The following is a 142,649-nucleotide window of genomic DNA, read 5'->3' on the forward strand; positions in this document are numbered from 1 at the left end:
AACCCTAGTTGTCGTGACGCTAACCCTAGTTGTCCTGACGCTAACCCTAGTTGTCCTGATGCTATCCCTAGTTGTCCTGACGCTAACCCTAGTTGTCTTGACGCTAACCCTAGTTGTCCTGACGCTAACCCTAGTTGTCGTGACGCTAACCCTAGTTGTCCTGACGCTAACTCTAGTTGTCGTGACGCTAACCCTAGTTGTCCTGACGCTAACCCTAGTTATCGTGACGCTAACCCTAGTTGTCCTGACGCTAACCCTAGTTGTCGTGACGCTAACCCTAGTTGTCCTGACGCTAACCCTAGTTGTCCTGACGCTAACCCTAGTTGTCCTGATGCTAACCCTAGTTGTCCTGACGCTAACCCTAGTTGTCGTGACGCTAACCCTAGTTGTCGTGACGCTAACCCTAGTTGTCCTGACGCTAACCCTAGTTGTCCTGACTCTAACCCTAGTTGTTGTGACGCTAACCCTAGTTGTCCGGACGCTAACCCTAGTTGTCCTGACGCTAACCCTAGTTGTCCTGACGCTAACCCTAGTTGTCCCGACGCTAACCCTAGTTGTCCCGACGCTAACCCTAGTTGTCCTGACGCTAACCCTAGTTGTCCTGACGCTAACCCTAGTTGTCGTGACGCTAACCCTAGTTGTCCTGACGCTAACCCTAGTTGTCCTGACGCTAACCCTAGTTGTCGTGACGCTAACCCTAGTTGTCCTGACGCTAACCCTAGTTGTCCTGACGCTAACCCTAGTTGTCGTGACGCTAACCCAAGTTGTCCTGACGCTAACCCTAGTTGTCGTGACGCTAACCCTATTTGTCCTGACGCTAACCCTAGTTGTCCTGACGCTAACCCTAGTTGTCCTGACGCTAACCCTAGTTGTCCTGATGCTAACCCTAGTTGTCCTGACGCTAACCCTAGTTGTCGTGACGCTAACCCTAGTTGTCGTGACGCTAACCCTAGTTGTCCTGACGCTAACCCTAGTTGTCCTGACTCTAACCCTAGTTGTTGTGACGCTAACCCTAGTTGTCCGGACGCTAACCCTAGTTGTCCTGACGCTAACCCTAGTTGTCCTGACGCTAACCCTAGTTGTCCCGACGCTAACCCTAGTTGTCCCGACGCTAACCCTAGTTGTCCTGACGCTAACCCTAGTTGTCCTGACGCTAACCCTAGTTGTCCTGACGCTAACCCTAGTTGTCCTGACGGTAACCCTAGTTGTCCTGACGCTAACCCTAGTTGTCGTGACGCTAACCCTAGTTGTCCTGACGCTAACCCTAGTTGTCCTGACGCTAACCCTAGTTGTCCCGACGCTAACCCTAGTTGTCCCGACGCTAACCCTAGTTGTCCTGACGCTAACCCTAGTTGTCCTGACGCTAACCCTAGTTTTCCTGTCGCTAACCCTAGTTGTCCTGACGCTAACACTAGTTGTCCTGACGTTAACCCTAGTTGTCCTGACGCTAACCCTAGTTGTCCTGACGCTAACCCTAGTTGTCCTGACGCTAACCCTAGTTGTCGTGACGCTAACCCTAGTTGTCCTGACGCTAACCCTAGTTGTCCTGACGCTAACCCTAGTTGTCCTGATGCTATCCCTAGTTGTCCTGACGCTAACCCTAGTTCTCCTGACGCTAACCCTAGTTGTCCTGACGCTAACCCTAGTTGTCGTGACGCTAACCCTAGTTGTCCTGACGCTAACCCTAGTTGTCCTGATGCTAACCCTAGTTGTCGTGACGCTAACCCTAGTTGTCGTGACGCTAACCCTAGTTGTCCTGACGCTAACCCTAGTTGTCCTGATGCTATCCCTAGTTGTCCTGACGCTAACCCTAGTTGTCTTGACGCTAACCCTAGTTGTCCTGACGCTAACCCTAGTTGTCGTGACGCTAACCCTAGTTGTCCCGACGCTAACCCTAGTTGTCCTGATGCTAACCCTAGTTGTCGTGACGCTAACCCTAGTTGTCGTGACGCTAACCCTAGTTGTCCTGACTCTAACCCTAGTTGTCGTGACGCTAACCCTAGTTGTCGTGACGCTAACCCTAGTTGTCCTGACGCTAACCCTAGTTGTCCTGATGCTAACCCTAGTTGTCCTGACGCTAACCCTAGTTGTCGTGACGCTAACCCTAGTTGTCCTGACGCTAACCCTAGTTGTCCTGACGCTAACCCTAGTTGTCGTGACGCTAACCCAAGTTGTCCTGACGCTAACCCTAGTTGTCGTGACGCTAACCCTATTTGTCCTGACGCTAACCCTAGTTGTCCTGACGCTAACCCTAGTTGTCCTGACGCTAACCCTAGTTGTCCTGATGCTAACCCTAGTTGTCCTGACGCTAACCCTAGTTGTCGTGACGCTAACCCTAGTTGTCGTGACGCTAACCCTAGTTGTCCTGACGCTAACCCTAGTTGTCCTGACTCTAACCCTAGTTGTTGTGACGCTAACCCTAGTTGTCCGGACGCTAACCCTAGTTGTCCTGACGCTAACCCTAGTTGTCCTGACGCTAACCCTAGTTGTCCCGACGCTAACCCTAGTTGTCCCGACGCTAACCCTAGTTGTCCTGACGCTAACCCTAGTTGTCCTGACGCTAACCCTAGTTGTCCTGACGCTAACCCTAGTTGTCCTGACGGTAACCCTAGTTGTCCTGACGCTAACCCTAGTTGTCGTGACGCTAACCCTAGTTGTCCTGACGCTAACCCTAGTTGTCCTGACGCTAACCCTAGTTGTCCCGACGCTAACCCTAGTTGTCCCGACGCTAACCCTAGTTGTCCTGACGCTAACCCTAGTTGTCCTGACGCTAACCCTAGTTTTCCTGTCGCTAACCCTAGTTGTCCTGACGCTAACACTAGTTGTCCTGACGTTAACCCTAGTTGTCCTGACGCTAACCCTAGTTGTCCTGACGCTAACCCTAGTTGTCCTGACGCTAACCCTAGTTGTCGTGACGCTAACCCTAGTTGTCCTGACGCTAACCCTAGTTGTCCTGACGCTAACCCTAGTTGTCCTGATGCTATCCCTAGTTGTCCTGACGCTAACCCTAGTTCTCCTGACGCTAACCCTAGTTGTCCTGACGCTAACCCTAGTTGTCGTGACGCTAACCCTAGTTGTCCTGACGCTAACCCTAGTTGTCCTGATGCTAACCCTAGTTGTCGTGACGCTAACCCTAGTTGTCGTGACGCTAACCCTAGTTGTCCTGACGCTAACCCTAGTTGTCCTGATGCTATCCCTAGTTGTCCTGACGCTAACCCTAGTTGTCTTGACGCTAACCCTAGTTGTCCTGACGCTAACCCTAGTTGTCGTGACGCTAACCCTAGTTGTCCTGACGCTAACTCTAGTTGTCGTGACGCTAACCCTAGTTGTCCTGACGCTAACCCTAGTTATCGTGACGCTAACCCTAGTTGTCCTGACGCTAACCCTAGTTGTCGTGACGCTAACCCTAGTTGTCCTGACGCTAACCCTAGTTGTCCTGACGCTAACCCTAGTTGTCGTGACGCTAACCCTAGTTGTCCTGACGCTAACCCTAGTTGTCCTGACGCTAACCCTAGTTGTCGTGACGCTAACCCAAGTTGTCCTGACGCTAACCCTAGTTGTCGTGACGCTAACCCTATTTGTCCTGACGCTAACCCTAGTTGTCCTGACGCTAACCCTAGTTGTCCTGACGCTAACCCTAGTTGTCCTGATGCTAACCCTAGTTGTCCTGACGCTAACCCTAGTTGTCGTGACGCTAACCCTAGTTGTCGTGACGCTAACCCTAGTTGTCCTGACGCTAACCCTAGTTGTCCTGACTCTAACCCTAGTTGTTGTGACGCTAACCCTAGTTGTCCGGACGCTAACCCTAGTTGTCCTGACGCTAACCCTAGTTGTCCTGACGCTAACCCTAGTTGTCCCGACGCTAACCCTAGTTGTCCCGACGCTAACCCTAGTTGTCCTGACGCTAACCCTAGTTGTCCTGACGCTAACCCTAGTTGTCGTGACGCTAACCCTAGTTGTCCTGACGCTAACCCTAGTTGTCCTGACGCTAACCCTAGTTGTCGTGACGCTAACCCTAGTTGTCCTGACGCTAACCCTAGTTGTCCTGACGCTAACCCTAGTTGTCGTGACGCTAACCCAAGTTGTCCTGACGCTAACCCTAGTTGTCGTGACGCTAACCCTATTTGTCCTGACGCTAACCCTAGTTGTCCTGACGCTAACCCTAGTTGTCCTGACGCTAACCCTAGTTGTCCTGATGCTAACCCTAGTTGTCCTGACGCTAACCCTAGTTGTCGTGACGCTAACCCTAGTTGTCGTGACGCTAACCCTAGTTGTCCTGACGCTAACCCTAGTTGTCCTGACTCTAACCCTAGTTGTTGTGACGCTAACCCTAGTTGTCCGGACGCTAACCCTAGTTGTCCTGACGCTAACCCTAGTTGTCCTGACGCTAACCCTAGTTGTCCCGACGCTAACCCTAGTTGTCCCGACGCTAACCCTAGTTGTCCTGACGCTAACCCTAGTTGTCCTGACGCTAACCCTAGTTGTCCTGACGCTAACCCTAGTTGTCCTGACGGTAACCCTAGTTGTCCTGACGCTAACCCTAGTTGTCGTGACGCTAACCCTAGTTGTCCTGACGCTAACCCTAGTTGTCCTGACGCTAACCCTAGTTGTCCCGACGCTAACCCTAGTTGTCCCGACGCTAACCCTAGTTGTCCTGACGCTAACCCTAGTTGTCCTGACGCTAACCCTAGTTTTCCTGTCGCTAACCCTAGTTGTCCTGACGCTAACACTAGTTGTCCTGACGTTAACCCTAGTTGTCCTGACGCTAACCCTAGTTGTCCTGACGCTAACCCTAGTTGTCCTGACGCTAACCCTAGTTGTCGTGACGCTAACCCTAGTTGTCCTGACGCTAACCCTAGTTGTCCTGACGCTAACCCTAGTTGTCCTGATGCTATCCCTAGTTGTCCTGACGCTAACCCTAGTTCTCCTGACGCTAACCCTAGTTGTCCTGACGCTAACCCTAGTTGTCGTGACGCTAACCCTAGTTGTCCTGACGCTAACCCTAGTTGTCCTGATGCTAACCCTAGTTGTCGTGACGCTAACCCTAGTTGTCGTGACGCTAACCCTAGTTGTCCTGACGCTAACCCTAGTTGTCCTGATGCTATCCCTAGTTGTCCTGACGCTAACCCTAGTTGTCTTGACGCTAACCCTAGTTGTCCTGACGCTAACCCTAGTTGTCGTGACGCTAACCCTAGTTGTCCCGACGCTAACCCTAGTTGTCCTGATGCTAACCCTAGTTGTCGTGACGCTAACCCTAGTTGTCGTGACGCTAACCCTAGTTGTCCTGACTCTAACCCTAGTTGTCGTGACGCTAACCCTAGTTGTCGTGACGCTAACCCTAGTTGTCGTGACGCTAACCCTAGTTTTCCTGACGCTAACCCTAGTTTTCCTGACGCTAACCCTAGTTGTCCTGACGCTAACCCTAGTTGTCGTGACGCTAACCCTAGTTGTCCTGACGCTAACCCTAGTTGTCGTGACGCTAACCCTAGTTGTCCTGACGCTAACCCTAGTTGTCCTGACGCTAACCCTAGTTGTCCTGACGCTAAACCTAGTTGTCCTGACGCTAACCCTAGTTGTCCTGACGGTAACCCTAGTTGTCCTGACGCTAACCCTAGTTGTCCTGACGCTAACCCTAGTTGTCCTGACGCTAACCCTAGATGTCCTGACGCTAACCCTAGTTGTCGTGACGCTAACCCTAGTTGTCCTGACGCTAACCCTAGTTGTCCTGACGCTAACCCTAGTTGTTGTGACGCTAACCCTAGTTGTCCGGACGCTAACCCTAGTTGTCCTGACGCTAACCCTAGTTGTCCTGACGCTAACCCTAGTTGTCCTGACTCTAACCCTAGTTGTTGTGACGCTAACCCTAGTTGTACGGACGCTAACCCTAGTTGTCCTGACGCTAACCCTAGTTGTCCCGACGCTAAACCTAGTTGTCCTGACGCTAACCCTAGTTGTCCTGACGCTAACCCTAGTTGTCCTGACGGTAACCCTAGTTGTCCTGACGCTATCCCTAGTTGTCGTGACGCTAACCCTAGTTGTCCTGACGCTAACCCTAGTTGTCCTGACGCTAACCCTAGTTGTCCTGACGCTAACCCTAGTTGTCCCGACGCTAACCCTAGTTGTCCCGACGCTAACCCTAGTTGTCCTGACGCTAACCCTAGTTGTCCTGACGCTAACCCTAGTTTTCCTGACGCTAACCCTAGTTGTCCTGACGCTAACACTAGTTGTCCTGATGTTAACCCTAGTTGTCCTGACGCTAACCCTAGTTGTCCTGACGCTAACCCTAGTTGTCCTGACGCTTACCCTAGTTGTCGTGACGCTAACCCTAGTTGTCCTGACGCTAACCCTAGTTGTCCTGACGCTAACCCTAGTTGTCCTGACGCTAACCCTAGATGTCCTGACGCTAACCCTAGTTGTCGTGACGCTAACCCTAGTTGTCCTGACGCTAACCCTAGTTGTCCTGACGCTAACCCTAGTTGTTGTGACGCTAACCCTAGTTGTCCGGACGCTAACCCTAGTTGTCCTGACGCTAACCCTAGTTGTCCTGACGCTAACCCTAGTTGTCCTGACTCTAACCCTAGTTGTTGTGACGCTAACCCTAGTTGTCCGGACGCTAACCCTAGTTGTCCTGACGCTAACCCTAGTTGTACCGACGCTAACCCTAGTTGTCCTGACGCTAACCCTAGTTGTCCTGACGCTAACCCTAGTTGTCCTGACGCTAACCCTAGTTGTCCTGACGGTAACCCTATTTGTCCTGACGCTAACCCTAGTTGTCGTGATGCTAACCCTAGTTGTCCTGACGCTAACCCTAGTTGTCCTGACGCTAACCATAGTTGTCCTGACGCTAACCCTAGTTGTCCCGACGCTAACCCTAGTTGTCCCGACGCTAACCCTAGTTGTCCTGACGCTAACCCTAGTTGTCCTGACGCTAACCCTGGTTTTCCTGACGCTAACCCTAGTTGTCCTGACGCTAACACTAGTTGTCCTGACGTTAACCCTAGTTGTCCTGACGCTAACCCTAGTTGTCCTGACGCTAACCCTAGTTGTCGTGACGCTAACCCTAGTTGTCCTGACGCTAACCCTAGTTGTCCTGACGCTAACCCTAGTTGTCCTGAAGCTATCCCTAGTTGTCCTGACGCTAACCCTAGTTGTCCTGACGCTAACCCTAGTTGTCCTAACGCTAACCCTAGTTGTCGTGACGCTAACCCTAGTTGTCCTGACGCTAACCCTAGTTGTCCTGACGCTAACCCTAGTTGTGGTGACGCTAACCCTAGGTGTCCTGACGCTAACCCTAGTTGTCGTGACGCTAACCCTAGTTGTCCTGACGCTAACCCTAGTTGTCCTGACGCTAACCCTAGTTGTCCTGACGCTAACCCTAGTTGTCGTGACGCTAACCCTAGTTGTCGTGACGCTAACCCTAGTTGTCCTGACGCTAACCCTAGTTGTCGTGACGCTAACCCTAGTTGTCGTGACGCTAACCCTAGTTGTCCTGACGCTAACCCTAGTTTTCCTGACGCTAACCCTAGTTGTCCTGACGCTAACCCTAGTTGTCCTGACGCTAACCCTAGTTGTCGTGACGCTAACCCTAGTTGTCCTGACGCTAACCCTAGTTGTCGTGACGCTAACCCTAGTTGTCCTGACGCTAACCCTAGTTGTCCTGACGCTAACCCTAGTTGTCCTGACGCTAAACCTAGTTGTCCTGACGCTAACCCTAGTTGTCCTGACGCTAACCCTAGTTGTCCTGACGCTAACCCTAGTTGTCCCGACGCTAACCCTAGTTGTCCTGACGCTAACCCTAGTTGTCCTGACGCTAACCCTAGTTGTCCTGACGCTAACCCTAGATGTCCTGACGCTAACCCTAGTTGTCGTGACGCTAACCCTAGTTGTCGTGACGCTAACCCTAGTTGTCCTGACGCTAACCCTAGTTGTTGTGACGCTAACCCTAGTTGTCCGGACGCTAACCCTAGTTGTCCTGACGCTAACCCTAGTTGTCCTGACGCTAACCCTAGTTGTCCTGATGCTATCCCTAGTTGTCCTGACGCTAACCCTAGTTGTCCTGACGCTAACCCTAGTTGTCCTGACGCTAACCCTAGTTGTCGTGACGCTAACCCTAGTTGTCCTGACGCTAACCCTAGTTGTCCTGACGCTAACCCTAGTTGTGGTGACGCTAACCCTAGGTGTCCTGACGCTAACCCTAGTTGTCCTGACGCTAACCCTAGTTGTCCTGACGCTAACCCTAGTTGTCCTGACGCTAACCCTAGTTGTCGTGACGCTAACCCTAGTTGTCGTGACGCTAACCCTAGTTGTCCTGACGCTAACCCTAGTTTTCCTGATGCTAACCCTAGTTGTCCTGACGCTAACCCTAGTTGTCCTGACGCTAACCCTAGTTGTCGTGACGCTAACCCTAGTTGTCCTGACGCTAACCCTAGTTGTCGTGACGCTAACCCTAGTTGTCCTGACGCTAACCCTAGTTGTCCTGACGCTAACCCTAGTTGTCCTGACGCTAAACCTAGTTGTCCTGACGCTAACCCTAGTTGTCCTGACGCTAACCCTAGTTGTCCTGACGCTAACCCTAGTTGTCCTGAACCTAACCCTAGTTGTCCTGACGCTAACCCTAGTTGTCCTGACGCTAACCCTAGTTGTCCTGACGCTAACCCTAGTTGTCCTGACGCTAACACTAGATGTCCTGACGCTAACCCTAGTTGTCGTGACGCTAACCCTAGTTGTCCTGACGCTAACCCTAGTTGTCCTGACGCTAACCCTAGTTGTTGTGACGCTAACCCTAGTTGTCCGGACGCTAACCCTAGTTGTCCTGACGCTAACCCTAGTTGTCCTGACGCTAACCCTAGTTGTCCTGACGCTAACCCTAGTTGTCCCGACGCTAACCCTAGTTGTCCCGACGCTAAAACTAGTTGTCCTGACGCTAACCCTAGTTGTCCTGACGCTAACCCTAGTTGTCCTGACGCTAACCCTAGTTGTCCTGATGCTAACCCTAGTTGTCCTGACGGTAACCCTAGTTGTCCTGACGCTAACCCTAGTTGTCCTGATGCTAACCCTAGTTGTCCTGACGCTAACCCTAGTTGTCCTGACGCTAACCCTAGTTGTCGCGACGCTAACCCTAGTTGTCATGACGCTAACCCTAGTTGTCCCGACGCTAACCCTAGTTGTCCTGACGCTAACCCTAGTTGTCCCGACGCTAACCCTAGTTGTCCTGACGCTAAGCCTAGTTGTCCTGACGCTAACCCTAGTTGTCCTGACGCTAACCCTAGTTGTCGTGACGCTAACCCTTGTTGTCCTGACGCTAACCCTAGTTGTCCTGACGCTAACCCTAGTTGTCCTGACGCTAACCCTAGTTGTCCTGACGCTATCCCTAGTTTTCCTGACGCTAACCCTAGTTGTCCTGACGCTAACCCTAGTTGTCCTGACGCTAAACCTAGTTGTCCTGACGCTAACCCTAGTTGTCCTGACGCTAACCCTAGTTGTCCTGACGCTAACCCTAGTTGTCGTGACGCTAACCCTAGTTGTCGTGACGCTAACCCTAGTTGTCCTGACGCTAACCCTAGTTGTCGTGACGCTAATCCTAGTTGTCCTGACGCTAACCCTAGTTGTCGTGACGCTAACCCTAGTTGTCCTGACGCTAACCCTAGTTGTCCTGAAGCTAACCCTAGTTGTCGTGACGCTAACCCTAGTTGTCCTGACGCTAACCCTAGTTGTCCTGACGCTAACCCTAGTTGTTGTGACGCTAACCCTAGTTGTCCGGACGCTAACCCTAGTTGTCCTGACGCTAACCCTAGTTGTCCCGACGCTAACCCTAGTTGTCCCGACGCTAACCCTAGTTGTCCTGACGCTAACCCTAGTTGTCCTGACGCTAACCCTAGTTGTACTGAAGCTAACCCTAGTTGTCCTGACGCTAGCCCTAGTTGTCCTGACGCTAACCCTAGTTGTCCTGACGCTAACCTTAGTTGTCCTGATGCTAACCCTAGTTGTCCTGACGGTAACCCTAGTTGTCCTGACGCTAACCCTAGTTGTCCTGACGCTAACCGTAGTTGTCCTGACGCTAACCCTAGTTGTCCTGATGCTAACCCTAGTTGTCCTGACGGTAACCCTAGTTGTCCTGACGCTAACCCTAGTTGTCCTGATGCTAACCCTAGTTGTCCTGACGCTAACCCTAGTTGTCCTGACGCTAACCCTAGTTGTCGCGACGCTAACCCTAGTTGTCATGACGCTAAACCTAGTTGTCCCGACGCTAACCCTAGTTGTCCTGACGCTAACCCTAGTTGTCCCGACGCTAACCCTAGTTGTCCTGACGCTAACCCTAGTTTTCCTGACGCTAACCCTAGTTGTCGTGACGCTAACCCTAGTTGTCGTGACGCTAACCCTAGTTGTCCTGACGCTAACCCTAGTTGTCGTGACGCTAACCCTAGTTGTCGTGACGCTAACCCTAGTTGTCCTGACGCTAACCCTAGTTTTCCTGACGCTAACCCTAGTTGTCCTGACGCTAACCCTAGTTGTCCTGACGCTAACCCTAGTTGTCGTGACGCTAACCCTAGTTGTCCTGACGCTAACCCTAGTTGTCGTGACGCTAACCCTAGTTGTCCTGACGCTAACCCTAGTTGTCCTGACGCTAACCCTAGTTGTCCTGACGCTAAACCTAGTTGTCCTGACGCTAACCCTAGTTGTCCTGACGCTAACCCTAGTTGTCCTGACGCTAACCCTAGTTGTCCCGACGCTAACCCTAGTTGTCCTGACGCTAACCCTAGTTGTCCTGACGCTAACCCTAGTTGTCCTGACGCTAACCCTAGATGTCCTGACGCTAACCCTAGTTGTCGTGACGCTAACCCTAGTTGTCGTGACGCTAACCCTAGTTGTCCTGACGCTAACCCTAGTTGTTGTGACGCTAACCCTAGTTGTCCGGACGCTAACCCTAGTTGTCCTGACGCTAACCCTAGTTGTCCTGACGCTAACCCTAGTTGTCCTGATGCTATCCCTAGTTGTCCTGACGCTAACCCTAGTTGTCCTGACGCTAACCCTAGTTGTCCTGACGCTAACCCTAGTTGTCGTGACGCTAACCCTAGTTGTCCTGACGCTAACCCTAGTTGTCCTGACGCTAACCCTAGTTGTGGTGACGCTAACCCTAGGTGTCCTGACGCTAACCCTAGTTGTCCTGACGCTAACCCTAGTTGTCCTGACGCTAACCCTAGTTGTCCTGACGCTAACCCTAGTTGTCATGACGCTAACCCTAGTTGTCGTGACGCTAACCCTAGTTGTCCTGACGCTAACCCTAGTTTTCCTGATGCTAACCCTAGTTGTCCTGACGCTAACCCTAGTTGTCCTGACGCTAACCCTAGTTGTCGTGACGCTAACCCTAGTTGTCCTGACGCTAACCCTAGTTGTCGTGACGCTAACCCTAGTTGTCCTGACGCTAACCCTAGTTGTCCTGACGCTAACCCTAGTTGTCCTGACGCTAAACCTAGTTGTCCTGACGCTAACCCTAGTTGTCCTGACGCTAACCCTAGTTGTCCTGACGCTAACCCTAGTTGTCCTGAACCTAACCCTAGTTGTCCTGACGCTAACCCTAGTTGTCCTGACGCTAACCCTAGTTGTCCTGACGCTAACCCTAGTTGTCCTGACGCTAACACTAGATGTCCTGACGCTAACCCTAGTTGTCGTGACGCTAACCCTAGTTGTCCTGACGCTAACCCTAGTTGTCCTGACGCTAACCCTAGTTGTTGTGACGCTAACCCTAGTTGTCCGGACGCTAACCCTAGTTGTCCTGACGCTAACCCTAGTTGTCCTGACGCTAACCCTAGTTGTCCTGACGCTAACCCTAGTTGTCCCGACGCTAACCCTAGTTGTCCCGACGCTAAAACTAGTTGTCCTGACGCTAACCCTAGTTGTCCTGACGCTAACCCTAGTTGTCCTGATGCTAACCCTAGTTGTCCTGACGGTAACCCTAGTTGTCCTGACGCTAACCCTAGTTGTCCTGATGCTAACCCTAGTTGTCCTGACGCTAACCCTAGTTGTCCTGACGCTAACCCTAGTTGTCGCGACGCTAACCCTAGTTGTCATGACGCTAACCCTAGTTGTCCCGACGCTAACCCTAGTTGTCCTGACGCTAACCCTAGTTGTCCCAACGCTAACCCTAGTTGTCCTGACGCTAAGCCTAGTTGTCCTGACGCTAACCCTAGTTGTCCTGACGCTAACCCTAGTTGTCGTGACGCTAACCCTTGTTGTCCTGACGCTAACCCTAGTTGTCCTGACGCTAACCCTAGTTGTCCTGACGCTAACCCTAGTTGTCCTGACGCTATCCCTAGTTTTCCTGACGCTAACCCTAGTTGTCCTGACGCTAACCCTAGTTGTCCTGACGCTAAACCTAGTTGTCCTGACGCTAACCCTAGTTGTCCTGACGCTAACCCTAGTTGTCCTGACGCTAACCCTAGTTGTCGTGACGCTAACCCTAGTTGTCGTGACGCTAACCCTAGTTGTCCTGACGCTAACCCTAGTTGTCCTGAAGCTAACCCTAGTTGTCGTGACGCTAACCCTAGTTGTCCTGACGCTAACCCTAGTTGTCCTGACGCTAACCCTAGTTGTCCTGAACCTAACCCTAGTTGTCCTGACGCTAACCCTAGTTGTCCTGACGCTAACCCTAGTTGTCCTGACGCTAACCCTAGTTGTCCTGACGCTAACACTAGATGTCCTGACGCTATCCCTAGTTGTCGTGACGCTAACCCTAGTTGTCCTGACGCAAACCCTAGTTGTCCTGACGCTAACCCTAGTTGTTGTGACGCTAACCCTAGTTGTCCGGACGCTAACCCTAGTTGTCCTGACGCTAACCCTAGTTGTCCTGACGCTAACCCTAGTTGTCCCGACGCTAACCCTAGTTGTCCCGACGCTAAAACTAGTTGTCCTGACGCTAACCCTAGTTGTCCTGACGCTAACCCTAGTTGTCCTGACGCTAACCCTAGTTGTCCTGATGCTAACCCTAGTTGTCCTGACGGTAACCCTAGTTGTCCTGACGCTAACCCTAGTTGTCCTGATGCTAACCCTAGTTGTCCTGACGCTAACCCTAGTTGTCCTGACGCTAACCCTAGTTGTCGCGACGCTAACCCTAGTTGTCATGACGCTAACCCTAGTTGTCCCGACGCTAACCCTAGTTGTCCTGACGCTAACCCTAGTTGTCCCGACGCTAACCCTAGTTGTCCTGACGCTAAGCCTAGTTGTCCTGACGCTAACCCTAGTTGTCCTGACGCTAACCCTAGTTGTCGTGACGCTAACCCTTGTTGTCCTGACGCTAACCCTAGTTGTCCTGACGCTAACCCTAGTTGTCCTGACGCTAACCCTAGTTGTCCTGACGCTATCCCTAGTTTTCCTGACGCTAACCCTAGTTGTCCTGACGCTAACCCTAGTTGTCCTGACGCTAAACCTAGTTGTCCTGACGCTAACCCTAGTTGTCCTGACGCTAACCCTAGTTGTCCTGACGCTAACCCTAGTTGTCGTGACGCTAACCCTAGTTGTCGTGACGCTAACCCTAGTTGTCCTGACGCTAACCCTAGTTGTCGTGACGCTAATCCTAGTTGTCCTGACGCTAACCCTAGTTGTCGTGACGCTAACCCTAGTTGTCCTGACGCTAACCCTAGTTGTCCTGAAGCTAACCCTAGTTGTCGTGACGCTAACCCTAGTTGTCCTGACGCTAACCCTAGTTGTCCTGACGCTAACCCTAGTTGTTGTGACGCTAACCCTAGTTGTCCGGACGCTAACCCTAGTTGTCCTGACGCTAACCCTAGTTGTCCCGACGCTAACCCTAGTTGTCCCGACGCTAACCCTAGTTGTCCTGACGCTAACCCTAGTTGTCCTGACGCTAACCCTAGTTGTACTGAAGCTAACCCTAGTTGTCCTGACGCTAACCCTAGTTGTCCTGACGCTAACCCTAGTTGTCCTGACGCTAACCTTAGTTGTCCTGATGCTAACCCTAGTTGTCCTGACGGTAACCCTAGTTGTCCTGACGCTAACCCTAGTTGTCCTGACGCTAACCGTAGTTGTCCTGACGCTAACCCTAGTTGTCCTGATGCTAACCCTAGTTGTCCTGACGGTAACCCTAGTTGTCCTGACGCTAACCCTAGTTGTCCTGATGCTAACCCTAGTTGTCCTGACGCTAACCCTAGTTGTCCTGACGCTAACCCTAGTTGTCGCGACGCTAACCCTAGTTGTCATGACGCTAAACCTAGTTGTCCCGACGCTAACCCTAGTTGTCCTGACGCTAACCCTAGTTGTCCCGACGCTAACCCTAGTTGTCCTGACGCTAACCCTAGTTGTACTGAAGCTAACCCTAGTTGTCCTGACGCTAACCCTAGTTGTCCTGACGCTAACCCTAGTTGTCCTGACGCTAACCTTAGTTGTCCTGATGCTAACCCTAGTTGTCCTGACGGTAACCCTAGTTGTCCTGACGCTAACCCTAGTTGTCCTGACGCTAACCGTAGTTGTCCTGACGCTAACCCTAGTTGTCCTGATGCTAACCCTAGTTGTCCTGACGGTAACCCTAGTTGTCCTGACGCTAACCCTAGTTGTCCTGATGCTAACCCTAGTTGTCCTGACGCTAACCCTAGTTGTCCTGACGCTAACCCTAGTTGTCGCGACGCTAACCCTAGTTGTCATGACGCTAAACCTAGTTGTCCCGACGCTAACCCTAGTTGTCCTGACGCTAACCCTAGTTGTCCCGACGCTAACCCTAGTTGTCCTGACGCTAACCCTAGTTTTCCTGACGCTAACCCTAGTTGTCGTGACGCTAACCCTAGTTGTCGTGACGCTAACCCTAGTTGTCCTGACGCTAACCCTAGTTGTCGTGACGCTAACCCTAGTTGTCGTGACGCTAACCCTAGTTGTCCTGACGCTAACCCTAGTTTTCCTGACGCTAACCCTAGTTGTCCTGACGCTAACCCTAGTTGTCCTGACGCTAAACCTAGTTGTCCTGACGCTAACCCTAGTTGTCCTGACGCTAACCCTAGTTGTCCTGACGCTAACCCTAGTTGTCCTGACGCTAACCCTAGTTGTCCTGACGCTAACCCTAGTTGTCCTGACGCTAACCCTAGATGTCCTGACGCTAACCCTAGTTGTCGTGACGCTAACCCTAGTTGTCGTGACGCTAACCCTAGTTGTCCTGACGCTAACCCTAGTTGTTGTGACGCTAACCCTAGTTGTCCGGACGCTAACCCTAGTTGTCCTGACGCTAACCCTAGTTGTCCTGACGCTAACCCTAGTTGTCCTGATGCTATCCCTAGTTGTCCTGACGCTAACCCTAGTTGTCCTGACGCTAACCCTAGTTGTCCTGACGCTAACCCTAGTTGTCGTGACGCTAACCCTAGTTGTCCTGACGCTAACCCTAGTTGTCCTGACGCTAACCCTAGTTGTGGTGACGCTAACCCTAGGTGTCCTGACGCTAACCCTAGTTGTCCTGACGCTAACCCTAGTTGTCCTGACGCTAACCCTAGTTGTCCTGATGCTAACCCTAGTTGTCCTGACGGTAACCCTAGTTGTCCTGACGCTAACCCTAGTTGTCCTGATGCTAACCCTAGTTGTCCTGACGCTAACCCTAGTTGTCCTGACGCTAACCCTAGTTGTCGCGACGCTAACCCTAGTTGTCATGACGCTAACCCTAGTTGTCCCGACGCTAACCCTAGTTGTCCTGACGCTAACCCTAGTTGTCCCGACGCTAACCCTAGTTGTCCTGACGCTAAGCCTAGTTGTCCTGACGCTAACCCTAGTTGTCCTGACGCTAACCCTAGTTGTCGTGACGCTAACCCTTGTTGTCCTGACGCTAACCCTAGTTGTCCTGACGCTAACCCTAGTTGTCCTGACGCTAACCCTAGTTGTCCTGACGCTATCCCTAGTTTTCCTGACGCTAACCCTAGTTGTCCTGACGCTAACCCTAGTTGTCCTGACGCTAAACCTAGTTGTCCTGACGCTAACCCTAGTTGTCCTGACGCTAACCCTAGTTGTCCTGACGCTAACCCTAGTTGTCGTGACGCTAACCCTAGTTGTCGTGACGCTAACCCTAGTTGTCGTGACGCTAACCCTAGTTGTCCTGACGCTAACCCTAGTTTTCCTGATGCTAACCCTAGTTGTCCTGACGCTAACCCTAGTTGTCCTGACGCTAACCCTAGTTGTCGTGACGCTAACCCTAGTTGTCCTGACGCTAACCCTAGTTGTCGTGACGCTAACCCTAGTTGTCCTGACGCTAACCCTAGTTGTCCTGACGCTAACCCTAGTTGTCCTGACGCTAAACCTAGTTGTCCTGACGCTAACCCTAGTTGTCCTGACGCTAACCCTAGTTGTCCTGACGCTAACCCTAGTTGTCCTGACGCTAACCCTAGTTGTCCTGACGCTAACCCTAGTTGTCCTGACGCTAACCCTAGTTGTCCTGACGCTAACCCTAGTTGTCCTGACGCTAACCCTAGTTGTCCTGACGCTAACACTAGATGTCCTGACGCTAACCCTAGTTGTCGTGACGCTAACCCTAGTTGTCCTGACGCTAACCCTAGTTGTCCTGACGCTAACCCTAGTTGTTGTGACGCTAACCCTAGTTGTCCGGACGCTAACCCTAGTTGTCCTGACGCTAACCCTAGTTGTCCTGACGCTAACCCTAGTTGTCCTGACGCTAACCCTAGTTGTCCCGACGCTAACCCTAGTTGTCCCGACGCTAAAACTAGTTGTCCTGACGCTAACCCTAGTTGTCCTGACGCTAACCCTAGTTGTCCTGACGCTAACCCTAGTTGTCCTGATGCTAACCCTAGTTGTCCTGACGGTAACCCTAGTTGTCCTGACGCTAACCCTAGTTGTCCTGATGCTAACCCTAGTTGTCCTGACGCTAACCCTAGTTGTCCTGACGCTAACCCTAGTTGTCGCGACGCTAACCCTAGTTGTCATGACGCTAACCCTAGTTGTCCCGACGCTAACCCTAGTTGTCCTGACGCTAACCCTAGTTGTCCCGACGCTAACCCTAGTTGTCCTGACGCTAAGCCTAGTTGTCCTGACGCTAACCCTAGTTGTCCTGACGCTAACCCTAGTTGTCGTGACGCTAACCCTTGTTGTCCTGACGCTAACCCTAGTTGTCCTGACGCTAACCCTAGTTGTCCTGACGCTAACCCTAGTTGTCCTGACGCTATCCCTAGTTTTCCTGACGCTAACCCTAGTTGTCCTGACGCTAACCCTAGTTGTCCTGACGCTAAACCTAGTTGTCCTGACGCTAACCCTAGTTGTCCTGACGCTAACCCTAGTTGTCCTGACGCTAACCCTAGTTGTCGTGACGCTAACCCTAGTTGTCGTGACGCTAACCCTAGTTGTCCTGACGCTAACCCCAGTTGTCGTGACGCTAATCCTAGTTGTCCTGACGCTAACCCTAGTTGTCGTGACGCTAACCCTAGTTGTCCTGACGCTAACCCTAGTTGTCCTGAAGCTAACCCTAGTTGTCGTGACGCTAACCCTAGTTGTCCTGACGCTAACCCTAGTTGTCCTGACGCTAACCCTAGTTGTTGTGACGCTAACCCTAGTTGTCCGGACGCTAACCCTAGTTGTCCTGACGCTAACCCTAGTTGTCCCGACGCTAACCCTAGTTGTCCCGACGCTAACCCTAGTTGTCCTGACGCTAACCCTAGTTGTCCTGACGCTAACCCTAGTTGTACTGAAGCTAACCCTAGTTGTCCTGACGCTAACCCTAGTTGTCCTGACGCTAACCCTAGTTGTCCTGACGCTAACCTTAGTTGTCCTGATGCTAACCCTAGTTGTCCTGACGGTAACCCTAGTTGTCCTGACGCTAACCCTAGTTGTCCTGACGCTAACCGTAGTTGTCCTGACGCTAACCCTAGTTGTCCTGATGCTAACCCTAGTTGTCCTGACGGTAACCCTAGTTGTCCTGACGCTAACCCTAGTTGTCCTGATGCTAACCCTAGTTGTCCTGACGCTAACCCTAGTTGTCCTGACGCTAACCCTAGTTGTCGCGACGCTAACCCTAGTTGTCATGACGCTAAACCTAGTTGTCCCGACGCTAACCCTAGTTGTCCTGACGCTAACCCTAGTTGTCCCGACGCTAACCCTAGTTGTCCTGACGCTAACCCTAGTTTTCCTGACGCTAACCCTAGTTGTCCTGACGCTAACCCTAGTTGTCCTGACGCTAACCCTAGTTGTCGTGACGCTAACCCTTGTTGTCCTGACGCTAACCCTAGTTGTCCTGACGCTAACCCTAGTTGTCCTGACGCTATCCCTAGTTTTCCTGACGCTAACCCTAGTTGTCCTGACGCTAACCCTAGTTGTCCTGACGCTAAACCTAGTTGTCCTGACGCTAACCCTAGTTGTCCTGACGCTAACCCTAGTTGTCCTGACGCTAACCCTAGTTGTCGTGACGCTAACCCTAGTTGTTCTGACGCTAACCCTCGTTGTCCTGAACCTAACCCTAGTTGTCCTGACGCTAACCCTAGTTGTCCTGACGCTAACCCTAGTTGTCCTGACGCTAACACTAGATGTCCTGACGCTAACCCTAGTTGTCGTGACGCTAACCCTAGTTGTCCTGACGCTAACCCTAGTTGTTGTGACGCTAACCCTAGTTGTCCGGACGCTAACCCTAGTTGTCCTGACGCTAACCCTAGTTGTCCTGACGCTAACCCTAGTTGTCCTGACGCTAACCCTAGTTGTCCCGACGCTAACCCTAGTTGTCCCGATGCTAAAACTAGTTGTCCTGACGCTAACCCTAATTGTCTGACGCTAACCCTAGTTGTCCTGACGCTAACCCTAGTTGTCCTGATGCTAACCCTAGTTGTCCTGACGGTAACCCTAGTTGTCCTGACGCTAACCCTAGTTGTCCTGATGCTAACCCTAGTTGTCCTGACGCTAACCCTAGTTGTCCTGACGCTAACCCTAGTTGTCGCGACGCTAACCCTAGTTGTCATGACGCTAACCCTAGTTGTCCCGACGCTAACCCTAGTTGTCCTGACGCTAACCCTAGTTGTCCCGACGCTAACCCTAGTTGTCCTGACGCTAAGCCTAGTTGTCCTGACGCTAACCCTAGTTGTACTGACGCTAACCCTAGTTGTCGTGACGCTAACCCTTGTTGTCCTGACGCTAACCCTAGTTGTCCTGACGCTAACCCTAGTTGTCCTGACGCTATCCCTAGTTTTCCTGACGCTAACCCTAGTTGTCCTGACGCTAACCCTAGTTGTCCTGACGCTAAACCTAGTTGTCCTGACGCTAACCCTAGTTGTCCTGACGCTAACCCTAGTTGTCCTGACGCTAACCCTAGTTGTCGTGACGCTAACCCTAGTTGTCGTGACGCTAACCCTAGTTGTCCTGACGCTAACCCTAGTTGTCGTGACGCTAATCCTAGTTGTCCTGACGCTAACCCTAGTTGTCGTGACGCTAACCCTAGTTGTCCTGACGCTAACCCTAGTTGTCCTGAAGCTAACCCTAGTTGTCGTGACGCTAACCCTAGTTGTCCTGACGCTAACCCTAGTTGTCCTGTCGCTAACCCTAGTTGTTGTGACGCTAACCCTAGTTGTCCGGACGCTAACCCTAGTTGTCCTGACGCTAACCCTAGTTGTCCCGACGCTAACCCTAGTTGTCCCGACGCTAACCCTAGTTGTCCTGACGCTAACCCTAGTTGTCCTGACGCTAACCCTAGTTGTACTGAAGCTAACCCTAGTTGTCCTGACGCTAACCCTAGTTGTCCTGACGCTAACCCTAGTTGTCCTGACGCTAACCTTAGTTGTCCTGATGCTAACCCTAGTTGTCCTGACGGTAACCCTAGTTGTCCTGACGCTAACCCTAGTTGTCCTGACGCTAACCGTAGTTGTCCTGACGCTAACCCTAGTTGTCCTGATGCTAACCCTAGTTGTCCTGACGGTAACCCTAGTTGTCCTGACGCTAACCCTAGTTGTCCTGATGCTAACCCTAGTTGTCCTGACGCTAACCCTAGTTGTCCTGACGCTAACCCTAGTTGTCGCGACGCTAACCCTAGTTGTCATGACGCTAACCCTAGTTGTCCCGACGCTAACCCTAGTTGTCCTGACGCTAACCCTAGTTGTCCCGACGCTAACCCTAGTTGTCCTGACGCTAACCCTAGTTGTCCTGACGCTAACCCTAGTTGTCCTGACGCTAACCCTAGTTGTCCTGACGCTAACCCTAGTTGTCGTGACGCTAACCCTTGTTGTCCTGACGCTAACCCTAGTTGTCCTGACGCTAACCCTAGTTGTCCTGACGCTAACCCTAGTTGTCCTGACGCTATCCCTAGTTTTCCTGACGCTAACCCTAGTTATCCTGACGCTAACCCTAGTTGTCCTGACGCTAAACCTAGTTGTCCTGACGCTAACCCTAGTTGTCCTGACGCTAACCCTAGTTGTCCTGACGCTAACCCTAGTTGTCGTGACGCTAACCCTAGTTGTCGTGACGCTAACCCTAGTTGTCCTGACGCTAACCCTAGTTGTCGTGACGCTAATCCTAGTTGTCCTGACGCTAACCCTAGTTGTCGTGACGCTAACCCTAGTTGTCCTGACGCTAACCCTAGTTGTCCTGAAGCTATCCCTAGTTGTCGTGACGCTAACCCTAGTTGTCCTGACGCTAACCCTAGTTGTCCTGACGCTAACCCTAGTTGTTGTGACGCTAACCCTAGTTGTCCGGACGCTAACTCTAGTTGTCCTGACGCTAACCCTAGTTGTCCCGACGCTAACCCTAGTTGTCCCGACGCTAACCCTAGTTGTCCTGACGCTAACCCTAGTTGTCCTGACGCTAACCCTAGTTGTCCTGACGCTAACCCTAGTAGTACTGAAGCTAACCCTAGTTGTCCTGACGCTAACCCTAGTTGTCCTGACGCTAACCCTAGTTGTCCTGACGCTAACCTTAGTTGTCCTGATGCTAACCCTAGTTGTCCTGACGGTAACCCTAGTTGTCCTGACGCTAACCCTAGTTGTCCTGATGCTAACCCTAGTTGTCCTGACGCTAACCCTAGTTGTCCTGACGCTAACCCTAGTTGTCGCGACGCTAACCCTAGTTGTCATGACGCTAACCCTAGTTGTCCCGACGCTAACCCTAGTTGTCCTGACGCTAACCCTAGTTGTCCCGACGCTAACCCTAGTTGTCCTGACGCTAACCCTAGTTGTCCTGACGCTAACCCTAGTTGTCCTGACGCTAACCCTAGTTGTCCTGACGCTAACCCTAGTTGTCGTGACGCTAACCCTTGTTGTCCTGACGCTAACCCTAGTTGTCCTGACGCTAACCCTAGTTGTCCTGACGCTAACCCTAGTTGTCCTGACGCTATCCCTAGTTGTCCTGACGCTAACCCTAGTTGTCCTGACGCTAACCCTAGTTGTCCTGACGCTAAACCTAGTTGTCCTGACGCTAACCCTAGATGTCCTGACGCTAACCCTAGTTGTCGTGACGCTAACCCTAGTTGTCGTGACGCTAACCCTAGTTGTCCTGACGCTAACCCTAGTTGTCGTGACGCTAATCCTAGTTGTCGTGACGCTAACCCTAGTTGTCCTGACGCTAACCCTAGTTGTCCTGACGCTAACCCTAGTTGTCGTGACGCTAACCCTAGTTGTCCTGACGCTAACCCTAGTTGTCCTGACGCTAACCCTAGTTGTCCTGACGCTAACCCTAGTTGTCGTGACGCTAACCCTATTTGTCCTGACGCTAACCCTAGTTGTCGTGACGCTAACCCTAGTTGTCCTGACGCTAACCCTAGTTGTCCTGACGCTAACCCTAGTTGTCGTGACGCTAACCCTAGTTGTCCTGACGCTAACCCTAGTTGTGACGCTAACCCTAGTTGTCCTGACGCTAACCCTAGTTGTCCTGATGCTAACCCTAGTTGTCCTGACGCTAACCCTAGTTGTCGTGACGCTAACCCTAGTTGTCCTGACGCTAACCCTAGTTGTCTTGACGCTAACCCTAGTTGTCCTGACGCTAACCCTAGTTGTCCTGACGCTAACCCTAGTTGCCCTGACTCTAACCCTAGTTGTCCTGACACTAACCCTAGTTGTCCTGATGCTAACCCTAGTTGTCCTGACGCTAACCCTAGTTGTCCTGACGCTAACCCTAGTTGTCCTGGCGCTAACCCTAGTTGTCCTGGCGCTAACCCTAGTTGTCCTGACGCTAACCCTAGTTGTCCTGGTGCTAACCCTAGTTGTCCTGGCGCTAACCCTAGTTGTCTTGACGCTAACCCTAGTTGTCCTGACGCTAACCCTAGTTGTCCTGACGCTAACCCTAGTTGTCCTGACGCTATCCCTAGTTGTCCTGACGCTAACCCTAGTTGTCATGACGCTAACCCTAGTTGTCCTGACGCTAACCCTAGTTGTCCTAACGCTAACCCTAGTTGTCGTGACGCTAACCCTAGTCGTCCTGACGCTAACCCTAGTTGTCGTGACGCTAACCCTAGTTGTCCTGACGCTAACCCTCGTTGTCATGACGCTAACCCTAGTTGTCCTGACGCTAACCCTAGTTGTCCTGACGCTAACCCTAGTTGTCGTGACGCTAACCCTAGTTGTCGTGACGCTAACCCTAGTTGTCGTGACGCTAACCCTAGTTGTCCTGACGCTAACCCTAGTTGTCCTGACGCTAACCCTAGTTGTCCTGACGCTATCCCTAGTTGTCCTGACGCTAACCCTAGTTGTCCTGACGCTAACCCTAGTTGTCCTGACGCTAAACCTAGTTGTCCTGACGCTAACCCTAGTTGTCCTGACGCTAACCCTAGTTGTCGTGACGCTAACCCTAGTTGTCGTGACGCTAACCCTAGTTGTCCTGACGCTAACCCTAGTTGTCGTGACGCTAATCCTAGTTGTCCTGACGCTAACCCTAGTTGTCGTGACGCTAACCCTAGTTGTCCTGACGCTAACCCTAGTTGTCCTGACGCTAACCCTAGTTGTCGTGACGCTAACCCTAGTTGTCCTGACGCTAACCCTAGTTGTCCTGACGCTAACCCTAGTTGTCGTGACGCTAACCCTAGTTGTCCTGACGCTAACCCTAGTTGTCGTGACGCTAACCCTATTTTTCCTGACGCTAACCCTAGTTGTCGTGACGCTAACCCTAGTTGTCCTGACGCTAACCCTAGTTGTCCTGACGCTAACCCTAGTTGTCGTGACGCTAACCCTAGTTGTCCTGACGCTAACCCTAGTTGTGACGCTAACCCTAGTTGTCCTGACGCTAACCCTAGTTGTCCTGATGCTAACCCTAGTTGTCCTGACGCTAACCCTAGTTGTCGTGACGCTAACCCTAGTTGTCCTGACGCTAACCCTAGTTGTCTTGACGCTAACCCTAGTTGTCCTGACGCTAACCCTAGTTGTCCTGACGCTAACCCTAGTTGCCCTGACTCTAACCCTAGTTGTCCTGACACTAACCCTAGTTGTCCTGATGCTAACCCTAGTTGTCCTGACGCTAACCCTAGTTGTCCTGACGCTAACCCTAGTTGTCCTGACGCTAACCCTAGTTGTCCTGACGCTAACCCTAGTTGTCCTGACGCTAACCCTAGTTGTCCTGGCGCTAACCCTAGTTGTCCTGGCGCTAACCCTAGTTGTCCTGACGCTAACCCTAGTTGTCCTGGTGCTAACCCTAGTTGTCCTGGCGCTAACCCTAGTTGTCTTGACGCTAACCCTAGTTGTCCTGACGCTAACCCTAGTTGTCCTGACGCTAACCCTAGTTGTCCTGATGCTATCCCTAGTTGTCCTGACGCTAACCCTAGTTGTCATGACGCTAACCCTAGTTGTCCTGATGCTAACCCTAGTTGTCCTAACGCTAACCCTAGTTGTCGTGACGCTAACCCTAGTCGTCCTGACGCTAACCCTAGTTGTCGTGACGCTAACCCTAGTTGTCCTGACGCTAACCCTCGTTGTCATGACGCTAACCCTAGTTGTCCTGACGCTAACCCTAGTTGTCCTGACGCTAACCCTAGTTGTCGTGACGCTAACCCTAGTTGTCGTGACGCTAACCCTAGTTGTCGTGACGCTAACCCTAGTTGTCCTGACGCTAACCCTAGTTGTCCTGACGCTAACCCTAGTTGTCGTGACGCTAACCCTAGTTGTCCTGACGCTAACCCTAGTTGTGACGCTAACCCTAGTTGTCCTGACGCTAACCCTAGTTGTCCTGATGCTAACCCTAGTTGTCCTGACGCTAACCCTAGTTGTCGTGACGCTAACCCTAGTTGTCCTGACGCTAACCCTAGCTGTCCTGGCGCTAGCCCTAGTTGTCCTGGCGCTAACCCTAGTTGTCCTGGCGCTAACCCTAGTTGTCCTGGCGCTAACCCTAGTTGTCCTGGCGCTAACCTTAGTTGTCCTGGCGCTAACCCTAGTTGTCCTGACGCTAACCCTAGTTGTCCTGGCGGTAAACCTAGTTGTCCTGGCGGTAACCCAAGTTGTCCTGGCGCTAACCCTAGTTGTCCTGGCGCTAACCCTAGTTGTCCTGGCGCTAACCCTAGTTGTCCTGACGCTAACCCTAGTTGTCCTGACGCTAACCCTAGTTGTCGTGACGCTAACCCTAGTTGTCCTGACGCTAACCCTAGTTGTCCTGACGCTAACCCTAGTTTCCTGACGCTAACCCTAGTTGTCCTGATGCTATCCCTAGTTGTCCTGACGCTAACCCTAGTTGTCCTGACGCTAACCCTAGTTGTCGTGACGCTAACCCTAGTTGTCCTGACGCTAACCCTAGTTGTCCTGACGCTAACCCTAGTTGTGGTGACGCTAACCCTAGGTGTCCTGACGTTAACCCTAGTTGTCGTGACGCTAACCCTAGTTGTCCTGACGCTAACCCTAGTTGTCCTGACGCTAACCCTAGTTGTCCTGACGCTAACCCTAGTTGTCGTGACGCTAACCCTAGTTGTCGTGACGCTAACCCTAGTTGTCCTGACGCTAACCCTAGTTGTCGTGACGCTAACCCTAGTTGTCGTGACGCTAACCCTAGTTGTCCTGACGCTAACCCTAGTTTTCCTGACGCTAACCCTAGTTGTCCTGACGCTAACCCTAGTTGTCCTGACGCTAACCCTAGTTGTCGTGACGCTAAACCTAGTTGTCCTGACGCTAACCCTAGTTGTCGTGACGCTAACCCTAGTTGTCCTGACGCTAACCCTAGTTGTCCTGACGCTAAACCTAGTTGTCCTGACGCTAACCCTAGTTGTCCTGACGCTAACCCTAGTTGTCCTGACGCTAACCCTAGTTGTCCTGACGCTAACCCTAGTTGTCCTGACGCTAACCCTAGTTGCCCTGACTCTAACCCTAGTTGTCCTGACACTAACCCTAGTTGTCCTGATGCTAACCCTAGTTGTCCTGACGCTAACCCTAGTTGTCCTGACGCTAACCCTAGTTGTCCTGGCGCTAACCCTAGTTGTCCTGGCGCTAACCCTAGTTGTCCTGACGCTAACCCTAGTTGTCCTGGTGCTAACCCTAGTTGTCCTGGCGCTAACCCTAGTCGTCTTGACGCTAACCCTAGTTGTCCTGACGCTAACCCTAGTTGTCCTGACGCTAACCCTAGTTGTCCTGACGCTAACCCTAGTTGTCCTGGCGCTAACCCTAGTTGTCCTGGCGCTAACCCTAGTTGTCCTGACGCTAACCCTAGTTGTCCTGGTGCTAACCCTAGTTGTCCTGGCGCTAACCCTAGTTGTCCTGACGCTAACCCTAGTTGTCCTGACGCTAACCCTAGTTGTCCTGACGCTATCCCTAGTTGTCCTGACGCTAACCCTAGTTGTCATGACGCTAACCCTAGTTGTCCTGATGCTAACTCTAGTTGTCCTAACGCTAACCCTAGTTGTCGTGACGCTAACCCTAGTCGTCCTGACGCTAACCCTAGTTGTCGTGACGCTAACCCTAGTTGTCCTGACGCTAACCCTCGTTGTCATGACGCTAACCCTAGTTGTCCTGACGCTAACCCTAGTTGTCCTGACGCTAACCCTAGTTGTCGTGACGCTAACCCTAGTTGTCGTGACGCTAACCCTAGTTGTCGTGACGCTAACCCTAGTTGTCCTGACGCTAACCCTAGTTGTCCTGACGCTAACCCTAGTTGTCGTGACGCTAACCCTAGTTGTCCTGACGCTAACCCTAGTTGTGACGCTAACCCTAGTTGTCCTGACGCTAACCCTAGTTGTCCTGATGCTAACCCTAGTTGTCCTGACGCTAACCCTAGTTGTCGTGACGCTAACCCTAGTTGTCCTGACGCTAACCCTAGCTGTCCTGGCGCTAGCCCTAGTTGTCCTGGCGCTAACCCTAGTTGTCCTGGCGCTAACCCTAGTTGTCCTGGCGCTAACCCTAGTTGTCCTGGCGCTAACCTTAGTTGTCCTGGCGCTAACCCTAGTTGTCCTGACGCTAACCCTAGTTGTCCTGGCGGTAAACCTAGTTGTCCTGGCGGTAACCCTAGTTGTCCTGGCGCTAACCCTAGTTGTCCTGGCGCTAACCCTAGTTGTCCTGGCGCTAACCTTAGTTGTCCTGACGCTAACCCTAGTTGTCCTGACGCTAACCCTAGTTGTCGTGACGCTAACCCTAGTTGTCCTGACGCTAACCCTAGTTGTCCTGACGCTAACCCTAGTTTCCTGACGCTAACCCTAGTTGTCCTGATGCTATCCCTAGTTGTCCTGACGGTAACCCTAGTTGTCCTGACGCTAACCCTAGTTGTCGTGACGCTAACCCTAGTTGTCCTGACGCTAACCCTAGTTGTCCTGACGCTAACCCTAGTTGTGGTGACGCTAACCCTAGGTGTCCTGACGTTAACCCTAGTTGTCGTGACGCTAACCCTAGTTGTCCTGACGCTAACCCTAGTTGTCCTGACGCTAACCCTAGTTGTCCTGACGCTAACCCTAGTTGTCGTGACGCTAACCCTAGTTGTCGTGACGCTAACCCTAGTTGTCCTGACGCTAACCCTAGTTGTCGTGACGCTAACCCTAGTTGTCGTGACGCTAACCCTAGTTGTCCTGACGCTAACCCTAGTTTTCCTGACGCTAACCCTAGTTGTCCTGACGCTAACCCTAGTTGTCCTGACGCTAACCCTAGTTGTCGTGACGCTAAACCTAGTTGTCCTGACGCTAACCCTAGTTGTCGTGACGCTAACCCTAGTTGTCCTGACGCTAACCCTAGTTGTCCTGACGCTAAACCTAGTTGTCCTGACGCTAACCCTAGTTGTCCTGACGCTAACCCTAGTTGTCCTGACGCTAACCCTAGTTGTCCTGACGCTAACCCTAGTTGTCCTGACGCTAACCCTAGTTGTCCTGACGCTAACCCTAGTTGCCCTGACTCTAACCCTAGTTGTCCTGACACTAACCCTAGTTGTCCTGATGCTAACCCTAGTTGTCCTGACGCTAACCCTAGTTGTCCTGACGCTAACCCTAGTTGTCCTGGCGCTAACCCTAGTTGTCCTGGCGCTAACCCTAGTTGTCCTGACGCTAACCCTAGTTGTCCTGGTGCTAACCCTAGTTGTCCTGGCGCTAACCCTAGTCGTCTTGACGCTAACCCTAGTTGTCCTGACGCTAACCCTAGTTGTCCTGACGCTAACCCTAGTTGTCCTGACGCTATCCCTAGTTGTCCTGACGCTAACCCTAGTTGTCATGACGCTAACCCTAGTTGTCCTGACGCTAACCCTAGTTGTCCTAACGCTAACCCTAGTTGTCGTGACACTAACCCTAGTCGTCCTGACGCTAACCCTAGTTGTCGTGACGCTAACCCTAGTTGTCCTGACGCTAACCCTCGTTGTCATGACGCTAACCCTAGTTGTCCTGACGCTAACCCTAGTTGTCCTGACGCTAACCCTAGTTGTCGTGACGCTAACCCTAGTTGTCGTGACGCTAACCCTAGTTGTCGTGAAGCTAACCCTAGTTGTCCTGACGCTAACCCTAGTCGTCCTGACGCTAACCCTAGTTGTCGTGACGCTAACCCTAGTTGTCCTGACGCTAACCCTCGTTGTCATGACGCTAACCCTAGTTGTCCTGACGCTAACCCTAGTTGTCCTGACGCTAACCCTAGTTGTCGTGACGCTAACCCTAGTTGTCGTGACGCTAACCCTAGTTGTCGTGACGCTAACCCTAGTTGTCCTGACGCTAACCCTAGTTGTCCTGACGCTAACCCTAGTTGTCGTGACGCTAACCCTAGTTGTCCTGACGCTAACCCTAGTTGTGACGCTAACCCTAGTTGTCCTGACGCTAACCCTAGTTGTCCTGATGCTAACCCTAGTTGTCCTGACGCTAACCCTAGTTGTCGTGACGCTAACCCTAGTTGTCCTGACGCTAACCCTAGCTGTCCTGGCGCTAGCCCTAGTTGTCCTGGCGCTAACCCTAGTTGTCCTGGCGCTAACCCTAGTTGTCCTGGCGCTAACCCTAGTTGTCCTGGCGCTAACCTTAGTTGTCCTGGCGCTAACCCTAGTTGTCCTGACGCTAACCCTAGTTGTCCTGACGCTAACCCTAGTTGTCGTGACGCTAACCCTAGTTGTCCTGACGCTAACCCTAGTTGTCCTGACGCTTACCCTAGTTTCCTGACGCTAACCCTAGTTGTCCTGATGCTATCCCTAGTTGTCCTGACGCTAACCCTAGTTGTCCTGACGCTAACCCTAGTTGTCGTGATGCTAACCCTAGTTGTCCTGACGCTAACCCTAGTTGTCCTGACGCTAACCCTAGTTGTGGTGACGCTAACCCTAGGTGTCCTGACGTTAACCCTAGTTGTCGTGACGCTAACCCTAGTTGTCCTGACGCTAACCCTAGTTGTCCTGACGCTAACCCTAGTTGTCCTGACGCTAACCCTAGTTGTCGTGACGCTAACCCTAGTTGTCGTGACGCTAACCCTAGTTGTCCTGACGCTAACCCTAGTTGTCGTGACGCTAACCCTAGTTGTCGTGACGCTAACCCTAGTTGTCCTGACGCTAACCCTAGTTTTCCTGACGCTAACCCTAGTTGTCGTGACGCTAACCCTAGTTGTCGTGACGCTAAACCTAGTTGTCCTGACGCTAACCCTAGTTGTCGTGACGCTAACCCTAGTTGTCCTGACGCTAACCCTAGTTGTCCTGACGCTAAACCTAGTTGTCCTGACGCTAACCCTAGTTGTCCTGACGCTAACCCTAGTTGTCCTGACGCTAACCCTAGTTGTCCTGACGCTAACCCTAGTTGTCCTGACGCTAACCCTAGTTGTCCTGGCGCTAACCCTAGTTGTCCTGGCGCTAAACCTAGTTGTCCTGACGCTAACCCTAGTTGTCCTGGTGCTAACCCTAGTTGTCCTGGCGCTAACCCTAGTCGTCTTGACGCTAACCCTAGTTGTCCTGACGCTAACCCTAGTTGTCGTGACGCTAACCCTAGTTGTCGTGACGCTAACCCTAGTTGTCGTGAAGCTAACCCTAGTTGTCCTGACGCTAACCCTAGTTGTCCTGACGCTAACCCTAGTTGTCGTGACGCTAACCCTAGTTGTCCTGACGCTAACCCTAGTTGTGACGCTAACCCTAGTTGTCCTGACGCTAACCCTAGTTGTCGTGACGCTAACCCTAGTTGTCCTGACGCTAACCCTAGCTGTCCTGGCGCTAGCCCTAGTTGTCCTGGCGCTAACCCTAGTTGTCCTGGCGCTAACCCTAGTTGTCCTGGCGCTAACCCTAGTTGTCCTGGCGCTAACCTTAGTTGTCCTGGCGCTAACCCTAGTTGTCCTGAAGCTAACCCTAGTTGTCCTGGCGGTAACCCTAGTTGTCCTGGCGGTAACCCTAGTTGTCCTGGCGCTAACCCTAGTTGTCCTGGCGCTAACCTTAGTTGTCCTGGCGCTAACCCTAGTTGTCCTGACGCTAACCCTAGTTGTCCTGACGCTAACCCTAGTTGTCGTGACGCTAAACCTAGTTGTCCTGACGCTAACCCTAGTTGTCCTGACGCTAACCCTAGTTGTCCTGATGCTATCCCTAGTTGTCCTGACGCTAACCCTAGTTGTCCTGACGCTAACCCTAGTTGTCGTGACGCTAACCCTAGTTGTCCTGACGCTAACCCTAGTTGTCCTGACGCTAACCCTAGTTGTGGTGACGCTAACCCTAGGTGTCCTGACGTTAACCCTAGTTGTCGTGACGCTAACCCTAGTTGTCCTGACGCTAACCCTAGTTGTCCTGACGCTAACCCTAGTTGTCCTGACACTAACCCTAGTTGTCGTGACGCTAACCCTAGTTGTCGTGACGCTAACCCTAGTTGTCCTGACGCTAACCCTAGTTGTCGTGACGCTAACCCTAGTTGTCGTGACGCTAACCCTAGTTGTCCTGACGCTAACCCTAGTTTTCCTGACGCTAACCCTAGTTGTCCTGACGCTAACCCTAGTTGTCCTGACGCTAACCCTAGTTGTCGTGACGCTAAACCTAGTTGTCCTGACGCTAACCCTAGTTGTCGTGACGCTAACCCTAGTTGTCCTGACGCTAACCCTAGTTGTCCTGACGCTAAACCTAGTTGTCCTGACGCTAACCCTAGTTGTCCTGACGCTAACCCTAGTTGTCCTGACGCTAACCCTAGTTGTCCTGACGCTAACCCTAGTTGTCCTGACGCTAACCCTAGTTGTCCTGACGCTAACCCTAGATGTCCTGACGCTAACCCTAGTTGTCGTGACGCTAACCCTAGTTGTCCTGACGCTAACCCTAGTTGTTGTGACGCTAACCCTAGTTGTCCGGACGCTAACCCTAGTTGTCCTGACGCTAACCCTAGTTGTCCTGACGCTAACCCTAGTTGTCCCGACGCTAACCCTAGTTGTCCCGACGCTAACCCTAGTTGTCCTGACGCTAACCCTAGTTGTCCTGACGCTAACCCTAGTTGTCCTGACGCTAACCCTAGTTGTACTGAAGCTAACCCTAGTTGTCCTGACGCTAACCCTAGTTGTCCTGACGCTAACCCTAGTTGTCCTGACGCTAACCCTAGTTGTCCTGATGCTAACCCTAGTTGTCCTGACGGTAACCCTAGTTGTCCTGACGCTAACCCTAGTTGTCCTGACGCTAACCCTAGTTGTCCTGACGCTAACCCTAGTTGTCGCGACGCTAACCCTAGTTGTCATGACGCTACCCTAGTTGTCCTGACGCTAACCCTAGTTGTCCTGATGCTAACCCTAGTTGTCCCGACGCTAACCCTAGTTGTCCCGACGCTAACCCTAGTTGTCCTGACGCTAACCCTAGTTGTCCTGACACTAACCCTAGTTGTCCTGACGCTAACCGTAGTTGTCGTGACGCTAACCCTAGTTGTCCTGACGCTAACCCTAGTTGTCCTGACGCTAACCCTAGTTGTCCTGACGCTATCCCTAGTTGTCCTGACGCTAACCCTAGTTGTCGTGACGCTAACCCTAGTTGTCCTGACGCTAACCCTAGTTTTCCTGACGCTAACCCTAGTTGTCCTGACGCTAACCCTAGTTGTCCTGACGCTAACCCTAGTTGTCGTGACGCTAACCCTAGTTGTCCTGACGCTAACCCTAGTTGTCGTGACGCTAACCCTAGTTGTCCTGACGCTAACCCTAGTTGTCCTGACGCTAACCCTAGTTGTCCTGACGCTAAACCTAGTTGTCCTGACGCTAACCCTAGTTGTCCTGACGCTAACCCTAGTTGTCCTGAAGCTAACCCTAGTTGTCCTGACGCTAACCCTAGTTGTCCTGACGCTAACCCTAGTTGTCCTGACGCTAACCCTAGTTGTCCTGACGCTAACCCTAGATGTCCTGACGCTAACCCTAGTTGTCGTGACGCTAACCCTAGTTGTCCTGACGCTAACCCTAGTTGTCCTGACGCTAACCCTAGTTGTTGTGACGCTAACCCTAGTTGTCCGGACGCTAACCCTAGTTGTCCTGACGCTAACCCTAGTTGTCCTGACGCTAACCCTAGTTGTCCTGACGCTAACCCTAGTTGTCCCGACGCTAACCCTAGTTGTCCCGACGCTAACCCTAGTTGTCCTGACGCTAACCCTAGTTGTCCTGACGCTAACCCTAGTTGTCCTGACGCTAACCCTAGTTGTACTGAAGCTAACCCTAGTTGTCCTGACGCTAACCCTAGTTGTCCTGACGCTAACCCTAGTTTTCCTGACGCTAACCCTAGTTGTCCTGATGCTAACCCTAGTTGTCCTGACGGTAACCCTAGTTGTCCTGACGCTAACCCTAGTTGTCCTGATGCTAACCCTAGTTGTCCTGACGCTAACCCTAGTTGTCCTGACGCTAACCCTAGTTGTCGCGACGCTAACCCTAGTTGTCATGACGCTAACCCTAGTTGTCCCGACGCTAACCCTAGTTGTCCTGACGCTAACCCTACTTGTCCCGACGCTAACCCTAGTTGTCGTGACTCTAACCCTAGTTGTTGTGACGCTAACCCTAGTTGTCCGGACGCTAACCCTAGTTGTCCTGACGCTAACCCTAGTTGTACCGACGCTAACCCTAGTTGTCCCGACGCTAACCCTAGTTGTCCTGACGCTAACCCTAGTTGTCCTGACGCTAACCCTAGTTGTCCTGACGCTAACCCTAGTTGTCCTGACGGTAACCCTAGTTGTCCTGACGCTAACCCTAGTTGTCGTGAAGCTAACCCTAGTTGTCCTGACGCTAACCCTAGTTGTCCTGACGCTAACCCTAGTTGTCCTGACGCTAACCCTAGTTGTCCCGACGCTAACCCTAGTTGTCCCGACGCTAACCCTAGTTGTCCTGACGCTAACCCTAGTTGTCCTGACGCTAACCCTAGTTTTCCTGACGCTAACCCTAGTTGTCCTGACGCTAACACTAGTTGTCCTGACGTTAACCCTAGTTGTCCTGACGCTAACCCTAGTTGTCCTGACGCTAACAATAGTTGTCGTGACGCTAACCCTAGTTGTCCTGACGCTAACCCTAGTTGTCCTGACGCTAACCCTAGTTGTCCTGATGCTATCCCTAGTTGTCCTGACGCTAACCCTAGTTGTCCTGACGCTAACCCTAGTTGTCCTGACGCTAACCCTAGTTGTCGTGACGCTAACCCTAGTTGTCCTGACGCTAACCCTAGTTGTCCTGACGCTAACCCTAGTTGTGGTGACGCTAACCCTAGGTGTCCTGACGCTAACCCTAGTTGTCGTGACGCTAACCCTAGTTGTCCTGACGCTAACCCTAGTTGTCCTGACGCTAACCCTAGTTGTCCTGACGCTAACCCTAGTTGTCGTGACGCTAACCCTAGTTGTCGTGACGCTAACCCTAGTTGTCCTGACGCTAACCCTAGTTGTCGTGACGCTAACCCTAGTTGTCGTGACGCTAACCCTAGTTGTCCTGACGCTAACCCTAGTTTTCCTGACGCTAACCCTAGTTGTCCTGACGCTAACCCTAGTTGTCCTGACGCTAACCCTAGTTGTCGTGACGCTAACCCTAGTTGTCCTGACGCTCACCCTAGTTGTCGTGACGCTAACCCTAGTTGTCCTGACGCTAACCCTAGTTGTCCTGACGCTAACCCTAGTTGTCCTGATGCTAAACCTAGTTGTCCTGACGCTAACCCTAGTTGTCCTGACGCTAACCCTAGTTGTCCTGACGCTAACCCTAGTTGTCCTGAAGCTAACCCTAGTTGTCCTGACGCTAACCCTAGTTGTCCTGACGCTAACCCTAGTTGTCCTGACGCTAACCCTAGTTGTCCTGACGCTAACCCTAGATGTCCTGACGCTAACCCTAGTTGTCGTGACGCTAACCCTAGTTGTCCTGACGCTAACCCTAGTTGTCCTGACGCTAACCCTAGTTGTTGTGACGCTAACCCTAGTTGTCCGGACGCTAACCCTAGTTGTCCTGACGCTAACCCTAGTTGTCCTGAGGCTAACCCTAGTTGTCCTGACGCTAACCCTAGTTGTCCCGACGCTAACCCTAGTTGTCCCGACGCTAACCCTAGCTGTCCTGACGCTAACCCTAGTTGTCCTGACGCTAACCCTAGTTGTACTGAAGCTAACCCTAGTTGTCCTGACGCTAACCCTAGTTGTTCTGACGCTAACCCTAGTTGTCCTGACGCTAACCCTAGTTGTCCTGATGCTAACCCTAGTTGTCCTGACGGTAACCCTAGTTGTCCTGACGCTAACCCTAGTTGTCCTGATGCTAACCCTAGTTGTCCTGACGCTAACCCTAGTTGTCCCGACGCTAACCCTAGTTGTCGCGACGCTAACCCTAGTTGTCATGACGCTAACCCTAGTTGTCCCGACGCTAACCCTAGTTGTCCTGACGCTAACCCTAGTTGTCCCGACGCTAACCCTAGTTGTCCTGACGCTAACCCTAGTTGTCCTGACGCTAACCCTAGTTGTCCTGACGCTAACCCTAGTTGTCCTGACGCTAACCCTAGTTGTCGTGACGCTAACCCTTGTTGTCCTGACGCTAACCCTAGTTGTCCTGACGCTAACCCTAGTTGTCCTGACGCTAACCCTAGTTGTCCTGACGCTATCCCTAGTTTTCCTGACGCTAACCCTAGTTGTCCTGACGCTAACCCTAGTTGTCCTGACGCTAAACCTAGTTGTCCTGACGCTAACCCTAGTTGTCCTGACGCTAACCCTAGTTGTCGTGACGCTAACCCTAGTTGTCGTGACGCTAACCCTAGTTGTCCTGACGCTAACCCTAGTTGTCGTGACGCTAATCCTAGTTGTCCTGACGCTAACCCTAGTTGTCGTGACGCTAACCCTAGTTGTCCTGACGCTAACCCTAGTTGTCCTGAAGCTAACCCTAGTTGTCGTGACGCTAACCCTAGTTGTCCTGACGCTAACCCTAGTTGTCCTGACGCTAACCCTAGTTGTTGTGACGGTAACCCTAGTTGTCCGGACGCTAACCCTAGTTGTCCTGACGCTAACCCTAGTTGTCCCGACGCTAACCCTAGTTGTCCTGACGCTAACCCTAGTTGTCCTGACGCTAACCCTAGTTGTCCTGACGCTAACCCTAGTTGTACTGAAGCTAACCCTAGTTGTCCTGACGCTAACCCTAGTTGTCCTGACGCTAACCCTAGTTGTCCTGACGCTAACCTTAGTTGTCCTGATGCTAACCCTAGTTGTCCTGACGGTAACCCTAGTTGTCCTGACGCTAACCCTAGTTGTCCTGATGCTAACCCTAGTTGTCCTGACGCTAACCCTAGTTGTCCTGACGCTAACCCTAGTTGTCGCGACGCTAACCCTAGTTGTCATGACGCTAACCCTAGTTGTCCCGACGTTAACCCTAGTTGTCCTGACGCTCACCCTAGTTGTCCCGACGCTAACCCTAGTTGTCCCGACGCTAACCCTAGTTGTCCTGACGCTAACCCTAGTTGTCCTGACGCTAACCCTAGTTGTCCTGACGCTAACCCTAGTTGTCGTGACGCTAACCCTTGTTGTCCTGACGCTAACCCTAGTTGTCCTGACGCTAACCCTAGTTGTCCTGACGCTAACCCTAGTTGTCCTGACGCTATCCCTAGTTGTCCTGACGCTAACCCTAGTTGTCCTGACGCTAACCCTAGTTGTCCTGACGCTAAACCTAGTTGTCCTGACGCTAACCCTAGATGTCCTGACGCCAACCCTAGTTGTCGTGACGCTAACCCTAGTTGTCGTGACGCTAACCCTAGTTGTCCTGACGCTAACCCTAGTTGTCGTGACGCTAATCCTAGTTGTCCTGACGCTAACCCTAGTTGTCGTGACGCTAACCCTAGTTGTCCTGACGCTAACCCTAGTTGTCCTGACGCTAACCCTAGTTGTCGTGACGCTAACCCTAGTTGTCCTGACGCTAACCCTAGTTGTCCTGACGCTAACCCTAGTTGTCGTGACGCTAACCCTAGTTGTCCTGACGCTAACCCTAGTTGTCGTGACGCTAACCCTATTTGTCCTGACGCTAACCCTAGTTGTCGTGACGCTAACCCTAGTTGTCCTGACGCTAACCCTAGTTGTCCTGACGCTAACCCTAGTTGTCGTGACGCTAACCCTAGTTGTCCTGACGCTAACCCTAGTTGTGACGCTAACCCTAGTTGTCCTGACGCTAACCCTAGTTGTCCTGATGCTAACCCTAGTTGTCCTGACGCTAACCCTAGTTGTCGTGACGCTAACCCTAGTTGTCCTGACGCTAACCCTAGTTGTCTTGACGCTAACCCTAGTTGTCCTGACGCTAACCCTAGTTGTCCTGACGCTAACCCTAGATGTCCTGACGCTAACCCTAGTTGTCGTGACGCTAACCCTAGTTGTCCTGACGCTAACCCTAGTTGTCCTGACACTAACCCTAGTTGTTGTGACGCTAACCCTAGTTGTCCGGACGCTAACCCTAGTTGTCCTGACGCTAACCCTAGTTGTCCTGACGCTAACCCTAGTTGTCCTGACGCTAACCCTAGTTGTCCCGACGCTAACCCTAGTTGTCCCGACGCTAACCCTAGTTGTCCTGACGCTAACCCTAGTTGTCCTGACGCTAACCCTAGTTGTCCTGACGCTAACCCTAGTTGTACTGAAGCTAACCCTAGTTGTCCTGACGCTAACCCTAGTTGTTCTGACGCTAACCCTAGTTGTCCTGACGCTAACCCTAGTTGTCCTGATGCTAACCCTAGTTGTCCTGACGCTAACCCTAGTTGTCCTGACGCTAACCCTAGTTGTCGTGACGCTAACCCTACTTGTCGTGACGCTAACCCTATTTGTCCTGACGCTAACCCTAGTTGTCGTGACGCTAACCCTAGTTGTCCTGACGCTAACCCTAGTTGTCCTGACGCTAACCCTAGTTGTCCTGACGCTAACCCTAGTTGTGACGCTAACCCTAGTTGTCCTGACGCTAACCCTAGTTGTCCTGATGCTAACCCTAGTTGTCCTGACGCTAACCCTAGTTGTCGTGACGCTAACCCTAGTTGTCCTGACGCTAACCCTAGATGTCTTGACACTAACCCTAGTTGTCCTGACGCTAACCCTAGTTGTCCTGACGCTAACCCTAGTTGCCCTGACTCTAACCCTAGTTGTCCTGACGCTAACCCTAGTTGTCCTGATGCTAACCCTAGTTGTCCTGACGCTAACCCTAGTTGTCCTGGCGCTAACCCTAGTTGTCCTGGCGCTAACCCTAGTTGTCCTGACGCTAACCCTAGTTGTCCTGGTGCTAACCCTAGTTGTCCTGGCGCTAACCCTAGTTGTCCTGGCGCTAACCCTAGCTGTCCTGGCGCTAACCCTAGTTGTCCTGGCGCTAACCCTAGTTGTCCTGGCGCTAACCCTAGTTGTCCTGGCGCTAACCTTAGTTGTCCTGGCGCTAACCCTAGTTGTCCTGTTGCTAACCCTAGTTGTCCTGGCGGTAACCCTAGTTGTCCTGGCGGTAACCCTAGTTGTCCTGGCGCTAACCCTTTTTGTCCTGGCGCTAACCCTAGTTGTAATGACGCTAACCCTAGTTGTAATGGCGCTAACCCTAGTTGTCCTGGCGCTAACCCTAGTTGTCCTGGCGCTAACCCTAGTTGTCCTGGCGCTAACCCTAGTTGTCCTGGCGCTAACCCTAGTTGTAATGGCGCTAACCCTAGTTGTCCTGGCGCTAACCCTAGTTGTCCTGGCGCTAACCCTAGTTGTCCTGACGCTAACCCTAGTTATCGTGACGCTAATCCTAGTTGTCCTGACGCTAACCCTAGTTGTCGTGACGCTAACCCTAGTTGTTCTGACGCTAACCCTAGTTGCCCTGACGCTAACCCTAGTTGTCGTGACGCTAACCCTAGTTGTCCTGACGCTAACCCTAGTTGTCCTGACGCTAACCCTAGTTGTCGTGACGCTAACCCTAGTTGTCCTGACGCTAACCCTAGTTGTCGTGACGCTAACCCTAGTTGTCCTGACGCTAACCCTAGTTGTCGTGACGCTAACCCTAGTTGTCCTGATGCTAACCCTAGTTGTCCTGACGCTAACCCTAGTTGTCCTGACGCTAACCCTAGTTGTCCTGACGCTAACCCTAGTTGTCGTGACGCTAACCCTAGTTGTCCTGACGCTAACCCTAGTTGTGACGCTAACCCTAGTTGTCCTGACGCTAACCATAGTTGTCCTGACGCTAACCCTAGTTGTCGTGACGCTAACCCTAGTTGTCCTGACGCTAACCCTAGTTGTCCTGACGCTAACCCTAGTTGTCCTGACGCTAAACCTAGTTGTCCTGACGCTAACCCTAGTTGCCCTGATGCTAACCCTAGTTGTCCTGACGCTAAACCTAGTTGTCCTGACGCTAACCCTAGTTGTCCTGACGCTAACCCTAGTTGCCCTGACTCTAACCCTAGTTGTCCTGACGCTAAACCTAGTTGTCCTGACGCTAACCCTAGTTGTACTGACGCTAACCCTAGTTGTACTGACGCTAACCCTAGTTGTCCTGACGCTAACCCTAGTTGTCCTGACGCTAACCCTAGTTGCCCTGACTCTAACCCTAGTTGTCCTGACGCTAAACCTAGTTGTCCTGACGCTAAACCTAGTTGTCCTGACGCTAACCCTAGTTGTACTGACGCTAACCCTAGTTGTCCTGACGCTAACCCTAGTTGTCCTGACGCTAACCCTAGTTGTCCTGAAGCTAACCCTAGTTGTCCTGACGCTAACCCTAGTTGTCCTGACGCTAACCCTAGTTGTCCTGACGCTAACCCTAGTTGTCCTGACGCTAACCCTAGATGTCCTGACGCTAATCCTAGTTGTCGTGACGCTAACCCTAGTTGTCCTGACGCTAACCCTAGTTGTTGTGACGCTAACCCTAGTTGTCCGGACGCTAACCCTAGTTGTCCTGACGCTAACCCTAGTTGTCCTGACGCTAACCCTAGTTGTCCTGACGCTAACCCTAGTTGTCCCGACGCTAACCCTAGTTATCCCGACGCTAACCCTAGTTGTCCTGACGCTAACCCTAGTTGTCCTGACGCTAACCCTAGTTGTACTGAAGCTAACCCTAGTTGTCCTGACGCTAACCCTAGTTGTCCTGACGCTAACCCTAGTTGTCCTGACGCTAACCCTAGTTGTCCTGATGCTAACCCTAGTTGTCCTGACGGTAAACCTAGTTGTCCTGACGCTAACCCTAGTTGTCCTGATGCTAACCCTAGTTGTCCTGACGCTAACCCTAGTTGTCCTGACGCTAACCCTAGTTGTCGCGACGCTAACCCTAGTTGTCATGACGCTACCCTAGTTGTCCTGACGCTAATCCTAGTTGTCCTGATGCTAACCCTAGTTGTCCCGACGCTAACCCTAGTTGTCCCGACGCTAACCCTAGTTGTCCTGACGCTAACCCTAGTTGTCCTGACGCTAACCCTAGTTGTCCTGACGCTAACCGTAGTTGTCGTGACGCTAACCCTTGTTGTCCTGACGCTAACCCTAGTTGTCCTGACGCTAACCCTAGTTGTCCTGACGCTATCCCTAGTTGTCCTGACGCTAACCCTAGTTGTCCTGACGCTAACCCTAGTTGTCCTGACGCTAAACCTAGTTGTCTTGATGCTAACCCTAGTTGTCCTGACGCTAACCCTAGTTGTCGTGACGCTAACCCTATTTGTCCTGACGCTAACCCTAGTTGTCGTGACGCTAACCCTAGTTGTCCTGACGCTAACCCTAGTTGTCCTGACGCTAACCCTAGTTGTCGTGACGCTAACCCTAGTTGTCCTGACGCTAACCCTAGTTGTGACGCTAACCCTAGTTGTCCTGACGCTAACCCTAGTTGTCCTGATGCTAACCCTAGTTGTCCTGACGCTAACCCTAGTTGTCGTGACGCTAACCCTAGTTGTCCTGACGCTAACCCTAGTTGTCTTGACGCTAACCCTAGTTGTCCTGACGCTAACCCTAGTTGTCCTGACGCTAACCCTAGTTGTCCTGACGCTAACCCTAGTTGCCCTGACTCTAACCCTAGTTGTCCTGACACTAACCCTAGTTGTCCTGATGCTAACCCTAGTTGTCCTGACGCTAACCCTAGTTGTCCTGACGCTAACCCTAGTTGTCCTGACGCTAACCCTAGTTGTCCTGACGCTAACCCTAGTTGTCGTGACGCTAACCCTAGTTGTCCTGACGCTAACCCTAGTTGTCCTGATGCTAACCCTTGTTGTCCTGACGCTAACCCTAGTTGTCCTGACGCTAACCCTAGTTGTCCTGACGCTAACCCTAGTTGTCCTGACGCTATCCCTAGTTGTCCTGACGCTAACCCTAGTTGTCCTGACGCTAACCCTAGTTGTCCTGACGCTAAACCTAGTTGTCCTGACGCTAACCCTAGTTGTCCTGACGCTAACCCTAGTTGTCGTGACGCTAACCCTAGTTGTCGTGACGCTAACCCTAGTTGTCCTGACGCTAACCCTAGTTGTCGTGACGCTAATCCTAGTTGTCCTGACGCTAACCCTAGTTGTCGTGACGCTAACCCTAGTTGTCCTGACGCTAACCCTAGTTGTCCTGACGCTAACCCTAGTTGTCGTGACGCTAACCCTAGTTGTCCTGACGCTAACCCTAGTTGTCCTGACGCTAACCCTAGTTGTCGTGACGCTAACCCTAGTTGTCCTGACGCTAACCCTAGTTGTCGTGACGCTAACCCTATTTGTCCTGACGCTAACCCTAGTTGTCGTGACGCTAACCCTAGTTGTCCTGACGCTAACCCTAGTTGTCCTGACGCTAACCCTAGTTGTCGTGACGCTAACCCTAGTTGTCCTGACGCTAACCCTAGTTGTGACGCTAACCCTAGTTGTCCTGACGCTAACCCTAGTTGTCCTGATGCTAACCCTAGTTGTCCTGACGCTAACCCTAGTTGTCGTGACGCTAACCCTAGTTGTCCTGACGCTAACCCTAGTTGTCTTGACGCTAACCCTAGTTGTCCTGACGCTAACCCTAGTTGTCCTGACGCTAACCCTAGATGTCCTGACGCTAACCCTAGTTGTCGTGACGCTAACCCTAGTTGTCCTGACGCTAACCCTAGTTGTCCTGACGCTAACCCTAGTTGTTGTGACGCTAACTCTAGTTGTCCGGACGCTAACCCTAGTTGTCCTGACGCTAACCCTAGTTGTCCTGACGCTAACCCTAGTTGTCCTGACGCTAACCCTAGTTGTCCCGACGCTAACCCTAGTTGTCCCGACGCTAACCCTAGTTGTCCTGACGCTAACCCTAGTTGTCCTGACGCTAACCCTAGTTGTCCTGACGCTAACCCTAGTTGTACTGAAGCTAACCCTAGTTGTCCTGACGCTAACCCTAGTTGTTCTGACGCTAACCCTAGTTGTCCTGACGCTAACCCTAGTTGTCCTGATGCTAACCCTAGTTGTCCTGACGGTAACCCTAGTTGTCCTGATGCTAACCCTAGTTGTCCTGACGCTAACCCTAGTTGTCCTGACGCTAACCCTAGTTGTCGCGACGCTAACCCTAGTTGTCATGACGCTAACCCTAGTTGTCCCGACGCTAACCCTAGTTGTCCTGACGCTAACCCTAGTTGTCCCGACGCTAACCCTAGTTGTCCTGACGCTAACCCTAGTTGTCCTGACGCTAACCCTAGGTGTCCTGACGCTAACCCTAGTTGTCCTGACGCTAACCCTAGTTGTCGTGACGCTAACCCTTGTTGTCCTGACGCTAACCCTAGTTGTCCTGACGCTAACCCTAGTTGTCCTGACGCTATCCCTAGTTTTCCTGACGCTAACCCTAGTTGTCCTGACGCTAACCCTAGTTGTCCTGACGCTAAACCTAGTTGTCCTGACGCTAACCCTAGTTGTCCTGACGCTAACCCTAGTTGTCGTGACGCTAACCCTAGTTGTCGTGACGCTAACCCTAGTTGTCCTGACGCTAATCCTAGTTGTCGTGACGCTAATCCTAGTTGTCCTGACGCTAACCCTAGTTGTCGTGACGCTAACCCTAGTTGTCCTGACGCTAACCCTAGTTGTCCTGAAGCTAACCCTAGTTGTCGTGACGCTAACCCTAGTTGTCCTGACGCTAACCCTAGTTGTCCTGACGCTAACCCTAGTTGTTGTGACGGTAACCCTAGTTGTCCGGACGCTAACCCTAGTTGTCCTGACGCTAACCCTAGTTGTCCCGACGCTAACCCTAGTTGTCCTGACGCTAACCCTAGTTGTCCTGACGCTAACCCTAGTTGTCCTGACGCTAACCCTAGTTGTACTGAAGCTAACCCTAGTTGTCCTGACGCTAACCCTAGTTGTCCTGACGCTAACCCTAGTTGTCCTGACGCTAACCTTAGTTGTCCTGATGCTAACCCTAGTTGTCCTGACGGTAACCCTAGTTGTCCTGACGCTAACCCTAGTTGTCCTGATGCTAACCCTAGTTGTCCTGACGCTAACCCTAGTTGTCCTGACGCTAACCCTAGTTGTCGCGACGCTAACCCTAGTTGTCATGACGCTAACCCTAGTTGTCCCGACGTTAACCCTAGTTGTCCTGACGCTCACCCTAGTTGTCCCGACGCTAACCCTAGTTGTCCCGACGCTAACCCTAGTTGTCCTGACGCTAACCCTAGTTGTCCTGACGCTAACCCTAGTTGTCCTGACGCTAACCCTAGTTGTCGTGACGCTAACCCTTGTTGTCCTGACGCTAACCCTAGTTGTCCTGACGCTAACCCTAGTTGTCCTGACGCTAACCCTAGTTGTCCTGACGCTAACCCTAGTTGTCCTGACGCTAACCCTAGTTGTCCTGACGCTAAACCTAGTTGTCCTGACGCTAACCCTAGTTGTCCTGACGCTAACCCTAGTTGTCGTGACGCTAACCCTAGTTGTCGTGACGCTAACCCTAGTTGTCCTGACGCTAACCCTAGTTGTCGTGACGCTAATCCTAGTTGTCCTGACGCTAACCCTAGTTGTCTTGATGCTAACCCTAGTTGTCCTGACGCTAACCCTAGTTGTCCTGACGCTAACCCTAGTTGTCGTGACGCTAACCCTAGTTGTCCTGACGCTAACCCTAGTTGTCCTGACGCTAACCCTAGTTGTCGTGACGCTAACCCTAGTTGTCCTGACGCTAACCCTAGTTGTCGTGACGCTAACCCTATTTGTCCTGACGCTAACCCTAGTTGTCGTGACGCTAACCCTAGTTGTCCTGACGCTAACCCTAGTTGTCCTGACGCTAACCCTAGTTGTCGTGACGCTAACCCTAGTTGTCCTGACGCTAACCCTAGTTGTGACGCTAACCCTAGTTGTCCTGACGCTAACCCTAGTTGTCCTGATGCTAACCCTAGTTGTCCTGACGCTAACCCTAGTTGTCGTGACGCTAACCCTAGTTGTCCTGACGCTAACCCTAGTTGTCTTGACGCTAACCCTAGTTGTCCTGACGCTAACTCTAGTTGTCCTGACGCTAACCCTAGTTGCCCTGACTCTAACCCTAGTTGTCCTGACGCTAACCCTAGTTGTCCTGATGCTAACCCTAGTTGTCCTGACGCTAACCCTAGTTGTCCTGACGCTAACCCTAGTTGTCCTGACGCTAAACCTAGTTGTCCTGACGCTAACCCTAGTTGTCCTGACGCTAACCCTAGTTGTCGTGACGCTAACCCTAGTTGTCGTGACGCTAACCCTAGTTGTCCTGACGCTAATCCTAGTTGTCGTGACGCTAATCCTAGTTGTCCTGACGCTAACCCTAGTTGTCGTGACGCTAACCCTAGTTGTCCTGACGCTAACCCTAGTTGTCCTGAAGCTAACCCTAGTTGTCGTGACGCTAACCCTAGTTGTCCTGACGCTAACCCTAGTTGTCCTGACGCTAACCCTAGTTGTTGTGACGGTAACCCTAGTTGTCCGGACGCTAACCCTAGTTGTCCTGACGCTAACCCTAGTTGTCCCGACGCTAACCCTAGTTGTCCTGACGCTAACCCTAGTTGTCCCGACGCTAACCCTAGTTGTCCTGACGCTAACCCTAGTTGTCCTGATGCTAACCCTAGTTGTCCTGACGCTAACCCTAGTTGTCCTGACGCTAACCCTAGTTGTCGCGACGCTAACCCTAGTTGTCATGACGCTAACCCTAGTTGTCCCGACGTTAACCCTAGTTGTCCTGACGCTCACCCTAGTTGTCCCGACGCTAACCCTAGTTGTCCCGACGCTAACCCTAGTTGTCCTGACGCTAACCCTAGTTGTCCTGACGCTAACCCTAGTTGTCCTGACGCTAACCCTAGTTGTCGTGACGCTAACCCTTGTTGTCCTGACGCTAACCCTAGTTGTCCTGACGCTAACCCTAGTTGTCCTGACGCTAACCCTAGTTGTCCTGACGCTATCCCTAGTTGTCCTGACGCTAACCCTAGTTGTCCTGACGCTAACCCTAGTTGTCCTGACGCTAAACCTAGTTGTCCTGACGCTAACCCTAGTTGTCCTGATGCTAACCCTAGTTGTCCTGACGGTAAACCTAGTTGTCCTGACGCTAACCCTAGTTGTCCTGATGCTAACCCTAGTTGTCCTGACGCTAACCCTAGTTGTCCTGACGCTAACCCTAGTTGTCGCGACGCTAACCCTAGTTGTCATGACGCTACCCTAGTTGTCCTGACGCTAATCCTAGTTGTCCTGATGCTAACCCTAGTTGTCCCGACGCTAACCCTAGTTGTCCCGACGCTAACCCTAGTTGTCCTGACGCTAACCCTAGTTGTCCTGACGCTAACCCTAGTTGTCCTGACGCTAACCGTAGTTGTCGTGACGCTAACCCTTGTTGTCCTGACGCTAACCCTAGTTGTCCTGACGCTAACCCTAGTTGTCCTGACGCTATCCCTAGTTGTCCTGACGCTAACCCTAGTTGTCCTGACGCTAACCCTAGTTGTCCTGACGCTAAACCTAGTTGTCTTGATGCTAACCCTAGTTGTCCTGACGCTAACCCTAGTTGTCGTGACGCTAACCCTATTTGTCCTGACGCTAACCCTAGTTGTCGTGACGCTAACCCTAGTTGTCCTGACGCTAACCCTAGTTGTCCTGACGCTAACCCTAGTTGTCGTGACGCTAACCCTAGTTGTCCTGACGCTAACCCTAGTTGTGACGCTAACCCTAGTTGTCCTGACGCTAACCCTAGTTGTCCTGATGCTAACCCTAGTTGTCCTGACGCTAACCCTAGTTGTCGTGACGCTAACCCTAGTTGTCCTGACGCTAACCCTAGTTGTCTTGACGCTAACCCTAGTTGTCCTGACGCTAACCCTAGTTGTCCTGACGCTAACCCTAGTTGTCCTGACGCTAACCCTAGTTGCCCTGACTCTAACCCTAGTTGTCCTGACACTAACCCTAGTTGTCCTGATGCTAACCCTAGTTGTCCTGACGCTAACCCTAGTTGTCCTGACGCTAACCCTAGTTGTCCTGACGCTAACCCTAGTTGTCCTGACGCTAACCCTAGTTGTCGTGACGCTAACCCTAGTTGTCCTGACGCTAACCCTAGTTGTCCTGATGCTAACCCTTGTTGTCCTGACGCTAACCCTAGTTGTCCTGACGCTAACCCTAGTTGTCCTGACGCTAACCCTAGTTGTCCTGACGCTATCCCTAGTTGTCCTGACGCTAACCCTAGTTGTCCTGACGCTAACCCTAGTTGTCCTGACGCTAAACCTAGTTGTCCTGACGCTAACCCTAGTTGTCCTGACGCTAACCCTAGTTGTCGTGACGCTAACCCTAGTTGTCGTGACGCTAACCCTAGTTGTCCTGACGCTAACCCTAGTTGTCGTGACGCTAATCCTAGTTGTCCTGACGCTAACCCTAGTTGTCGTGACGCTAACCCTAGTTGTCCTGACGCTAACCCTAGTTGTCCTGACGCTAACCCTAGTTGTCGTGACGCTAACCCTAGTTGTCCTGACGCTAACCCTAGTTGTCCTGACGCTAACCCTAGTTGTCGTGACGCTAACCCTAGTTGTCCTGACGCTAACCCTAGTTGTCGTGACGCTAACCCTATTTGTCCTGACGCTAACCCTAGTTGTCGTGACGCTAACCCTAGTTGTCCTGACGCTAACCCTAGTTGTCCTGACGCTAACCCTAGTTGTCGTGACGCTAACCCTAGTTGTCCTGACGCTAACCCTAGTTGTGACGCTAACCCTAGTTGTCCTGACGCTAACCCTAGTTGTCCTGATGCTAACCCTAGTTGTCCTGACGCTAACCCTAGTTGTCGTGACGCTAACCCTAGTTGTCCTGACGCTAACCCTAGTTGTCTTGACGCTAACCCTAGTTGTCCTGACGCTAACCCTAGTTGTCCTGACGCTAACCCTAGATGTCCTGACGCTAACCCTAGTTGTCGTGACGCTAACCCTAGTTGTCCTGACGCTAACCCTAGTTGTCCTGACGCTAACCCTAGTTGTTGTGACGCTAACTCTAGTTGTCCGGACGCTAACCCTAGTTGTCCTGACGCTAACCCTAGTTGTCCTGACGCTAACCCTAGTTGTCCTGACGCTAACCCTAGTTGTCCCGACGCTAACCCTAGTTGTCCCGACGCTAACCCTAGTTGTCCTGACGCTAACCCTAGTTGTCCTGACGCTAACCCTAGTTGTCCTGACGCTAACCCTAGTTGTACTGAAGCTAACCCTAGTTGTCCTGACGCTAACCCTAGTTGTTCTGACGCTAACCCTAGTTGTCCTGACGCTAACCCTAGTTGTCCTGATGCTAACCCTAGTTGTCCTGACGGTAACCCTAGTTGTCCTGATGCTAACCCTAGTTGTCCTGACGCTAACCCTAGTTGTCCTGACGCTAACCCTAGTTGTCGCGACGCTAACCCTAGTTGTCATGACGCTAACCCTAGTTGTCCCGACGCTAACCCTAGTTGTCCTGACGCTAACCCTAGTTGTCCCGACGCTAACCCTAGTTGTCCTGACGCTAACCCTAGTTGTCCTGACGCTAACCCTAGGTGTCCTGACGCTAACCCTAGTTGTCCTGACGCTAACCCTAGTTGTCGTGACGCTAACCCTTGTTGTCCTGACGCTAACCCTAGTTGTCCTGACGCTAACCCTAGTTGTCCTGACGCTATCCCTAGTTTTCCTGACGCTAACCCTAGTTGTCCTGACGCTAACCCTAGTTGTCCTGACGCTAAACCTAGTTGTCCTGACGCTAACCCTAGTTGTCCTGACGCTAACCCTAGTTGTCGTGACGCTAACCCTAGTTGTCGTGACGCTAACCCTAGTTGTCCTGACGCTAATCCTAGTTGTCGTGACGCTAATCCTAGTTGTCCTGACGCTAACCCTAGTTGTCGTGACGCTAACCCTAGTTGTCCTGACGCTAACCCTAGTTGTCCTGAAGCTAACCCTAGTTGTCGTGACGCTAACCCTAGTTGTCCTGACGCTAACCCTAGTTGTCCTGACGCTAACCCTAGTTGTTGTGACGGTAACCCTAGTTGTCCGGACGCTAACCCTAGTTGTCCTGACGCTAACCCTAGTTGTCCCGACGCTAACCCTAGTTGTCCTGACGCTAACCCTAGTTGTCCTGACGCTAACCCTAGTTGTCCTGACGCTAACCCTAGTTGTACTGAAGCTAACCCTAGTTGTCCTGACGCTAACCCTAGTTGTCCTGACGCTAACCCTAGTTGTCCTGACGCTAACCTTAGTTGTCCTGATGCTAACCCTAGTTGTCCTGACGGTAACCCTAGTTGTCCTGACGCTAACCCTAGTTGTCCTGATGCTAACCCTAGTTGTCCTGACGCTAACCCTAGTTGTCCTGACGCTAACCCTAGTTGTCGCGACGCTAACCCTAGTTGTCATGACGCTAACCCTAGTTGTCCCGACGTTAACCCTAGTTGTCCTGACGCTCACCCTAGTTGTCCCGACGCTAACCCTAGTTGTCCCGACGCTAACCCTAGTTGTCCTGACGCTAACCCTAGTTGTCCTGACGCTAACCCTAGTTGTCCTGACGCTAACCCTAGTTGTCGTGACGCTAACCCTTGTTGTCCTGACGCTAACCCTAGTTGTCCTGACGCTAACCCTAGTTGTCCTGACGCTAACCCTAGTTGTCCTGACGCTAACCCTAGTTGTCCTGACGCTAACCCTAGTTGTCCTGACGCTAAACCTAGTTGTCCTGACGCTAACCCTAGTTGTCCTGACGCTAACCCTAGTTGTCGTGACGCTAACCCTAGTTGTCGTGACGCTAACCCTAGTTGTCCTGACGCTAACCCTAGTTGTCGTGACGCTAATCCTAGTTGTCCTGACGCTAACCCTAGTTGTCTTGATGCTAACCCTAGTTGTCCTGACGCTAACCCTAGTTGTCCTGACGCTAACCCTAGTTGTCGTGACGCTAACCCTAGTTGTCCTGACGCTAACCCTAGTTGTCCTGACGCTAACCCTAGTTGTCGTGACGCTAACCCTAGTTGTCCTGACGCTAACCCTAGTTGTCGTGACGCTAACCCTATTTGTCCTGACGCTAACCCTAGTTGTCGTGACGCTAACCCTAGTTGTCCTGACGCTAACCCTAGTTGTCCTGACGCTAACCCTAGTTGTCGTGACGCTAACCCTAGTTGTCCTGACGCTAACCCTAGTTGTGACGCTAACCCTAGTTGTCCTGACGCTAACCCTAGTTGTCCTGATGCTAACCCTAGTTGTCCTGACGCTAACCCTAGTTGTCGTGACGCTAACCCTAGTTGTCCTGACGCTAACCCTAGTTGTCTTGACGCTAACCCTAGTTGTCCTGACGCTAACTCTAGTTGTCCTGACGCTAACCCTAGTTGCCCTGACTCTAACCCTAGTTGTCCTGACGCTAACCCTAGTTGTCCTGATGCTAACCCTAGTTGTCCTGACGCTAACCCTAGTTGTCCTGACGCTAACCCTAGTTGTCCTGACGCTAAACCTAGTTGTCCTGACGCTAACCCTAGTTGTCCTGACGCTAACCCTAGTTGTCGTGACGCTAACCCTAGTTGTCGTGACGCTAACCCTAGTTGTCCTGACGCTAATCCTAGTTGTCGTGACGCTAATCCTAGTTGTCCTGACGCTAACCCTAGTTGTCGTGACGCTAACCCTAGTTGTCCTGACGCTAACCCTAGTTGTCCTGAAGCTAACCCTAGTTGTCGTGACGCTAACCCTAGTTGTCCTGACGCTAACCCTAGTTGTCCTGACGCTAACCCTAGTTGTTGTGACGGTAACCCTAGTTGTCCGGACGCTAACCCTAGTTGTCCTGACGCTAACCCTAGTTGTCCCGACGCTAACCCTAGTTGTCCTGACGCTAACCCTAGTTGTCCCGACGCTAACCCTAGTTGTCCTGACGCTAACCCTAGTTGTCCTGATGCTAACCCTAGTTGTCCTGACGCTAACCCTAGTTGTCCTGACGCTAACCCTAGTTGTCGCGACGCTAACCCTAGTTGTCATGACGCTAACCCTAGTTGTCCCGACGTTAACCCTAGTTGTCCTGACGCTCACCCTAGTTGTCCCGACGCTAACCCTAGTTGTCCCGACGCTAACCCTAGTTGTCCTGACGCTAACCCTAGTTGTCCTGACGCTAACCCTAGTTGTCCTGACGCTAACCCTAGTTGTCGTGACGCTAACCCTTGTTGTCCTGACGCTAACCCTAGTTGTCCTGACGCTAACCCTAGTTGTCCTGACGCTAACCCTAGTTGTCCTGACGCTATCCCTAGTTGTCCTGACGCTAACCCTAGTTGTCCTGACGCTAACCCTAGTTGTCCTGACGCTAAACCTAGTTGTCCTGACGCTAACCCTAGTTGTCCTGACGCTAACCCTAGTTGTCCTGACGCTAACCCTAGTTGTCGTGACGCTAACCCTAGTTGTCGTGACGCTAACCCTAGTTGTCCTGACGCTAACCCTAGTTGTCGTGACGCTAATCCTAGTTGTCCTGACGCTAACCCTAGTTGTCTTGACGCTAACCCTAGTTGTCCTGACGCTAACCCTAGTTGTCCTGACGCTAACCCTAGTTGTCGTGACGCTAACCCTAGTTGTCCTGACGCTAACCCTAGTTGTCCTGACGCTAACCCTAGTTGTCGTGACGCTAACCCTAGTTGTCCTGACGCTAACCCTAGTTGTCGTGACGCTAACCCTATTTGTCCTGACGCTAACCCTAGTTGTCGTGACGCTAACCCTAGTTGTCCTGACGCTAACCCTAGTTGTCCTGACGCTAACCCTAGTTGTCGTGACGCTAACCCTAGTTGTCCTGACGCTAACCCTAGTTGTGACGCTAACCCTAGTTGTCCTGACGCTAACCCTAGTTGTCCTGATGCTAACCCTAGTTGTCCTGACGCTAACCCTAGTTGTCGTGACGCTAACCCTAGTTGTCCTGACGCTAACCCTAGTTGTCTTGACGCTAACCCTAGTTGTCCTGACGCTAACTCTAGTTGTCCTGACGCTAACCCTAGTTGCCCTGACTCTAACCCTAGTTGTCCTGACGCTAACCCTAGTTGTCCTGATGCTAACCCTAGTTGTCCTGACGCTAACCCTAGTTGTCCTGACGCTAACCCTAGTTGTCCTGACGCTAAACCTAGTTGTCCTGACGCTAACCCTAGTTGTCCTGACGCTAACCCTAGTTGTCGTGACGCTAACCCTAGTTGTCGTGACGCTAACCCTAGTTGTCCTGACGCTAATCCTAGTTGTCGTGACGCTAATCCTAGTTGTCCTGACGCTAACCCTAGTTGTCGTGACGCTAACCCTAGTTGTCCTGACGCTAACCCTAGTTGTCCTGAAGCTAACCCTAGTTGTCGTGACGCTAACCCTAGTTGTCCTGACGCTAACCCTAGTTGTCCTGACGCTAACCCTAGTTGTTGTGACGGTAACCCTAGTTGTCCGGACGCTAACCCTAGTTGTCCTGACGCTAACCCTAGTTGTCCCGACGCTAACCCTAGTTGTCCTGACGCTAACCCTAGTTGTCCTGACGCTAACCCTAGTTGTACTGAAGCTAACCCTAGTTGTCCTGACGCTAACCCTAGTTGTCCTGACGCTAACCCTAGTTGTCCTGACGCTAACCTTAGTTGTCCTGATGCTAACCCTAGTTGTCCTGACGGTAACCCTAGTTGTCCTGACGCTAACCCTAGTTGTCCTGATGCTAACCCTAGTTGTCCTGACGCTAACCCTAGTTGTCCTGACGCTAACCCTAGTTGTCGCGACGCTAACCCTAGTTGTCATGACGCTAACCCTAGTTGTCCCGACGTTAACCCTAGTTGTCCTGACGCTCACCCTAGTTGTCCCGACGCTAACCCTAGTTGTCCCGACGCTAACCCTAGTTGTCCTGACGCTAACCCTAGTTGTCCTGACGCTAACCCTAGTTGTCCTGACGCTAACCCTAGTTGTCGTGACGCTAACCCTTGTTGTCCTGACGCTAACCCTAGTTGTCCTGACGCTAACCCTAGTTGTCCTGACGCTAACCCTAGTTGTCCTGACGCTATCCCTAGTTGTCCTGACGCTAACCCTAGTTGTCCTGACGCTAACCCTAGTTGTCCTGACGCTAAACCTAGTTGTCCTGACGCTAACCCTAGTTGTCCTGACGCTAACCCTAGTTGTCGTGACGCTAACCCTAGTTGTCGTGACGCTAACCCTAGTTGTCCTGACGCTAACCCTAGTTGTCGTGACGCTAATCCTAGTTGTCCTGACGCTAACCCTAGTTGTCTTGACGCTAACCCTAGTTGTCCTGACGCTAACCCTAGTTGTCCTGACGCTAACCCTAGTTGTCGTGACGCTAACCTTAGTTGTCCTGACGCTAACCCTAGTTGTCCTGACGCTAACCCTAGTTGTCGTGACGCTAACCCTAGTTGTCCTGACGCTAACCCTAGTTGTCGTGACGCTAACCCTATTTGTCCTGACGCTAACCCTAGTTGTCGTGACGCTAACCCTAGTTGTCCTGACGCTAACCCTAGTTGTCCTGACGCTAACCCTAGTTGTCGTGACGCTAACCCTAGTTGTCCTGACGCTAACCCTAGTTGTGACGCTAACCCTAGTTGTCCTGACGCTAACCCTAGTTGTCCTGATGCTAACCCTAGTTGTCCTGACGCTAACCCTAGTTGTCGTGACGCTAACCCTAGTTGTCCTGACGCTAACCCTTGTTGTCTTGACGCTAACCCTAGTTGTCCTGACGCTAACCCTAGTTGTCCTGACGCTAACCCTAGTTGCCCTGACTCTAACCCTAGTTGTCCTGACGCTAACCCTAGTTGTCCTGATGCTAACCCTAGTTGTCCTGACGCTAACCCTAGTTGTCCTGACGCTAACCCTAGTTGTCCTGGCGCTAACCCTAGTTGTCCTGGCGCTAACCCTAGTTGTCCTGATGCTAACCCTAGTTGTCCTGGTGCTAACCCTAGTTGTCCTGGCGCTAACCCTAGTTGTCCTGACGCTAACCCTAGTTGTCCTGACGCTAACCCTAGTTGTCCTGACGCTATCCCTAGTTGTCCTGACGCTAACCCTAGTTGTCATGACGCTAACCCTAGTTGTCCTGACGCTAACCCTAGTTGTCCTAACGCTAACCCTAGTTGTCGTGACGCTAACCCTAGTTGTCCTGACGCTAACCCTAGTTGTCGTGACGCTAACCCTAGTTGTCCTGACGCTAACCCTCGTTGTCATGACGCTAACCCTAGTTGTCCTGACGCTAACCCTAGTTGTCCTGACGCTAACCCTAGTTGTCGTGACGCTAACCCTAGTTGTCGTGACGCTAACCCTAGTTGTCGTGACGCTAACCCTAGTTGTCCTGACGCTAACCCTAGTTGTCCTGACGCTAACCCTAGTTGTCGTGACGCTAACCCTAGTTGTCCTGACGCTAACCCTAGTTGTGACGCTAACCCTAGTTGTCCTGACGCTAACCCTAGTTGTCCTGATGCTAACCCTAGTTGTCCTGACGCTAACCCTAGTTGTCGTGACGCTAACCCTAGTTGTCCTGACGCTAACCCTAGCTGTCCTGGCGCTAGCCCTAGTTGTCCTGGCGCTAACCCTAGTTGTCCTGGCGCTAACCCTAGTTGTCCTGGTGCTAACCCTAGTTGTCCTGGCGCTAACCTTAGTTGTCCTGGCGCTAACCCTAGTTGTCCTGACGCTAACCCTAGTTGTCCTGGCGGTAACCCTAGTTGTCCTGGCGCTAACCCTAGTTGTCCTGGCGCTAACCCTAGTTGTCCTGACGCTAACCCTAGTTGTCCTGACGCTAACCCTAGTTGTCCTGACGCTAACCCTAGTTGTCCTGATGCTATCCCTAGTTGTCCTGACGCTAACCCTAGTTGTCCTGACGCTAACCCTAGTTGTCGTGACGCTAACCCTAGTTGTCCTGACGCTAACCCTAGTTGTCCTGACGCTAACCCTAGTTGTGGTGATGCTAACCCTAGGTGTCCTGACGCTAACCCTAGTTGTCGTGACGCTAACCCTAGTTGTCCTGACGCTAACCCTAGTTGTCCTGACGCTAACCCTAGTTGTCCTGACGCCAACCCTAGTTGTCGTGACGCTAACCCTAGTTGTCGTGACGCTAACCCTAGTTGTCCTGACGCTAACCCTAGTTGTCGTGACGCTAACCCTAGTTGTCGTGACGCTAACCCTAGTTGTCCTGACGCTAACCCTAGTTTTCCTGACGCTAACCCTAGTTGTCCTGACGCTAACCCTAGTTGTCCTGACGATAACCCTAGTTGTCGTGACGCTAACCCTAGTTGTCCTGACGCTAACCCTAGTTGTCGTGACGCTAACCCTAGTTGTCCTGACGCTAACCCTAGTTGTCCTGACGCTAAACCTAGTTGTCCTGACGCTAACCCTAGTTGTCCTGACGCTAACCCTAGTTGTCCTGACGCTAACCCTAGTTGTCCTGAAGCTAACCCTAGTTGTCCTGACGCTAACCCTAGTTGTCCTGACGCTAACCCTAGTTGTCCTGACGCTAACCCTAGATGTCCTGACGCTAATCCTAGTTGTCGTGACGCTAACCCTAGTTGTCCTGACGCTAACCCTAGTTGTTGTGACGCTAACCCTAGTTGTCCGGACGCTAACCCTAGTTGTCCTGACGCTAACCATAGTTGTCCTGACGCTAACCCTAGTTGTCCTGACGCTAACCCTAGTTGTCCCGACGCTAACCCTAGTTATCCCGACGCTAACCCTAGTTGTCCTGACGCTAACCCTAGTTGTCCTGACGCTAACCCTAGTTGTACTGAAGCTAACCCTAGTTGTCCTGACGCTAACCCTAGTTGTCCTGACGCTAACCCTAGTTGTCCTGACGCTAACCCTAGTTGTCCTGATGCTAACCCTAGTTGTCCTGACGGTAAACCTAGTTGTCCTGACGCTAACCCTAGTTGTCCTGATGCTAACCCTAGTTGTCCTGACGCTAACCCTAGTTGTCCTGACGCTAACCCTAGTTGTCGCGACGCTAACCCTAGTTGTCATGACGCTACCCTAGTTGTCCTGACGCTAACCCTAGTTGTCCTGATGCTAACCCTAGTTGTCCCGACGCTAACCCTAGTTGTCCCGACGCTAACCCTAGTTGTCCTGACGCTAACCCTAGTTGTCCTGACGCTAACCCTAGTTGTCCTGACGCTAACCGTAGTTGTCGTGACGCTAACCCTTGTTGTCCTGACGCTAACCCTAGTTGTCCTGACGCTAACCCTAGTTGTCCTGACGCTATCCCTAGTTGTCCTGACGCTAACCCTAGTTGTCCTGACGCTAACCCTAGTTGTCCTGACGCTAAACCTAGTTGTCTTGATGCTAACCCTAGTTGTCCTGACGCTAACCCTAGTTGTCGTGACGCTAACCCTATTTGTCCTGACGCTAACCCTAGTTGTCGTGACGCTAACCCTAGTTGTCCTGACGCTAACCCTAGTTGTCCTGACGCTAACCCTAGTTGTCGTGACGCTAACCCTAGTTGTCCTGACGCTAACCCTAGTTGTGACGCTAACCCTAGTTGTCCTGACGCTAACCCTAGTTGTCCTGATGCTAACCCTAGTTGTCCTGACGCTAACCCTAGTTGTCGTGACGCTAACCCTAGTTGTCCTGACGCTAACCCTAGTTGTCTTGACGCTAACCCTAGTTGTCCTGACGCTAACCCTAGTTGTCCTGACGCTAACCCTAGTTGTCCTGACGCTAACCCTAGTTGCCCTGACTCTAACCCTAGTTGTCCTGACACTAACCCTAGTTGTCCTGATGCTAACCCTAGTTGTCCTGACGCTAACCCTAGTTGTCCTGACGCTAACCCTAGTTGTCCTGACGCTAACCCTAGTTGTCCTGACGCTAACCCTAGTTGTCGTGACGCTAACCCTAGTTGTCCTGACGCTAACCCTAGTTGTCGTGACGCTAACCCTAGTTGTCCTGACGCTAACCCTAGTTGTCGTGACGCTAACCCTAGTTGTCCTGACGCTAACCCTAGTTGTCCTGACGCTAACCCTAGTTGTCGTGACGCTAACCCTATTTGTCCTGACGCTAACCCTAGTTGTCGTGACGCTAACCCTAGTTGTCCTGACGCTAACCCTAGTTGTCCTGACGCTAACCCTAGTTGTCCTGACGCTAACCCTAGTTGTGACGCTAACCCTAGTTGTCCTGACGCTAACCCTAGTTGTCCTGATGCTAACCCTAGTTGTCCTGACGCTAACCCTAGTTGTCGTGACGCTAACCCTAGTTGTCCTGACGCTAACCCTAGATGTCTTGACGCTAACCCTAGTTGTCCTGACGCTAACCCTAGTTGTCCTGACGCTAACCCTAGTTGCCCTGACTCTAACCCTAGTTGTCCTGACGCTAACCCTAGTTGTCCTGATGCTAACCCTAGTTGTCCTGACGCTAACCCTAGTTGTCCTGGCGCTAACCCTAGTTGTCCTGGCGCTAACCCTAGTTGTCCTGACGCTAACCCTAGTTGTCCTGGTGCTAACCCTAGTTGTCCTGGCGCTAACCCTAGTTGTCCTGGCGCTAACCCTAGCTGTCCTGGCGCTAACCCTAGTTGTCCTGGCGCTAACCCTAGTTGTCCTGGCGCTAACCCTAGTTGTCCTGGCGCTAACCTTAGTTGTCCTGGCGCTAACCCTAGTTGTCCTGTTGCTAACCCTAGTTGTCCTGGCGGTAACCCTAGTTGTCCTGGCGGTAACCCTAGTTGTCCTGGCGCTAACCCTTTTTGTCCTGGCGCTAACCCTAGTTGTAATGACGCTAACCCTAGTTGTAATGGCGCTAACCCTAGTTGTCCTGGCGCTAACCCTAGTTGTCCTGGCGCTAACCCTAGTTGTCCTGGCGCTAACCCTAGTTGTCCTGGCGCTAACCCTAGTTGTAATGGCGCTAACCCTAGTTGTCCTGGCGCTAACCCTAGTTGTCCTGGCGCTAACCCTAGTTGTCCTGACGCTAACCCTAGTTGTCGTGACGCTAATCCTAGTTGTCCTGACGCTAACCCTAGTTGTCGTGACGCTAACCCTAGTTGTTCTGACGCTAACCCTAGTTGCCCTGACGCTAACCCTAGTTGTCGTGACGCTAACCCTAGTTGTCCTGACGCTAACCCTAGTTGTCCTGACGCTAACCCTAGTTGTCGTGACGCTAACCCTAGTTGTCGTGACGCTAACCCTAGTTGTCCTGACGCTAACCCTAGTTGTCGTGACGCTAACCTTAGTTGTCCTGACGCTAACCCTAGTTGTCGTGACGCTAACCCTAGTTGTCCTGATGCTAACCCTAGTTGTCCTGACGCTAACCCTAGTTGTCCTGACGCTAACCCTAGTTGTCCTGACGCTAACCCTAGTTGTCGTGACGCTAACCCTAGTTGTCGTGACGCTAACCCTATTTGTCCTGACGCTAACCCTAGTTGTCGTGACGCTAACCCTAGTTGTCCTGACGCTAACCCTAGTTGTCCTGACGCTAACCCTAGTTGTCCTGACGCTAACCCTAGTTGTGACGCTAACCCTAGTTGTCCTGACGCTAACCCTAGTTGTCCTGATGCTAACCCTAGTTGTCCTGACGCTAACCCTAGTTGTCGTGACGCTAACCCTAGTTGTCCTGACGCTAACCCTAGATGTCTTGACGCTAACCCTAGTTGTCCTGACGCTAACCCTAGTTGTCCTGACGCTAACCCTAGTTGCCCTGACTCTAACCCTAGTTGTCCTGACGCTAACCCTAGTTGTCCTGATGCTAACCCTAGTTGTCCTGACGCTAACCCTAGTTGTCCTGGCGCTAACCCTAGTTGTCCTGGCGCTAACCCTAGTTGTCCTGACGCTAACCCTAGTTGTCCTGGTGCTAACCCTAGTTGTCCTGGCGCTAACCCTAGTTGTCCTGGCGCTAACCCTAGCTGTCCTGGCGCTAACCCTAGTTGTCCTGGCGCTAACCCTAGTTGTCCTGGCGCTAACCCTAGTTGTCCTGGCGCTAACCTTAGTTGTCCTGGCGCTAACCCTAGTTGTCCTGTTGCTAACCCTAGTTGTCCTGGCGGTAACCCTAGTTGTCCTGGCGGTAACCCTAGTTGTCCTGGCGCTAACCCTTTTTGTCCTGGCGCTAACCCTAGTTGTAATGACGCTAACCCTAGTTGTAATGGCGCTAACCCTAGTTGTCCTGGCGCTAACCCTAGTTGTCCTGGCGCTAACCCTAGTTGTCCTGGCGCTAACCCTAGTTGTCCTGGCGCTAACCCTAGTTGTAATGGCGCTAACCCTAGTTGTCCTGGCGCTAACCCTAGTTGTCCTGGCGCTAACCCTAGTTGTCCTGACGCTAACCCTAGTTGTCGTGACGCTAATCCTAGTTGTCCTGACGCTAACCCTAGTTGTCGTGACGCTAACCCTAGTTGTTCTGACGCTAACCCTAGTTGCCCTGACGCTAACCCTAGTTGTCGTGACGCTAACCCTAGTTGTCCTGACGCTAACCCTAGTTGTCCTGACGCTAACCCTAGTTGTCGTGACGCTAACCCTAGTTGTCCTGACGCTAACCCTAGTTGTCGTGACGCTAACCTTAGTTGTCCTGACGCTAACCCTAGTTGTCGTGACGCTAACCCTAGTTGTCCTGATGCTAACCCTAGTTGTCCTGATGCTAACCCTAGTTGTCCTGACGCTAACCCTAGTTGTCCTGACGCTAACCCTAGTTGTCGTGACGCTAACCCTAGTTGTCCTGACGCTAACCCTAGTTGTGACGCTAACCCTAGTTGTCCTGACGCTAACCATAGTTGTCCTGACGCTAACCCTAGTTGTCGTGACGCTAACCCTAGTTGTCCTGACGCTAACCCTAGTTGTCCTGACGCTAACCCTAGTTGTCCTGACGCTAAACCTAGTTGTCCTGACGCTAACCCTAGTTGCCCTGATGCTAACCCTAGTTGTCCTGACGCTAAACCTAGTTGTCCTGACGCTAACCCTAGTTGTCCTGACGCTAAACCTAGTTGTCCTGACGCTAACCCTAGTTGCCCTGATGCTAACCCTAGTTGTCCTGACGCTAAACCTAGTTGTCCTGACGCTAACCCTAGTTGTCCTGACGCTAACCCTAGTTGCCCTGACTCTAACCCTAGTTGTCCTGACGCTAAACCTAGTTGTCCTGACGCTAACCCTAGTTGTACTGACGCTAACCCTAGTTGTTATGACGCTAACCCTAGTTGTCCTGACGCTAACCCTAGTTGTCCTGACGCTAACCCTAGTTGTCGTGACGCTAACCCTAGTTGTCCTGACGCTAACCCTAGTTGTGACGCTAACCCTAGTTGTCCTGACGCTAACCCTAGTTGTCCTGATGCTAACCCTAGTTGTCCTGACGCTAACCCTAGTTGTCGTGACGCTAACCCTAGTTGTCCTGACGCTAACCCTTGTTGTCTTGACGCTAACCCTAGTTGTCCTGACGCTAACCCTAGTTGTCCTGACGCTAACCCTAGTTGCCCTGACTCTAACCCTAGTTGTCCTGACGCTAACCCTAGTTGTCCTGATGCTAACCCTAGTTGTCCTGACGCTAACCCTAGTTGTCCTGACGCTAACCCTAGTTGTCCTGGCGCTAACCCTAGTTGTCCTGGCGCTAACCCTAGTTGTCCTGATGCTAACCCTAGTTGTCCTGGTGCTAACCCTAGTTGTCCTGGCGCTAACCCTAGTTGTCCTGACGCTAACCCTAGTTGTCCTGACGCTAACCCTAGTTGTCCTGACGCTATCCCTAGTTGTCCTGACGCTAACCCTAGTTGTCATGACGCTAACCCTAGTTGTCCTGACGCTAACCCTAGTTGTCCTAACGCTAACCCTAGTTGTCGTGACGCTAACCCTAGTTGTCCTGACGCTAACCCTAGTTGTCGTGACGCTAACCCTAGTTGTCCTGACGCTAACCCTCGTTGTCATGACGCTAACCCTAGTTGTCCTGACGCTAACCCTAGTTGTCCTGACGCTAACCCTAGTTGTCGTGACGCTAACCCTAGTTGTCGTGACGCTAACCCTAGTTGTCGTGACGCTAACCCTAGTTGTCCTGACGCTAACCCTAGTTGTCCTGACGCTAACCCTAGTTGTCGTGACGCTAACCCTAGTTGTCCTGACGCTAACCCTAGTTGTGACGCTAACCCTAGTTGTCCTGACGCTAACCCTAGTTGTCCTGATGCTAACCCTAGTTGTCCTGACGCTAACCCTAGTTGTCGTGACGCTAACCCTAGTTGTCCTGACGCTAACCCTAGCTGTCCTGGCGCTAGCCCTAGTTGTCCTGGCGCTAACCCTAGTTGTCCTGGCGCTAACCCTAGTTGTCCTGGTGCTAACCCTAGTTGTCCTGGCGCTAACCTTAGTTGTCCTGGCGCTAACCCTAGTTGTCCTGACGCTAACCCTAGTTGTCCTGGCGGTAACCCTAGTTGTCCTGGCACTAACCCTAGTTGTCCTGGCGCTAACCCTAGTTGTCCTGACGCTAACCCTAGTTGTCCTGACGCTAACCCTAGTTGTCCTGACGCTAACCCTAGTTGTCCTGATGCTATCCCTAGTTGTCCTGACGCTAACCCTAGTTGTCCTGACGCTAACCCTAGTTGTCGTGACGCTAACCCTAGTTGTCCTGACGCTAACCCTAGTTGTCCTGACGCTAACCCTAGTTGTGGTGATGCTAACCCTAGGTGTCCTGACGCTAACCCTAGTTGTCGTGACGCTAACCCTAGTTGTCCTGACGCTAACCCTAGTTGTCCTGACGCTAACCCTAGTTGTCCTGACGCCAACCCTAGTTGTCGTGACGCTAACCCTAGTTGTCGTGACGCTAACCCTAGTTGTCCTGACGCTAACCCTAGTTGTCGTGACGCTAACCCTAGTTGTCGTGACGCTAACCCTAGTTGTCCTGACGCTAACCCTAGTTTTCCTGACGCTAACCCTAGTTGTCCTGACGCTAACCCTAGTTGTCCTGACGATAACCCTAGTTGTCGTGACGCTAACCCTAGTTGTCCTGACGCTAACCCTAGTTGTCGTGACGCTAACCCTAGTTGTCCTGACGCTAACCCTAGTTGTCCTGACGCTAAACCTAGTTGTCCTGACGCTAACCCTAGTTGTCCTGACGCTAACCCTAGTTGTCCTGACGCTAACCCTAGTTGTCCTGAAGCTAACCCTAGTTGTCCTGACGCTAACCCTAGTTGTCCTGACGCTAACCCTAGTTGTCCTGACGCTAACCCTAGTTGTCCTGACGCTAACCCTAGATGTCCTGACGCTAATCCTAGTTGTCGTGACGCTAACCCTAGTTGTCCTGACGCTAACCCTAGTTGTTGTGACGCTAACCCTAGTTGTCCGGACGCTAACCCTAGTTGTCCTGACGCTAACCATAGTTGTCCTGACGCTAACCCTAGTTGTCCTGACGCTAACCCTAGTTGTCCCGACGCTAACCCTAGTTATCCCGACGCTAACCCTAGTTGTCCTGACGCTAACCCTAGTTGTCCTGACGCTAACCCTAGTTGTACTGAAGCTAACCCTAGTTGTCCTGACGCTAACCCTAGTTGTCCTGACGCTAACCCTAGTTGTCCTGACGCTAACCCTAGTTGTCCTGATGCTAACCCTAGTTGTCCTGACGGTAAACCTAGTTGTCCTGACGCTAACCCTAGTTGTCCTGATGCTAACCCTAGTTGTCCTGACGCTAACCCTAGTTGTCCTGACGCTAACCCTAGTTGTCGCGACGCTAACCCTAGTTGTCATGACGCTACCCTAGTTGTCCTGACGCTAACCCTAGTTGTCCTGATGCTAACCCTAGTTGTCCCGACGCTAACCCTAGTTGTCCCGACGCTAACCCTAGTTGTCCTGACGCTAACCCTAGTTGTCCTGACGCTAACCCTAGTTGTCCTGACGCTAACCGTAGTTGTCGTGACGCTAACCCTTGTTGTCCTGACGCTAACCCTAGTTGTCCTGACGCTAACCCTAGTTGTCCTGACGCTATCCCTAGTTGTCCTGACGCTAACCCTAGTTGTCCTGACGCTAACCCTAGTTGTCCTGACGCTAAACCTAGTTGTCTTGATGCTAACCCTAGTTGTCCTGACGCTAACCCTAGTTGTCGTGACGCTAACCCTATTTGTCCTGACGCTAACCCTAGTTGTCGTGACGCTAACCCTAGTTGTCCTGACGCTAACCCTAGTTGTCCTGACGCTAACCCTAGTTGTCGTGACGCTAACCCTAGTTGTCCTGACGCTAACCCTAGTTGTGACGCTAACCCTAGTTGTCCTGACGCTAACCCTAGTTGTCCTGATGCTAACCCTAGTTGTCCTGACGCTAACCCTAGTTGTCGTGACGCTAACCCTAGTTGTCCTGACGCTAACCCTAGTTGTCTTGACGCTAACCCTAGTTGTCCTGACGCTAACCCTAGTTGTCCTGACGCTAACCCTAGTTGTCCTGACGCTAACCCTAGTTGCCCTGACTCTAACCCTAGTTGTCCTGACACTAACCCTAGTTGTCCTGATGCTAACCCTAGTTGTCCTGACGCTAACCCTAGTTGTCCTGACGCTAACCCTAGTTGTCCTGACGCTAACCCTAGTTGTCCTGACGCTAACCCTAGTTGTCGTGACGCTAACCCTAGTTGTCCTGACGCTAACCCTAGTTGTCGTGACGCTAACCCTAGTTGTCCTGACGCTAACCCTAGTTGTCGTGACGCTAACCCTAGTTGTCCTGACGCTAACCCTAGTTGTCCTGACGCTAACCCTAGTTGTCGTGACGCTAACCCTAGTTGTCGTGACGCTAACCCTATTTGTCCTGACGCTAACCCTAGTTGTCGTGACGCTAACCCTAGTTGTCCTGACGCTAACCCTAGTTGTCCTGACGCTAACCCTAGTTGTCCTGACGCTAACCCTAGTTGTGACGCTAACCCTAGTTGTCCTGACGCTAACCCTAGTTGTCCTGATGCTAACCCTAGTTGTCCTGACGCTAACCCTAGTTGTCGTGACGCTAACCCTAGTTGTCCTGACGCTAACCCTAGATGTCTTGACGCTAACCCTAGTTGTCCTGACGCTAACCCTAGTTGTCCTGACGCTAACCCTAGTTGCCCTGACTCTAACCCTAGTTGTCCTGACGCTAACCCTAGTTGTCCTGATGCTAACCCTAGTTGTCCTGACGCTAACCCTAGTTGTCCTGGCGCTAACCCTAGTTGTCCTGGCGCTAACCCTAGTTGTCCTGACGCTAACCCTAGTTGTCCTGGTGCTAACCCTAGTTGTCCTGGCGCTAACCCTAGTTGTCCTGGCGCTAACCCTAGCTGTCCTGGCGCTAACCCTAGTTGTCCTGGCGCTAACCCTAGTTGTCCTGGCGCTAACCCTAGTTGTCCTGGCGCTAACCTTAGTTGTCCTGGCGCTAACCCTAGTTGTCCTGTTGCTAACCCTAGTTGTCCTGGCGGTAACCCTAGTTGTCCTGGCGGTAACCCTAGTTGTCCTGGCGCTAACCCTTTTTGTCCTGGCGCTAACCCTAGTTGTAATGACGCTAACCCTAGTTGTAATGGCGCTAACCCTAGTTGTCCTGGCGCTAACCCTAGTTGTCCTGGCGCTAACCCTAGTTGTCCTGGCGCTAACCCTAGTTGTCCTGGCGCTAACCCTAGTTGTAATGGCGCTAACCCTAGTTGTCCTGGCGCTAACCCTAGTTGTCCTGGCGCTAACCCTAGTTGTCCTGACGCTAACCCTAGTTGTCGTGACGCTAATCCTAGTTGTCCTGACGCTAACCCTAGTTGTCGTGACGCTAACCCTAGTTGTTCTGACGCTAACCCTAGTTGCCCTGACGCTAACCCTAGTTGTCGTGACGCTAACCCTAGTTGTCCTGACGCTAACCCTAGTTGTCCTGACGCTAACCCTAGTTGTCGTGACGCTAACCCTAGTTGTCCTGACGCTAACCCTAGTTGTCGTGACGCTAACCTTAGTTGTCCTGACGCTAACCCTAGTTGTCGTGACGCTAACCCTAGTTGTCCTGATGCTAACCCTAGTTGTCCTGACGCTAACCCTAGTTGTCCTGATGCTAACCCTAGTTGTCCTGACGCTAACCCTAGTTGTCGTGACGCTAACCCTAGTTGTCCTGACGCTAACCCTAGTTGTGACGCTAACCCTAGTTGTCCTGACGCTAACCATAGTTGTCCTGACGCTAACCCTAGTTGTCGTGACGCTAACCCTAGTTGTCCTGACGCTAACCCTAGTTGTCCTGACGCTAACCCTAGTTGTCCTGACGCTAAACCTAGTTGTCCTGACGCTAACCCTAGTTGCCCTGATACTAACCCTAGTTGTCCTGACGCTAAACCTAGTTGTCCTGACGCTAACCCTAGTTGTCCTGACGCTAACCCTAGTTGCCCTGACTCTAACCCTAGTTGTCCTGACGCTAAACCTAGTTGTCCTGACGCTAACCCTAGTTGTACTGACGCTAACCCTAGTTGTTATGACGCTAACCCTAGTTGTCCTGACGCTAACCCTAGTTGTCGTGACACTAACCCTAGTTGTCCTGACGCTAACCCTAGTTGTCCTGACGCTAACCCTAGTTGTCCTGACGCTAACCCTAGTTGTCGTGACGCTAACCCTAGTTGTCCTGACGCTAACCCTAGTTGTGACGCTAACCCTAGTTGTCCTGACGCTAACCCTAGTTGTCGTGACGCTAACCCTAGTTGTCGTGACGCTAACCCTAGTTGTCCTGACGCTAACCCTAGTTGTCCTGACGCTAAGCCTAGTTGTCCTGACGCTAAACCTAGTTGTCCTGACGCTAACCCTAGTTGTCCTGACGCTAACCCTAGTTGTCCTGACTGTAACCCTAGTTGTCCTGACGCTAAACCTAGTTGTCCTGACGCTAACCCTAGTTGTCCTGACGCTAACCCTAGTTGTTCTGACGCTAACCCTAGTTGTCCTGACGCTAACCCTAGTTGTCCTGACGCTAACCCTAGTTGTCCTGGCGCTAACCCTAGTTGTCCTGACGCTAACCCTAGTTGTCCTGACGCTAACCCTAGTTGTCGTGACGCTAACCCTAGTTGTCCTGACGCTAACCCTAGTTGTCCTGACGCTAACCCTAGTTGTCATGACGCTAACCCTAGTTGTCGTGACGCTAACCCTAGTGGTGACGCTAACCCTAGTTGTCCTGACGCTAACCCTAGTTGTCCTGACGCTAACCCTAGTTGTCCTGACGCTAACCCTAGTTGTCGTAACGCTAACCGTAGTTGTCCTGACGCTAACCCTAGTTGTCCTGAAGCTAACCCTAGTTGTCCTGACGCTAACCCTAGTTGTCCTGGCGCTAACCCTAGTTGTCCTGGCGCTAACCCTAGTTGTCCTGGCGCTAACCCTAGTTGTCCTGGCGCTAACCCTAGTTGTCCTGACGTTAACCCTAGTTGTCCTGGCGCTAACCCTAGTTGTCTTGGCGCTAACCCTAGTTGTCCTGGCGCTAACCCTAGTTGTCCTGGCGCTAACCCTAGTTGTCCTGGCGGTAACCCTAGTTGTCCTGGCGCTAACCCTAGTTGTCCTGGCGCTAACCCTAGTTGTCCTGGCGCTAACTTTAGTTGTCCTGACGCTAACCCTAGTTGTCCTGACGCTAGCCCTAGTTGTCCTGACGCTAACCCTAGTTGTCCTGACGCTAACCCTAGTTGTCCTGACGCTAACCCTAGTTGTCCTGACGCTAACCCTAGTTGTCGTGACGCTAACCCTAGTTGTCCTGACGCTAACCCTAGTTGTCGTGACGCTAACCCTAGTTGTCCTGACGCTAACCCTAGTTGTCGTGACGCTAACCCTAGTTGTCCTGACGCTAACCCTAGTTGTCCTGACGCTAACCCTAGTTGTCATGACGCTAACCCTAGTTGTCGTGACGCTAACCCTAGTGGTGACGCTAACCCTAGTTGTCCTGACGCTAACCCTAGTTGTCCTGACGCTAACCCTAGTTGTCCTGACGCTAACCCTAGTTGTCGTAACGCTAACCGTAGTTGTCCTGACGCTAACCCTAGTTGTCCTGAAGCTAACCCTAGTTGTCCTGACGCTAACCCTAGTTGTCCTGGCGCTAACCCTAGTTGTCCTGGCGCTAACCCTAGTTGTCCTGGCGCTAACCCTAGTTGTCCTGGCGCTAACCCTAGTTGTCCTGACGTTAACCCTAGTTGTCCTGGCGCTAACCCTAGTTGTCTTGGCGCTAACCCTAGTTGTCCTGGCGCTAACCCTAGTTGTCCTGGCGGTAACCCTAGTTGTCCTGGCGCTAACCCTAGTTGTCCTGGCGCTAACCCTAGTTGTCCTGGCGCTAACTTTAGTTGTCCTGACGCTAACCCTAGTTGTCCTGACGCTAGCCCTAGTTGTCCTGACGCTAACCCTAGTTGTCCTGACGCTAACCCTAGTTGTCCTGACGCTAACCCTAGTTGTCCTGACGCTAACCCTAGTTGTCGTGACGCTAACCCTAGTTGTCCTGACGCTAACCCTAGTTGTCGTGACGCTAACCCTAGTTGTCCTGACGCTAACCCTAGTTGTCCTGACGCTAACCCTAGTTGTCCTGACGCTAACCCTACTTGTCGTGACGCTAACCCTAGTTGTCCTGACGCTAACCCTAGTTGTCGAGACGCTAACCCTAGTTGTCCTGACGCTAACCTTAGTTGTCGTGACGCTAACCCTAGTTGTCCTGACGCTAACCCTAGTTGTCCTGACGCTAACCCTTGTTGTCCTGACGCTAACCCTAGTTGTCGTGACGCTAACCCTAGTTGTCCTGACGCTAACCCTAGTTGTCGTGACGCTAACCCTAGTTGTTGTGACGCTAACCCTAGTTGTCCTGACGCTAACCCTAGTTGTCCTGACGCTAACCCTAGTTGTTCTGACGCTAACCCTAGTTGTCCTGACGCTAACCCTAGTTGTCCTGACGCTAACCCTAGTTGTCGTGACGCTAACCCTAGTTGTCCTGACGCTAACCCTAGTTGTCGTGACGCTAACCCTAGTTGTCTTGACGCTAACCCTAGTTGTCGTGACGCTAACCCTAGTTGTCCTGACGCTAACCCTAGTTGTCCTGACGCTAACCCTAGTTGTCCTGACGCTAACCCTAGTTGTCCTGACGCTAACCCTAGTTGTGACGCTAACCCTAGTTGTCCTGACGCTAACCCTAGTTGTCCTGACGCTAACCCTAGTTGTCGTGACGCTAACCCTAGTTGTCCTGACGCTATCCCTAGTTGTCCTGACGCTAAACCTAGTTGTCCTGACGCTAACCCTAGTTGTCCTGACGCTAACCCTAGTTGTCCTGACTCTAACCCTAGTTGTCCTGACGCTAACCCTAGTTGTTCTGACGCTAAGCCTAGTTGTCCTGACGCTAACCCTAGTTGTCCTGGCGCTAACCCTAGTTGTCCTGACGCTAACCCTAGTTGTCCTGACGCTAACCCTAGTTGTCGTGACGCTAACCCTAGTTGTCCTGACGCTAACCCTAGTTGTCCTGACGCTAACCCTAGTTGTCGTGACGCTAACCCTAGTTGTCGTGACGCTAACCCTAGTGGTGACGCTAACCCTAGTTGTCCTGACGCTAACCCTAGTTGTCCTGACGCTAACCCTAGTTGCCTGACGCTAACCCTAGTTGTCCTGACGCTAACCCTAGTTGTCGTGACGCTAACCCTAGTTGTCCTGACGCTAACCCAAGTTGTGACGCTAACCCTAGTTGTCCTGACGCTAACCCTAGTTGTCCTGACGCTAACCCTAGTTGTCGTGACGCTAACCCTAGTTGTCCTGACGCTAACCCTAGTTGTCGTGACGCTAACCCTAGTTGTCCTGACGTTAACCCTAGTTGTCCTGGCGCTAAACCTAGTTGTCTTGGCGCTAACCCTAGTTGTCCTGGCGGTAACCCTAGTTGTCCTGGCGCTAACCCTAGTTGTCCTGGCGCTAACCCTAGTTGTCCTGGCGCTAACTTTAGTTGTCCTGACGCTAACCCTAGTTGTCCTGACGCTAGCCCTAGTTGTCCTGACGCTAACCCTAGTTGTCCTGACGCTAACCCTAGTTGTCCTGACGCTAACCCTAGTTGTCCTGACGCTAACCCTAGTTGTCGTGACGCTAACCCTAGTTGTCCTGACGCTAACCCTAGTTGTCGTGACGCTAACCCTAGTTGTCCTGACGCTAACCCTAGTTGTCCTGACGCTAACCCTAGTTGTCCTGACGCTAACCCTACTTGTCGTGACGCTAACCCTAGTTGTCCTGACGCTAACCCTAGTTGTCGTGACGCTAACCCTAGTTGTCCTGACGCTAACCTTAGTTGTCGTGACGCTAACCCTAGTTGCCCTGACGCTAACCCTAGTTGTCCTGACGCTAACCCTTGTTGTCCTGACGCTAACCCTAGTTGTCGTGACGCTAACCCTAGTTGTCCTGACGCTAACCCTAGTTGTCGTGACGCTAACCCTAGTTGTTGTGATGCTAACCCTAGTTGTCCTGACGCTAACCCTAGTTGTTCTGACGCTAACCCTAGTTGTCCTGACGCTAACCCTAGTTGTCCTGACGCTAACCCTAGTTGTCGTGACGCTAACCCTAGTTGTCCTGACGCTAACCCTAGTTGTCGTGACGCTAACCCTAGTTGTCTTGACGCTAACCCTAGTTGTCGTGACGCTAACCCTAGTTGTCCTGACGCTAACCCTAGTTGTCCTGACGCTAACCCTAGTTGTCCTGACGCTAACCCTAGTTGTCCTGACGCTAACCCTAGTTGTGACGCTAACCCTAGTTGTCCTGACGCTAACCCTAGTTGTCCTGACGCTAACCCTAGTTGTCGTGACGCTAACCCTAGTTGTCCTGACGCTATCCCTAGTTGTCCTGACGCTAACCCTAGTTGTCCTGACGCTAAACCTAGTTGTCCTGACGCTAACCCTAGTTGTCCTGACGCTAACCCTAGTTGTCCTGACTCTAACCCTAGTTGTCCTGACGCTAACCCTAGTTGTTCTGACGCTAACCCTAGTTGTCCTGACGCTAACCCTAGTTGTCCTGGCGCTAACCCTAGTTGTCCTGACGCTAACCCTAGTTGTCCTGACGCTAACCCTAGTTGTCGTGACGCTAACCCTAGTTGTCCTGACGCTAACCCTAGTTGTCCTGACGCTAACCCTAGTTGTCGTGACGCTAACCCTAGTTGTCGTGACGCTAACCCTAGTGGTGACGCTAACCCTAGTTGTCCTGACGCTAACCCTAGTTGTCCTGACGCTAACCCTAGTTGCCTGACGCTAACCCTAGTTGTCCTGACGCTAACCCTAGTTGTCGTGACGCTAACCCTAGTTGTCCTGACGCTAACCCAAGTTGTGACGCTAACCCTAGTTGTCCTGACGCTAACCCTAGTTGTCCTGACGCTAACCCTAGTTGTCGTGACGCTAACCCTAGTTGTCCTGACGCTAACCCTAGTTGTCGTGACGCTAATCCTAGTTGTCCTGACGCTAACCCTAGTTGTCCTGACGGTAACCCTAGTTGTCCTGACGCTAACCCTAGTTGTCGTGACGCTAACCCTAGTTGTCCTGACGCTAACCCTAGTTGTGACACTAACCCTAGTTGTCCTGACGCTAACCCTAGTTGTCGTGACGCTAACCCTAGTTGTCCTGACGCTAACCCTAGTTGTCCTGACTCTAACCCTAGTTGTCCTGACGCTAACCCTAGTTGTCCTGACGCTAACCCTAGTTGTCCTGACGGTAACCCTAGTTGTCCTGACGCTAACCCTAGTTGTCGTGACGCTAACCCTAGTTGTCCTGACGCTAACCCTAGTTGTCCTGACGCTAACCCTAGTTGTCCTGACGCTAACCCTAGTTGTCCTGACGCTTACCCTAGTTGTCCCGACGCTAACCCTAGTTGTCCTGACGCTAACCCTAGTTGTCGTGACACTAACCCTAGTTGTCCTGACGCTAACCCTAGTTGTCCTGACGCTAACCCTAGTTGTCCTGACGCTAACCCTAGTTGTCCTGACGCTAACCCTAGTTGTCCCGACGCTAACCCTAGTTGTCCCGACGCTAACCCTAGTTGTCCTGACGCTATCCCTAGTTGTCCTGACGCTAAACCTAGTTGTCCTGACGCTAACCCTAGTTGTCCTGACGCTAACCCTAGTTGTCCTGACGTTAACCCTAGTTGTCCTGACGCTAACCCTAGTTGTCCTTACGCTAACCCTAGTTGTCGTGACACTAACCCTAGTTGTCCTGACGCTAACCCTAGTTGTCGTGACGCTAACCCTAGTTGTCCTGACGCTAACCCTAGTTGTGACGCTAACCCTAGTTGTCCTGACGCTAACCCTAGTTGTCGTGACGCTAACCCTAGTTGTCCTGACGCTAACCCTAGTTGTCCTGACGATAAACCTAGTTGTCCTGACGCTAACCCTAGTTGTCCTGATGCTATCCCTAGTTGTCCTGACGCTAACCAAAGTTGTCCTGACTCTAACCCTAGTTGTCCTGACGCTAAACCTAGTTGTCCTGACGCTAACCCTAGTTGTCCTGATGCTAACCCTAGTTGTTCTGACGCTAACCCTAGTTGTCCTGACGCTAACCCTAGTTGTCCTGACGCTAACCCTAGTTGTCCTGGCGCTAACCCTAGTTGTCCTGACGCTAACCCTAGTTGTCCTGACGCTAACCCTAGTTGTCCTGACGCTAACCCTAGTTGTCGTGACGCTAACCCTAGTTGTCGTGACGCTAACCCTAGTGGTGACGCTAACCCTAGTTGTCCTGACGCTAACCCTAGTTGTCCTGACGCTAACCCTAGTTGTCCTGATGCTAACCCTAGTTGTCGTGACGCTAACCGTAGTTGTCCTGACGCTAACCCTAGTTGTCCTGACGCTAACCCTAGTTGTCCTGACGCTAACCCTAGTTGTCCTGAAGCTAACCCTAGTTGTCCTGACGCTAACCCTAGTTGTCCTGGCGCTAACCCTAGTTGTCCTGGCGCTAACCCTAGTTGTCCTGACGTTAACCCTAGTTGTCCTGGCGCTAACCCTAGTTGTCCTGGCGCTAACCCTAGTTGACCTGGTGCTAACCCTAGTTGTCCTGGCGGTAACCCTAGTTGTCCTGGCGCTAACCCTAGTTGTCCTGGCGCTAACCCTAGTTGTCCTGGTGCTAACCCTAGTTGTCCTGACGCTAACCCTAGTTGTCCTGACGCTAGCCCTAGTTGTCCTGACGCTAACCCTAGTTGTCCTGACGCTAACCCTAGTTGTCGTGACGCTAACCCTAGTTGTCCTGACGCTAACCCTAGTTGTCGTGACGCTAACCCTAGTTGTCCTGACGCTAACCCTAGTTGTCGTGACGCTAACCCTAGTTGTCGTGACGCTAACCCTAGTTGTCGTGACGCTAACCCTAGTTGTCCTGACGCTAACCCTAGTTGTCCTGGTGCTAACCCTAGTTGTCCTGACGCTAACCCTAGTTGTCCTGACGCTAGCCCTAGTTGTCCTGACGCTAACCCTAGTTGTCCTGACGCTAACCCTAGTTGTCGTGACGCTAACCCTAGTTGTCGTGACGCTAACCCTAGTTGTCGTGACGCTAACCCTAGTTGTCCTGACGCTAACCCTAGTTGTCGTGACGCTAACCCTAGTTGTCCTGACGCTAACCCTAGTTGTCCTGACGCTAACCCTAGTTGTCCTGACGCTAACCCTAGTTGTCGTGACGCTAACCCTAGTTGTCGTGACGCTAACCCTAGTTGTCCTGACGCTAACCCTAGTTGTCCTGACGCTAACCCTAGTTGTCGTGACGCTAACCCTAGTTGTCGTGACGCTAACCCTAGTTGTCCTGACGCTAACCCTAGTTGTCGTGACGCTAACCCTAGTTGTCGTGACGCTAACCCTAGTTGTCCTGACGCTAACCCTAGTTGTCCTGACGCTAACCCTAGTTGTCGTGACGCTAACCCTAGTTGTCCTGACGCTAACCCTAGTTGTCCTGACGCTAACCCTAGTTGTCCTGACGCTAACCCTAGTTGTCGTGACGCTAACCCTAGTTGTCGTGACGCTAACCCTAGTTGTCCTGACGCTAACCCTAGTTGTCGTGACGCTAACCCTAGTTGTCCTGACGCTAACCCTAGTTGTCGTGACGCTAACCCTAGTTGTCCTAACGCTAACCGTAGTTGTCCTGAAGATAACAATAGTTGTCCTGACGCTAACCCTAGTTGTCCTGAAGCTAACCCTAGTTGTCCTGACGCTAACCCTAGTTGTCCTGACGCTAACCCTAGTTGTCCTGACGCTAACCCTAGTTGTCGTGACGCTAACCCTAGTTGTCGTGACGCTAACTCTAGTTGTCCTGACGCTAACCCTAGTTGTCCTGACGCTAACCCTAGTTGTTGTGACGCTAACCCTAGTTGTCCTGACGCTAACCCTAGTTGTCCTGGCGCTAACCCTAGTTGTCCTGGCGCTAACCCTAGTTGTCGTGACGCTAACCCTAGTTGTCCTGACGCTAACCCTAGTTGTCCTGACGCTAACCCTAGTTGTCGTGACGCTAACCCTAGTTGTCGTGACGCTAACCCTAGTGGTGACGCTAACCCTAGTTGTCCTGACGCTAACCCTAGTTGTCCTGACGCTAACCCTAGTTGTCCTGACGCTAACCCTAGTTGTGTCGCTAACCCTAGTTGTCCTGACGCTAACCCTAGTTGTCGTGACGCTAACCCTAGTTGTCCTGACGCTAACCCTAGTTGTCCTGACTCTAACCCTAGTTGTCCTGACGCTAACCCTAGTTGTCCTGACGCTAACCCTAGTTGTCCTGACGGTAACCCTAGTTGTCCTGACGCTAACCCTAGTTGTCGTGACGCTAACCCTAGTTGTCCTGACGCTAACCCTAGTTGTCCTGACGCTAACCCTAGTTGTCCTGACGCTTACCCTAGTTGTCCCGACGCTAACCCTAGTTGTCCTGACGCTAACCCTAGTTGTCGTGACACTAACCCTAGTTGTCCTGACGCTAACCCTAGTTGTCCTGACGCTAAACCTAGTTGTCCTGACGGTAACCCTAGTTGTCCTGACGCTAACCATAGTTGTCCTGACGCTAACCAAAGTTGTCCTGACTCTAACCCTAGTTGTCCTGACGCTAAACCTAGTTGTCCTGACGCTAACCCTAGTTGTCCTGATGCTAACCCTAGTTGTTCTGACGCTAACCCTAGTTGTCCTGACGCTAACCCTAGTTGTCCTGACGCTAACCCTAGTTGTCCTGGCGCTAACCCTAGTTGTCCTGACGCTAACCCTAGTTGTCCTGACGCTAACCCTAGTTGTCGTGACGCTAACCCTAGTTGTCGTGACGCTAACCCTAGTGGTGACGCTAACCCTAGTTGTCCTGACGCTAACCCTAGTTGTCCTGATGCTAACCCTAGTTGTCGTGACGCTAACCGTAGTTGTCGTGACGCTAACCGTAGTTGTCCTGACGCTAACCCTAGTTGTCGTGACGCTAACCCTAGTTGTCCTGACGCTAACCCTAGTTGTCCTGACGCTAAACCTAGTTGTCCTGACGGTAACCCTAGTTGTCCTGACGCTAACCATAGTTGTCCTGACGCTAACCAAAGTTGTCCTGACTCTAACCCTAGTTGTCCTGACGCTAAACCTAGTTGTCCTGACGCTAACCCTAGTTGTCCTGATGCTAACCCTAGTTGTTCTGACGCTAACCCTAGTTGTCCTGACGCTAACCCTAGTTGTCCTGACGCTAACCCTAGTTGTCCTGGCGATAACCCTAGTTGTCCTGACGCTAACCCTAGTTGTCCTGACGCTAACCCTAGTTGTCGTGACGCTAACCCTAGTTGTCGTGATGCTAACCCTAGTGGTGACGCTAACCCTAGTTGTCCTGACGCTAACCCTAGTTGTCCTGATGCTAACCCTAGTTGTCGTGACGCTAACCGTAGTTGTCGTGACGCTAACCGTAGTTGTCCTGACGCTAACCCTAGTTGTCCTGACGCTAACCCTAGTTGTCCTGACGCTAACCCTAGTTGTCCTGAAGCTAACCCTAGTTGTCCTGACGCTAACCCTAGTTGTCCTGGCGCTAACCCTAGTTGTCGTGACGCTAACCCTAGTTGACGTGACGCTAACCCTAGTTGTCCTGACGCTAACCCTAGTTGTCCTGATGCTAACCCTAGTTGTTGTGACGCTAACCCTAGGTGTCCTGACGCTAACCCTAGTTGTCGTGACGCTAACCCTAGTTGTCCTGACGCTAACCCTAGTTGTCCTGACGCTAACCCTAGTTGTCGTGACGCTAACCCTAGTTGTCGTGATGCTAACCCTAGTTGTCGTGACGCTAACCCTAGTTGTCCTGACGCTAACCCTAGTTGTCCTGACGCTAACCCTAGTTGTCCTGACGCTAACCCTAGTTGTCCTGACGCTAAACCTAGTTGTCCTGACGCTAACCCTAGTTGTCCTGACGCTAACCCTAGTTGTCCTGAAGCTAACCCTAGTTGTCCTGACGCTAACCCTAGTTGTCCTGAAGCTAACCCTAGTTGTCCTGACGCTAACCCTAGTTGTCCTGACGCTAACCCTAGTTGTCGTGACGCTAACCCTAGTTGTCCTGACGCTAACCCTAGTTGTCCTGACGCTAACCCTAGTTGTTGTGATGCTAACCCTAGTTGTCCTGACGCTAACCCTAGTTGTCCTGACGCTAACCCTAGTTGTCCTGGCGCTAACCCTAGTTGTCCTGGCGCTAACCCTAGTTGTCCTGGCGCTAACCCTAGTTGTCCTGGCGCTAACCCTAGTTGTCCTGACGCTAACCCTAGTTGTCATGACGCTAACCCTAGTTGTCCTGACGCTAACCCTAGTTGTCCTGACGCTAACCCTAGTTGTCCTGACGCTAACCCTAGTTGTCCCGACGCTAACCCTAGTTGTCCCGACGCTAGCCCTAGTTGTCCTGACGCTAACCCTAGTTGTCCTGACGCTAAACCTAGTTGTCCTGACGCTAACCCTAGTTGTCCTGACGCTAACCCTAGTTGTCCTGACGTTAACCCTAGTTGTCCTGACGCTAACCCTAGTTGTCCTGACGCTAACCCTAGTTGTACTGACGCTAACCCTAGTTGTCGTGACGCTAACCCTAGTTGTCCTGACGCTAACCCTAGTTGTCCTGACGCTAACCCTAGTTGTCCTGACGCTAACCCTAGTTGTCCCGACGCTAACCCTCGTTGTCCCGACGCTAACCCTAGTTGTCCCGACGCTAACCCTAGTTGTCCTGACGCTAACCCTAGTTGTCCTGACGCTAAACCTAGTTGTCCTGACGCTAACCCTAGTTGTCCTGACGCTAACCCTAGTTGTCCTGACGTTAACCCTAGTTGTCCTGACGCTAACCCTAGTTGTCCTGACGCTAACCCTAGTTGTCGTGACGCTAACCCTAGTTGTCGTGACGCTAACCCTAGTTGTCCTGATGCTAACCCTAGTTGTCCTGACGCTATCCCTAGTTGTCCTGACGCTAACCCTAGTTGTCCTGAAGCTAACCCTAGTTGTCCTGACGCTAACCCTAGTTGTCCTGACGCTAACCCTAGTTGTCCTGACGCTAACCCTAGTTGTCGTGACGCTAACCCTAGTTGTCGTGACGCTAACTCTAGTTGTCCTGACGCTAACCCTAGTTGTCCTGACGCTAACCCTAGTTGTTGTGACGCTAACCCTAGTTGTCCTGACGCTAACCCTAGTTGTCCTGGCGCTAACCCTAGTTGTCCTGGCGCTAACCCTAGTTGTCCTGACGCTAACCCTAGTTGTGACGCTAACCCTAGTTGTCCTGACGCTAACCCTAGTTGTCCTGACTCTAAACCTAGTTGTCGTGACGCTAACCCTAGTTGTCCTGACGCTAACCCTAGTTGTCCTGACGCTAACCCTTGTTGTCCTGACGCTAAACCTAGTTGTCCTGACGCTAACCCTAGTTGTCCTGACGCTAACCCTAGTTGTCGTGACGCTAAACCTAGTTGTCCTGACGCTAACCCTAGTTGTCCTGACGCTCACCCTAGTTGTCCTGACGCTAACCCTAGTTGTCCTGACTCTAACCCTAGTTGTCCTGACGCTAAACCTAGTTGTCCTGACGCTAACCCTAGTTGTTCTGACGCTAACCCTAGTTGTCCTGACGCTAACCCTAGTTGTCGTGACGCTAACCCTAGTTGTCCTGACGCTAACCCTAGTTGTCGTGATGCTAACCCTAGTTGTCCTGACGCTAACCCTAGTTGTCGTGATGCTGACCCTAGTTGTCCTGACGCTAACCCTAGTTGTCCTGACGCTAACCCTAGTTGTCCTGACGCTAACCCTAGTTGTCGTGACGCTAACCCTAGTTGTCCTGACGCTAACCCTAGTTGTGACGCTAACCCTAGTTGTCCTGACGCTAACCCTAGTTGTCGTGACGCTAACACTAGTTGTCCTGACGCTAACCCTAGTTGTCCTGACTCTAACCCTAGTTGTCCTGACGCTAAACCTAGTTGTCCTGACGCTAACCCTAGTTGTCCTGACGCTAACCCTAGTTGTTCTGACGCTAACCCTAGTTGTCCTGACGCTAACCCTAGTTGTCCTGACGCTAACCCTAGTTGTCCTGGCGCTAACCCTAGTTGTCCTGACGCTAACCCTAGTTGTCCTGACGCTAACCCTAGTTGTCCTGACGCTAACCCTAGTTGTCGTGACGCTAACCCTAGTTGTCCTGACGCTAACCCTAGTTGTCCTGACGCTAACCCTAGTTGTCCTGACGCTAACCCTAGTTGTCGTGACGCTAACCCTAGTTGTCCTCACGCTAACCCTAGTTGTCGTGACGCTAACCCTAGTTGTCCTGACGCTAACCCTAGTTGTCGTGACGCTAACCCTAGTTGTCCTGACGCTAACCCTAGTTGTCCTGACGCTAACCCTAGTTGTCGTGACGCTAACCCTAGTTGTCCTGACGCTAACCCTAGTTGTGACGCTAACCCTAGTTGTCCTGACGCTAACCCTAGTTGTCCTGACGCTAACCCTAGTTGTCCTGACGCTAACCCTAGTTGTCCTGACGCTAACCCTAGTTATCCTGACGCTAACCCTAGTTGTCCTGGCGCTAAACCTAGTCGTCCTGACGCTAACCCTAGTTGTCCTGACGCTAACCCTAGTTGTCCTGACTCTAACCCTAGTTGTCCTGACGCTAAACCTAGATGTTCTGACGCTAACCCTAGTTGTCGTGACGCTAACCCTAGTGGTAACGCTAACCCTAGTTGTCCTGATGCTAACCCTAGTTGTCGTGGCGCTAACCCTAGTTGTCCTGACGCTAACCCTAGTTGTCCTGACGCTAACCCTAGTTGTCCTGACGCTAAACCTAGTTGTCCTGACGCTAACCCTAGTTGTCCTGACGCTAACCCTAGTTGTCCTGACGTTAACCCTAGTTGTCCTGACGCTAACCCTAGTTGTCCTGACGCTAACCCTAGTTGTCGTGACGCTAACCCTAGTTGTCGTGACGCTAACCCTAGTTGTCCTGATGCTAACCCTAGTTGTCCTGACGCTATCCCTAGTTGTCCTGACGCTAACCCTAGTTGTCCTGAAGCTAACCCTAGTTGTCCTGACGCTAACCCTAGTTGTCCTGACGCTAACCCTAGTTGTCCTGACGCTAACCCTAGTTGTCGTGACGCTAACCCTAGTTGTCGTGACGCTAACTCTAGTTGTCCTGACGCTAACCCTAGTTGTCCTGACGCTAACCCTAGTTGTTGTGACGCTAACCCTAGTTGTCCTGACGCTAACCCTAGTTGTCCTGGCGCTAACCCTAGTTGTCCTGGCGCTAACCCTAGTTGTCCTGACGCTAACCCTAGTTGTGACGCTAACCCTAGTTGTCCTGACGCTAACCCTAGTTGTCCTGACTCTAAACCTAGTTGTCGTGACGCTAACCCTAGTTGTCCTGACGCTAACCCTAGTTGTCCTGACGCTAACCCTTGTTGTCCTGACGCTAAACCTAGTTGTCCTGACGCTAACCCTAGTTGTCCTGACGCTAACCCTAGTTGTCGTGACGCTAAACCTAGTTGTCCTGACGCTAACCCTAGTTGTCCTGACGCTCACCCTAGTTGTCCTGACGCTAACCCTAGTTGTCCTGACTCTAACCCTAGTTGTCCTGACGCTAAACCTAGTTGTCCTGACGCTAACCCTAGTTGTTCTGACGCTAACCCTAGTTGTCCTGACGCTAACCCTAGTTGTCGTGACGCTAACCCTAGTTGTCCTGACGCTAACCCTAGTTGTCGTGATGCTAACCCTAGTTGTCCTGACGCTAACCCTAGTTGTCGTGATGCTGACCCTAGTTGTCCTGACGCTAACCCTAGTTGTCCTGACGCTAACCCTAGTTGTCCTGACGCTAACCCTAGTTGTCGTGACGCTAACCCTAGTTGTCCTGACGCTAACCCTAGTTGTGACGCTAACCCTAGTTGTCCTGACGCTAACCCTAGTTGTCGTGACGCTAACACTAGTTGTCCTGACGCTAACCCTAGTTGTCCTGACGCTAACCCTAGTTGTCCTGACTCTAACCCTAGTTGTCCTGACGCTAAACCTAGTTGTCCTGACGCTAACCCTAGTTGTCCTGACGCTAACCCTAGTTGTTCTGACGCTAACCCTAGTTGTCCTGACGCTAACCCTAGTTGTCCTGACGCTAACCCTAGTTGTCCTGGCGCTAACCCTAGTTGTCCTGACGCTAACCCTAGTTGTCCTGACGCTAACCCTAGTTGTCGTGACGCTAACCCTAGTTGTCCTGACGCTAACCCTAGTTGTCCTGACGCTAACCCTAGTTGTCCTGACGCTAACCCTAGTTGTCGTGACGCTAACCCTAGTTGTCCTCACGCTAACCCTAGTTGTCGTGACGCTAACCCTAGTTGTCCTGACGCTAACCCTAGTTGTCGTGACGCTAACCCTAGTTGTCCTGACGCTAACCCTAGTTGTCCTGACGCTAACCCTAGTTGTCGTGACGCTAACCCTAGTTGTCCTGACGCTAACCCTAGTTGTGACGCTAACCCTAGTTGTCCTGACGCTAACCCTAGTTGTCCTGACGCTAACCCTAGTTGTCCTGACGCTAACCCTAGTTGTCCTGACGCTAACCCTAGTTATCCTGACGCTAACCCTAGTTGTCCTGACGCTAAACCTAGTCGTCCTGACGCTAACCCTAGTTGTCCTGACGCTAACCCTAGTTGTCCTGACTCTAACCCTAGTTGTCCTGACGCTAAACCTAGATGTTCTGACGCTAACCCTAGTTGTCGTGACGCTAACCCTAGTGGTAACGCTAACCCTAGTTGTCCTGATGCTAACCCTAGTTGTCGTGGCGCTAACCCTAGTTGTCCTGACGCTAACCCTAGTTGTCCTGACGCTAACCCTAGTTGTCCTGACGCTAAACCTAGTTGTCCTGACGCTAACCCTAGTTGTCCTGACGCTAACCCTAGTTGTCGTGACGCTAAACCTAGTTGTCCTGATGCTAACCCTAGTTGTCCTGACGCTAACCCTAGTTGTCCTGACGCTAACCCTAGTTGTACTGACTCTAACCCTAGTTGTCCTGACGCTAAACCTAGTTGTCCTGACGCTAACCCTAGTTGTTCTGACGCTAACCCTAGTTGTCCTGACGCTAACCCTAGTTGTCGTGACGCTAACCCTAGTTGTCCTGACGCTAACCCTAGTTGTCGTGACGCTAACCCTAGTTGTCCTGACGCTAACCCTAGTTGTCGTGACGCTGACCCTAGTTGTCCTGACGCTAACCCTAGTTGTCCTGACGCTAACCCTAGTTGTCCTGAAGCTAACCCTAGATGTCCTGACGCTAACCCTAGTTGTCCTGACGCTAACCCTAGTTGTCGTGACGCTAACCCTAGTTGTCGTGACGCTAACCCTAGTGGTGACGTTAACCCTAGTTGTCCTGACGCTAACCCTAGTTGTCCTGACGCTAACCCTAGTTGTCCTGACGCTAACCCTAGTTGTGACGCTAACCCTAGTTGTCGTGACGCTAACCCTAGTTGTCCTGACGCTAACCCTAGTTGTCCTGACGCTAACCCTAGTTGTCCTGACGCTAACCCTAGTTGTCCTGACGCTAAACCTAGTTGTCGTGACGCTAACCCTAGTTGTCCTGACGCTAACCCTAGTTGTCCTGACGCTAACCCTAGTTGTCGTAACGCTAACCCTAGTTGTCCTGACGCTAACCCTAGTTGTGACGCTAACCCTAGTTTTCCTGACGCTAACCCTAGTTGTCCTGACGCTAACCCTAGTTGTCCTGACTCTAACCCTAGTTGTCCTGACGCTAACCCTAGTTGTCCTGACGCTAAATCTAGTTGTCCTGACGCTAACCCTAGTTGTCCTGACGCTAACCCTAGTTGTCCTGACTCTAACCCTAGTTGTCCTGACGCTAAACCTAGTTGTCCTGACGCTAACCTAAGTTGTCCTGACGCTAACCCTAGTTGTTCTGACGCTAACCCTAGTTGTCCTGACGCTAACCCTAGTTGTCCTGACGCTAACCCTAGTTGTCCTGGCGCTAACCCTAGTTGTCCTGACGCTAACCCTAGTTGTCCTGACGCTAACCCTAGTTGTCCTGACGCTAACCCTAGTTGTCCTGACGCTAACCCTAGTGGTAACGCTAACCCTAGTTGTCCTGACGCTAACCCTAGTTGTCCTGACGCTAACCCTAGTTGTCGTAACGCTAACCGTAGTTGTCCTGACGCTAACCCTAGTTGTCCTGACGCTAACCCTAGTTGTACTGAAGCTAACCCTAGTTGTCCTGACGCTAACCCTAGTTGTCCTGACGCTAACCCTAGTTGTCCTGGCGCTAACCCTAGTTGTCCTGGCGCTAACCCTAGTTGTCCTGATGTTAACCCTAGTTGTCCTGGCGCTAACCCTAGTTGTCCTGGCGCTAACCCTAGTTGTCCTGGCGCTAACCCTAGTTGTCCTGGCGCTAACCCTAGTTGTCCTGACGCTAACCCTAGTTGTCCTGACGCTAGCCCTAGTTGTCCTGACGCTAACCCTAGTTGTCCTGACGCTTACCCTAGTTGTCCTGACGCTAACCCTAGTTGTCCTGACGCTAACCCTAGTTGTCGTGATGCTAACCCTAGTTGTCCTGACGCTAACCCTAGTTGTCGTGACGCTAACCCTAGTTGTCCTGACGCTAACCCTAGTTGTCCTGACGCTAACCCTAGTTGTCCTGAAGCTAACCCTAGTTGTCCTGACGCTAACCCTAGTTGTCCTGACGCTAACCCTAGTTGTCCTGACGCTAACCCTAGTTGTCCTGACGCTAACCCTAGTTGTCGTGACGCTAACCCTAGTTGTCCTGACGCTAACCCTAGTTGTCCTGACGCTAACCCTAGTTGTCCCGACGCTAACCCTAGTTGTCCCGACGCTAACCCTAGTTGTCCTGACGCTAACCCTAGTTGTCGTGACACTAACCCTAGTTGTCGTGACGCTAACCCTAGTTGTCCTGACGCTAACCCTAGTTGTCCTGACGCTAACCCTAGTTGTCCTGACGCTAACCCTAGTTGTCCTGACGCTAACCCTAGTTGTCCTGACGCTAACCCTAGTTGTCCCGACGCTAACCCTAGTTGTCCTGACGCTAACTCTAGTTGTCCTGATGCTAAACCTAGTTGTCCTGACGCTAACCCTAGTTGTCCTGACGCTAACCCTAGTTGTCCTGACGTTAACCCTAGTTGTCCTGACGCTAACCCTAGTTGTCCTGATGCTAACCTTAGTTGTCCTGACGCTAACCCTAGTTGTCCTGACGCTAACCCTAGTTGTCCTGACGCTAACCCTAGTTGTCGTGACGCTAACCCTAGTTGTCCTGACGCTAACCCTAGTTGTCCTGACGCTATCCCTAGTTGTCCTGACGCTAACCCTAGTTGTCCTGACGCTAAACCTAGTTGTCGTGACGCTAACCCTAGTTGTCGTGACGCTAACCCTAGTTGTCGTGACGCTAACCCTAGTTGTCCTGACGCTAACCCTAGTTGTCCTGATGCTAACCCTAGTTGTTGTGACGCTAACCCTAGGTGTCCTGACGCTAACCCTAGTTGTCGTGACGCTAACCCTAGTTGTCCTGACGCTAACCCTAGTTGTCCTGACGCTAACCCTAGTTGTCGTGACGCTAACCCTAGTTGTCGTGATGCTAACCCTAGTTGTCGTGACGCTAACCCTAGTTGTCCTGACGCTAACCCTAGTTGTCCTGACGCTAACCCTAGTTGTCCTGACGCTAGCCCTAGTTGTCCTGACGCTAACCCTAGTTGTCCTGACGCTTACCCTAGTTGTCCTGACGCTAACCCTAGTTGTCCTGACGCTAACCCTAGTTGTCGTGATGCTAACCCTAGTTGTCCTGACGCTAACCCTAGTTGTCGTGACGCTAACCCTAGTTGTCCTGACGCTAACCCTAGTTGTCCTGACGCTAACCCTAGTTGTCCTGAAGCTAACCCTAGTTGTCCTGACGCTAACCCTAGTTGTCCTGACGCTAACCCTAGTTGTCCTGACGCTAACCCTAGTTGTCCTGACGCTAACCCTAGTTGTCGTGACGCTAACCCTAGTTGTCCTGACGCTAACCCTAGTTGTCCTGACGCTAACCCTAGTTGTCCCGACGCTAACCCTAGTTGTCCCGACGCTAACCCTAGTTGTCCTGACGCTAACCCTAGTTGTCGTGACACTAACCCTAGTTGTCGTGACGCTAACCCTAGTTGTCCTGACGCTAACCCTAGTTGTCCTGACGCTAACCCTAGTTGTCCTGACGCTAACCCTAGTTGTCCTGACGCTAACCCTAGTTGTCCTGACGCTAACCCTAGTTGTCCCGACGCTAACCCTAGTTGTCCTGACGCTAACTCTAGTTGTCCTGATGCTAAACCTAGTTGTCCTGACGCTAACCCTAGTTGTCCTGACGCTAACCCTAGTTGTCCTGACGTTAACCCTAGTTGTCCTGACGCTAACCCTAGTTGTCCTGATGCTAACCTTAGTTGTCCTGACGCTAACCCTAGTTGTCCTGACGCTAACCCTAGTTGTCCTGACGCTAACCCTAGTTGTCGTGACGCTAACCCTAGTTGTCCTGACGCTAACCCTAGTTGTCCTGACGCTATCCCTAGTTGTCCTGACGCTAACCCTAGTTGTCCTGACGCTAAACCTAGTTGTCGTGACGCTAACCCTAGTTGTCGTGACGCTAACCCTAGTTGTCGTGACGCTAACCCTAGTTGTCCTGACGCTAACCCTAGTTGTCCTGATGCTAACCCTAGTTGTTGTGACGCTAACCCTAGGTGTCCTGACGCTAACCCTAGTTGTCGTGACGCTAACCCTAGTTGTCCTGACGCTAACCCTAGTTGTCCTGACGCTAACCCTAGTTGTCGTGACGCTAACCCTAGTTGTCGTGATGCTAACCCTAGTTGTCGTGACGCTAACCCTAGTTGTCCTGACGCTAACCCTAGTTGTCCTGACGCTAACCCTAGTTGTCCTGACGCTAACCCTAGTTGTCCTGACGCTAAACCTAGTTGTCCTGACGCTAACCCTAGTTGTCCTGACGCTAACCCTAGTTGTCCTGAAGCTAACCCTAGTTGTCCTGACGCTAACCCTAGTTGTCCTGAAGCTAACCCTAGTTGTCCTGACGCTAACCCTAGTTGTCCTGACGCTAACCCTAGTTGTCGTGACGCTAACCCTAGTTGTCCTGACGCTAACCCTAGTTGTCCTGACGCTAACCCTAGTTGTTGTGACGCTAACCCTAGTTGTCCTGACGCTAACCCTAGTTGTCCTGACGCTAACCCTAGTTGTCCTGGCGCTAACCCTAGTTGTCCTGGCGCTAACCCTAGTTGTCCTGGCGCTAACCCTAGTTGTCCTGACGCTAACCCTAGTTGTCATGACGCTAACCCTAGTTGTCCTGACGCTAACCCTAGTTGTCCTGACGCTAACCCTAGTTGTCCTGACGCTAACCCTAGTTGTCCCGACGCTAACCCTAGTTGTCCCGACGCTAGCCCTAGTTGTCCTGACGCTAACCCTAGTTGTCCTGACGCTAAACCTAGTTGTCCTGACGCTAACCCTAGTTGTCCTGACGCTAACCCTAGTTGTCCTGACGTTAACCCTAGTTGTCCTGACGCTAACCCTAGTTGTCCTGACGCTAACCCTAGTTGTACTGACGCTAACCCTAGTTGTCGTGACGCTAACCCTAGTTGTCCTGACGCTAACCCTAGTTGTCCTGACGCTAACCCTAGTTGTCCTGACGCTAACCCTAGTTGTCCCGACGCTAACCCTCGTTGTCCCGACGCTAACCCTAGTTGTCCCGACGCTAACCCTAGTTGTCCTGACGCTAACCCTAGTTGTCCTGACGCTAAACCTAGTTGTCCTGACGCTAACCCTAGTTGTCCTGACGCTAACCCTAGTTGTCCTGACGTTAACCCTAGTTGTCCTGACGCTAACCCTAGTTGTCCTGACGCTAACCCTAGTTGTCGTGACGCTAACCCTAGTTGTCGTGACGCTAACCCTAGTTGTCCTGATGCTAACCCTAGTTGTCCTGACGCTAACCCTAGTTGTCCTGACTCTAACCCTAGTTGTCCTGACGCTAAACCTAGTTGTCCTGACGCTAACCCTAGTTGTTCTGACGCTAACCCTAGTTGTCCTGACGCTAACCCTAGTTGTCGTGACGCTAACCCTAGTTGTCCTGACGCTAACCCTAGTTGTCGTGATGCTAACCCTAGTTGTCCTGACGCTAACCCTAGTTGTCGTGATGCTGACCCTAGTTGTCCTGACGCTAACCCTAGTTGTCCTGACGCTAACCCTAGTTGTCCTGACGCTAACCCTAGTTGTCGTGACGCTAACCCTAGTTGTCCTGACGCTAACCCTAGTTGTGACGCTAACCCTAGTTGTCCTGACGCTAACCCTAGTTGTCGTGACGCTAACACTAGTTGTCCTGACGCTAACCCTAGTTGTCCTGACGCTAACCCTAGTTGTCCTGACTCTAACCCTAGTTGTCCTGACGCTAAACCTAGTTGTCCTGACGCTAACCCTAGTTGTCCTGACGCTAACCCTAGTTGTTCTGACGCTAACCCTAGTTGTCCTGACGCTAACCCTAGTTGTCCTGACGCTAACCCTAGTTGTCCTGGCGCTAACCCTAGTTGTCCTGACGCTAACCCTAGTTGTCCTGACGCTAACCCTAGTTGTCGTGACGCTAACCCTAGTTGTCCTGACGCTAACCCTAGTTGTCCTGACGCTAACCCTAGTTGTCCTGACGCTAACCCTAGTTGTCGTGACGCTAACCCTAGTTGTCCTCACGCTAACCCTAGTTGTCGTGACGCTAACCCTAGTTGTCCTGACGCTAACCCTAGTTGTCGTGACGCTAACCCTAGTTGTCCTGACGCTAACCCTAGTTGTCCTGACGCTAACCCTAGTTGTCGTGACGCTAACCCTAGTTGTCCTGACGCTAACCCTAGTTGTGACGCTAACCCTAGTTGTCCTGACGCTAACCCTAGTTGTCCTGACGCTAACCCTAGTTGTCGTGACGCTAACCCTAGTTGTCCTGACGCTAACCCTAGTTATCCTGACGCTAACCCTAGTTGTCCTGACGCTAACCCTAGTTGTCCTGACTCTAACCCTAGTTGTCCTGACGCTAAACCTAGATGTTCTGACGCTAACCCTAGTTGTCGTGACGCTAACCCTAGTGGTAACGCTAACCCTAGTTGTCCTGATGCTAACCCTAGTTGTCGTGGCGCTAACCCTAGTTGTCCTGACGCTAACCCTAGTTGTCCTGACGCTAACCCTAGTTGTCCTGACGCTAAACCTAGTTGTCCTGACGCTAACCCTAGTTGTCCTGACGCTAACCCTAGTTGTCGTGACGCTAAACCTAGTTGTCCTGATGCTAACCCTAGTTGTCCTGACGCTAACCCTAGTTGTCCTGACGCTAACCCTAGTTGTACTGACTCTAACCCTAGTTGTCCTGACGCTAAACCTAGTTGTCCTGACGCTAACCCTAGTTGTTCTGACGCTAACCCTAGTTGTCCTGACGCTAACCCTAGTTGTCGTGACGCTAACCCTAGTTGTCCTGACGCTAACCCTAGTTGTCGTGACGCTAACCCTAGTTGTCCTGACGCTAACCCTAGTTGTCGTGACGCTGACCCTAGTTGTCCTGACGCTAACCCTAGTTGTCCTGACGCTAACCCTAGTTGTCCTGAAGCTAACCCTAGATGTCCTGACGCTAACCCTAGTTGTCCTGACGCTAACCCTAGTTGTCGTGACGCTAACCCTAGTTGTCGTGACGCTAACCCTAGTGGTGACGCTAACCCTAGTTGTCCTGACGCTAACCCTAGTTGTCCTGACGCTAACCCTAGTTGTCATGACGCTAACCCTAGTTGTGACGCTAACCCTAGTTGTCGTGACGCTAACCCTAGTTGTCCTGACGCTAACCCTAGTTGTCCTGACGCTAACCCTAGTTGTCCTGACGCTAACCCTAGTTGTCCTGACGCTAAACCTAGTTGTCGTGACGCTAACCCTAGTTGTCCTGACGCTAACCCTAGTTGTCCTGACGCTAACCCTAGTTGTCGTAACGCTAACCCTAGTTGTCCTGACGCTAACCCTAGTTGTGACGCTAACCCTAGTTTTCCTGACGCTAACCCTAGTTGTCCTGACGCTAACCCTAGTTGTCCTGACTCTAACCCTAGTTGTCCTGACGCTAACCCTAGTTGTCCTGACGCTAAACCTAGTTGTCCTGACGCTAACCCTAGTTGTCCTGACGCTAACCCTAGTTGTCCTGACTCTAACCCTAGTTGTCCTGACGCTAAACCTAGTTGTCCTGACGCTAACCTAAGTTGTCCTGACGCTAACCCTAGTTGTCCTGACGCTAACCCTAGTTGTCCTGACGCTAACCCTAGTTGTCCTGGCGCTAACCCTAGTTGTCCTGACGCTAACCCTAGTTGTCCTGACGCTAACCCTAGTTGTCCTGACGCTAACCCTAGTTGTCCTGACGCTAACCCTAGTGGTAACGCTAACCCTAGTTGTCCTGACGCTAACCCTAGTTGTCCTGACGCTAACCCTAGTTGTCGTAACGCTAACCGTAGTTGTCCTGACGCTAACCCTAGTTGTCCTGACGCTAACCCTAGTTGTACTGAAGCTAACCCTAGTTGTCCTGACGCTAACCCTAGTTGTCCTGACGCTAACCCTAGTTGTCCTGGCGCTAACCCTAGTTGTCCTGGCGCTAACCCTAGTTGTGACGCTAACCCTAGTTGTCGTGACGCTAACCCTAGTTGTCCTGACGCTAACCCTAGTTGTCCTGACGCTAACCCTAGTTGTCCTGACGCTAACCCTAGTTGTCCTGACGCTAAACCTAGTTGTCGTGACGCTAACCCTAGTTGTCCTGACGCTAACCCTAGTTGTCCTGACGCTAACCCTAGTTGTCGTAACGCTAACCCTAGTTGTCCTGACGCTAACCCTAGTTGTGACGCTAACCCTAGTTTTCCTGACGCTAACCCTAGTTGTCCTGACGCTAACCCTAGTTGTCCTGACTCTAACCCTAGTTGTCCTGACGCTAACCCTAGTTGTCCTGACGCTAAACCTAGTTGTCCTGACGCTAACCCTAGTTGTCCTGACGCTAACCCTAGTTGTCCTGACTCTAACCCTAGTTGTCCTGACGCTAAACCTAGTTGTCCTGACGCTAACCTAAGTTGTCCTGACGCTAACCCTAGTTGTTCTGACGCTAACCCTAGTTGTCCTGACGCTAACCCTAGTTGTCCTGACGCTAACCCTAGTTGTCCTGGCGCTAACCCTAGTTGTCCTGACGCTAACCCTAGTTGTCCTGACGCTAACCCTAGTTGTCCTGACGCTAACCCTAGTTGTCCTGACGCTAACCCTAGTTGTCCTGACGCTAACCCTAGTGGTAACGCTAACCCTAGTTGTCCTGACGCTAACCCTAGTTGTCCTGACGCTAACCCTAGTTGTCGTAACGCTAACCGTAGTTGTCCTGACGCTAACCCTAGTTGTCCTGACGCTAACCCTAGTTGTACTGAAGCTAACCCTAGTTGTCCTGACGCTAACCCTAGTTGTCCTGACGCTAACCCTAGTTGTCCTGGCGCTAACCCTAGTTGTCCTGGCGCTAACCCTAGTTGTCCTGATGTTAACCCTAGTTGTCCTGGCGCTAACCCTAGTTGTCGTGACGCTGACCCTAGTTGTCCTGACGCTAACCCTAGTTGTCGTGACGCTAACCCTAGTTGTCCTGACGCTAACCCTAGTTGTCGTGACGCTGACCCTAGTTGTCCTGACGCTAACCCTAGTTGTCCTGACGCTAACCCTAGTTGTCCTGAAGCTAACCCTAGATGTCCTGACGCTAACCCTAGTTGTCCTGACGCTAACCCTAGTTGTCGTGACGCTAACCCTAGTTGTCGTGACGCTAACCCTAGTGGTGACGCTAACCCTAGTTGTCCTGACGCTAACCCTAGTTGTCCTGACGCTAACCCTAGTTGTCCTGACGCTAACCCTAGTTGTGACGCTAACCCTAGTTGTCGTGACGCTAACCCTAGTTGTCCTGACGCTAACCCTAGTTGTCCTGACGCTAACCCTAGTTGTCCTGACGCTAACCCTAGTTGTCCTGACGCTAAACCTAGTTGTCGTGACGCTAACCCTAGTTGTCCTGACGCTAACCCTAGTTGTCCTGACGCTAACCCTAGTTGTCGTAACGCTAACCCTAGTTGTCCTGACGCTAACCCTAGTTGTGACGCTAACCCTAGTTTTCCTGACGCTAACCCTAGTTGTCCTGACGCTAACCCTAGTTGTCCTGACTCTAACCCTAGTTGTCCTGACGCTAACCCTAGTTGTCCTGACGCTAAACCTAGTTGTCCTGACGCTAACCCTAGTTGTCCTGACGCTAACCCTAGTTGTCCTGACTCTAACCCTAGTTGTCCTGACGCTAAACCTAGTTGTCCTGACGCTAACCTAAGTTGTCCTGACGCTAACCCTAGTTGTTCTGACGCTAACCCTAGTTGTCCTGACGCTAACCTTAGTTGTCCTGACGCTAACCCTAGTTGTCCTGGCGCTAACCCTAGTTGTCCTGACGCTAACCCTAGTTGTCCTGACGCTAACCCTAGTTGTCCTGACGCTAACCCTAGTTGTCCTGACGCTAACCCTAGTGGTAACGCTAACCCTAGTTGTCCTGACGCTAACCCTAGTTGTCCTGACGCTAACCCTAGTTGTCGTAACGCTAACCGTAGTTGTCCTGACGCTAACCCTAGTTGTCCTGACGCTAACCCTAGTTGTACTGAAGCTAACCCTAGTTGTCCTGACGCTAACCCTAGTTGTCCTGACGCTAACCCTAGTTGTCCTGGCGCTAACCCTAGTTGTCCTGGCGCTAACCCTAGTTGTCCTGATGTTAACCCTAGTTGTCCTGGCGCTAACCCTAGTTGTCCTGGCGCTAACCCTAGTTGTCCTGGCGCTAACCCTAGTTGTCCTGGCGCTAACCCTAGTTGTCCTGGCGCTAACCCTAGTTGTCCTGACGCTAACCCTAGTTGTCCTGACGCTAGCCCTAGTTGTCCTGACGCTAACCCTAGTTGTCCTGACGCTTACCCTAGTTGTCCTGACGCTAACCCTAGTTGTCCTGACGCTAACCCTAGTTGTCCTGACGCTAACCCTAGTTGTCGTGACGCTAACCCTAGTTGTCCTGACGCTAACCCTAGTTGTCCTGACGCTATCCCTAGTTGTCCTGACGCTAACCCTAGTTGTCCTGACGCTAACCCTAGTTGTCGTGACGCTAACCCTAGTTGTCCTGACGCTAACCCTAGTTGTCCTGACGCTAACCCTAGTTGTCCCGACGCTAACCCTAGTTGTCCCGACGCTAACCCTAGTTGTCCTGACGCTAACCCTAGTTGTCGTGACACTAACCCTAGTTGTCGTGACGCTAACCCTAGTTGTCCTGACGCTAACCCTAGTTGTCCTGACGCTAACCCTAGTTGTCCTGACGCTAACCCTAGTTGTCCTGACGCTAACCCTAGTTGTCCTGACGCTAACCCTAGTTGTCCCGACGCTAACCCTAGTTGTCCTGACGCTAACTCTAGTTGTCCTGATGCTAAACCTAGTTGTCCTGACGCTAACCCTAGTTGTCCTGACGCTAACCCTAGTTGTCCTGACGTTAACCCTAGTTGTCCTGACGCTAACCCTAGTTGTCCTGATGCTAACCTTAGTTGTCCTGACGCTAACCCTAGTTGTCCTGACGCTAACCCTAGTTGTCCTGACGCTAACCCTAGTTGTCGTGACGCTAACCCTAGTTGTCCTGACGCTAACCCTAGTTGTCCTGACGCTATCCCTAGTTGTCCTGACGCTAACCCTAGTTGTCCTGACGCTAAACCTAGTTGTCGTGACGCTAACCCTAGTTGTCGTGACGCTAACCCTAGTTGTCGTGACGCTAACCCTAGTTGTCCTGACGCTAACCCTAGTTGTCCTGATGCTAACCCTAGTTGTTGTGACGCTAACCCTAGGTGTCCTGACGCTAACCCTAGTTGTCGTGACGCTAACCCTAGTTGTCCTGACGCTAACCCTAGTTGTCCTGACGCTAACCCTAGTTGTCGTGACGCTAACCCTAGTTGTCGTGATGCTAACCCTAGTTGTCGTGACGCTAACCCTAGTTGTCCTGACGCTAACCCTAGTTGTCCTGACGCTAACCCTAGTTGTCCTGACGCTAACCCTAGTTGTCCTGACGCTAAACCTAGTTGTCCTGACGCTAACCCTAGTTGTCCTGACGCTAACCCTAGTTGTCCTGAAGCTAACCCTAGTTGTCCTGACGCTAACCCTAGTTGTCCTGAAGCTAACCCTAGTTGTCCTGACGCTAACCCTAGTTGTCCTGACGCTAACCCTAGTTGTCGTGACGCTAACCCTAGTTGTCCTGACGCTAACCCTAGTTGTCCTGACGCTAACCCTAGTTGTTGTGACGCTAACCCTAGTTGTCCTGACGCTAACCCTAGTTGTCCTGACGCTAACCCTAGTTGTCCTGGCGCTAACCCTAGTTGTCCTGGCGCTAACCCTAGTTGTCCTGGCGCTAACCCTAGTTGTCCTGGCGCTAACCCTAGTTGCCCTGACGCTAACCCTAGTTGTCATGACGCTAACCCTAGTTGTCCTGACGCTAACCCTAGTTGTCCTGACGCTAACCCTAGTTGTCCTGACGCTAACCCTAGTTGTCCCGACGCTAACCCTAGTTGTCCCGACGCTAACCCTAGTTGTCCTGACGCTAACCCTAGTTGTCCTGACGCTAAACCTAGTTGTCCTGACGCTAACCCTAGTTGTCCTGACGCTAACCCTAGTTGTCCTGACGTTAACCCTAGTTGTCCTGACGCTAACCCTAGTTGTCCTGACGCTAACCCTAGTTGTACTGACGCTAACCCTAGTTGTCGTGACGCTAACCCTAGTTGTCCTGACGCTAACCCTAGTTGTCCTGACGCTAACCCTAGTTGTCCTGACGCTAACCCTAGTTGTCCCGACGCTAACCCTCGTTGTCCCGACGCTAACCCTAGTTGTCCCGACGCTAACCCTAGTTGTCCTGACGCTAACCCTAGTTGTCCTGACGCTAAACCTAGTTGTCCTGACGCTAACCCTAGTTGTCCTGACGCTAACCCTAGTTGTCCTGACGTTAACCCTAGTTGTCCTGACGCTAACCCTAGTTGTCCTGACGCTAACCCTAGTTGTCGTGACGCTAACCCTAGTTGTCGTGACGCTAACCCTAGTTGTCCTGATGATAACCCTAGTTGTCCTGACGCTATCCCTAGTTGTCCTGACGCTAACCCTAGTTGTCCTGACGCTAACCCTAGTTGTCCTGACGCTAACCCTAGTTGTCGTGACGCTAACCCTAGTTGTCGTGACGCTAACCCTAGTTGTCCTGACGCTAACCCTAGTTGTCCTGACGCTAACCCTAGTTGTCGTGACGCTAACCCTAGGTGTCCTGACGCTAACCCTAGTTGTCGTGACGCTAACCCTAGTTGTCGTGACGCTAACCCTAGTTGTCCTGACGCTAACCCTAGTTGTCGTGACGCTAACCCTAGTTGTCGTGACGCTAACCCTATTTGTCCTGACGCTAACCCTAGTTGTCGTGACTCTAACCCTAGTTGTCCTGACGCTAACCCTAGTTGTCGTGACGCTAACCCTAGTTGTCCTGACGCTAACCCTAGTTGTCCTGACGCTAACCCTAGTTGTCCTGACGCTAACCCTAGTTGTCGTGACGCTAACCCTAGTTGTCCTGACGCAACCCTAGTTGTCGTGACGCTAACCTTAGTTGTCCTGACGCTAACCCTAGTTGTCCTGACGCTAACCCTAGTTGTCCTGACGCTAACCCTAGTTGTCCTGAAGCTAACCCTAGTTGTCCTGACGCTAACCCTAGTTGTCCTGGCGCTAACCCTAGTTGTCCTGGCGCTAACCCTAGTTGTCCTGGCGCTAACCCTAGTTGTCCTGACGCTAGCCCTAGTTGTCCTGACGCTAACCCTAGTTGTCCTGACGCTAACCCTAGTTGTCCTGACGCTAACCCTAGTTGTCGTGACGCTAACCCTAGTTGTCCTGACGCTAACCCTAGTTGTCGTGACGCTAACCCTAGTTGTCCTGACGCTAACCCTAGTTGTCCTGACGCTAACCCTAGTTGTCCTGATGCTAAACCTAGTTGTCCTGACGCTAACCCTAGTTGTCCTGACGTTAACCCTAGTTGTCCTGACGCTAACCCTAGTTGTCCTGAAGCTAACCCTAGTTGTCCTGACGCTAACCCTAGTTGTCCTGACGCTAACCCTAGTTGTCGTGACGCTAACCCTAGTTGTCGTGACGCTAACCCTAGTTGTCCTGACGCTAACCCTAGTTGTCGTGACGCTAACCCTAGTTGTCCTGACGCTAACCCTAGTTGTCCTGACGCTAACCCTAGTTGTCCTGACGCTAACCCTAGTTGTCCTGACGCTAACCCTAGTTGTCCTGATGCTAAACCTAGTTGTCCTGACGCTAACCCTAGTTGTCCTGACGCTAACCCTAGTTGTCCTGACGCTAACCCTAGTTGTCCTGAAGCTAACCCTAGTTGTCCTGACGCTAACCCTAGTTGTCCTGACGCTAACCCTAGTTGTCGTGACGCTAACCCTAGTTGTCCTGACGCTAACCCTAGTTGTCGTGACGCTAACCCTAGTTGTCCTGACGCTAACCCTAGTTGTCCTGACGGTAACCCTAGTTGTCCTGACGCTAACCCTAGTTGTCCTGGCGCTAACCCTAGTTGTCCTGGCGCTAACCCTAGTTGTCCTGGCGCTAACCCTAGGTGTCCTGGCGCTAACCCTAGTTGTCCTGGCGCTAACCCTAGTTGTCCTGGCGCTAACCCTAGTTGTCCTGACGCTAACCCTAGTTGTCCTGACGCTAACCCTAGTTGTCGTAACGCTAACCCTAGTTGTCGTGATGCTAACCCTAGTTGTCGTGATGCTAACCCTAGTTGTCCTGACGCTAACCCTAGTTGTCCCGACGCTAACCCTAGTTGTCCCGACGCTAACCCTAGTTGTCCTGACGCTAAACCTAGTTGTCCTGACGCTAACCCTAGTTGTCCTGACGTTAACCCTAGTTGTCCTGACGCTAACCCTAGTTGTCCTGACGCTAACCCTAGTTGTCGTGACGCTAACCCTAGTTGTCCTGACGCTAACCCTAGTTGTCCTGACGCTAACCCTAGTTGTCGTGACGCTAACCCTAGTTGTCGTGACGCTAACCCTAGTTGTCGTGACGCTAACTCTAGTTGTCCTGACGCTAACCCTAGTTGTCGTGATGCTAACCCTAGTTGTCCTGACGCTAACCCTAGTTGTCGTGACGCTAACCCTAGTTGTCCTGACGCTAACCCTAGTTGTCCTGACGCTAACCCTAGTTGTCGTGACGCTAACCCTAGTTGTCCTGACGCTAACCCTAGTTGCCCTGACGCTAAACCTAGTTGTCCTGACGCTAACCCTAGTTGTCCTGACGCTAACCCTAGTTGTCCTGAAGCTAACCCTAGTTGTCCTGACGCTAACCCTAGTTGTCCTGACGCTAACCCTAGTTGTCCTGACGCTAAACCTAGTTGTCCTGACGCTAACCCTAGTTGTCCTGATGCTAACCCTAGTTGTCCTGACGCTAACCCTAGTTGTCCTGGCGCTAATCCTAGTTGTCCTGGCGCTAACCCTAGTTGTCCTGGCGCTAACCCTAGTTGTCCTGGCGCTAACCCTAGTTGTCCTGACGCTAACCCTAGTTGTCCTGATGCTAACCCTAGTTGTCCTGACGCTAGCCCTAGTTGTCCTGACGCTAACCCTAGTTGTCCTGACGCTAACCCTAGTTGTCCTGACGCTAGCCCTAGTTGTCCTGACGCTAACCCTAGTTGTCCTGACGCTAACCCTAGTTGTCCTGACGCTAACCCTAGTTGTCGTGACGCTAACCCTAGTTGTCCTGACGCTAATCCTAGTTGTCCTGACTCTAACCCTAGTTGTCCTGACGCTAACCCTAGTTGTCCTGAAGCTAACCCTAGTTGTCCTGACGCTAACCCTAGTTGTCCTGACGCTAACCCTAGTTGTCCTGACGCTAACCCTAGCTGTCCTGACGCTAACCCTAGTTGTCCTGACGCTAACCCTAGTTGTCCTGACGGTAACCCTAGTTGTCCTGACGCTAACCCTAGTTGTCCTGACGCTAACCCTAGTTGTCCTGACGCTAACCCTAGTTGTCGTGACGCTAACCCTAGTTGTCGTGACGCTAACCCTAGTTGTCCTGACGCTAACCCTAGTTGTCCTGACGCTAACCCTAGTTGTTCTGAGGCTAACCCTAGTTGTCCTGACACTAACCCTAGTTGTCCTGACGCTAACCCTAGTTGTACTGACGTCAACCCTAGTTGTCCTGACGCTAACCCTAGTTGTCGTGACGCTAACCCTAGTTGTCCTGACGCTAACCCTAGTTGTCGTGACGCTAACCCTAGTTGTCCTGACGCTAACCCTAGTTGTCCTGACGCTAACTCTAGTTGTCCTGACGCTAACCCTAGTTGTCCTGAAGCTAACCCTAGTTGTCCTGACGCTAACCCTAGTTGTCCTGACGCTAACCCTAGTTGTCCTGACGCTAACCCTAGTTGTCCTGACGGTAACCCTAGTTGTCCTGACGCTAACCCTAGTTGTCGTGACGCTAACCCTAGTTGTCGTGACGCTAACCCTAGTTGTCCTGACGCTAACCCTAGTTGTCGTGACGCTAACCCTAGTTGTCGTGACGCTAACCCTAGTTGTCCTGACGCTAACCCTAGTTGTCCTGATGCTAACCCTAGTTGTCGTGACGCTAACCCTAGTTGTCGTGACGCTAACCCTAGTTGTCCTGACGCTAACCCTAGTTGTCCTGACGCTAACCCTAGTTGTCGTGACGCTAACCCTAGTTGTCGTGACGCTAACCCTAGTTGTACTGACGCTAACCCTAGTTGTCGTGACGCTAACCCTAGTTGTCCTGACGCTAACCCTAGTTGTCGTGACGCTAACCCTAGTTGTCCTAACGCTAACCCTAGTTGTCCTGAAGATAACAATAGTTGTCCTGACGCTAACCCTAGTTGTCCTGAAGCTAACCCTAGTTGTCCTGACGCTAACCCTAGTTGTCCTGACGCTAACCCTAGTTGTCCTGACGCTAACCCTAGTTGTCGTGACGCTAACCCTAGTTGTCGTGACGCTAACTCTAGTTGTCCTGACGCTAACCCTAGTTGTCCTGACGCTAACCCTAGTTGTTGTGACGCTAACCCTAGTTGTCCTGACGCTAACCCTAGTTGTCCTGGCGCTAACCCTAGTTGTCCTGGCGCTAACCCTAGTTGTCCTGACGCTAACCCTAGTTGTGACGCTAACCCTAGTTGTCCTGACGCTAACCCTAGTTGTCCTGACTCTAAACCTAGTTGTCGTGACGCTAACCCTAGTTGTCCTGACGCTAACCCTAGTTGTCCTGACGCTAACCCTAGTTGTCCTGAAGCTAACCCTAGTTGTCCTGACGCTAACCCTAGTTGTCCTGGCGCTAACCCTAGTTGTCCTGGCGCTAACCCTAGTTGTCCTGGCGCTAACCCTAGTTGTCCTGACGCTAGCCCTAGTTGTCCTGACGCTAACCCTAGTTGTCCTGACGCTAACCCTAGTTGTCCTGACGCTAACCCTAGTTGTCGTGACGCTAACCCTAGTTGTCCTGACGCTAACCCTAGTTGTCGTGACGCTAACCCTAGTTGTCCTGATGCTAACCCTAGTTGTCCTGACGCTAACCCTAGTTGTCCTGATGCTAAACCTAGTTGTCCTGACGCTAACCCTAGTTGTCCTGACGCTAACCCTAGTTGTCCTGACGCTAACCCTAGTTGTCCTGAAGCTAACCCTAGTTGTCCTGACGCTAACCCTAGTTGTCCTGACGCTAACCCTAGTTGTCGTGACGCTAACCCTAGTTGTCGTGACGCTAACCCTAGTTGTCCTGACGCTAACCCTAGTTGTCGTGACGCTAACCCTAGTTGTCCTGACGCTAACCCTAGTTGTCCTGACGCTAACCCTAGTTGTCCTGACGCTAACCCTAGTTGTCCTGACGCTAACCCTAGTTGTCCTGATGCTAAACCTAGTTGTCCTGACGCTAACCCTAGTTGTCCTGACGCTAACCCTAGTTGTCCTGACGCTAACCCTAGTTGTCCTGAAGCTAACCCTAGTTGTCCTGACGCTAACCCTAGTTGTCCTGACGCTAACCCTAGTTGTCGTGACGCTAACCCTAGTTGTCCTGACGCTAACCCTAGTTGTCGTGACGCTAACCCTAGTTGTCCTGACGCTAACCCTAGTTGTCCTGACGGTAACCCTAGTTGTCCTGACGCTAACCCTAGTTGTCCTGGCGCTAACCCTAGTTGTCCTGGCGCTAACCCTAGTTGTCCTGGCGCTAACCCTAGGTGTCCTGGCGCTAACCCTAGTTGTCCTGGCGCTAACCCTAGTTGTCCTGGCGCTAACCCTAGTTGTCCTGACGCTAACCCTAGTTGTCCTGACGCTAACCCTAGTTGTCGTAACGCTAACCCTAGTTGTCGTGATGCTAACCCTAGTTGTCCTGACGCTAACCCTAGTTGTCCCGACGCTAACCCTAGTTGTCCCGACGCTAACCCTAGTTGTCCTGACGCTAAACCTAGTTGTCCTGACGCTAACCCTAGTTGTCCTGACGTTAACCCTAGTTGTCCTGACGCTAACCCTAGTTGTCCTGACGCTAACCCTAGTTGTCGTGACGCTAACCCTAGTTGTCCTGACGCTAACCCTAGTTGTCCTGACGCTAACCCTAGTTGTCGTGACGCTAACCCTAGTTGTCGTGACGCTAACCCTAGTTGTCGTGACGCTAACTCTAGTTGTCCTGACGCTAACCCTAGTTGTCGTGATGCTAACCCTAGTTGTCCTGACGCTAACCCTAGTTGTCGTGACGCTAACCCTAGTTGTCCTGACGCTAACCCTAGTTGTCCTGACGCTAACCCTAGTTGTCCTGACGCTAACCCTAGTTGTCGTGACGCTAACCCTAGTTGTCCTGACGCTAACCCTAGTTGCCCTGACGCTAAACCTAGTTGTCCTGACGCTAACCCTAGTTGTCCTGACGCTAACCCTAGTTGTCCTGAAGCTAACCCTAGTTGTCCTGACGCTAACCCTAGTTGTCCTGACGCTAACCCTAGTTGTCCTGACGCTAACCCTAGTTGTCCTGATGCTAACCCTAGTTGTCCTGACGCTAACCCTAGTTGTCCTGGCGCTAATCCTAGTTGTCCTGGCGCTAACCCTAGTTGTCCTGGCGCTAACCCTAGTTGTCCTGGCGCTAACCCTAGTTGTCCTGACGCTAACCCTAGTTGTCCTGATGCTAACCCTAGTTGTCCTGACGCTAGCCCTAGTTGTCCTGACGCTAACCCTAGTTGTCCTGACGCTAACCCTAGTTGTCCTGACGCTAGCCCTAGTTGTCCTGACGCTAACCCTAGTTGTCCTGACGCTAACCCTAGTTGTCCTGACGCTAACCCTAGTTGTCGTGACGCTAACCCTAGTTGTCCTGACGCTAATCCTAGTTGTCCTGACTCTAACCCTAGTTGTCCTGACGCTAACCCTAGTTGTCCTGAAGCTAACCCTAGTTGTCCTGACGCTAACCCTAGTTGTCCTGACGCTAACCCTAGTTGTCCTGACGCTAACCCTAGCTGTCCTGACGCTAACCCTAGTTGTCCTGACGCTAACCCTAGTTGTCCTGACGGTAACCCTAGTTGTCCTGACGCTAACCCTAGTTGTCCTGACGCTAACCCTAGTTGTCCTGACGCTAACCCTAGTTGTCGTGACGCTAACCCTAGTTGTCGTGACGCTAACCCTAGTTGTCCTGACGCTAACCCTAGTTGTCCTGACGCTAACCCTAGTTGTTCTGAGGCTAACCCTAGTTGTCCTGACGCTAACCCTAGTTGTCCTGACGCTAACCCTAGTTGTACTGACGTCAACCCTAGTTGTCCTGACGCTAACCCTAGTTGTCGTGACGCTAACCCTAGTTGTCCTGACGCTAACCCTAGTTGTCGTGACGCTAACCCTAGTTGTCCTGACGCTAACCCTAGTTGTCCTGACGCTAACTCTAGTTGTCCTGACGCTAACCCTAGTTGTCCTGAAGCTAACCCTAGTTGTCCTGACGCTAACCCTAGTTGTCCTGACGCTAACCCTAGTTGTCCTGACGCTAACCCTAGTTGTCCTGACGGTAACCCTAGTTGTCCTGACGCTAACCCTAGTTGTCGTGACGCTAACCCTAGTTGTCGTGACGCTAACCCTAGTTGTCCTGACGCTAACCCTAGTTGTCGTGACGCTAACCCTAGTTGTCGTGACGCTAACCCTAGTTGTCCTGACGCTAACCCTAGTTGTCCTGATGCTAACCCTAGTTGTCGTGACGCTAACCCTAGTTGTCGTGACGCTAACCCTAGTTGTCCTGACGCTAACCCTAGTTGTCCTGACGCTAACCCTAGTTGTCGTGACGCTAACCCTAGTTGTCGTGACGCTAACCCTAGTTGTACTGACGCTAACCCTAGTTGTCGTGACGCTAACCCTAGTTGTCCTGACGCTAACCCTAGTTGTCGTGACGCTAACCCTAGTTGTCCTAACGCTAACCCTAGTTGTCCTGAAGATAACAATAGTTGTCCTGACGCTAACCCTAGTTGTCCTGAAGCTAACCCTAGTTGTCCTGACGCTAACCCTAGTTGTCCTGACGCTAACCCTAGTTGTCGTGACGCTAACCCTAGTTGTCGTGACGCTAACTCTAGTTGTCCTGACGCTAACCCTAGTTGTCCTGACGCTAACCCTAGTTGTTGTGACGCTAACCCTAGTTGTCCTGACGCTAACCCTAGTTGTCCTGGCGCTAACCCTAGTTGTCCTGGCGCTAACCCTAGTTGTCCTGACGCTAACCCTAGTTGTGACGCTAACCCTAGTTGTCCTGACGCTAACCCTAGTTGTCCTGACTCTAAACCTAGTTGTCGTGACGCTAACCCTAGTTGTCCTGACGCTAACCCTAGTTGTCCTGACGCTAACCCTAGTTGTCCTGACGCTAAACCTAGTTGTCCTGACGCTAACCCTAGTTGTCCTGACGCTAACCCTAGTTGTCGTGACGCTAAACCTAGTTGTCCTGACGCTAACCCTAGTTGTCGTGACGCTAACCCTAGTTGTCCTAACGCTAACCCTAGTTGTCCTGAAGATAACAATAGTTGTCCTGACGCTAACCCTAGTTGTCCTGAAGCTAACCCTAGTTGTCCTGACGCTAACCCTAGTTGTCCTGACGCTAACCCTAGTTGTCGTGACGCTAACCCTAGTTGTCGTGACGCTAACTCTAGTTGTCCTGACGCTAACCCTAGTTGTCCTGACGCTAACCCTAGTTGTTGTGACGCTAACCCTAGTTGTCCTGACGCTAACCCTAGTTGTCCTGGCGCTAACCCTAGTTGTCCTGGCGCTAACCCTAGTTGTCCTGACGCTAACCCTAGTTGTGACGCTAACCCTAGTTGTCCTGACGCTAACCCTAGTTGTCCTGACTCTAAACCTAGTTGTCGTGACGCTAACCCTAGTTGTCCTGACGCTAACCCTAGTTGTCCTGACGCTAACCCTAGTTGTCCTGACGCTAAACCTAGTTGTCCTGACGCTAACCCTAGTTGTCCTGACGCTAACCCTAGTTGTCGTGACGCTAAACCTAGTTGTCCTGACGCTAACCCTAGTTGTCCTGACGCTCACCCTAGTTGTCCTGACGCTAACCCTAGTTGTCCTGACTCTAACCCTAGTTGTCCTGACGCTAAACCTAGTTGTCCTGACGCTAACCCTAGTTGTTCTGACGCTAACCCTAGTTGTCCTGACGCTAACCCTAGTTGTCGTGACGCTAACCCTAGTTGTCCTGACGCTAACCCTAGTTGTCGTGACGCTAACCCTAGTTGTCCTGACGCTAACCCTAGTTGTCGTGATGCTGACCCTAGTTGTCCTGACGCTAACCCTAGTTGTCCTGACGCTAACCCTAGTTGTCCTGACGCTAACCCTAGTTGTCGTGACGCTAACCCTAGTTGTCCTGACGCTAACCCTAGTTGTGACGCTAACCCTAGTTGTCCTGACGCTAACCCTAGTTGTCGTGACGCTAACCCTAGTTGTCCTGACGCTAACCCTAGTTGTCCTGACGCTAACCCTAGTTGTCCTGACTCTAACCCTAGTTGTCCTGACGCTAAACCTAGTTGTCCTGACGCTAACCCTAGTTGTCCTGACGCTAACCCTAGTTGTTCTGACGCTAACCCTAGTTGTCCTGACGCTAACCCTAGTTGTCCTGACGCTAACCCTAGTTGTCCTGGCGCTAACCCTAGTTGTCCTGACGCTAACCCTAGTTGTCCTGACGCTAACCCTAGTTGTCGTGACGCTAACCCTAGTTGTCCTGACGCTAACCCTAGTTGTCCTGACGCTAACCCTAGTTGTCCTGACGCTAACCCTAGTTGTCGTGACGCTTACCCTAGTTGTCCTCACGCTAACCCTAGTTGTCGTGACGCTAACCCTAGTTGTCCTGACGCTAACCCTAGTTGTCGTGACGCTAACCCTAGTTGTCCTGACGCTAACCCTAGTTGTCCTGACGCTAACCCTAGTTGTCGTGACGCTAACCCTAGTTGTCCTGACGCTAACCCTAGTTGTGACGCTAACCCTAGTTGTCCTGACGCTAACCCTAGTTGTCCTGACGCTAACCCTAGTTGTCGTGACGCTAACCCTAGTTGTCCTGACGCTAACCCTAGTTATCCTGACGCTAACCCTAGTTGTCCTGACGCTAAACCTAGTTGTCCTGACGCTAACCCTAGTTGTCCTGACGCTAACCCTAGTTGTCCTGACTCTAACCCTAGTTGTCCTGACGCTAAACCTAGATGTTCTGACGCTAACCCTAGTTGTCGTGACGCTAACCCTAGTGGTAACGCTAACCCTAGTTGTCCTGATGCTAACCCTAGTTGTCGTGGCGCTAACCCTAGTTGTCCTGACGCTAACCCTAGTTGTCCTGACGCTAACCCTAGTTGTCCTGACGCTAAACCTAGTTGTCCTGACGCTAACCCTAGTTGTCCTGACGCTAACCCTAGTTGTCGTGACGCTAAACCTAGTTGTCCTGATGCTAACCCTAGTTGTCCTGACGCTAACCCTAGTTGTCCTGACGCTAACCCTAGTTGTACTGACTCTAACCCTAGTTGTCCTGACGCTAAACCTAGTTGTCCTGACGCTAACCCTAGTTGTTCTGACGCTAACCCTAGTTGTCCTGACGCTAACCCTAGTTGTCGTGACGCTAACCCTAGTTGTCCTGACGCTAACCCTAGTTGTCGTGACGCTAACCCTAGTTGTCCTGACGCTAACCGTAGTTGTCGTGACGCTGACCCTAGTTGTCCTGACGCTAACCCTAGTTGTCCTGACGCTAACCCTAGTTGTCCTGAAGCTAACCCTAGTTGTCGTGACGCTAACCCTAGTTGTCCTGACGCTAACCCTAGTTGTGACGCTAACCCTAGTTGTCCTGACGCTAACCCTAGTTGTCCTGACTCTAACCCTAGTTGTCCTGATGCTAAACCTAGTTGTCCTGACGCAAACCCTAGTTGTCCTGACGCTAACCCTAGCTGTTCTGACGTTAACCCTAGTTGTCCTGACTCTAACCCTAGTTGTCCTGATGCTAAACCTAGTTGTCCTGATGCTAACCCTAGTTGTCCTGACGCTAACCCTAGATGTTCTGACGCTAACCCTAGTTGTCCTGACGCTAACCCTAGTTGTCCTGGCGCTAACCCTAGTTGTCCTGACGATAACCCTAGTTGTCCTGACGCTAACCCTAGTTGTCGTGACGCTAACCCTAGATGTCCTGACGCTAACCCTAGTTGTCCTGACGCTAACCCTAGTTGTCCTGACGCTAACCCTAGTTGTCGTGACGCTAACCCTAGTTGTCGTGACGCTAACCCTAGTGGTGACGCTAACCCTAGTTGTCCTGACGCTAACCCTAGTTGTCCTGACGCTAAGCCTAGTTGTCCTGACGCTAACCCTAGTTGTGACGCTAACCCTAGTTGTCGTGACGCTAACCCTAGTTGTCCTGACGCTAACCCTAGTTGTCCTGACGCTAACCCTAGTTGTCCTGACGCTAACCCTAGTTGTCCTGACGCTAAACCTAGTTGTCGTGACGCTAACCCTAGTTGTCCTGACGCTAACCCTAGTTGTCCTGACGCTAACCCTAGTTGTCGTAACGCTAACCCTAGTTGTCCTGACGCTAACCCTAGTTGTGACGCTAACCCTAGTTTTCCTGACGCTAACCCTAGTTGTCCTGACGCTAACCCTAGTTGTCCTGACTCTAACCCTAGTTGTCCTGACGCTAACCCTAGTTGTCCTGACGCTAAACCTAGTTGTCCTGACGCTAACCCTAGTTGTCCTGACGCTAACCCTAGTTGTCCTGACTCTAACCCTAGTTGTCCTGACGCTAAACCTAGTTGTCCTGACGCTAACCTAAGTTGTCCTGACGCTAACCCTAGTTGTTCTGACGCTAACCCTAGTTGTCCTGACGCTAACCCTAGTTGTCCTGACGCTAACCCTAGTTGTCCTGGCGCTAACCCTAGTTGTCCTGACGCTAACCCTAGTTGTCCTGACGCTAACCCTAGTTGTCCTGACGCTAACCCTAGTGGTAACGCTAACCCTAGTTGTCCTGACGCTAACCCTAGTTGTCCTGACGCTAACCCTAGTTGTCGTAACGCTAACCGTAGTTGTCCTGACGCTAACCCTAGTTGTCCTGACGCTAACCCTAGTTGTACTGAAGCTAACCCTAGTTGTCCTGACGCTAACCCTAGTTGTCCTGACGCTAACCCTAGTTGTCCTGGCGCTAACCCTAGTTGTCCTGGCGCTAACCCTAGTTGTCCTGATGTTAACCCTAGTTGTCCTGGCGCTAACCCTAGTTGTCCTGGCGCTAACCCTAGTTGTCCTGGCGCTAACCCTAGTTGTCCTGGCGCTAACCCTAGTTGTCCTGGCGCTAACCCTAGTTGTCCTGACGCTAACCCTAGTTGTCCTGACGCTAGCCCTAGTTGTCCTGACGCTAACCCTAGTTGTCCTGACGCTTACCCTAGTTGTCCTGACGCTAACCCTAGTTGTCCTGACGCTAACCCTAGTTGTCGTGACGCTAACCCTAGTTGTACTGACGCTAACCCTAGTTGTCGTGACGCTAACCCTAGTTGTCCTGACGCTAACCCTAGTTGTCCTGAAGCTAACCCTAGTTGTCCTGACGCTAACCCTAGTTGTCCTGACGCTAACCCTAGTTGTCCTGACGCTAACCCTAGTTGTCCCGACGCTAACCCTAGTTGTCCCGACGCTAACCCTAGTTGTCCCGACGCTAACCCTAGTTGTCGTGACACTAACCCTAGTTGTCGTGACGCTAACCCTAGTTGTCCTGACGCTAACCCTAGTTGTCCTGACGCTAACCCTAGTTGTCCTGACGCTAACCCTAGTTGTCCTGACGCTAACCCTAGTTGTCCCGACGCTAACCCTAGTTGTCCTGACGCTAACTCTAGTTGTCCTGACGCTAAACCTAGTTGTCCTGACGCTAACCCTAGTTGTCCTGACGCTAACCCTAGTTGTCCTGACGCTAACCCTAGTTGTCCTGACGCTAACCCTAGTTGTCGTGACGCTAACCCTAGTTGTCCTGACGCTAACCCTAGTTGTCCTGACGCTATCCCTAGTTGTCCTGACGCTAACCCTAGTTGTCCTGACGCTAAACCTAGTTGTCGTGACGCTAACCCTAGTTGTCGTGACGCTAACCCTAGTTGTCGTGACGCTAACCCTAGTTGTCCTGGCGCTAACCCTAGTTGTCCTGATGCTAACCCTAGTTGTCGTGACGCTAACCCTAGGTGTCCTGACGCTAACCCTAGTTGTCGTGACGCTAACCCTAGTTGTCCTGACGCTAACCCTAGTTGTCCTGACGCTAACCCTAGTTGTCGTGACGCTAACCCTAGTTGTCGTGATGCTAACCCTAGTTGTCGTGACGCTAACCCTAGTTGTCCTGACGCTAACCCTAGTTGTCCTGACGCTAACCCTAGTTGTCCTGACGCTAACCCTAGTTGTCCTGACGCTAAACCTAGTTGTCCTGACGCTAACCCTAGTTGTCCTGACGCTAACCCTAGTTGTCCTGAAGCTAACCCTAGTTGTCCTGACGCTAACCCTAGTTGTCCTGAAGCTAACCCTAGTTGTCCTGACGCTAACCCTAGTTGTCCTGATGCTAACCCTAGTTGTCGTGACGCTAACCCTAGTTGTCCTGACGCTAACCCTAGTTGTCCTGACGCTAACCCTAGTTGTTGTGACGCTAACCCTAGTTGTCCTGACGCTAACCCTAGTTGTCCTGACGCTAACCCTAGTTGTCCTGGTGCTAACCCTAGTTGTCCTGGCGCTAACCCTAGTTGTCCTGGCGCTAACCCTAGTTGTCCTGGCGCTAACCCTAGTTGTCCTGACGCTAACCCTAGTTGTCCTGACGCTAACCCTAGTTGTCATGACGCTAACCCTAGTTGTCCTGACGCTAACCCTAGTTGTCCTGACGCTAACCCTAGTTGTCCTGACGCTAACCCTAGTTGTCCCGACGCTAACCCTAGTTGTCCCGACGCTAGCCCTAGTTGTCCTGACGCTAACCCTAGTTGTCCTGACGCTAAACCTAGTTGTCCTGACGCTAACCCTAGTTGTCCTGACGCTAACCCTAGTTGTCCTGACGTTAACCCTAGTTGTCCTGACGCTAACCCTAGTTGTCCTGACGCTAACCCTAGTTGTACTGACGCTAACCCTAGTTGTCGTGACGCTAACCCTAGTTGTCCTGACGCTAACCCTAGTTGTCCTGACGCTAACCCTAGTTGTCCTGACGCTAACCCTAGTTGTCCCGACGCTAACCCTCGTTGTCCCGACGCTAACCCTAGTTGTCCCGACGCTAACCCTAGTTGTCCTGACGCTAACCCTAGTTGTCCTGACGCTAAACCTAGTTGTCCTGACGCTAACCCTAGTTGTCCTGACGCTAACCCTAGTTGTCCTGACGTTAACCCTAGTTGTCCTGACGCTAACCCTAGTTGTCCTGACGCTAACCCTAGTTGTCGTGACGCTAACCCTAGTTGTCGTGACGCTAACCCTAGTTGTCCTGATGCTAACCCTAGTTGTCCTGACGCTATCCCTAGTTGTCCTGACGCTAACCCTAGTTGTCCTGACGCTAACCCTAGTTGTCCTGACGCTAACCCTAGTTGTCGTGACGCTAACCCTAGTTGTCGTGACGCTAACCCTAGTTGTCCTGACGCTAACCCTAGTTGTCCTGACGCTAACCCTAGTTGTCGTGACGCTAACCCTAGGTGTCCTGACGCTAACCCTAGTTGTCGTGACGCTAACCCTAGTTGTCCTGACGCTAACCCTAGTTGTCCTGACGCTAACCCTAGTTGTCGTGACGCTAACCCTAGTTGTCGTGACGCTAACCCTATTTGTCCTGACGCTAACCCTAGTTGTCGTAACGCTAACCGTAGTTGTCCTGACGCTAACCCTAGTTGTCCTGACGCTAACCCTAGTTGTCGTGACGCTAACCCTAGTTGTCGTGACGCTAACCCTAGTTGTCCTGACGCTAACCCTAGTTGTCCTGACGCTAACCCTAGTTGTCGTGACGCTAACCCTAGGTGTCCTGACGCTAACCCTAGTTGTCGTGACGCTAACCCTAGTTGTCCTGACGCTAACCCTAGTTGTCCTGACGCTAACCCTAGTTGTCGTGACGCTAACCCTAGTTGTCGTGACGCTAACCCTATTTGTCCTGACGCTAACCCTAGTTGTCGTAACGCTAACCGTAGTTGTCCTGACGCTAACCCTAGCTGTCCTGGCGCTTACCCTAGTTGTCCTGGCGCTAACCCTAGTTGTCCTGGCGCTAACCCTAGTTGTCGTAACGCTAACCGTAGTTGTCCTGACGCTAACCCTAGTTGTCCTGGCGCTTACCCTAGTTGTCCTGGCGCTAACCCTAGTTGTCCTGGCGCTAACCCTAGTTGTCCTGACGCTAACCCTAGTTGTCCTGACGCTAGCCCTAGTTGTCCTGACGCTAACCCTAGTTGTCCTGACGCTTACCCTAGTTGTCCTGACGCTAACCCTAGTTGTCCTGACGCTAACCCTAGTTGTCGTGACGCTAACCCTAGTTGTCCTGACGCTAACCCTAGTTGTCGTGACGCTAACCCTAGTTGTCCTGACGCTAACCCTAGTTGTCCTGACGCTAACCCTAGTTGTCCTGAAGCTAACCCTAGTTGTCCTGACGCTAACCCTAGTTGTCCTGACGCTAACCCTAGTTGTCCCGACGCTAACCCTAGTTGTCCCGACGCTAACCCTAGTTGTCGTGACACTAACCCTAGTTGTCGTGACGCTAACCCTAGTTGTCCTGACGCTAACCCTAGTTGTCCTGACGCTAACCCTAGTTGTCCTGACGCTAACCCTAGTTGTCCTGACGCTAACCCTAGTTGTCCTGACGCTAACCCTAGTTGTCCCGACGCTAACCCTAGTTGTCCTGACGCTAACTCTAGTTGTCCTGACGCTAAACCTAGTTGTCCTGACGCTAACCCTAGTTGTCCTGACCCTAACCCTAGTTGTCCTGACGTTAACCCTAGTTGTCCTGACGCTAACCCTAGTTGTCCTGATGCTAACCTTAGTTGTCCTGACGCTAACCCTAGTTGTCCTGACGCTAACCCTAGTTGTCCTGACGCTAACCCTAGTTGTCGTGACGCTAACCCTAGTTGTCCTGACGCTAACCCTAGTTGTCGTGACGCTAACCCTAGTTGTCCTGACCCTAACCCTAGTTGTCCTGACGTTAACCCTAGTTGTCCTGACGCTAACCCTAGTTGTCCTGATGCTAACCTTAGTTGTCCTGACGCTAACCCTAGTTGTCCTGACGCTAACCCTAGTTGTCCTGACGCTAACCCTAGTTGTCGTGACGCTAACCCTAGTTGTCCTGACGCTAACCCTAGTTGTCGTGACGCTAACCCTAGTTGTCCTGACGCTAACCCTAGTTGTCCTGACGCTATCCCTAGTTGTCCTGACGCTAACCCTAGTTGTCCTGATGCTAACCCTAGTTGTCGTGACGCTAACCCTAGGTGTCCTGACGCTAACCCTAGTTGTCGTGACGCTAACCCTAGTTGTCCTGACGCTAACCCTAGTTGTCCTGACGCTAACCCTAGTTGTCGTGACGCTAACCCTAGTTGTCGTGATGCTAACCCTAGTTGTCGTGACGCTAACCCTAGTTGTCCTGACGCTAACCCTAGTTGTCCTGACGCTAACCCTAGTTGTCCTGACGCTAACCCTAGTTGTCCTGACGCTAAACCTAGTTGTCCTGACGCTAACCCTAGTTGTCCTGACGCTAACCCTAGTTGTCCTGAAGCTAACCCTAGTTGTCCTGACGCTAACCCTAGTTGTCCTGAAGCTAACCCTAGTTGTCCTGACGCTAACCCTAGTTGTCCTGACGCTAACCCTAGTTGTCGTGACGCTAACCCTAGTTGTCCTGACGCTAACCCTAGTTGTCCTGACGCTAACCCTAGTTGTTGTGACGCTAACCCTAGTTGTCCTGACGCTAACCCTAGTTGTCCTGACGCTAACCCTAGTTGTCCTGGCGCTAACCCTAGTTGTCCTGGCGCTAACCCTAGTTGTCCTGGAGCTAACCCTAGTTGTCCTGGCGCTAACCCTAGTTGTCCTGACGCTAACCCTAGTTGTCCTGACGCTAACCCTAGTTGTCCTGACGCTAACCCTAGTTGTCCTGACGTTAACCCTAGTTGTCCTGACGCTAACCCTAGTTGTCCTGACGCTAACCCTAGTTGTACTGACGCTAACCCTAGTTGTCGTGACGCTAACCCTAGTTGTCCTGACGCTAACCCTAGTTGTCCTGACGCTAACCCTAGTTGTCCTGACGCTAACCCTAGTTGTCCCGACGCTAACCCTCGTTGTCCCGACGCTAACCCTAGTTGTCCCGACGCTAACCCTAGTTGTCCTGACGCTAACCCTAGTTGTCCTGACGCTAAACCTAGTTGTCCTGACGCTAACCCTAGTTGTCCTGACGCTAACCCTAGTTGTCCTGACGTTAACCCTAGTTGTCCTGACGCTAACCCTAGTTGTCCTGACGCTAACCCTAGTTGTCGTGACGCTAACCCTAGTTGTCGTGACGCTAACCCTAGTTGTCCTGATGCTAACCCTAGTTGTCCTGACGCTATCCCTAGTTGTCCTGACGCTAACCCTAGTTGTCCTGACGCTAACCCTAGTTGTCCTGACGCTAACCCTAGTTGTCGTGACGCTAACCCTAGTTGTCGTGACGCTAACCCTAGTTGTCCTGACGCTAACCCTAGTTGTCCTGACGCTAACCCTAGTTGTCGTGACGCTAACCCTAGGTGTCCTGACGCTAACCCTAGTTGTCGTGACGCTAACCCTAGTTGTCCTGACGCTAACCCTAGTTGTCCTGACGCTAACCCTAGTTGTCGTGACGCTAACCCTAGTTGTCGTGACGCTAACCCTATTTGTCCTGACGCTAACCCTAGTTGTCGTGACTCTAACCCTAGTTGTCCTGACGCTAACCCTAGTTGTCGTGACGCTAACCCTAGTTGTCCTGACGCTAACCGTAGTTGTCCTGACACTAACCCTAGTTGTCCTGACGCTAACCCTAGTTGTCGTGACGCTAACCCTAGTTGTCCTGACGCAACCCTAGTTGTCGTGACGCTAACCTTAGTTGTCCTGACGCTAACCCTAGTTGTCCTGACGCTAACCCTAGTTGTCCTGACGCTAACCCTAGTTGTCCTGAAGCTAACCCTAGTTGTCCTGACGCTAACCCTAGTTGTCCTGGCGCTAACCCTAGTTGTCCTGGCGCTAACCCTAGTTGTCCTGGCGCTAACCCTAGTTGTCCTGACGCTAGCCCTAGTTGTCCTGACGCTAACCCTAGTTGTCCTGACGCTAACCCTAGTTGTCCTGACGCTAACCCTAGTTGTCGTGACGCTAACCCTAGTTGTCCTGACGCTAACCCTAGTTGTCGTGACGCTAACCCTAGTTGTCCTGACGCTAACCCTAGTTGTCCTGACGCTAACCCTAGTTGTCCTGATGCTAAACCTAGTTGTCCTGACGCTAATCCTAGTTGTCCTGACGCTAATCCTAGTTGTCCTGACGCTAACCCTAGTTGTCCTGAAGCTAACCCTAGTTGTCCTGACGCTAACCCTAGTTGTCCTGACGCTAACCCTAGTTGTCGTGACGCTAACCCTAGTTGTCGTGACGCTAACCCTAGTTGTCCTGACGCTAACCCTAGTTGTCCTGACGCTAACCCTAGTTGTCCTGATGCTAAACCTAGTTGTCCTGACGCTAACCCTAGTTGTCCTGACGCTAACCCTAGTTGTCCTGACGCTAACCCTAGTTGTCCTGAAGCTAACCCTAGTTGTCCTGACGCTAACCCTAGTTGTCCTGACGCTAACCCTAGTTGTCGTGACGCTAACTCTAGTTGTCGTGACGCTAACCCTAGTTGTCCTGACGCTAACCCTAGTTGTCGTGACGCTAACCCTAGTTGTCCTGACGCTAACCCTAGTTGTCCTGACGCTAACCCTAGTTGTCCTGACGCTAACCCTAGTTGTCCTGGCGCTAACCCTAGTTGTCCTGGCGCTAACCCTAGGTGTCCTGGCGCTAACCCTAGTTGTCCTGGCGCTAACCCTAGTTGTCCTGACGCTAACCCTAGTTGTCCTGACGCTAACCCTAGTTGTCGTAACGCTAACCCTAGTTGTCGTGATGCTAAACCTAGTTGTCCTGACGCTAACCTTAGTTGTCCTGACGCTAACCCTAGTTGTCCCGACGCTAACCCTAGTTGTCCCGACGCTAACCCTAGTTGTCCTGACGCTAACCCTAGTTGTCCTGACGCTAACCCTAGTTGTCCTGACGTTAACCCTAGTTGTCCTGACGCTAACCCTAGTTGTCCTGACGCTAACCCTAGCTGTCGTGACGCTAACCCTAGTTGTCCTGACGCTAACCCTAGTTGTCGTGACGCTAACCCTAGTTGTCGTGACGCTAACCCTAGTTGTCGTGACGCTAACCCTAGTTGTCGTGACGCTAACCCTAGTTGTCCTGACGCTAACCCTAGTTGTCGTGATGCTAACCCTAGTTGTCCTGACGCTAACCCTAGTTGTCGTGACGCTAACCCTAGTTGTCCTGACGCTAACCCTAGTTGTCCTGACGCTAACCCTAGTTCTCCTGACGCTAACCCTAGTTGTCCTGACGCTAACCCTAGTTGTCCTGACGCTAAACCTAGTTGTCCTGACGCTAACCCTAGTTGTCCTGAAGCTAACCCTAGTTGTCCTGACGCTAACCCTAGTTGTCCTGACGCTAACCCTAGTTGTCCTGGCGCTAACCCTAGTTGTCCTGGCGCTAACCCTAGTTGTCCTGGCGCTAACCCTAGTTGTCCTGACGCTAACCCTAGTTGTCCTGACGCTAACCCTAGTTGTCGTGACGCTAACCCTAATTGTCGTGACGCTAACCCTAGTTGTCCTGACGCTAACCCTAGTTGTCCTGACGCTAACCCTAGTTGTCCCGACGCTAACCCTAGTTGTCCTGATGCTAACCCTAGTTGTCCTGACGCTAAACCTAGTTGTCCTGACGCTAACCCTAGTTGTCCTGACGCTAACCCTAGTTGTCCTGACGTTAACCCTAGTTGTCCTGACGCTAACCCTAGTTGTTGTGACGCTAACCCTAGTTGTCCTGACGCTAACCCTAGTTGTCCTGACGCTAACCCTAGTTGTCCTGGCGCTAACCCTAGTTGTCCTGGCGCTAACCCTAGTTGTCCTGGCGCTAACCCTAGTTGTCCTGACGCTAGCCCTAGTTGTCCTGACGCTAACCCTAGTTGTCCTGACGCTAACCCTAGTTGTCCTGACGCTAACCCTAGTTGTCGTGACGCTAACCCTAGTTGTCCTGACGCTAACCCTAGTTGTCGTGACGCTAACCCTAGTTGTCCTGACGCTAACCCTGGTTGTCCTGACGCTAACCCTAGTTGTCCTGATGCTAAACCTAGTTGTCCTGACGCTAACCCTAGTTGTCCTGACGCTAACCCTAGTTGTCCTGACGCTAACCCTAGTTGTCCTGAAGCTAACCCTAGTTGTCCTGACGCTAACCCTAGTTGTCCTGACGTTAACCCTAGTTGTCGTGACGCTAACCCTAGTTGTCCTGACGCTAACCCTAGTTGTCGTGACGCTAACCCTAGTTGTCCTGACGCTAACCCTAGTTGTCCTGACGCTAACCCTAGTTGTCCTGACGCTAACCCTAGTTGTCCTGGCGCTAACCCTAGTTGTCCTGGCGCTAACCCTAGTTGTCCTGGCGCTAACCCTAGGTGTCCTGGCGCTAACCCTAGTTGTCCTGGCGCTAACCCTAGTTGTCCTGGCGCTAACCCTAGTTGTCCTGACGCTAACCCTAGTTGTCCTGACGCTAACCCTAGTTGTCGTAACGCTAACCCTAGTTGTCGTGATGCTAACCCTAGTTGTCCTGACGCTAACCCTAGTTGTCCCGACGCTAACCCTAGTTGTCCCGACGCTAACCCTAGTTGTCCTGACGCTAAACCTAGTTGTCCTGACGCTAACCCTAGTTGTCCTGACGTTAACCCTAGTTGTCCTGACGCTAACCCTAGTTGTCCTGACGCTAACCCTAGCTGTCGTGACGCTAACCCTAGTTGTCCTGACGCTAACCCTAGTTGTCGTGACGCTAACCCTAGTTGTCGTGACGCTAACCCTAGTTGTCGTGACGCTAACCCTAGTTGTCGTGACGCTAACCCTAGTTGTCCTGACGCTAACCCTAGTTGTCGTGATGCTAACCCTAGTTGTCCTGACGCTAACCCTAGTTGTCGTGACGCTAACCCTAGTTGTCCTGACGCTAACCCTAGTTGTCCTGACGCTAACCCTAGTTCTCCTGACGCTAACCCTAGTTGTCCTGACGCTAACCCTAGTTGTCCTGACGCTAAACCTAGTTGTCCTGACGCTAACCCTAGTTGTCCTGAAGCTAACCCTAGTTGTCCTGACGCTAACCCTAGTTGTCCTGACGCTAACCCTAGTTGTCCTGGCGCTAACCCTAGTTGTCCTGGCGCTAACCCTAGTTGTCCTGGCGCTAACCCTAGTTGTCCTGACGCTAACCCTAGTTGTCCTGACGCTAACCCTAGTTGTCGTGACGCTAACCCTAATTGTCGTGACGCTAACCCTAGTTGTCCTGACGCTAACCCTAGTTGTCCTGACGCTAACCCTAGTTGTCCCGACGCTAACCCTAGTTGTCCTGATGCTAACCCTAGTTGTCCTGACGCTAAACCTAGTTGTCCTGACGCTAACCCTAGTTGTCCTGACGCTAACCCTAGTTGTCCTGACGTTAACCCTAGTTGTCCTGACGCTAACCCTAGTTGTTGTGACGCTAACCCTAGTTGTCCTGACGCTAACCCTAGTTGTCCTGACGCTAACCCTAGTTGTCCTGGCGCTAACCCTAGTTGTCCTGGCGCTAACCCTAGTTGTCCTGGCGCTAACCCTAGTTGTCCTGACGCTAGCCCTAGTTGTCCTGACGCTAACCCTAGTTGTCCTGACGCTAACCCTAGTTGTCCTGACGCTAACCCTAGTTGTCGTGACGCTAACCCTAGTTGTCCTGACGCTAACCCTAGTTGTCGTGACGCTAACCCTAGTTGTCCTGACGCTAACCCTGGTTGTCCTGACGCTAACCCTAGTTGTCCTGATGCTAAACCTAGTTGTCCTGACGCTAACCCTAGTTGTCCTGACGCTAACCCTAGTTGTCCTGACGCTAACCCTAGTTGTCCTGAAGCTAACCCTAGTTGTCCTGACGCTAACCCTAGTTGTCCTGACGTTAACCCTAGTTGTCGTGACGCTAACCCTAGTTGTCCTGACGCTAACCCTAGTTGTCGTGACGCTAACCCTAGTTGTCCTGACGCTAACCCTAGTTGTCCTGACGCTAACCCTAGTTGTCCTGACGCTAACCCTAGTTGTCCTGGCGCTAACCCTAGTTGTCCTGGCGCTAACCCTAGTTGTCCTGGCGCTAACCCTAGGTGTCCTGGCGCTAACCCTAGTTGTCCTGGCGCTAACCCTAGTTGTCCTGGCGCTAACCCTAGTTGTCCTGACGCTAACCCTAGTTGTCCTGACGCTAACCCTAGTTGTCGTAACGCTAACCCTAGTTGTCGTGATGCTAACCCTAGTTGTCCTGACGCTAACCCTAGTTGTCCCGACGCTAACCCTAGTTGTCCTGACGCTAACCCTAGTTGTCCTGACGTTAACCCTAGTTGTCCTGACGCTAACCCTAGTTGTCCTGACGCTAACCCTAGTTGTCGTGACGCTAACCCTAGTTGTCCTGACGCAAACCCTAGTTGTCCTGACGCTAACCCTAGTTGTCGTGACGCTAACCCTAGTTGTCGTGACGCTAACCCTAGTTGTCGTGACGCTAACTCTAGTTGTCCTGACGCTAACCCTAGTTGTCGTGATGCTAACCCTAGTTGTCCTGACGCTAACCCTAGTTGTCGTGACGCTAACCCTAGTTGTCCTGACGCTAACCCTAGTTGTCCTGACGCTAACCCTAGTTGTCCTGACGCTAACCCTAGTTGTCGTGACGCTAACCCTAGTTGTCCTGACGCTAACCGTAGTTGCCCTGACGCTAAACCTAGTTGTCCTGACGCTAACCCTAGTTGTCCTGACGCTAACCCTAGTTGTCCTGAAGCTAACCCTAGTTGTCCTGACGCTAACCCTAGTTGTCCTGACGCTAACCCTAGTTGTCCTGACGCTAAACCTAGTTGTCCTGACGCTAACCCTAGTTGTCCTGACGCTAACCCTAGTTGTCCTGACGCTAACCCTAGTTGTCCTGGCGCTAATCCTAGTTGTCCTGGCGCTAACCCTAGTTGTCCTGGCGCTAACCCTAGTTGTCCTGACGCTAACCCTAGTTGTCCTGATGCTAACCCTAGTTGTCCTGACGCTAGCCCTAGTTGTCCTGACGCTAACCCTAGTTGTCCTGACGCTAGCCCTAGTTGTCCTGACGCTAACCCTAGTTGTCCTGACGCTAACCCTAGTTGTCCTGACGCTAACCCTAGTTGTCGTGACGCTAACCCTAGTTGTCCTGACGCTAATCCTAGTTGTCCTGACTCTAACCCTAGTTGTCCTGACGCTAACCCTAGTTGTCCTGAAGCTAACCCTAGTTGTCCTGACGCTAACCCTAGTTGTCCTGACGCTAACCCTAGTTGTCCTGACGCTAACCCTAGCTGTCCTGACGCTAACCCTAGTTGTCCTGACGCTAACCCTAGTTGTCCTGACGGTAACCCTAGTTGTCCTGACGCTAACCCTAGTTGTCCTGACGCTAACCCTAGTTGTCCTGACGCTAACCCTAGTTGTCGTGACGCTAACCCTAGTTGTCGTGACGCTAACCCTAGTTGTCCTGACGCTAACCCTAGTTGTCCTGACGCTAACCCTAGTTGTTCTGAGGCTAACCCTAGTTGTCCTGACGCTAACCCTAGTTCTCCTGACGCTAACCCTAGTTGTACTGACGTCAACCCTAGTTGTCCTGACGCTAACCCTAGTTGTCCTGATGCTAACCCTAGTTGTACTGATGTTAACCCTAGTTGTCCTGACGCTAACCCTAGTTGTCCTGACGCTAACCCTAGTTGTCCTGACGCTAACCCTAGTTGTCCTGACGCTAACCCTAGTTGTCGTGACGCTAACCCTAGTTGTCCTGACGCTAACCCTAGTTGTCCTGACGCTAACCCTAGTTGTCCTGACGCTATCCCTAGTTGTCCTGACGCTAACCCTAGTTGTCCTGACGCTAACCCTAGTTGTCCTGACGCTAACCCTAGTTGTCCTGACGCTAACCCTAGTTGTCGTGACGCTAACCCTAGTTGTCCTGACGCTAACCCTAGTTGTCCTGACGCTAACCCTAGTTGTCGTGACGCTAACCCTAGGTGTCCTGACGCTAACCCTAGTTGTCGTGACGCTAACCCTAGTTGTCCTGACGCTAACCCTAGTTGTCCTGACGCTAACCCTAGTTGTCCTGACGCTAACCCTAGTTGTCGTGACGCTAACCCTAGTTGTCGTGACGCTAACCCTAGTTGTCCTGACGCTAACCCTAGTTGTCCTGACGCTAACCCTAGTTGTCGTGATGCTAACCCTAGGTGTCCTGACGCTAACCCTAGTTGTCGTGACGCTAACCCTAGTTGTCCTGACGCTAACCCTAGTTGTCCTGACGCTAACCCTAGTTGTCCTGACGCTAACCCTAGTTGTCCTGACGCTAACCCTAGTTGTACTGACGTTAACCCTAGTTGTCCTGACGCTAACCCTAGCTGTCCTGACGCTAACCCTAGTTGTCCTGACGCTAACCCTAGTTGTCCTGACGGTAACCCTAGTTGTCCTGACACTAACCCTAGTTGTCCTGACGCTAACCCTAGTTGTCCTGACGCTAACCCTAGTTGTCCTGACGCTAACTCTAGTTGTCCTGACGCTAACCCTAGTTGTACTGACGTTAACCCTAGTTGTCCTGACGCTAACCCTAGTTGTCCTGACGCTAACCCTAGTTGTCGTGACGCTAACCCTAGTTGTCCTGACGCTAACCCTAGTTGTCCTGACGCTAACCCTAGTTGTCCTGACGGTAACCCTAGTTGTCCTGACGCTAACCCTAGTTGTCCTGACGCTAACCCTAGTTGTCCTGACGCTAACCCTAGTTGTCGTGACGCTAACCCTAGTTGTCCTGACGCTAACCCTAGTTGTCCTGACGCTAACCCTAGTTGTCCTGATGCTATCCCTAGTTGTCCTGACGCTAACCCTAGTTGTCCTGACGCTAACCCTAGTTGTCCTGACGCTAACCCTAGTTGTCGTGACGCTAAACCTAGTTGTCGTGACGCTAACCCTAGTTGTCCTGACGCTAACCCTAGTTGTCCTGATGCTAACCCTAGTTGTCCTGACGCTAACCCTAGTTGTCCTGAAGCTAACCCTAGTTGTCCTGACGCTAACCCTAGTTGTCCTGACGCTAACCCTAGTTGTCCTGACGCTAAACCTAGTTGTCCTGACGCTAACCCTAGTTGTCCTGACGCTAACCCTAGTTGTCCTGACGCTAACCCTAGTTGTCCTGGCGCTAACCCTAGTTGTCCTGGTGCTAACCCTAGTTGTCCTGGTGCTAACCCTAGTTGTCCTGATGCTAACCCTAGTTGTCCTGACGCTAGCCCTAGTTGTCCTGACGCTAACCATAGTTGTCCTGACGCTAACCCTAGTTGTCCTGACGCTAATCCTAGTTGTCCTGAAGCTAACCCTAGTCCTGACGCTAACCCTAGTTGTCGTGACGCTAACCCTAGTTGTCCTGACGCTAACCCTAGTTGTCGTGACGCTAACCCTAGTTGTCCTGACGGTAACCCTAGTTGTCCTGACGCTAACCCTAGTTGTCCTGACGCTAACCCTAGTTGTCGTGACGCTAACCCTAGTTGTCCTGACGCTAACCCTAGTTGTCCTGACGCTAACCCTAGTTGTCCTGACGCTAACCCTAGTTGTTCTGACGTTAACCCTAGTTGTCCTGACGCTAACCCTAGTTGTCCTGACGCTAACCCTAGTTGTCCTGACACTAACCCTAGTTGTCCTGACGCTAACCCTAGTTGTCCTGACGCTAACCCTAGTTGTCCTGACGCTAACCCTAGTTGTCCTGATGCTATCCCTAGTTGTCCTGACGCTAACCCTAGTTGTCCTGACGCTAACCCTAGTTGTCCTGACGCTAACCCTAGTTGTCGTGACGCTAACCCTAGTTGTCGTGACGCTAACCCTAGTTGTCCTGACGCTAACCCTAGTTGTCGTGACGCTAACCCTAGGTGTCCTGACGCTAACCCTAGTTGTCGTGACGCTAACCCTAGTTGTCCTGATGCTAACCCTAGTTGTCCTGACGCTAACCCTAGTTGTCGTGACGCTAACCCTAGTTGTCCTGACGCTAACCCTAGTTGTCGTGACGCTAACCCTAGGTGTCCTGACGCTAACCCTAGTTGTCGTGACGCTAACCCTAGTTGTCCTGACGCTAACCCTAGTTGTCCTGACGCTAACCCTAGTTGTCCTGACGCTAACCCTAGTTGTCCTGACGCTAACCCTAGTTGTACTGACGTTAACCCTAGTTGTCCTGACGCTAACCCTAGCTGTCCTGACGCTAACCCTAGTTGTCCTGACGCTAACCCTAGTTGTCCTGACGCTAACCCTAGTTGTCCTGACGGTAACCCTAGTTGTCCTGACGCTAACCCTAGTTGTCCTGACGCTAACCCTAGTTGTCCTGACGCTAACCCTAGTTGTCCTGACGCTAACCCTAGTTGTCCTGACGCTAACCCTAGTTGTCCTGACGCTAACCCTAGTTGTCCTGACGCTAACCCTAGTTGTCCTGATGCTATCCCTAGTTGTCCTGACGCTAACCCTAGTTGTCCTGACGCTAACCCTAGTTGTCCTGACGCTAACCCTAGTTGTCGTGACGCTAACCCTAGTTGTCGTGACGCTAACCCTAGTTGTCCTGACGCTAACCCTAGTTGTCGTGACGCTAACCATAGGTGTCCTTACGCTAACCCTAGTTGTCGTGACGCTAAAACTAGTTGTCCTGACGCTAACCCTAGTTGTCCTGACGCTAACCCTAGTTGTCCTGACGCTAACCCTAGTTGTCTTGACGCTAACCCTAGTTGTCGTGACGCTAACCCTAGTTGTCCTGACGCTAACCCTAGTTGTCGTGACGCTAACCCTAGTTGTCGTGACGCTAACCCTAGTTGTCCTGACGCTAACCCTAGTTGTCGTGACGCTAACCATAGGTGTCCTGACGCTAACCCTAGTTGTCGTGATGCTAAAACTAGTTGTCCTGACGCTAACCCTAGTTGTCCTGACGCTAACCCTAGTTGTCCTGACGCTAACCCTAGTTGTCTTGACGCTAACCCTAGTTGTCCTGACGCTAACCCTAGTTGTCCTGACGCTAACCCTAGTTGTCGTCACGCTAACCCTAGGTGTCCTGACGCTAACCCTAGTTGTGGTGACGCTAACCCTAGTTGTCCTGATGCTATCCCTAGTAGTCCTGACGCTAACCCTAGTTGTCCTGACGCTAACCCTAGTTGTCCTGACGCTAACCCTAGTTGTCGTGACGCTAACCCTAGTTGTCGTGACGCTAACCCTAGTTGTCCTGACGCTAACCCTAGTTGTCCTGACGCTAACCCTAGTTGTCGTGACGCTAACCATAGGTGTCCTGACGCTAACCCTAGTTGTCGTGACGCTAACCCTAGTTGTCCTGACGCTAACCCTAGTTGTCCTGACGCTAACCCTAGTTGTCCTGACGCTAACCCTAGTTGTCCTGACGCTAACCCTAGTTGTCTTGACGCTAACCCTAGTTGTCGTGACGCTAACCCTAGTTGTCCTGACGCTAACCCTAGTTGTCCTGACGCTAACCCTAGTTGTCGTGACGCTAACCCTAGGTGTCCTGACGCTAACCCTAGTTGTCGTGACGCTAACCCTAGTTGTCCTGACGCTAACCCTAGTTGTCCTGACTCTAACCCTAGTTGTACTGACGTTAACCCTAGTTGTCCTGACGCTAACCCTAGCTGTCCTGACGCTAACCCTAGTTGTCCTGACGCTAACCCTAGTTGTCCTGACGCTAACCCTAGTTGTCCTGACGCTAACCCTAGTTGTCCTGACGCTAACCCTAGTTGTCGTGACGCTAACCCTAGTTGTCCTGACGCTAACCCTAGTTGTCCTGACGCTAACCCTAGTTGTCCTGACGCTAACCCTAGTTGTACTGACGTTAACCCTAGTTGTCCTGACGCTAACCCTAGTTGTCCTGACGCTAACCCTAGTTGTCCTGACGCTAACCCTAGTTGTCGTGACGCTAACCCTAGTTGTCCTGACGCTAACCCTAGTTGTCCTGACGCTAACCCTAGTTGTCCTGAGGCTATCCCTAGTTGTCCTGACGCTAACACTAGTTGTCCTGACGCTAACCCTAGTTGTCCTGACGCTAACCCTAGTTGTCCTGACGCTAACCCTAGTTGTCGTGACGCTAACCCTAGTTGTCCTGACGCTAACCCTAGTTGTCCTGATGCTAACCCTAGTTGTCGTGACGCTAACCCTAGGTGTCCTGACGCTAACCCTAGTTGTCGTGACGCTAACCCTAGTTGTCCTGACGCTAACCCTAGTTGTCCTGACGTTAACCCTAGTTGTCCTGACGCTAACCCTAGTTGTCGTGACGCTAACCCTAGTTGTCCTGACGCTAACCCTAGTTGTCGTGACGCTAACCCTAGTTGTCCTGACGCTAACCCTAGTTGTCCTGACGCTAACCCTAGTTGTCCTGACGCTAACCCTAGTTGTCCTGACGCTAACCCTAGTTGTCGTGACGCTAACCCTAGTTGTCCTGACGCTAACCCTAGTTGTCGTGACGCTAACCCTAGTTGTCGTGACGCTAACCCTAGTTGTCCTGACGCTAACCCTAGTTGTCGTGACGCTAACCCTAGTTGTCCTGACGCTAACCCTAGTTGTCCTGACGCTAACCCTAGTTGTCCTGAAGCTAACCCTAGTTGTCCTGACGCTAACCCTAGTTGTCCTGACGCTAACCCTAGTTGTCCTGATGCTAACCCTAGCTGTCCTGACGCTAACCCTAGTTGTCCTGACGCTAACCCTAGTTGTCCTGACGGTAACCCTAGTTGTCCTGACGCTAACCCTAGTTGTCGTGACGCTAACCCTAGTTGTCCTGACGCTAACCCTAGTTGTCCTGACGCTAACCCTAGTTGTCCTGACGCTAACCCTAGTTGTACTGACGTTAACCCTAGTTGTCCTGACGCTAACCCTAGTTGTCCTGACGCTAACCCTAGTTGTCCTGACGCTAACCCTAGTTGTCGTGACGCTAACCCTAGTTGTCCTGACGCTAACCCTAGTTGTCCTGACGCTAACCCTAGTTGTCCTGATGCTATCCCTAGTTGTCCTGACGCTAACCCTAGTTGTCCTGACGCTAACCCTAGTTGTCCTGACGCTAACCCTAGTTGTCGTGACGCTAACCCTAGTTGTCGTGACGCTAACCCTAGTTGTCCTGACGCTAACCCTAGTTGTCGTGACGCTAACCCTAGGTGTCCTGACGCTAACCCTAGTTGTCGTGACGCTAACCCTAGTTGTCCTGATGCTAACCCTAGTTGTCCTGACGCTAACCCTAGTTGTCGTGACGGAAACCCTAGTTGTCCTGACGCTAACCCTAGTTGTCGTGACGCTAACCCTAGGTGTCCTGACGCTAACCCTAGTTGTCGTGACGCTAACCCTAGTTGTCCTGACGCTAACCCTAGTTGTCCTGACGCTAACCCTAGTTGTCCTGACGCTAACCCTAGTTGTCCTGACGCTAACCCTAGTTGTCCTGATGCTATCCCTAGTTGTCCTGACGCTAACCCCAGTTGTCCTGACGCTAACCCTAGTTGTCCTGACGCTAACCCTAGTTGTCGTGACGCTAACCCTAGTTGTCGTGACGCTAACCCTAGTTGTCCTGACGCTAACCCTAGTTGTCCTGACGCTAACCCTAGTTGTCGTGACGCTAACCATAGGTGTCCTGACGCTAACCCTAGTTGTCGTGACGCTAAAACTAGTTGTCCTGACGCTAACCCTAGTTGTCCTGACGCTAACCCTAGTTGTCCTGACGCTAACCCTAGTTGTCTTGACGCTAACCCTAGTTGTCGTGACGCTAACCCTAGTTGTCCTGACGCTAACCCTAGTTGTCCTGACGCTAACCCTAGTTGTCGTGACGCTAACCCTAGGTGTCCTGACGCTAACCCTAGTTGTCGTGACGCTAACCCTAGTTGTCCTGATGCTATCCCTAGTTGTCCTGACGCTAACCCTAGTTGTCCTGACGCTAACCCTAGTTGTCCTGACGCTAACCCTAGTTGTCGTGACGCTAACCCTAGTTGTCGTGACGCTAACCCTAGTTGTCCTGACGCTAACCCTAGTTGTCCTGACGCTAGCCCTAGTTGTCGTGACGCTAATCATAGGTGTCCTGACGCTAACCCTAGTTGTCGTGACGCTAACCCTAGTTGTCCTGACGCTAACCCTAGTTGTCCTGACGCTAACCCTAGTTGTCCTGACGCTAACCCTAGTTGTCCTGACGCTAACCCTAGTTGTCTTGACGCTAACCCTAGTTGTCGTGACGCTAACCCTAGTTGTCCTGACGCTAACCCTAGTTGTCCTGACGCTAACCCTAGTTGTCGTGACGCTAACCCTAGGTGTCCTGACGCTAACCCTAGTTGTCGTGACGCTAACCCTAGTTGTCCTGACGCTAACCCTAGTTGTCCTGACTCTAACCCTAGTTGTACTGACGTTAACCCTAGTTGTCCTGACGCTAACCCTAGCTGTCCTGACGCTAACCCTAGTTGTCCTGACGCTAACCCTAGTTGTCCTGACGGTAACCCTAGTTGTCCTGACGCTAACCCTAGTTGTCCTGACGCTAACCCTAGTTGTCCTGACGCTAACCCTAGTTGTCGTGACGTTAACCCTAGTTGTCCTGACGCTAACCCTAGTTGTCCTGACGCTAACCCTAGTTGTCCTGACGCTAACCCTAGTTGTACTGACGTTTACCCTAGTTGTCCTGACGCTAACCCTAGTTGTCCTGACGCTAACCCTAGTTGTCCTGACGCTAACCCTAGTTGTCGTGACGCTAACCCTAGTTGTCCTGACGCTAACCCTAGTTGTCCTGACGCTAACCCTAGTTGTCCTGAGGCTATCCCTAGTTGTCCTGACGCTAACACTAGTTGTCCTGACGCTAACCCTAGTTGTCCTGACGCTAACCCTAGTTGTCCTGACGCTAACCCTAGTTGTCGTGATGCTAACCCTAGTTGTCCTGACGCTAACCCTAGTTGTCGTGACGCTAACCCTAGTTGTCCTGACGCTAACCCTAGTTGTCCTGACGCTAACCCTAGTTGTCCTGAAGCTAACCCTAGTTGTCCTGACGCTAACCCTAGTTGTCCTGATGCTAACCCTAGCTGTCCTGACGCTAACCCTAGTTGTCCTGACGCTAACCCTAGTTGTCCTGACGGTAACCCTAGTTGTCCTGACGCTAACCCTAGTTGTCCTGACGCTAACCCTAGTTGTCGTGACGCTAACCCTAGTTGTCCTGACGCTAACCCTAGTTGTCCTGACGCTAACCCTAGTTGTCCTGACGCTAACCCTAGTTGTCCTGACGCTAACCCTAGTTGTACTGACGTTAACCCTAGTTGTCCTGACGCTAACCCTAGTTGTCCTGACGCTAACCCTAGTTGTCCTGACGCTAACCCTAGTTGTCGTGACGCTAACCCTAGTTGTCCTGACGCTAACCCTAGTTGTCCTGACGCTAACCCTAGTTGTCCTGATGCTATCCCTAGTTGTCCTGACGCTAACCCTAGTTGTCCTGACGCTAACCCTAGTTGTCCTGACGCTAACCCTAGTTGTCGTGACGCTAACCCTAGTTGTCGTGACGCTAACCCTAGTTGTCCTGACGCTAACCCTAGTTGTCGTGACGCTAACCCTAGGTGTCCTGACGCTAACCCTAGTTGTCGTGACGCTAACCCTAGTTGTCCTGATGCTAACACTAGTTGTCCTGACGCTAACCCTAGTTGTCGTGACACTAACCCTAGTTGTCCTGATGCTATCCCTAGTTGTCCTGACGCTAACCCTAGTTGTCCTGACGCTAACCCTAGTTGTCCTGACGCTAACCCTAGTTGTCGTGACGCTAACCCTAGTTGTCGTGACGCTAACCCTAGTTGTCTTGACGCTAACCCTAGTTGTCCTGACGCTAACCCTAGTTGTCGTGACGCTAACCATAGGTGTCCTGACGCTAACCCTAGTTGTCGTGACGCTAACCCTAGTTGTCCTGACGCTAACCCTAGTTGTCCTGACGCTAACCCTAGTTGTCCTGACGCTAACCCTAGTTGTCCTGACGCTAACCCTAGTTGTCTTGACGCTAACCCTAGTTGTCGTGACGCTAACCCTAGTTGTCCTGACGCTAACCCTAGTTGTCCTGACGCTAACCCTAGTTGTCGTGACGCTAACCCTAGGTGTCCTGACGCTAACCCTAGTTGTCGTGACGCTAACCCTAGTTGTCCTGACGCTAACCCTAGTTGTCCTGACTCTAACCCTAGTTGTACTGACGTTAACCCTAGTTGTCCTGACGCTAACCCTAGCTGTCCTGACGCTAACCCTAGTTGTCCTGACGCTAACCCTAGTTGTACTGACGTTCACCCTAGTTGTCCTGACGCTAACCCTAGTTGTCCTGACGCTAACCCTAGTTGTCCTGACGCTAACCCTAGTTGTCGTGATGCTAACCCTAGTTGTCCTGACGCTAACCCTAGTTGTCGTGACGCTAACCCTAGTTGTCCTGACGCTAACCCTAGTTGTCCTGACGCTAACCCTAGTTGTCCTGAAGCTAACCCTAGTTGTCCTGACGCTAACCCTAGTTGTCCTGACGCTAACCCTAGTTGTCCTGATGCTAACCCTAGCTGTCCTGACGCTAACCCTAGTTGTCCTGACGCTAACCCTAGTTGTCCTGACGGTAACCCTAGTTGTCCTGACGCTAACCCTAGTTGTCCTGACGCTAACCCTAGTTGTCGTGACGCTAACCCTAGTTGTCCTGACGCTAACCCTAGTTTTCCTGACGCTAACCCTAGTTGTCCTGACGCTAACCCTAGTTGTCCTGACGCTAACCCTAGTTGTACTGACGTTAACCCTAGTCGTCCTGACGCTAACCCTAGTTGTCCTGAAGCTAACCCTAGTTGTCCTGACGCTAACCCTAGTTGTCGTGACGCTAACCCTAGTTGTCCTGACGCTAACCCTAGTTGTCCTGACGCTAACCCTAGTTGTCCTGATGCTATCCCTAGTTGTCCTGACGCTAACCCTAGTTGTCCTGACGCTAACCCTAGTTGTCCTGACGCTAACCCTAGTTGTCGTGACGCTAACCCTAGTTGTCGTGACGCTAACCCTAGTTGTCCTGACGCTAACCCTAGTTGTCGTGACGCTAACCCTAGGTGTCCTGACGCTAACCCTAGTTGTCTTGACGCTAACCCTAGTTGTCCTGATGCTAACCCTAGTTGTCCTGACGCTAACCCTAGTTGTCGTGACGGAAACCCTAGTTGTCCTGACGCTAACCCTAGTTGTCGTGACGCTAACCCTAGGTGTCCTGACGCTAACCCTAGTTGTCGTGACGCTAACCCTAGTTGTCCTGACGCTAACCCTAGTTGTCCTGACGCTAACCCTAGTTGTCCTGACGCTAACCCTAGTTGTCCTGACGCTAACCCTAGTTGTACTGACGTTAACCCTAGTTGTCCTGACGCTAACCCTAGCTGTCCTGACGCTAACCCTAGTTGTCCTGACGGTAACCCTAGTTGTCCTGACGCTAACCCTAGTTGTCCTGACGCTAACCCTAGTTGTCCTGATGCTAACCCTAGTTGTCCTGACGCTAACCCTAGTTGTCCTGACGCTAACCCTAGTTGTCCTGACGCTAACCCTAGTTGTCCTGATGCTATCCCTAGTTGTCCTGACGCTAACCCTAGTTGTCCTGACGCTAACCCTAGTTGTCCTGACGCTAACCCTTGTTGTCGTGACGCTAACCCTAGTTGTCCTGACGCTAACCCTAGTTGTCCTGACGCTAACCCTAGTTGTCCTGATGCTAACCCTAGTTGTCGTGACGCTAACCCTAGTTGTCGTGACGCTAACCCTAGTTGTCCTGACGCTAACCCTAGTTGTCCTGACGCTAACCCTAGTTGTCGTGACGCTAACCATAGGTGTCCTGACGCTAACCCTAGTTGTCGTGACGCTAAAACTAGTTGTCCTGACGCTAACCCTAGTTGTCCTGACGCTAACCCTAGTTGTCCTGACGCTAACCCTAGTTGTCTTGACGCTAACCCTAGTTGTCGTGACGCTAACCCTAGTTGTCCTGACGCTAACCCTAGTTGTCCTGACGCTAACCCTAGTTGTCGTGACGCTAACCCTAGGTGTCCTGACGCTAACCCTAGTTGTCGTGACGCTAACCCTAGTTGTCCTGATGCTATCCCTAGTTGTCCTGACGCTAACCCTAGTTGTCCTGACGCTAACCCTAGTTGTCCTGACGCTAACCCTAGTTGTCGTGACGCTAACCCTAGTTGTCGTGACGCTAACCCTAGTTGTCCTGACGCTAACCCTAGTTGTCGTGACGCTAACCATAGGTGTCCTGACGCTAACCCTAGTTGTCGTGACGCTAACCCTAGTTGTCCTGACGCTAACCCTAGTTGTCCTGACGCTAACCCTAGTTGTCCTGACGCTAACCCTAGTTGTCTTGACGCTAACCCTAGTTGTCGTGATGCTAACCCTAGTTGTCCTGACGCTAACCCTAGTTGTCCTGACGCTAACCCTAGTTGTCGTGACGCTAACCCTAGGTGTCCTGACGCTAACCCTAGTTGTCGTGACGCTAACCCTAGTTGTCCTGACGCTAACCCTAGTTGTCCTGACTCTAACCCTAGTTGTACTGACGTTAACCCTAGTTGTCCTGACGCTAACCCTAGCTGTCCTGACGCTAACCATAGTTGTCCTGACGCTAACCCTAGTTGTCCTGACGGTAACCCTAGTTGTCCTGACGCTAACCCTAGTTGTCCTGACGCTAACCCTAGTTGTCCTGACGCTAACCCTAGTTGTCCTGACGCTAACCCTAGTTGTCGTGACGCTAACCATAGGTGTCCTGACGCTAACCCTAGTTGTCGTGACGCTAACCCTAGTTGTCCTGACGCTAACCCTAGTTGTCCTGACGCTAACCCTAGTTGTCCTGACGCTAACCCTAGTTGTCCTGACGCTAACCCTAGTTGTCTTGACGCTAACCCTAGTTGTCGTGATGCTAACCCTAGTTGTCCTGACGCTAACCCTAGTTGTCCTGACGCTAACCCTAGTTGTCGTGACGCTAACCCTAGGTGTCCTGACGCTAACCCTAGTTGTCGTGACGCTAACCCTAGTTGTCCTGACGCTAACCCTAGTTGTCCTGACTCTAACCCTAGTTGTACTGACGTTAACCCTAGTTGTCCTGACGCTAACCCTAGCTGTCCTGACGCTAACCCTAGTTGTCCTGACGCTAACCCTAGTTGTCCTGACGGTAACCCTAGTTGTCCTGACGCTAACCCTAGTTGTCCTGACGCTAACCCTAGTTGTCCTGACGCTAACCCTAGTTGTCGTGACGCTAACCCTAGTTGTCCTGACGCTAACCCTAGTTGTCCTGACGCTAACCCTAGTTGTCCTGACGCTAACCCTAGTTGTTCTGACGTTAACCCTAGTTGTCCTGACGCTAACCCTAGTTGTCCTGACGCTAACCCTAGTTGTCCTGACGCTAACCCTAGTTGTCGTGACGCTAACCCTAGTTGTCCTGACGCTAACCCTAGTTGTCCTGACGCTAACCCTAGTTGTCCTGACGCTAACCCTAGTTGTCCTGAGGCTATCCCTAGTTGTCCTGACGCTAACACTAGTTGTCCTGACGCTAACCCTAGTTGTCCTGACGCTAACCCTAGTTGTCCTGACGCTAACCCTAGTTGTCGTGACGCTAACCCTAGTTGTCCTGACGCTAACCCTAGTTGTCCTGACGCTAACCCTAGTTGTCGTGACGCTAACCCTAGGTGTCCTGACGCTAACCCTAGTTGTCGTGACGCTAACCCTAGTTGTCCTGACGCTAACCCTAGTTGTCCTGACGTTAACCCTAGTTGTCCTGACGCTAACCCTAGTTGTCGTGACGCTAACCCTAGTTGTCCTGACGCTAACCCTAGTTGTCGTGACGCTAACCCTAGTTGTCCTGACGCTAACCCTAGTTGTCCTGACGCTAACCCTAGTTGTCCTGACGCTAACCCTAGTTGTCGTGACGCTAACCCTAGTTGTCCTGACGCTAACCCTAGTTGTCGTGACGCTAACCCTAGTTGTCGTGACGCTAACCCTAGTTGTCCTGACGCTAACCCTAGTTGTCCTGACGCTAAACCTAGTTGTCCTGACGCTAACCCTAGTTGTCCTGACGCTAACCCTAGTTGTCCTGACGCTAACCCCAGTTGTCCTGACGCTAACCCTAGTTGTCCTGACGCTAACCCTAGTTGCCCTGACGCTAACCCTAGTTGTCCTGACGCTAACCCTAGTTGTCCTGACGCTAACCCTAGTTGTCATGACGCTAACCCTAGTGGTCCTGACGCTAACCCTAGTTGTCCTGACGCTAACCCTAGTTGTCCTGACGCTAACCCTAGTTGTCCTGACGCTAACCCTAGTTGTTGTGACGCTAACCCTAGTTGTCCTGACGCTAACCCTAGTTGTCCTGACGCTAACCCTAGTTGTCCTGACGCTAACCCTAGTTGTCCCGACGCTAACCCTAGTTGTCCCGACGCTAACCCTAGTTGTCCTGACGCTAACCCTAGTTGTCGTGACGCTAACCCTAGTTGTCCTGACGCTAACCCTAGTTGTCCTGACGCTAACCCTAGTTGTCCTGAGGCTAACCCTAGTTGTCCTGACGCTAACCCTAGTTGTACTGACGTTAACCCTAGTTGTCCTGACGCTAACCCTAGCTCTCCTGACGCTAACCCTAGTTGTCCTGACGCTAACCCTAGTTGTCCTGACGCTAACCCTAGTTGTCCTGACGCTAACCCTAGTTGTACTGACGTTAACCCTAGTTGTCCTGACGCTAACCCTAGTTGTCCTGACGCTAACCCTAGTTGTCGTGACGCTAACCCTAGTTGTCCTGACGCTAACCCTAGTTGTCCTGACGCTAACCCTAGTTGTCCTGACTTTAACCCTAGTTGTCCTGACGCTAACCCTAGTTGTCCTGATGCTAACCCTAGTTGTCCTGACGCTAACCCTAGTTGTCGTGACGCTAACCCTAGTTGTCCTGACGCTAACCCTAGTTGTCCTGACGCTAACCCTAGTTGTCCTGATGCTATCCCTAGTTGTCCTGACGCTAACCCTAGTTGTCCTGACGCTAACCCTAGTTGTCCTGACGCTAACCCTAGTTGTCGTGACGCTAACCCTAGTTGTCCTGACGCTAACCCTAGTTGTCCTGACGCTAACCCTAGTTGTCGTGACGCTAACCATAGGTGTCCTGACGCTAACCCTAGTTGTCGTGACGCTAACCCTAGTTGTCGTGACGCTTACCCTAGTTGTCCTGACGCTAACCCTAGTTGTCCTGACGCTAACCCTAGTTGTCTTGACGCTAACCCTAGTTGTCGTGACGCTAACCCTAGTTGTCCTGACGCTAACCCTAGTTGTTCTGACGCTAACCCTAGTTGTCGTGACGCTAACCCTAGGTGTCCTGACGCTAACCCTAGTTGTCGTGACGCTAACCCTAGTTGTCCTGACGCTAACCCTAGTTGTCCTGACGCTAACCCTAGTTGTCCTGACGCTAACCCTAGTTGTACTGACGTTAACCCTAGTTGTCCTGACGCTAACCCTAGTTGTCCTGACGCTAACCCTAGTTGTCCTGACGCTAACCCTAGTTGTCGTGACGCTAACCCTAGTTGTCCTGACGCTAACCCTAGTTGTCGTGACGCTAACCCTAGTTGTCGTGACGCTAACCCTAGTTGTCCTGACGCTAACCCTAGTTGTCCTGACGCTAAACCTAGTTGTCCTGACGCTAACCCTAGTTGTCCTGACGCTAACCCTAGTTGTCCTGACGCTAACCCCAGTTGTCCTGACGCTAACCCTAGTTGTCCTGACGCTAACCCTAGTTGCCCTGACGCTAACCCTAGTTGTCCTGACGCTAACCCTAGTTGTCCTGACGCTAACCCTAGTTGTCATGACGCTAACCCTAGTGGTCCTGACGCTAACCCTAGTTGTCCTGACGCTAACCCTAGTTGTCCTGACGCTAACCCTAGTTGTCCTGACGCTAACCCTAGTTGTTGTGACGCTAACCCTAGTTGTCCTGACGCTAACCCTAGTTGTCCTGACGCTAACCCTAGTTGTCCTGACGCTAACCCTAGTTGTCCCGACGCTAACCCTAGTTGTCCCGACGCTAACCCTAGTTGTCCTGACGCTAACCCTAGTTGTCGTGACGCTAACCCTAGTTGTCCTGACGCTAACCCTAGTTGTCCTGACGCTAACCCTAGTTGTCCTGAGGCTAACCCTAGTTGTCCTGACGCTAACCCTAGTTGTACTGACGTTAACCCTAGTTGTCCTGACGCTAACCCTAGCTCTCCTGACGCTAACCCTAGTTGTCCTGACGCTAACCCTAGTTGTCCTGACGCTAACCCTAGTTGTCCTGACGCTAACCCTAGTTGTACTGACGTTAACCCTAGTTGTCCTGACGCTAACCCTAGTTGTCCTGACGCTAACCCTAGTTGTCCTGACGCTAACCCTAGTTGTCGTGACGCTAACCCTAGTTGTCCTGACGCTAACCCTAGTTGTCCTGACGCTAACCCTAGTTGTCCTGACTTTAACCCTAGTTGTCCTGACGCTAACCCTAGTTGTCCTGATGCTAACCCTAGTTGTCCTGACGCTAACCCTAGTTGTCGTGACGCTAACCCTAGTTGTCCTGACGCTAACCCTAGTTGTCCTGACGCTAACCCTAGTTGTCCTGATGCTATCCCTAGTTGTCCTGACGCTAACCCTAGTTGTCCTGACGCTAACCCTAGTTGTCCTGACGCTAACCCTAGTTGTCGTGACGCTAACCCTAGTTGTCCTGACGCTAACCCTAGTTGTCCTGACGCTAACCCTAGTTGTCGTGACGCTAACCATAGGTGTCCTGACGCTAACCCTAGTTGTCGTGACGCTAACCCTAGTTGTCGTGACGCTTACCCTAGTTGTCCTGACGCTAACCCTAGTTGTCCTGACGCTAACCCTAGTTGTCTTGACGCTAACCCTAGTTGTCGTGACGCTAACCCTAGTTGTCCTGACGCTAACCCTAGTTGTTCTGACGCTAACCCTAGTTGTCGTGACGCTAACCCTAGGTGTCCTGACGCTAACCCTAGTTGTCGTGACGCTAACCCTAGTTGTCCTGACGCTAACCCTAGTTGTCCTGACGCTAACCCTAGTTGTCCTGACGCTAACCCTAGTTGTACTGACGTTAACCCTAGTTGTCCTGACGCTAACCCTAGCTGTCCTGACGCTAACCCTAGTTGTCCTGACGTTAACCCTAGTTGTCCTGACGCTAACCCTAGTTGTCCTGACGCTAACCCTAGTTGTCCTGACGCTAACCCTAGTTGTCGTGACGCTAACCCTAGTGGTCCTGACGCTAACCCTAGTTGTCCTGACGCTAACCCTAGTTGTACTGACGTTAACCCTAGTTGTCCTGACGCTAACCCTAGTTGTCCTGATGCTAACCCTAGTTGTCCTGACGCTAACCCTAGTTGTCCTGACGCTAACCCTAGTTGTCCTGACGCTATCCCTAGTTGTCCTGACGCTAACCCTAGTTGTCCTGACGCTAACCTTAGTTGTCCTGACGCTAACCCTAGTTGTCGTGACGCTAACCCTAGTTGTCGTGACGCTAACCCTAGTTGTCCTGACGCTAACCCTAGTTGTCGTGACGCTAACCCTAGTTGTCGTGACGCTAACCCTAGGTGTCCTGACGCTAACCCTAGTTGTCGTGACGCTAACCCTAGTTGTCCTGACGCTAACCCTAGTTGTCCTGACGTTAACCCTAGTTGTCCTGACGCTAACCCTAGTTGTCGTGACGCTAACCCTAGTTGTCCTGACGCTAACCCTAGTTGTCGTGACGCTAACCCTAGTTGTCCTGACGCTAACCCTAGTTGTCCTGACGCTAACCCTAGTTGTCCTGACGCTAACCCTAGTTGTCGTGACGCTAACCCTAGTTGTCCTGACGCTAACCCTAGTTGTCGTGACGCTAACCCTAGTTGTCGTGACGCTAACCCTAGTTGTCCTGACGCTAACCCTAGTTGTCCTGACGCTAAACCTAGTTGTCCTTACGCTAACCCTAGTTGTCCTGACGGTAACCCTAGTTGTCCTGACGCTAACCCTAGTTGTCCTGACGCTAACCCTAGTTGTCCTGACGCTAACCCTAGTTGTCGTGACGCTAACCCTAGTGGTCCTGACGCTAACCCTAGTTGTCCTGACGCTAACCCTAGTTGTACTGACGTTAACCCTAGTTGTCCTGACGCTAACCCTAGTTGTCCTGACGCTAACCCTAGTTGTCCTGACGCTAACCCTAGTTGTCCTGACGCTAACCCTAGTTGTCCTGATGCTATCCCTAGTTGTCCTGACGCTAACCCTAGTTGTCCTGACGCTAACATTAGTTGTCCTGACGCTAACCCTAGTTGTCGTGACGCTAACCCTAGTTGTCGTGACGCTAACCCTAGTTGTCGTGACGCTAACCCTAGTTGTCGTGACGCTAACCCTAGTTGTCGTGACGCTAACCCTAGGTGTCCTGACGCTAACCCTAGTTGTCGTGACGCTAACCCTAGTTGTCCTGACGCTAACCCTAGTTGTCCTGACGTTAACCCTAGTTGTCCTGACGCTAACCCTAGTTGTCGTGACGCTAACCCTAGTTGTCCTGACGCTAACCCTAGTTGTCGTGACGCTAACCTAGTTGTCCTGACGCTAACCCTAGTTGTCCTGACGCTAACCCTAGTTGTCCTGACGCTAACCCTAGTTGTCCTGACGCTAACCCTAGTTGTCGTGACGCTAACCCTAGTTGTCCTGACGCTAACCCTAGTTGTCGTGACGCTAACCCTAGTTGTCGTGACGCTAACCCTAGTTGTCCTGACGCTAACCCTAGTTGTCCTGACGCTAAACCTAGTTGTCCTGACGCTAACCTAGTTGTCCTGACGCTAACCCCAGTTGTCCTGACGCTAACCCTAGTTGTCCTGACGCTAACCCTAGTTGCCCTGACGCTAACCCTAGTTGTCGTGACGCTAACCCTAGTTGTCCTGACGCTAACCCTAGTTGTCATGACGCTAACCCTAGTGGTCCTGACGCTAACCCTAGTTGTCCTGACGCTAACCCTAGTTGTCCTGACGCTAACCCTAGTTGTTGTGACGCTAACCCTAGTTGTCCTGACGCTAACCCTAGTTGTCCTGACGCTAACCCTAGTTGTCGTGACGCTAACCCTAGTTGTCCTGACGCTAACCCTAGTTGTCCTGACGCTAACCCTAGTTGTCGTGACGCTAACCCTAGGTGTCCTGACGCTAACCCTAGTTGTCGTGACGCTAACCCTAGTTGTCCTGACGCTAACCCTAGTTGTCCTGACGCTAACCCTAGTTGTACTGACGTTAACCCTAGTTGTCCTGACGCTAACCCTAGCTGTCCTGACGCTAACCCTAGTTGTCCTGACGGTAACCCTAGTTGTCCTGACGCTAACCCTAGTTGTCCTGACGCTAACCCTAGTTGTCCTGACGCTAACCCTAGTTGTCGTGACGCTAACCCTAGTTGTACTGACGTTAACCCTAGTTGTCCTGACGCTAACCCTAGCTGTCCTGACGCTAACCCTAGTTGTCCTGACGCTAACCCTAGTTGTCCTGACGGTAACCCTAGTTGTCCTGACGCTAACCCTAGTTGTCCTGATGCTAACCCTAGTTGTCGTGACGCTAACCCTAGTTGTCCTGACGCTAACCCTAGTTGTCCTGACGCTAACCCTAGTTGTCCTGACGCTAACCCTAGTTGTCCTGACGCTAACCCTAGTTGTCGTGACGCTAACCATAGGTGTCCTGACGCTAACCCTAGTTGTCGTGACGCTAACCCTAGTTGTCGTGACGCTAACCCTAGTTGTCCTGACGCTAACCCTAGTTGTCCTGACGCTAACCCTAGTTGTCGTGACGCTAACCATAGGTGTCCTGACGCTAATCCTAGTTGTCGTGACGCTAACCCTAGTTGTCGTGACGCTAACCCTAGTTGTCCTGACGCTAACCCTAGTTGTCCTGACGCTAACCCTAGTTGTCTTGACGCTAACCCTAGTTGTCGTGACGCTAACCCTAGTTGTCCTGACGCTAACCCTAGTTGTTCTGACGCTAACCCTAGTTGTCCTGACGCTAACCCTAGTTGTCGTGACGCTAACCCTAGTTGTCCTGACGCTAACCCTAGTTGTCCTGACGCTAACCCTAGTTGTCTTGACGCTAACCCTAGTTGTCGTGACGCTAACCCTAGTTGTCCTGACGCTAACCCTAGTTGTTCTGACGCTAACCCTAGTTGTCGTGACGATAACCCTAGGTGTCCTGACGCTAACCCTAGTTTTCGTGACGCTAACCCTAGTTGTCCTGACGCTAACCCTAGTTGTCCTGACTCTAACCCTAGTTGTCCTGACGCTAACCCTAGTTGTACTGACGTTAACCCTAGTTGTCCTGACGCTAACCCTAGCTGTCCTGACGCTAACCCTAGTTGTCCTGACGCTAACCCTAGTTGTCCTGACGGTAACCCTAGTTGTCCTGACGCTAACCCTAGTTGTCCTGACGCTAACCCTAGTTGTCCTGACGCTAACCCTAGTTGTCGTGACGCTAACCCTAGTGGTCCTGACGCTAACCCTAGTTGTCCTGACGCTAACCCTAGTTGTACTGACGTTAACCCTAGTTGTCCTGACGCTAACCCTAGTTGTCCTGACGCTAACCCTAGTTGTCCTGACGCTAACCCTAGTTGTCGTGACGCTAACCCTAGTTGTCCTGACGCTAACCCTAGTTGTCCTGACGCTAACCCTAGTTGTCCTGATGCTATCCCTAGTTGTCCTGACGCTAACCCTAGTTGTCCTGACGCTAACCCTAGTTGTCCTGACGCTAACCCTAGTTGTCGTGACGCTAACCCTAGTTGTCGTGACGCTAACCCTAGTTGTCCTGACGCTAACCCTAGTTGTCCTGACGCTAACCCTAGTTGTCGTGACGCTAACCCTAGGTGTCCTGACGCTAACCCTAGTTGTCGTGACGCTAACCCTAGTTGTCCTGACGCTAACCCTAGTTGTCCTGACGTTAACCCTAGTTGTCCTGACGCTAACCCTAGTTGTCGTGACGCTAACCCTAGTTGTCCTGACGCTAACCCTAGTTGTCGTGACGCTAACCCTAGTTGTCCTGACGCTAACCCTAGTTATCCTGACGCTAACCCTAGTTGTCCTGACGCTAACCCTAGTTGTCCTGACGCTAACCCTAGTTGTCCTGACGCTAACCCTAGTTGTCCTGACGCTAACCCTAGTTGTCGTGACGCTAACCCTAGTTGTCGTGACGCTAACCCTAGTTGTCCTGACGCTAACCCTAGTTGTCCTGACGCTAAACCTAGTTGTCCTGATGCTAACCCTAGTTGTCCTGACGCTAACCCCAGTTGTCCTGACGCTAACCCTAGTTGTCCTGACGCTAACCCTAGTTGTCCTGACGCTAACCCTAGTTGTCATGACGCTAACCCTAGTGGTCCTGACGCTAACCCTAGTTGTCCTGACGCTAACCCTAGTTGTCCTGACGCTAACCCTAGTTGTTGTGACGCTAACCCTAGTTGTCCTGAAGCTAACCCTAGTTGTCCTGACGCTAACCCTAGTTGTCGTGACGCTAACCCTAGTTGTCCTGACGCTAACCCTAGTTGTCCTGACGCTAACCCTAGTTGTCGTGACGCTAACCCTAGGTGTCCTGACGCTAACCCTAGTTGTCGTGACGCTAACCCTAGTTGTCCTGACGCTAACCCTAGTTGTCCTGACGCTAACCCTAGTTGTCCTGACGCTAACCCTAGTTGTACTGACGTTAACCCTAGTTGTCCTGACGCTAACCCTAGCTGTCCTGACGCTAACCCTAGTTGTCCTGACGGTAACCCTAGTTGTCCTGACGCTAACCCTAGTTGTCCTGACGCTAACCCTAGTTGTCGTGACGCTAACCCTAGTTGTACTGACGTTAACCCTAGTTGTCCTGACGCTAACCCTAGCTGTCCTGACGCTAACCCTAGTTGTCCTGACGCTAACCCTAGTTGTCCTGACGGTAACCCTAGTTGTCCTGACGATAACCCTAGTTGTCCTGACGCTAACCCTAGTTGTCCTGACGCTAACCCTAGTTGTCATGACGCTAACCCTAGTTGTCCTGACGCTAACCCTAGTTGTCCTGACGCTAACCCTAGTTGTCCTGACGCTAACCCTAGTTGTCCTGACGCTAACCCTAGTTGTCGTGATGCTAACCATAGGTGTCCTGACGCTAACCCTAGTTGTCGTGACGCTAACCCTAGTTGTCGTGACGCTAACCCTAGTTGTCCTGACGCTAACCCTAGTTGTCCTGACGCTAACCCTAGTTGTCCTGACGCTAACCCTAGTTGTCTTGACGCTAACCCTAGTTGTCGTGACGCTAACCCTAGTTGTCCTGACGCTAACCCTAGTTGTCCTGACGCTAACCCTAGTTGTCGTGACGCTAACCCTACTTGTCCTGACGCTAACCCTAGTTGTCGTGACGCTAACCCTAGTTGTCCTGACGCTAACCCTAGTTGTCCTGACGCTAACCCTAGTTGTCCTGACGCTAACCCTAGTTGTACTGACGTTAACCCTAGTTGTCCTGACGCTAACCCTAGCTGTCCTGACGCTAACCCTAGTTGTCCTGACGCTAACCCTAGTTGTCCTGACGGTAACCCTAGTTGTCCTGACGCTAACCCTATTTGTCCTGACGCTAACCCTAGTTGTCGTGACGCTAACCCTAGTTGTCCTGACGCTAACCCTAGTTGTCCTGACGCTAACCCTAGTTGTACTGACGTTAACCCTAGTTGTCCTGACGCTAACCCTAGTTGTCCTGACGCTAACCCTAGTTGTCCTGACGCTAACCCTAGTTGTCCTGACGCTAACCCTAGTTGTCCTGACGCTAACCCTAGTTGTCCTGATGCTATCCCTAGTTGTCCTGACGCTAACCCTAGTTGTCCTGACGCTAACCCTAGTTGTCCTGACGCTAACCCTAGTTGTCGTGACGCTAACCCTAGTTGTCCTGACGCTAACCCTAGTTGTCCTGACGCTAACCCTAGTTGTCGTGACGCTAACCCTAGGTGTCCTGACGCTAACCCTAGTTGTCCTGACGCTAACCCTAGTTGTCCTGACGCTAACCCTAGTTGTCCTGACGTTAACCCTAGTTGTCCTGACGCTAACCCTAGTTGTCGTGACGCTAACCCTAGTTGTCCTGATGCTAACCCTAGTTGTCGTGACGCTAACCCTAGTTGTCCTGACGCTAACCCTAGTTGTCCTGACGCTAACCCTAGTTGTCCTGACGCTAACCCTAGTTGTCGTGACGCTAACCCTAGTTGTCGTGACGCTAACCCTAGTTGTCGTGACGCTAACCCTAGTTGTCGTGACGCTAACCCTAGTTGTCCTTACGCTAACCCTAGTTGTCCTGACGCTAAACCTAGTTGTCCTGACGCTAACCCTAGTTGTCCTGACGCTAACCCCAGTTGTCCTGACGCTAACCCTAGTTGTCCTGACGCTAACCCTAGTTGCCCTGACGCTAACCCTAGTTGTCCTGACGCTAACCCTAGTTGTCCTGACGCTAACCCTAGTTGTCCTGACGCTAACCCTAGTTGTCATGACGCTAACCCTAGTTGTACTGACGTTAACCCTAGTTGTCCTGACGCTAACCCTAGTTGTACTGACGTTAACCCTAGTTGTCCTGACGCTAACCCTAGCTGTCCTGACGCTAACCCTAGTTGTCCTGACGGTAACCCTAGTTGTCCTGACGCTAACCCTAGTTGTCCTGACGCTAACCCTAGTTGTCCTGACGCTAACCCTAGTTGTCGTGACGCTAACCCTAGTTGTACTGACGTTAACCCTAGTTGTCCTGACGCTAACCCTAGCTGTCCTGACGCTAACCCTAGTTGTCCTGACGCTAACCCTAGTTGTCCTGACGGTAACCCTAGTTGTCCTGACGCTAACCCTAGTTGTCCTGACGCTAACCCTAGTTGTCCTGACGCTAACCCTAGTTGTCCTGACGCTAACCCTAGTTGTCCTGACGCTAACCCTAGTTGTCGTGACGCTAACCATAGGTGTCCTGACGCTAACCCTAGTTGTCGTGACGCTAACCCTAGTTGTCGTGACGCTAACCCTAGTTGTCCTGACGCTAACCCTAGTTGTCCTGACGCTAACCCTAGTTGTCCTGACGCTAACCCTAGTTGTCTTGACGCTAACCCTAGTTGTCGTGACGCTAACCCTAGTTGTCCTGACGCTAACCCTAGTTGTCTTGACGCTAACCCTAGTTGTCGTGACGCTAACCCTAGTTGTCCTGAGGCTAACCCTAGTTGTCCTGACGCTAACCCTAGTTGTCCTGACGCTAACCCTAGTTGTCCTGACGCTAACCCTAGTTGTCGTGACGCTAACCCTAGTTGTCCTGACGCTAACCCTAGTTGTCGTGACGCTAACCCTAGTTGTCGTGACGCTAACCCTAGTTGTCCTTACGCTAACCCTAGTTGTCCTGACGCTAAACCTAGTTGTCCTGACGCTAACCCTAGTTGTCCTGACGCTAACCCTAGTTGTCCTGACGCTAACCCCAGTTGTCCTGATGCTAACCCTAGTTGTCCTGACGCTAACCCTAGTTGCCCTGACGCTAACCCTAGTTGTCCTGACGCTAACCCTAGTTGTCCTGACGCTAACCCTAGTTGTCCTGACGCTAACCCTAGTTGTCATGACGCTAACCCTAGTTGTACTGACGTTAACCCTAGTTGTCCTGACGCTAACCCTAGTTGTACTGACGTTAACCCTAGTTGTCCTGACGCTAACCCTAGCTGTCCTGACGCTAACCCTAGTTGTCCTGACGGTAACCCTAGTTGTCCTGACGCTAACCCTAGTTGTCCTGACGCTAACCCTAGTTGTCGTGACGCTAACCCTAGTTGTACTGACGTTAACCCTAGTTGTCCTGACGCTAACCCTAGCTGTCCTGACGCTAACCCTAGTTGTCCTGACGCTAACCCTAGTTGTCCTGACGGTAACCCTAGTTGTCCTGACGCTAACCCTAGTTGTCCTGACGCTAACCCTAGTTGTCCTGACGCTAACCCTAGTTGTCCTGACGCTAACCCTAGTTGTCCTGACGCTAACCCTAGTTGTCGTGACGCTAACCATAGGTGTCCTGACGCTAACCCTAGTTGTCGTGACGCTAACCCTAGTTGTCGTGACGCTAACCCTAGTTGTCCTGACGCTAACCCTAGTTGTCCTGACGCTAACCCTAGTTGTCCTGACGCTAACCCTAGGTGTACTGACGCTAACCCTAGTTGTCGTGACGCTAACCCTAGTTGTCCTGACGCTAACCCTAGTTGTCCTGACGTTAACCCTAGTTGTCCTGACGCTAACCCTAGTTGTACTGACGTTAACCCTAGTTGTCCTGACGCTAACCCTAGCTGTCCTGACGCTAACCCTAGTTGTCCTGACGCTAACCCTAGTTGTCCTGACGGTAACCCTAGTTGTCCTGACGCTAACCCTAGTTGTCCTGACGCTAACCCTAGTTGTCGTGACGCTAACCCTAGTTGTCCTGACGCTAACCCTAGTTGTCCTGATGCTAACCCTAGATGTCCTGACGCTAACCCTAGTTGTACTGACGTTAACCCTAGTTGTCCTGACGCTAACCCTAGTTGTCCTGACGCTAACCCTAGTTGTCCTGACGCTAACCCTAGTTGTCGTGACGCTAACCCTAGTTGTCCTGACGCTAACCCTAGTTGTCCTGACGCTAACCCTAGTTGTCCTGACGCTAACTCTAGTTGTCCTGATGCTATCCCTAGTTGTCCTGACGCTAACCCTATTTGTCCTGACGCTAACCCTAGTTGTCCTGACGCTAACCCTAGTTGTCCTGACGCTAACCCTAGTTGTACTGACGTTAACCCTAGTTGTCCTGACGCTAACCCTAGCTGTCCTGACGCTAACCCTAGTTGTCCTGACGGTAACCCTAGTTGTCCTGACGCTAACCCTAGTTGTCCTGACGCTAACCCTAGTTGTCGTGACGCTAACCCTAGTTGTCCTGACGCTAACCCTAGTTGTCGTGACGCTAACCCTAGTTGTCCTGACGCTAACCCTAGTTGTCCTGACGCTAACCCTAGTTGTCCTGACGCTAACCCTAGTTGTCCTGACGCTAACCCTAGTTGTCGTGACGCTAACCCTAGTTGTCCTGACGCTAACCCTAGTTGTCGTGACGCTAACCCTAGTTGTCGTGACGCTAACCCTAGTTGTCCTTACGCTAACCCTAGTTGTCCTGACGCTAAACCTAGTTGTCCTGACGCTAACCCTAGTTGTCCTGACGCTAACCCCAGTTGTCCTGACGCTAACCCTAGTTGTCCTGACGCTAACCCTAGTTGCCCTGACGCTAACCCTAGTTGTCCTGACGCTAACCCTAGTTGTCCTGACGCTAACCCTAGTTGTCCTGACGCTAACCCTAGTTGTCATGACCCTAACCCTAGTGGTCCTGACGCTAACCCTAGTTGTCCTGACGCTAACCCTAGTTGTCCTGACGCTAACCCTAGTTGTTGTGACGCTAACCCTAGTTGTCGTGACGCTAACCCTAGTTGTCCTGACGCTAACCCTAGTTGTCCTGACGCTAACCCTAGTTGTCCCGACGCTAACCCTAGTTGTCCCGACGCTAACCCTAGTTGTCCTGACGCTAACCCTAGTTGTCCTGACGCTAACCCTAGTTGTCCTGACGCTAACCCTAGTTGTCCTGACGCTATCCCTAGTTGTCCTGACGTTAACCCTAGTTGTCCTGATGCTAACCCTAGTTGTCTTGACGCTAACCCTAGTTGTCCTGACGCTAAACCTAGTTGTCCTGACGCTAACCCTAGTTGTCGTGACGCTAACCCTAGTTGTCGTGACGCTAACCCTAGTTGTCCTGCCGCTAACCCTAGTTGTCCTGACGCTAACCCTAGTTGTCGTGACGCTAACCCTAGGTGTCCTGACGCTAACCCTAGTTGTCGTGACGCTAACCCTAGTTGTCCTGACGCTAACCCTAGTTGTCCTGACGCTAACCCTAGTTGTCGTGACGCTAACCCTAGTTGTCCTGACGCTAACCCTAGTTGTCCTGACGCTAACCCTAGTTGTCCTGACGCTAACCCTAGTTGTACTGACGTTAACCCTAGTTGTCCTGACGCTAACCCTAGCTGTCCTGACGCTAACCCTAGTTGTCCTGACGCTAACCCTAGTTGTCCTGACGGTAACCCTAGTTGTCCTGACGCTAACCCTAGTTGTCCTGACGCTAACCCTAGTTGTCCTGACGCTAACCCTAGTTGTCGTGACGCTAACCCTAGTTGTCCTGATGCTAACCCTAGTTGTCCTGACGCTAACCCTAGTTGTCCTGACGCTAACCCTAGTTGTACTGACGTTAACCCCAGTTGTCCTGACGCTAACCCTAGTTGTCCTGACGCTAACCCTAGTTGTCCTGATGCTAACCCTAGTTGTCGTGACGCTAACCCTAGTTGTCGTGACGCTAACCCTAGTTGTAATGACGCTAACCCTAGTTGTCCTGACGCTAACCCTAGTTGTCATGACGCTAACCCTAGTGGTCCTGACGCTAACCCTAGTTGTCCTGACGCTAACCCTAGTTGTCCTGACGCTAACCCTAGTTGTTGTGACGCTAACCCTAGTTGTCGTGACGCTAACCCTAGTTGTCCTGACGCTAACCCTAGTTGTCCTGACGCTAACCCTAGTTGTCCCGACGCTAACCCTAGTTGTCCTGACGCTAACCCTAGTTGTCCTGACGCTAACCCTAGTTGTCCTGACGCTATCCCTAGTTGTCCTGACGTTAACCCTAGTTGTCCTGATGCTAACCCTAGTTGTCTTGACGCTAACCCTAGTTGTCCTGACGCTAAACCTAGTTGTCCTGACGCTAACCCTAGTTGTCCTGACGCTAACCATAGTTGTCGTGACGCTAACCCTAGTTGTCGTGACGCTAACCCTAGTTGTCCTGACGCTAACCCTAGTTGTCCTGACGCTAACCCTAGTTGTCGTGACGCTAACCCTAGGTGTCCTGACGCTAACCCTAGTTGTCGTGACGCTAACCCTAGTTGTCCTGACGCTAACCCTCGTTGTCCTGACGCTAACCCTAGTTGTCGTGACGCTAACCCTAGGTGTCCTGACGCTAACCCTAGTTGTCGTGACGCTAACCCTAGTTGTCCTGACGCTAACCCTAGTTGTCCTGACGCTAACCCTAGTTGTACTGACGTTAACCCTAGTTGTCCTGACGCTAACCCTAGCTGTCCTGACGCTAACCCTAGTTGTCCTGACGCTAACCCTAGTTGTCCTGACGGTAACCCTAGTTGTCCTGACGCTAACCCTAGTTGTCCTGACGCTAACCCTAGCTGTCCTGACGCTAACCCTAGTTGTCCTGACGCTAACCCTAGTTGTCCTGACGGTAACCCTAGTTGTCCTGACGCTAACCCTAGTTGTCCTGACGCTAACCCTAGTTGTCCTGACGCTAACCCTAGTTGTCCTGACGCTAAACCTAGTTGTCCTGACGCTAACCCTAGTTGTCCTGACGCTAACCCCAGTTGTCCTGACGCTAACCCTAGTTGTCCTGACGCTAACCCTAGTTGTCCTGACGCTAACCCTAGTTGTCCTGACGCTAACCCTAGTTGTCCTGACGCTAACCCTAGTTGTCCTGACGCTAACCCTAGTTGTCGTGACGCTAACCCTAGTTGTACTGACGTTAACCCTAGTTGTCCTGACGCTAACCCTAGCTGTCCTGACGCTAACCCTAGTTGTCCTGACGCTAACCCTAGTTGTCCTGACGGTAACCCTAGTTGTCCCGACGCTAACCCTAGTTGTCCTGACGCTAACCCTAGTTGTCCTGACGCTAACCCTAGTTGTCCTGACGCTAACCCTAGTTGTCCTGACGCTAACCCTAGTTGTCGTGACGCTAACCCTAGTTGTCCTGACGCTAACCCTAGTTGTCCTGACGCTAACCCTAGTTGTCCTGACGCTAACCCTAGTTGTCCTGACGCTAACCCTAGTTGTCGTGACGCTAACCCTAGTTGTCCTGACGCTAACCCTAGTTGTCGTGACGCTAACCCTAGTTGTCGTGACGCTAACCCTAGTTGTCCTTACGCTAACCCTAGTTGTCCTGACGCTAAACCTAGTTGTCCTGACGCTAACCCTAGTTATCCTGACGCTAACCCTAGTTGTCCTGACGCTAACCCCAGTTGTCCTGACGCTAACCCTAGTTGTCCTGACGCTAACCCTAGTTGCCCTGACGCTAACCCTAGTTGTCCTGACGCTAACCCTAGTTGTCCTGACGCTAACCCTAGTTGTCCTGACGCTAACCCTAGTTGTCATGACGCTAACCCTAGTTGTACTGACGTTAACCCTAGTTGTCCTGACGCTAACCCTAGTTGTACTGACGTTAACCCTAGTTGTCCTGACGCTAACCCTAGCTGTCCTGACGCTAAAACTAGTTGTCCTGACGGTAACCCTAGTTGTCCTGACGCTAACCCTAGTTGTCCTGACGCTAACCCTAGTTGTCCTGACGCTAACCCTAGTTGTCGTGACGCTAACCCTAGTTGTACTGACGTTAACCCTAGTTGTCCTGACGCTAACCCTAGCTGTCCTGACGCTAACCCTAGTTGTCCTGACGCTAACCCTAGTTGTCCTGACGGTAACCCTAGTTGTCCCGACGCTAACCCTAGTTGTCCTGACGCTAACCCTAGTTGTCCTGACGCTAACCCTAGTTGTCCTGACGCTAACCCTAGTTGTCCTGACGCTAACCCTAGTTGTCGTGACGCTAACCATAGGTGTCCTGACGCTAACCCTAGTTGTCGTGACGCTAACCCTAGTTGTCCTGACGCTAACCCTAGTTGTCCTGACGCTAACCCTAGTTGTCCTGACGCTAACCCTAGTTGTCTTGACGCTAACCCTAGTTGTCGTGACGCTAACCCTAGTTGTCCTGAGGCTAACCCTAGTTGTCCTGACGCTAACCCTAGTTGTCGTGACGCTAACCCTAGGTGTCCTGACGCTAACCCTAGTTGTCGTGACGCTAACCCTTGTTGTCCTGACGCTAACCCTAGTTGTCCTGACGCTAACCCTAGTTGTCCTGACGCTAACCCTAGTTGTACTGACGTTAACCCTAGTTGTCCTGACGCTAACCCTAGCTGTCCTGACGCTAACCCTAGTTGTCCTGACGCTAACCCTAGTTGTCCTGACGGTAACCCTAGTTGTCCTGATGCTAACCCTAGTTGTCCTGACGCTAACCCTAGTTGTCGTGACGCTAACCCTAGTTGTCCTGACGCTAACCCTAGTTGTCCTGACGCTAACCCTAGATGTCCTGACGCTAACCCTAGTTGTACTGACGTTAACCCTAGTTGTCCTGACGCTAACCCTAGTTGTCCTGACGCTAACCCTAGTTGTCCTGACGCTAACCCTAGTTGTCGTGACGCTAACCCTAGTTGTCCTGACGCTAACCCTAGTTGTCCTGACGCTAACCCTAGTTGTCCTGACGCTAACCCTAGTTGTCGTGACGCTAACCCTAGTTGTCCTGACGCTAACCCTAGTTGTCCTGACGTTAACCCTAGTTGTCCTGACGCTAACCCTAGTTGTCGTGACGCTAACCCTAGTTGTCCTGACGCTAACCCTAGTTGTCGTGACGCTAACCCTAGTTGTCCTGACGCTAACCCTAGTTGTCCTGACGCTAACCCTAGTTGTCGTGACGCTAA

The sequence above is a fragment of the Phyllobates terribilis genome, unplaced genomic scaffold (assembly GCF_046119375.1).
Source record: "Phyllobates terribilis strain yellow unplaced genomic scaffold, ASM4611937v1 Scaffold_24__1_contigs__length_18792416, whole genome shotgun sequence".
Lineage (NCBI taxonomy): Eukaryota > Metazoa > Chordata > Amphibia > Anura > Dendrobatidae > Phyllobates > Phyllobates terribilis.